Source organism: Dendrobates tinctorius, unplaced genomic scaffold, assembly GCF_039654945.1.
Source record: "Dendrobates tinctorius isolate UK_male_01 unplaced genomic scaffold, ASM3965494v1 ptg000045l, whole genome shotgun sequence".
NCBI lineage: Eukaryota > Metazoa > Chordata > Amphibia > Anura > Dendrobatidae > Dendrobates > Dendrobates tinctorius.
The window spans coordinates 5784967-5929145 of NW_027361713.1; the positions used below are offsets into that span (position 1 = coordinate 5784967).

The 144179-nt window shown below is 44.4% G+C and overlaps 1 protein-coding gene across 2 annotated transcripts; it reads right to left on the reverse strand.

Annotated features, from left to right (window-relative positions):
- Positions 1-19265: 19265 nt before the first annotated feature.
- LEMD2 (LEM domain nuclear envelope protein 2) lies at positions 19266-94069 on the reverse strand. 2 transcript variants are annotated; one of them, XM_073575601.1, is made up of 9 exons: positions 92652-94069; positions 37142-37185; positions 34343-34418; positions 32809-32885; positions 32646-32725; positions 28257-28402; positions 21838-21939; positions 21601-21703; positions 19266-20315 (listed from the first exon to the last, which is right to left on the reverse strand). In XM_073575601.1, the coding sequence occupies exons 1-9, from the start codon at positions 93985-93987 to the stop codon at positions 20174-20176; spliced, it is 2106 nt and encodes a 701-aa protein (XP_073431702.1). In that variant the 5' UTR covers positions 93988-94069; the 3' UTR covers positions 19266-20173. The 2 variants fall into 2 exon arrangements, with proteins under 2 accessions (XP_073431702.1, XP_073431703.1); XM_073575602.1 differs by having other exon boundaries at positions 37145-37185; positions 92652-94067.
- Positions 94070-144179: the final 50110 nt, after the last annotated feature.

Sequence of the window (144179 nt, forward strand, 5' to 3'; positions counted from 1 at the left end):
CTGGAGGGCCTTCAAAGAAGTGGGCTGAACCCAATCGTAAATGGCCTGTACCTTGGCCGGGTCCATTTCAATAGTTGACGGGGACAAAATAAATCCCAAAAAAGAAATCCTCTGTACTCCAAAAAGGCATTTAGATCCTTTGACATACAGGGAATTCTCCCTCAAGATCCGGAACACAGTCCGAATATGTTCCACATGAGAATCCCAATCCTTGGAGAAGATCAAAATATCATCCAGATAGATAATCAAAAATTTATCGACAAAATCTCGGAAAATATCGTTCATGAAGCACTGGAAGACAGAAGGGGCATTAGTGAGCCTAAAAGGCATCACCAGGTACTCAAAATGTCCCTCCGGAGTATTAAACGCCGTCTTCCATTCATCCCCATGCTTAATGCGAATAAGATTATACGCCCCCTGAGGTCAAGCTTGGTAAACCAGCAAGCACCTTTAACTCTGGAGAATAGATCAGAAATCAGGGGTAACGGATACTGATATTTAACAGTAATTTTGTTGAGGGCACGATAATCAATACAAGGTCTTAATGATCCATCCTTTTTGGCTACAAAAAAAAAACCGGCACCTAAGGGTGACGAGGATGGTCTAATATGACCCTTCTTCAACGCCTCCTTAATATAGGATCGCATAGCCTCGTGCTCGGGTACAGATAAATTGAAGAGCCGACCCTTGGGAAATTTACACCCCGGGCTCAGTTCAATTGCACAGTCATAACTCCTAAGAGGAGGCAGAGACGCAGACTCATTTTCACTAAATACATCATAAAAGTCCGCCAAATAATCAGGAACATCATGCGACTGAGGAGAGGTGGAAAACACCAGAGCCTCACTAAAGGCACACCGACAACCCCAGCTCACCACAGACACAGATTTCCAATCCAAAACTGGATTATGAATTTGTAACCAGGGAAACCCCAGAACAATAGTATCATGCAGATTATGCAACACCAAAAATCTGCAATTTTCTTGATGGCCTGGGGCGACCCGCATTACCACCTGGGTCCAAAACTGAGGTTTATTTTTAGCCAAAGGAGTAGCATCAATCCCCCTCAAAGGGATAGGCGTCTGCAGAGGTGTCATCGGAAATCCACGTTAAGCAAAATCCAAGTCCATTAGGTTTAGGGCTGCTCCCGAATCCACAAAAGCCTTGGCGGAAAATGTGGACAGGGAGCAGATCAGAGTAATAGCCAGAAGAAACTTAGGTTGAACACCCCCAACAGAAAACATGTGTGCAAAGCGTTTCTCTCGTTTAGGACAGACAGAAATAATATGCGAGGCATCTCCACAGAAAAAACACAACTTATTACGCCTTCTGAACTTCTGACGTTGCTCTCTGGAAACAACTCTATCACATTGCATAGGTTCAGACATTTGTTCAACAGGTGGCAACACCTCTCGTGCAGCTTTGCGTTCGCGCAAACGCCGATCAACCTGAATGGCTAATGACATAGAATCGTCAAGACCAGAGGGAACAGGAAATCCCACCATAGTATCTTTTACGGCTTCTGACAACCCCTTCCGAAAGAGAGCAGCCAAGGCATTATCATTCCAGGTAGTAAGTACTGCCCACTTTCGGAATTTTTGACAGTACAATTCTGCAGAGTCACGACCCTGGTTCAACGCCAGCAGGGTCTTTTCAGCCTGACCAATAGCATTAGGTTCATCATACAACAACCCCAAGGCCTGAAAAAATGCGTTCACATTAGTCAGAATAGGATCATCTGGTTTCAAAGAAAACGCCCAATCCTGGGGATTGCCACGCAGCAAAGAGATGACAATTTTAACCTGCTGCGCGGAGCTCCCTGACGAGTTAGGATTCAAGGCAAGAAATAATTTACAATTATTTTTGAAATTCAAAAATTTAGACCGATCCCCAAAAAATACATCAGGTGTAGGAATCTTTGGTTCAGCAGCATGTGAATGAGCAAGGTAGGCGGAAATTCCCTGCACTTCCGCAGCGAGCTGCTCCACACGATCAGACAATTGCTTTATCTCCATTGAGAGAAAAAAAAATTCCCCCTACGGCCTCAGAGATATAGAGGAAAAAATATACACACTTTTTTTTTTTTTTTTTTTTTTTACAATTCTTTCCTGCTATTGAGTACCCTAGGATCTGCGGTATGGCGGGTGATTCTGTTATGAATGAGTCACCGTAGAGGGCAAAAACAGAAATACAAGCTAAGTCCAGAAAACCAGAGAAGTTGGCAACTATCAGATTGCAGACCCCTGAACCTATCAACACAACTAGCAGTAGCCGTGGGGGGTTCCTACGATGCCCTAGACCCCTCGATCACAGCCGGAGAATTAAATAGGCCTAAAGAAAGAAAGGGGAAATCTAAACTGCCCCAGAGCAGACCCCAAAGCAATAGGCAGCCCCCAACATATAATGACGGTGAAGCAAGATGAAAACACTAACACAGACAGAAAGATAGACTGAGCAAAGACAGGGCCCAAAACTACCTAGATAGGAATGGACAGGAAGGCTGCTGTCTGCAATCTGCCAAAACCCTATCAAAGACATAAGCCAACAAGCTGATATGAAAAAGGCCCTGAAGCAGCTAGGCTTCAAAAACTAAATCAGCACTCAGGTATTTTCAGAAGACAGAGCTAAAGGAATTCAGCACACCCCAGCAGGGAATGGCAGAAATCCAGAAAAACAAAGCAAAACAAAGTCAAAATACCAATGCAAAAGGCCGAGCAGCAAACTTAGCTTTAGAGGAGCAGGAATTCAGACTGGTCTCCAAGGATCCCACAGAGAAATCACCCGCAGGGCAGAAGGGCGTCGGCAGCCAAATATCCAGTCAGTAACTCCACTCAGCCAGTCATCATCATCAGCCTCAGGTGTTTGATAATCAGGCTCACTACCTTTCTTTACCAGAAGAGGGAGTTCCTCGGGCCTCAGTAATGAAGGGGAAAATAAACTCAGAACACCTAACCCTAATGGGAAAATGGAAATAAATACATTTTCAAGTGGAGTCCTTGGTAGTGACAGGGACAGTCACACTAGTTTGTTAGGCACTCGCCACTGCAGGGCCTGTGGACTTAATGGATAACACTAATTCTATATATCCTTTCCTACTGCTTTATATCTATTTGACTACCCTGATGAATCCTCACTATTGGGGAAGAAACGCGTAGGGAGCTTCTGTTTATTTTTCCCCTTATCAGTGGGGGTGTCCATTACAGGATCCACTTGGGGCCTGTCCTTGTTAGGACAGGAGTAACACTGGGGCATGACAGGGAGTGTTGGGGAATACTTTACATTAACAGTGGTTTTCCCATGTCTCGGCTCCCCATGAGTGGATCGTCTCTCCAGCAGGATATGCCCTGATGCTAGAATGCTATATCTAATACCAATGGTGAGACAAAACCATTTTTTATTGAGCACTGGTTCACATGAGCACTTTTTTGTAATGTTTTTGTGTGTTATGTCCTTTTATTGGTTCATTAAAGGTTATGTTTTACATTGACTTTATGTGGGATATTCTCTAGGCTGTGTGCAACATTTGACCCCTGAGGGATTTTTTTTTGGAATAGTGTCAAAAAGCTCACAATATAGCTGAGTGCACGAGATTTCAAATTTGGCCAACACTGTTTACAGCTGTACGCTTCTGATACAGTAACTTTTCTTGCTACTTAGATTCTGATGTAATCCATAATGAGACTGTGAACGTCTGTCTGTTACTCCGGAAATATATTTGGAGCTTTAAGATTACCCCAACACTGTATACAGCTGTATGCTTGTGTTACATTACCCATTTACAGCTTTTCATATTCTGGTGTAATCCATATTGGGCCTGAGAACGTTTGTGTCTGCCTCCTGAAATATAAATGCAGATTCATAATGTTTACATTATACTATATAATGTTAGGCATCGGGTTACTGCAGCTGCACAGCGGGAATCCAGAGCCTTGCATCCAGCAGTCTCCCATTCCCCGCCAACCGCTCAGGAGCCTGCACAGCAATCTCAGCGCTCCAGACGCTCTTCTCAGACCAGCTCTGTAGGACTGGTTGTTGCTGCCACCTCTGGGTCAGCAATAGCAGCGCAGGCTGACCTGCAGCAAGCCACTGCAGAGGCCAAGTCCTCTCTTCCCACTACTGGGCATGCTCACGAGACGATCTCCCATTGGAGATCGGGAGTCACGTGCTCAGGTCCTTCTCCTGATCTGATTGGTCCATCTCAGAGATCTGGAAGGTCCCGGCAGCGCACGGCTATAAAAGGCCCACATGGCCACTCGGCCATGCACTAGTATAGACTCTTCTTGCTAGATGTGTGAATGGTGATGGATGTATGATTCTGGTGACTTATTAAGATTCCCCTCCCTCTGATATTACGCATGTGGATAGGGAACTATAGAAAGAGTCAGCGCCAGTCAGTGGCAAACCTTAGGCCACTGTGCACACCGCACCTCTACACTAGCGTCCGGTGGTGTCACGTCTCTCACGGCACTATCGCATAGCGGTTGTGTCTGCCACCACATTGCATTCAGCAGCATTTACCGGCGTCCGCAGTAGCGACGTCGCACGCACGGTAGGTCTAGATGGACACCGTCCCCTGTCTTGGACCCGTGTCCTGTGACCTGATACCGTGCGTGCAATTTTGCTGAGACCTGTGAGTCTAACAAGCTCGGTGTTTATGTTTATGTTACAGCACCTCTGTGAGTTAACAGAGTCCGCTCTGCGCACATCGGGTGACGTTGAACCCGTGCGCATAATACCGCCATGTAGCGCGTCTGCCATTGTCTAGCAACGGTTTTAACACTCACTGCACGGTGGACCCAGGCGGCGAACGCACTTTCTATTATTTAATATTTAGTGTGTTCCGCTGTCCCTAACATATATACCTTGTATCTGGTGATACTGTACCCTTTTTCAACTTTTTATTTTATTGTGCAATCCATACTGAGCCTGTGAGCGTCTGTGTATGACTCATGAAATATATACGGAGATTTACTGTTATCCCTAGACTGTATAGAGCTGTACGCATCTGATACAGTACCATATATCTGCTGGTATTTTGGGTCCATTTTCCAAAACATGAGGAAGTATGGTGGAAGAGGATGCGGACATGGGCGTGGGGGGCCACCTGGTACTGATGGTGGTGGTGGTGCATCTGCTAGTAGTGCAAAAAACACAATAGCAGCTAAGGCAGGAAGTGTTGAGCCTGCGTCATGGTGTACAATTGTGGCCAAAAGTATTGACACCCCTGCAATTTTGTCAGATAATACTCAGTTTCTTCCTGAAAATTATTGCAAACGCAAATTCTTTGTTATTATCTTCATTTAATTTGTCTTAAATGAAAAAACACAAAAAGAATTGTCCTAAAGCCAAATTGGATATAATTCCACACCAAACATAAAAAAAGGGTAGACAAAAGTATTGGCACTGTTTGAAAATCATGTGATGCTTCTCTAATTTGTGTAATTAACAGCACTTGTAACTTACCTGTGGCACCTAACAGGTGTTGGCAATAACTAAATCACACTTGCAGCCAGGTGACATGGATTAAACTTGACTCATCCTCTGTCCTGTGTCCTTGTGTGTACCACATTGAGCATGGAGAAAAGAAAGAAGACCAAAGAACTGTCTGAGGACTTGAGAAACCAAATTGTGAGGAAGAATGAGCAATCTCATGGCTACAAGTCCATCTCCAAAGACCTGAATGTTCCTGTGTCTACCGTGCGCAGTGTCATCAAGAAGTTTAAAGCCCATGGCACTGTGGCTAACCTTCCTAGATGTGGACGGAAAAGAAAAATTGACAAGAGATTTCAACGCAAGATTGTGCAGATGTTGAATAAAGAACCTCGACTAACATCCAAACAAGTTCAAGCTGCCCTGCAGTCCGAGGGTACAACAGTGTCAACCCGTACTATCTGTCGGCGTCTGAATGAAAAGGGTCTGTATGGTTGGAGACCCAGGAAGACCCCACTTCTTACCCCGAGACATAAAAAAGCCAGGCTGGAGTTTGCCAAAACGTCCCTGAAAAAGGCTAAAACATTTTGGAAGAATGTTCTCTGGTCAAATGAGACAAAAGTAGAGCTTTTTGGGCAAAAGCATCAACATAGATTTTACAGGAGAAAAAAAGAGGCATTCAAAGAAAAAAACACGGTCCCTACAGTCAAACATGGCGGAGATTCCCTGATGTTTTGGGGTTGCTTTGCTGCCGCTGGCACTGGACTGCTTGACCGTGTGCATGGCATATGAAGTCTGAAGACTACCAACAAATTTTGCAGCATAATGTAGGGCCCAGTGTAAGAAAGCTGGGTCTCCCTCAGAGGTCATGGGTCTTCCAGCAGGACAATGACCCAAAACACACTTCAAAAAGCACTAGAAAATGGTTTGAGAGAAAGCACTGGAGACTTCTAAGGTGGCCAGCAATGAGTCCAGACCTGAATCCCATAGAACACCTGTGGAGAGATCTAAAAATGGCAGTTTGGAGAAGGCACCCTTCTAATATCAGAGACCTGGAGCAGTTTGCCAAAGAAGAATGGTCTAAAATTCCAGCAGAGCATTGTAAGAAGCTCATTGATGGTTACCGGAAGCGGTTGGTCGCAGTTATTTTGACTAAAGGTTGTGCAACCAAGTATTAGGCTGAGGGTGCCAATACTTTTGTCTGGCCCATTTTTGGAGTTTTGTGTGAAATGATCAATGTTTTGCTTTTTGCTTCATTCTCTTTTGTGTTTTTTGATTTAAGACAAATTAAATGAAGATAATAATACCAAAGAATTTGTGCTTGCAATCATTTTCAGGAAGAAACTGAGTATTATCTGACAAAATTGCAGATGTGTCAATACTTTTGGCCACAACTGTAGCTCTGGAAGGCCTGTAAGGCTCCCTTTTCTGGGAGTAGGTAGACTGCTTTTAAAGCCGGAGCAGCAGGAGCTGTTTTTGGCTTATATTGCTGAAACAGCCTCCAACTCTATTGCCTCCTCTTCTGAAGTTTAAAAAAATGCAAGCACTGAGTCGTCAGTGAAGGCTTCTGGTCAGGAGCAACCCCTTTCCTTGTATCCTTCACCCACACCAAAAGTGAAGGATGCGGCAGCACACACTTCAGATTACTCCATGGAGCTCTTTTCACATACCATGCCAGGGTTAATTAAAAATGGGGCCCATCATATACTGGAGTGTTCCAAATGGGGGACATCAGACACTGGAGCAGCATTTACGGGGCCCATTATACAGTACACTGGAGCATTAGAAATGGGGCCCATTATATATGGAGCATTATTAGGGCCCATAATACACTGGAGCATCATCTATGAGACCCATCATATACTGGAGTACTCCAGATTCGAGACATCAGACACTGGAGCAGAATTTACGGGGCCTATTATACACTGGAGCATTAGAAATGGAGCCCATTATATGGAGCATTATTAGGGCCCATCAAACACTGGAACATCATCCATGAGGCCCATCATATACTGGAGCATTATAAATGGGGCAGATCAGACACTGGAGCAGCATCTATGGGGCACATTATACACTGGAGCATTAGAAATGGGGCCCATTATATATGGAACATTATTTGGGCCCATCATACACGGGAGCATCATCCAGGAGGCCCATCATATACTGGAGCATTCCAAATGGAGCATTCCAAATGGGGCACATCAGACACTGGAGCAGCATTTACGGGGCTCATTGTCACGCCTGTCATGGCCCCCGTCCCGCCTGCACATACTCACCGGCTCGCTCCAGCGCCGCAGCCTCTCTCCTCCTCCCGTCTGCCGTGGCGTCCTCCTCTCACCGGCCCGCAGCCCGTGACGTCACTACGGGCCTTGCGCATGCGCCATAGGCCACGGCCACGTCTTAATGCATCTTCTCATGTTCCGACTGTGCCCTGACCCGGAAGCACTGCCGGACCAATGGGGGCCGGCTCCTGGGTATTTCAGGCTGCCCTCCCATAATGGAGGCGCCTGACCGTCGTGTTAATTCCTGCATGCTAGGCTCCCTGTCTGTCTGCTTCCATTACCTTCCTGATCCTGTGCCCTCTCTCTTCCTACAGACCTGCTCCGTCCTGTTGTCCGTACCTGCTTCCAGTTGTCCTACTCCGGTCCTGTGTCCTTGCTCCGTCCTGCTGTCCATACCTGCTTCCAGTTGTCCTACTCCGGTCCTGTGTCCTTGCTCCGTCCTGCTGTCCGTACCTGCTTCCAGTTGTCCTACTCCGGTCTTGTATCCTTGCACCATCCTGTTGTCCGTACCAGCTTCCAGTTGTCCTACTCCGGTCCTGTGTCCTTGCTCCGTCCTGCTGTCCGTACCTGCTTCCAGTTGTCCTACTCCAGTCTCTCCGTGCCGCCCCTCTTGGTACCGTCTGCCATGGCATCCAAACCCCTGGGCCTGCTCCTATCGGTCCCTGTATAGGGGTCGGTTTCACCTGGCTGCTCACCCAGGGGCCCCTTGGTGCCACGGTCCATAGGGTCTACTCCTGGAGTCTTGCCTCGCCAAGTGGGCACGCTAACACTCATTATACACTGGAGCATTTGAAATGGGGCCCATTATATATGGAGCATTATTTGGGCCCATAAGACACTGGAACATCATCCATGGGGCCCAACATATACTGGAGCATTCTAAATGGGGCATATCAGACACTGGAGCAGCATCTATGGGGAACATTATACACTGGAGCATTAGAAATGGGGCCCATTATATATGGAGCATTATTTGGGCCCATAACACACTGGAGCATCGTCCATAGGGACCATCATATACTGTAGCATTATGTGAAGCTCATCATATACTGCATGGAACATTATATGTGACCAATTATTCTGTATGGAGAAATATATGGCGCACAATGTGGTGGCCATAATACTGTATGGAGTAATATACTGTCCTTTTTTTGAGCTATTGTACAATTTAAAATAAATCAGTCATTTCATGTAAGCAGTGAAGTATTTGTCATTGTACTTTAACTATATTTCTGTGCCGTATCAGAGCATCATGAGTTGTGGTATGTGTTTACTGTCCTCCACTCCCTGCCGACTTTGCTTCCCCATTCACTTGCATTGAGTTTCGTGTTTCATTCGGCCTCTGACTTTTCCCTATAGTCGGCCGATTTCGTTCGACCCGACTTTTGAGAAAGTCGGGTTTCATGAAACCCGACTCGACCCTAAAAAAGGCAAAGTCGCTCATCTCTAATATCTATTTAAAAGGATAGATATACACTCACTGGCCACTTTATTAGGTACACCTGTCCAACTGTGTGTTAAGACTTAATTTCTAATCAGCCAATCACATGGCGGCAACTCAGTGCATTTAGGCATGTAGACATGGTCAAGACAATCTCCTGCAGTTCAAACCGAGCATCAGTATGGGGAAGAAAGGTGATTTGAGTGCCTTTGAACGTGGCAAGATTGTTGGTGCCAGAAGGGCTGGTCTGAGTATTTCAGAAACTGCTGATCTACTGGGATTTTCACGCACAACCATCTCTAGGGTTTACAGAGAATGGTCCGAAAAAGAAAAAAAATCCAGTGAGCGGCAGTTCTGTGGCCGGAAATGCCTTGTTGATGCCAGAGGTCAGAGGAGAATGGGCATACTGGTTCGAGCTGATAGAAAGGCAACAGTGACTCAAATTGCCACCCGTTACAACCAAGGTAGGCAGAAGAGCATCTCTGAACGCACAGTGCGTCGAACTTTGAGGCAGATGGGCTACAGCAGCAGAAGACCACACTGGGTACCACTCCTCTCAGCTAAGAACAGGCATCTGATGGCTACTTTCAGCAGGATAATGCGCCATGTCATAAAGCTCGAATCATCTCAGATTGGTTTCTTGAACATGACAATGAGTTCACTGTACTCAAATGGCCTCCTCAGTCACCAGATCTCAATCCAATAGAGCATCTTTGGGATGTGGTGGAACGGGAGATTCGCATCAGGGATGTGCAGCCGACAAATCTGCGCCAACTGTGTGATGCCATCATGTCAATATGGTCCAAAATCTCTGAGGAATGCTTCCAGCACCTTGTTGAATCTCTGCCACGAAGAATTGAGGCAGTTCTGAAGGCAAAAGGGGGTCCAACCCGTTACTAGCATGGTGTACCTAATAAAGTGGCCAGTGAGTGTATATCCATACATAAAACCACCTACATACAACATCCCAGTGTTCCTGTATGACCGTAGACACTGTATTGATGAAGTGTCACTTTTGGGGCGCAATAGCATCACGGGTATGGCCGCGAGACTCACAGGCAATTCACTTGAGAATGCACTAGCGTTCTCTAAGCCGCCGCACGTCAATAACACTGTGGGCAGAGCTGATGCGTCATGGGTGTGTCTTACGTTGTTATTGCAGCTTAGATTGTCTGCAGAGGCATCAAAATGGCTGCCAGGCAACGTGCATCACCGTGGGGGGACGCAGAGGTGCGTTATTTGATTCGAGAGGTGGATGCCAGGGACTACAACTGTGCTGAACACCAAGAACATCCTGTTCTCCACAAGCAGGCTGTGCTGTGGAGGATGAAACGGGGCCTGGCCCGAAGATTTGGGGTGCAGCACTCCAGCACCCAAATAAGGAAGAAGCTGGCAGATCTGCGGTACAGATCCAGCGACCGCATCGCCAGCATACGGTCACAGATCACGTCCCATCGTGGTGAGTGGTGTTAACCTAGGTTACACACTTTTACACACTTAGCTGTCAGAAGTTCGCCTCCATCACCACTCACTCTAAGTGCACTTCTGCTATATTTAGCGATCTGACACATGACAGTGATGTCCCCCCCTGGTCTAATGTAATAACCTTAAAAAAAAAAAAAGTGTAAAAATAATTTATAAAAAATCGCTAAATAAATAAAAAAAAATATTCCCTACTAAATTCATATTTGGAAATAAAAAATAAATATTTAGTATCACCGTGTCCGTAACTACCCGCCCTATAAAAGACATAGATGAGTTATCGCTGTAATCATACTGATCCGAAGAATAAAACCGCTTTATCAATTTAACCACATGCGGAATGGTTAGTCTCCAGTAATAACCAGCTCGGGGCCGCGCGGTCTGTGGTCGGCCATCATTACAATATGGATAGCATCGCTTGCCCTGGCCTATTCCATGGAGGTATGGCCACCACAGCATGAGGACGGGGACACCGCCGAGGGTCTCGCTGAGGTACGGCCCTCACAGCATGAGGATGGGAGCCCTCATGCTGTGCTACGGGCACAGATGTAACATTTTAAATTACATTCGGCACCTATGTTGTTCATATACTTTAAGCATGTTGTCTGCTAGTTTAGTAAAGTTTTCAGCTCATCTGTTCCCAAGAAAGTTGTCACTATTAGCACAAATGCTTCCCAAGCTGCAAGTTCCAGAGGGTTCAGTTTTGTTCTGAAAGTGTCATGAAGCACTGATTTGTTGATTTCAGGGCCAATAAAAATTCAGACCATTATTTTAGCCTCAGTTTTCAATGTGCTAAGCTTCTTCAAATACTGGAAACCATTTCCATCATGATCAATTGCAACTACAGCTTTCTTTATTAAACCAAGTTTAATGTGAAGTGGTGGAAGATAAATTTGAAGTGGATCGTGATATGTGTTGTACATTGCACCGACCAACTGTGTACTCGACTCTGAGAGGCCACCTTCTCATTTTGTAAAGACTGCTGTCATCACAACTGTTCCACAGGCACAAGAAACACATATGCCTCTTGTTCTCTAACTGTAGGCCGAGCAGCAATTCTACCACTAAGTTCAGCACAAGTTTTCCATTTATTTCTAAGGCCTCTTTCACACTTCAGTTTTTAGCATCAGTCAAAATCCGCCAAAAGGACGGATGCCACCTGTGCGTTTTTTTTGACAGATCCGACAAATGAAGAACTTTAAAGGAATCGCAGCGAGAGAGAGAAAAACTGAAGTGTGAAAGAGGCCTAAGAATTTGACCATTTTCAAAATTAACTCCATAGAGACATGGGTCTTTAATTCCAACTTCATGAGCCAATGGAACAAATTGCTTTTTTGTTATCCTTGTGCAGCAAGACAGCTTTCAAGCTCGTTTTTCTAGAGTCTATGAATAGCCTCCATTCATCAGGAACGTGTGTACCATCTGAATCCATCATAAGACCATTTATATCATTACAGAAACAGACACCACTTTTCATTGCATAATATGCTGCTAGCATGGTGTGTCAATATGAAAAGTGTAAAGTTGTGGTACCTTGTTGTAGCAATTTCCATTCCCAAATTGTATAAGCTAGGAGTTGTGACTTACAATGACAAGCAAAAGTGTAACAATGTTTTGAAATTTTGACTTTTAGGCTCTATATCCATATCCATTATAGCTTTGAACTTGAGATTACTATCATTTTATAATCATCGTGGCTATCTCATATATAAATTTGTCTTGCAACTTTTTAGCATATGGTTAGTTGTGCATATTCTTGTCATGTCACTACATTGTTACTGTTCTGTTCCTAAAAATCTAAGTGTTATTTTTTATTATTTTGCTAGTATTTTGTAAATCAACTTTTGGAACACTGCCTGAATCCTTCTGGTCACATTCTTGATCAGATTCAAGCATGTCTCAACCAAAATCTGATCCCAGGTATCTTCTCCACATTCCCAAAGATGGTGCATACTGGTCGACTCACTTGGGTTTACAGTGGGTTCGGAAAGTATTTAGACCCCTTTTAATTGTTCACTCTTTGTCTCATCGCAGTCATTTCATAAACTCAAAAATGTTTATCTTTTTCTCATTATGTACACACTGCACCCCATCTTGACTGAAAAAAAAACAGAAATAGAAATTTTTGCAAATGTATTAAAAAAGAAAAATGAAATATCACATGGTCATAAGTATTCAGACCCTTTGCTCAGACACTCATATTTAAGTCACATTCTGTCCATTTCCTTGTGATCCTCCTTGAGATTGCTCTATAATAGTAATATAATAATAATAATCCTTCATTGGAGTCCAGTTGTGTTTAATTAAACTAATAGGACTTGATTTGTAAAGGCACAAACCTGTCTATATAAGACCTCACAGCTCACAGTGCAAGTCAGACCAAATGAGAATCATAAGGTCGAAGGAAGTGGACAAGGAGCTCAGAGACAGAATTGTGGCAAAGTACAGATCTGGCCAAGGTTACAAAAGTATTTCTGCAGTACTCAAGGTTCCTAAGAACAAAGTGGCCTCCATAATCCTTAAATGGAAGAAGTTTGGGACCACCAAGTCTTACTAGACCTGGCTGTCCAGCCAAACTAAGCAATCATGGGAGAAGAGCCTTGGTGACAGAAGTAAAGAAGAACCCCAAGATCACTGTGGCTGAGCTCCACAGATGCAGTAGAGAGATGAGAAAGTTCCACAAAGTCAGCTATCACTGCAGCCCTCCACCAGTCAGGCTTTTATGGCAGAGTGGCCCGATGGAAGCTTCTCCTCAGTACAAGACATATGAAAGCCCGCATAGAGTTTGCTAAAAAACACATGAAGGACTCCCAAGACTAGGAGAAATAAGATTCTCTGGTCTGATGAGACAAAGATAGAAGCTCTTACAAGAATTAGTAAGAGAGCCCAGATTATAAAGGGAAAAGGAGTGGCTAACCGAGCACAGCTGTGAGCACAGGGATTTCCAACATGGCCGATTAACCCCTGTTCTGCTAGAAGAAATAAACACATTTAAAATGGAGTAGTGCTTCTTCTCAACCCCGAAATGGGAGCAATCAGACGCTGCTGCCTTCTGGCTTTCACACAGTTGGGGTAACCCCAAGACAGATGTGCTGCAGAAGACCGGAGAAGATGGAAGTCTGCAGAGAAGAGCTGGACAAGATGAAGAAGAAAAGAAAGAGAACAATTCCAGAGACGACATCATCTATCAGGTACATGGATGGAAATGTTTTTTTTTTTATAAACTAATTCTATTTGTATATGTGACTCCAGACTTCTCACATTGCACGCTGTCAGGATTCTCTCCTGCCAGCAATCACATACTGACTAGACATATGTGGCCTCACTCAATGAAAATGAATTGAGCGAGGCCAGACAAGTCAAGTCAGAGTGTAGTTAGAACGTCAGCTATCAGGTACCTGGATGGAGGTTTTTTTGTGATACTATTTCTCATATTTGTATTTTTTTTTTTTTTAATTGAGGTGGGGATCCTCCCATATTTTTGAGAACCAGCCAAGCTAAAACTCACAGCTAGAGGCTGGTTTTCTCTATTCCCCCTCAGCCTAAATATAACAGCCGCCTAGAAAATGTGACAATTCTGGTGCTTTGATGGGCTTTTACCACTTGTCTGGTGGCGATGGCAAGTGGGGTTAATATTTGTGAGGTCGATTTCACCTTTTTATTGTGACTTCAAGCCCATAGGTTAGTAATGGAGAAGTGCCTCTCCATTACCATCCCCATAGTCATATTCATAGATCACTGGCTCTACAGTATACACAGTATAGGACACTGACTGCTATATATATATATATATATACACACACACACATACATACACACAGGGTGGGCAATTTTTCTGAATATACCTAAATAAAATGGAATGGTTGGTGACCCAGATCGTCGTGCTGAATTTGCAGAATGTGCAAAACAAAAATTGGAACAGGACCCTCAGTTTACATAGAACATTATTTTCAGTGATGAGGCAAACGTTCTTGGGTGGGCCATATATATGGAAACACGTAAATAAAATGGGAATGGTGACAGTCTTCTTGTGTGCGTAGGGTCTCTTGCACTGAAATCTGCTGCAATGACCGGGGTACTGCATTCACCAGACATCAACACAATTTCTATCCTCACGTGTTAACCTCTGCGACATGTCAATAGCTGTAAGCAAAGAGAAACTTGTAAATAACTCATGAAAGAATAAAGTTATGTTAAAACCAAGCACTCCATTGTTTTTCTTGTGAAATTCTCAATAAGTTTAATGTGTCACATGACCCTCTTCCCATTGAAAAAAATAAACTTGGATCCAAAATGGCTGCCATGGCCACCACCCATCTTGAAAAGTTTTCTCCCTCCCATATACTAATGTGCTACTAACAGGAAGTTGATATCACCAACCATTCCCTTTTTATTTGGTGTATCCATATAAATGGTCCACCCAGTACACAGCTACTTGATGGTTTTAAATGTCCGCCTTAAAAGTTTTTATATAATTTTTAGTTAGGGATTAGTTGCCAATTGTGAAGTGTATTTACCCTACGCTGATTATTGAACAGCAATTGGTGTGTAGAAGTTCTAGCTTCTTCACTAACCCCATGTGAAGGACAAGGCCTCCAAATGTCATCATTTATACAGTGTCTACAGGCATCAAGTTAGAAAATGAAGAGCAATACGGGAATACGGCCGAGTGAGAGGCGCTAAAAGCACGCATTAGACACGGACCAATGATTCCCTATGGGGTCCTTCGCACCAGCCGTATATTTCTCGGGCGTATTCTACGGTCAGTGCCAATCGCAGCATGCTGCGATTGTCAGCGTACTACGGCCGTAGTACGCCAATGCAAGTCTATGGGTGCGCAAAAAATACGCATTAGACACGGACCACACATGTGACTTGCGAGAAATACGCACCAGGTGTCTTTTAGAAAAGCCGGCAATTCAGTGCGCTATACAGTAAACTCACACTGACAGTTTTAATAAAGAAACGAAAGAATACATATATATATATATATATATATATATATATATATATATATGTATTCTATGTGTCTATATCTATTCTTTGGTTTCTGTTTAGAAACCCTGTCATAGGGCTCCATTATATGTCCATTTTGCAAGCCTGCGAGAAAATCTCGCCATACGGATTACATACGGATGCTTACATGCGCAAAATACGCGACCACACCTTGATTACGGATGACATACGGAGCACTGTTTAGGGGCCATTCATCCGTATTACGCATGTAAAATACTGACCGTATTTTGCGTCGGTTAGTGTGACCCCGGCCTTAGGCCAAAAATGGTTGACCGCACAAGTTTGTCTCCGCCCTCATGAGGTTTACAAAATCCTCAAGAGAAAAATTAATTTGTGAGGCCATTAAGGGTCAAATTCCTGATTGCACAACAAAATCAGGAATTTATGCTCATAATTCTTGGGGGGAGGGGAAGGGGTTCCATACAGGGTCACTAATGGTGGGCGCTGGTCCACTTTCTTTCCTGTAGCATCTGCGTGGCGGTTCGGTAGCACTTGAGGATGGAAAATAGAGGAAGGTGACATCCTATCCCTCACCACCAGTGTCAGAGTCAAGAAAGGCATTTGCTTCCTGTGCAGAATGCCATGATTGAGACGAGCGGGCCATTTTTTTTTCACGTATTTGGTGTTTGTGTGTGTGCCAAATTTTATTCAGCTGTATGTAAACTTCTTATAATTTAGAAGAGAAAAAAAAAGAAAATCTAGAAAGAAAAATAAAAAAAATAAAAAGCAAACACAAAATATGAAAATTTGGAAAAATAAAAAAAACAAACTCACATCAGTAAAAAAATAAAAAATAAAAGTAAAAAAACTGAGAGCCCACAACTGTCACTAACCATGACTATATTCAGTAAAAAATGCTGTAGTAGATGTCAATTATTACAATATCGTTTTACTGACCCCAATCTAGTCCTATCAACTAATCTAGTTTTTTTCTTTGGTGTGAAAAAAAAATAACCGGATGCCAATCAGTAACAGGCATGACTGAGCGCTTCATGGCTATAGGACGCAATCATGGATATCATTATTTTTTTCTTCTTTGCCATCTTACACTGACTAAAGTCTGCTAAAAAAAATGCTATTGTACTACTTACTGTCCCTAATCTAGTCCCATCAACTAATCTAAATTATTTTTTATTCAACTATTTTTTCACACACAAAACAACACAACCAGATGCCGATCAGTGATTTGCATCACTAACCACGGCTGAACAGCAGTGTCTGATGCAAAAAGGGGATAAAGAAAAACTAAAAAAAAAAACAGAAAAAAGTCCTGCCCAAAAACAAGCACAGAAGCTGATAAGTGATTTGCAAGCGCTACTAATCAGTGGCTGCAGGACCCACACATGGAGGTGGTGAAAAGAGGAGGGGAGAAAAAAAATGGACAGGGAAAAAAAAAAAATCCTTTCACGGGTGCCAATCAGCAAAATGTGTCACTGATCAGCACTTGACAGCTGCAGGACGCACAAACAAGAAAAAACTGCCAAAAATTGAGTAATCAAGTACTGATCAGCCTTTGGTGGTAGAAGGGTTGGTGGCGAAGGGGTTATGGAGAGGGACAGAAAGGGGGAGATGGGTGGATTAGGAAAAATCAGGGAACAGGAACAAGTCAGGAAAGGATCAGGAACTTCTTTCTTCTCACAAAAACAGCAGCAGAACCAACAGAAGTGATAGCACAGATTTGAAACACAGTGCAACAGAATGACACAGTGACCGCAGTGCAATGTGTCAAAGTTGGAATGAGGCAGTGCAGAGTGGTCACTAGGGTGACCGGATCTCATATGGGGGGGGGGGGGGGGAATGTCAGAATCGTGTTCGTCTGGACCCCACAAAACGATTCCCCTTTCCAGATATTGAGAGAGCCAAAATTTGAGCTCGATCAAACGACGTTAACCCGTGCCGCTCGTCGCTCAAAGATTGAAAAAATTCAAATTGAGGTATTTTAAGATTTAGGTATTTTGCATAGTCTGTTAGACTATAAAGAATTAGTAACTGAGGAATAAATTCTTGGACTTTACGTGCGCTGCCAGACAAATTCCATAACCACAACAGGTTAAAAAGTTAACCCTTTAATCCCTACGCGTTTCGAAGCATAACACTCAACTTCAACCCCTGAAGAAAGGGTTAACTTTTTAACCTGTTGTGGTTATGGAATTTGTCTGGCAGCGCACGTAAAGTCCAAGAATTTATTCCTCAGTTACTTTGTTGCGGTTCCGCTGTGGACCGTTGGACGTGCAGCAGGCTGACATACTATACAGGCTTTACTTTCTCTTGGAGAAGGTGAGTATAAATACCGCTATTATTTATACATTTTCTCGGATAAGACCCTATTGCGCTCTTGTCTCAACCTTTTAGTGCATACAATTATAGACTATAAAGAATGTGACAACAACATTGCAGAAATAGCCCTGACCAAATTTTCGAACCATTTGTGGTATTTGAATGCAGAGTTGGTGGGATTATCGTTTTTTGATCCCACCATTACAGACAAGTTATCACGCATCTCGAGGATAGCATGAGATTAGGGGAATAATCTTTAATTAAAAAAACAATTCTGTTTAGGATTAGACATTGCTTTTAATATTGATATTGTTTTCTCCAAGAAAAGTTTAGGCACAATGATCATTTATGTCATGTACAGCAATTCTGGATTTTTCTTACTGTGTATTCAGTATTCCCCATTAGTTGACTTTACGGTTTATCATGCCTATATAACGGTATCCTGTCTAGTCCTTTGCTAAAACCATCGCACTGCAGTGGGCTATCGTGTAAAAATCCATGGGAGCAATAATGAATTCAAGTGCATAAAACAACGCTTCTCCATAGGCTTGTGGTACTATAATTAGCCAACACTACATTGCATATTGATTAAGCACACAAAGATAGTGAACAGTATGTTGAGGTTTATCTCTGGTAACAGTAGCTGCCATGTGTAATTTGAAATTCTGTCCCCTTTCCAGCCCTCATAAATACTCAGAAAAGCACATTTGCTGTGGTTCACCGATTCTGCCTTTAAAAGATATTTGCCTGGAGGATGCATCATATGGAGGGAAATGGACCGAGCAGAGTGGTACGCAAGGCTCGCATCCAACACTAACTCAGCTGCATAGACACTCGGCTCTTTAATGCAGCACAGGGGGGTTCGTCTCCAGTTTGACAGCATTTAGCATTAGATTCATACTTACATAGTAGTTTCACATCTTCAGAAAGTGTTTACATCAAAATTAATTTACATAGCCATCATCAAACTGGTCTCGTTAAGAACTCAACCACAGACAGCAGATTTTTCCTACAATTAGGCGAGATTTGTGGTGGTCACGGTGCGGCTCTCTGTACAGGTTACTGTACCACTTCATGATCTGCACATACCTGTGTAGAACTTCCGGGCGACATATGTGCCTTACACTGAAGCCTCCCATACACATTGGATTAACGCTGGCCACACATGGCAGATCCGAATATGTATGAAGCAGCTGGCAACGGCAAATTCAGAATGTGGCTTACATGCCAATCGCAGCAAAAGCCAAAACACCCTCTAACCAATTCCCAACAATGGCATAAATACAATACAAAATAAAAATATCTGCACTGGAAGAATAAATGCACAGACTCAGGTATAACTTCACTCATTTATTTAATGCTACACAGGAAGGAAAGAAGCGTTGGAAGAACGGTCGTTTTCGTGTAGATTCATTTTTATTCTAGGATGAAAAAGGTGCATTTAAACATCATGAATAGACTGAGCATTGCAAGGGTTAACCTCGAGTCCTGCAGGTGTTGTGTTATTCTGTAATAATTGAATTTTCTGCCTCTCTGCTGCTGCTTATAAACAACATCTCTGCTGTGCAGGAGAAGAAGCAGCGGCCAGAACGGGGGCAGCCAAGCGAGGAGACAGCAAGTGTCTAGATCTCCCATGAGCCTCTGCAAGAGCAAATTACAACATCGCCTCCCCCAGCCCCCTTCTATTCAGAAAGCAATTACACTTACACAGCAGCAGAGGGGCGAGTGGAGGGGTTGGCACCATGCATTACAGAAGGCAGTGCAATGGATGGAAAAGGGCCTCAAAATAAACCAACACTTAATAGTGATTTCTGCATTACAAAATCTTTAAAAAAATATTCAACAAATTTATGTACTTTCTGCAGTGGAAAAAATAGTCTGTAAAAAACTACATCAAAACGTGTATGTTATACAAAAGCATGGAGATTTACAACATTTTCCTTAGGCCAGTTTATTCACTGCTTCTATGGGCTCAGGCAGACAGCTGTACAAATCGGACCAATATGCACGGACTGGCTGGCGGGTCTGCCGAACCGAGCATGGGCAGCTGCATAGAGATCCATGAAACGGTCACGCTCTGGTCAGGAGTGCCGCTCGCCAGTCTGTACACAGCGGTCCGGACTCATATGGCTGTCTGACTGCTCCCTAAAAAGTAAGCAATGACATGTGTGCAAGGTCAAGACCAGCTATAGCAGAACACCGAAGCCACAGATCCATCATTACACCTAAATTAAAGTGGGGCAGTTTATCTTGGCTGTTCCTTCCGTGATTGTGTCCATCGCCACACCATCAAATCAGCTCCGGCTACGCGCTGTGATTCTGTGCGGACACGGGAGTCATTTTCCACAAACTGCACGGCACGGTCCCAGACTTTCTTTAAATGTTTCCTGCACATATGGACAAGGTCAGTTTCATGGAACAAAGCTCAACCATTGCATTTGTACAAAATAAGGCAATTCACTGAACATTAGCTGTCAGAAAACGTAAGGCACATCACATTTCCTTTTGCCATTTTAACTTATTGGTATGCTAGCTGATTAGTATTAAAAAGACATGGCGACCATTTCCCAAAAGCAGCGCCACATGAGTCCAAGCAGACTGTGTGTGGAATTCCAGCTCAGCCCCTTTCACTATAATGGTGCAGACCTGCATTACCAGACTACAAGATATGGAGCGTTGCAGCATGGCTGCAGAAAGAATGAGATGTCAAGTGGTGGGAGAACTGTGGAAGCCATGACAAGTCACATACAAGCTGTGAAGGTGCATGTTGGCAGTGCAGAGCAAGCCATGCAATCACACATCATGCCCCAGCATGGTTGGATCTGCACTCCAAACCTGTTATTACAGCTTGTACATACACAACTATGAAAAAGCAGCAGGCTTGGAGCAGAAGGAGAAACAAGGAGGCAGTGCAAAAAAACAGCCATGACAGTACAGACAGACACACACCAGACATGAGCCTTGGTCAAGGGACTAGCTTGGCTTCAACTAGATTTTACATCAGTCTATGTCATTAACACTATTAAGAGGGAGGAGGTGTGCTGTGATTCTCTGCTATCCATAGAGAAGTGATCCAATTCTGCCTGTGACAATAAGATGCTTACATAAAATTGATCTTTCTAAAATTGGATGTGTGAGGCCACGTGCACACGCCTAGTATGCTCCATCAGTGTTTGTAAGCCAAATCACTATTAACACTATTAAGAGGGAGGAGGTGTGCTGTGATTCTCTGCTATCCATAGAGAAGTGATCCAATTCTGCCTGTGACAATAAGATGCTTACATAAAATTGATCTTTCTAAAATTGGATGTGTGAGGCCACATGCACACGCTTAGTATGTTCCATGAGTATTTGTAAGCCAAAACCAGGAGTGGCTATGCGCTTCTATTATACTTCTAACTGACTGTCCCACTCCTGGTTTTGGCTTACAAATACTGATGGAACATACTGAGCGTGTAAACAGGGCCTAAGCCTATTATGGGCCTCAAAGGTCAGAGTGAAAACAGCTACATTTCAGGATTTTCTTTACACTGAAAGTATCATGAGATAATAAAAAATTGTAAAAAGATATTTCTAACATAAAAACTTGCAGTAAACAACAGTAATTATTGGATAAAGCATTTCATTTAAGGTTGGAGATGTTTGGAAGGATTAATCCAGCATGCTGCTCACCTGTCTTTAGGCTCTATCAATGAATCTCTGACATGCGAGATGACAAGATACGGGTTCTGTTCTCTTTGCAATATCCAATCCATGTGGTGATATTTCACAATATCTTAAAAAGCAAAGAAGTACACTTAAGAGCTTTGCTACTTAATGGATACATCTATGTAGTGCAATTCCTTCCGTGCTCTTAGAATTGACTGTGGTGAACTACAAGGGCTAGTGTTATCTGTATATATAGCATACCAATGATCTTATCCACCAACGCAAACATTTGCTTCTCCTCTTCCTCCAAACTTTGCCAATGATATCTAAGAAAAATCAATATTACCCACAGCAGAAAGATACCTGGGAAAAGCAAGAGAGAGAAATATCTAATTACATTAAATTGCCATCATCTTTGCAAGCTTACGTAATGAGTGTAAAAACAACAATGGAGAGTCAAGCTTCCTGTAAACCTAGAAGAGAATTATTAGGACTTGCCATTTCCAACAAGTGAACGGACATTTAATAGGAATAATGTCCAATGTCACACAACCATATCGTTAGAAACTTAAAGTTGTCAACACTTTAAATAGAAACCCTGAAAGAGTTGTCCAACTGGCCCCTTCCCTACTGAAAGGAGTGCTGAAATCTCATCTCTCCAGATCTTGGTGCCGAGATCTCCATCTGCACATGCGCTGCCCCCCGGCGGCCATTTTCCCCAAAGTCTACCACACAGGACACCAAGGAACTGCCGGGGTTCTAGCCTTTCATAAAAGGGAGGAAGAGCCCCGCAGCGCCGGACACCCCCGCAGTACAACTGGGCACCAGAGCAGCATCGGAGACACCCACAGCAGCACCGGGCAGCAGCATCAGACACCCGCAGCTGTGTGCTGCACATTGGAACATCCCCTCAGCACAGCCTGCGGCCTGCATCATCACCCACTCCTGTCTCTTCCTGCAGCGACCCTGGGATCCCACTTCATTGCAGCCACCACCCCCGGTAAGCAACAAGATGCATGGATTATACAAAGCACCACCATTTTATTTAAAGAAAAAATTCCTATTTTTCTCCTCAAAATTTGGGGTGCGTATTATAATCTGGAGCATCTTATAATCCTAAAAATACGGTAACTATATAATGCATATACTTACAGCTGTTTATGGATGTATTGCACTTTTTACGTTCTCCGAGATCTGGTTTATCAGAACTCCAGCAGCATGAGTAGCAGAAAGCAAATGCTTCATGAAACCACATGCAGTTTTTGATGCACTATTTGGTCACATGCCATCACGTTTTGAAAAACTTTTGTGGCGTGTTACTATATTCTTTTTACACAGTTTCTTTTAAACCCTCTGCCAGACTTAGTTTTAAGGTGTCACTTAGCAATAATTATAAGTTAATGCCACAAAGACGGGAAAAAAAAAAGAAAAAGATTCTTACTCCTTTCCTTCCCATTACAATCCATTTACCAAATAGTTAATTCTATGAACCAAGCCTACAAGGCAAGCTCCTAAGTGCATGTAAGAGCCTTTAGTTGACTTGTCTTTTACATAACTGAAGTTGTTTGACAATAATAAAGTAACTTTTCTGTGGAACAAACCTTTACTTCCAGTAGAATTGAGTCATAAGTACAGTGCCATGCAAAAGTATTCGGCCCCCTAGAACTTTTCAACCTTTTCCCACATATCATGCTTCAAAACATAAAGATACCAAATGTAAATTTTTAGTGACGTTTCAACAACAAGTGGGACACAATTGTGAAGTTGAATGAAATTTATTGGTTATTTAAAATTTTTGTGGAAATTCAAAAACTGAAAAGTGGGGCGTGCAATATTATTCGGCCCCTTTAACTTAATACTTTGCTGCGCCACCTTTTGCTGTGATTACAGCTGCAAGTCGCTTGGGGTATGTCTCTATCAGTTTTGTACATCGAGAGACTGAAATTCTTGCCCATTCATCCTCGGCAAACAGCTCGAGCTCAGTGAGATTTGATGGAGATCATTTGTGAACAGCAGTTTTCAGCTCTTTCCACATATTCTCGATTGGATTCAGGTCTGGCTTTGACTTGGCCATTCTAACACCTGGATACGTTTATTTGTGAACCATTCCATTGTAGATTTTGCATTATGTTTGGGATCATTGTCTTGCTGGAAGACAAATCTCTGTCCCAGTCTCAGGTCTTTTGCAGACTCCAACAGGTATTCTTCAAGAATGGTCCTGTATTTGGCTCCATCCATCTTCCCATCAATTTTAACCATCTTCCCTGTCCCGGCTGAAGAAAAGCAGGCCCAAACCATGATGCTGCCACCACGTTTGACAGTGGGGATGGTGTGTTAAGAGTAATGAGCTGTGTTGCCTTTACACCAAACATATCGTTTGGCATTGTTGAGAAAAAGTTCGATTTTGGTTTCATCTGACCAGAGCACCTTCTTCCACATGTTTGGTGTGTCTCCCAGGTGGCTTGTTGTAAACTTTAAATGACACTTTTTATGGATATCTTTGAGAAATGGCTTTCTTCTTGCCACTCTTCCATAAAGGCCAGATTTGTGCAGTGTACAACTGATTGTTGTCCTATGGACAGACTGTCCCACCTCAGCTGTAGATCTTTGCAGTTCATCCAGAGTGATCATGGGCCTCTTGACCTCATCTCTGATCAGTCTTCTCCTTGTTTGAGATGACAGTTTAGAGGGACGGCCGGGTCTTGGTAGATTTGCATTGGTATGATACTTCCATTTCAATATGATCGCTTGCACAGTGCTCCTTGGGATGTTTAAAGTTTTGGAAATCATTTTGTATCCAAATCCAGCTTTAAACTACACCACAACAGTATCACGGACCTGCCTGTTGTGTTACCTGGTCTTCATGATGCTCTCTGTGCTTCAAACAGAACCCTGAGACTATCACAGAGCAAGTGCATTTATACGGAGACTTGATTACACACAGGTGGATTATATTTATCATCAGTCATTTATGACAACATTGGATCATTCAGAGATCCACAATGAACTTCTGGAGTGAGTTTGCTGCACTGAAAGTAAAGAGGTCGAATAATATTGCACGCCCCACTTTTCAGTTTTTGAATTTCCACAAAAATTTAATCCCTTAATCCCAATGTGACGTACTATCCCGTCCATGTGCCCTGGGACTTAATTCCCAGGGACGGGATAGTACGTCACAGCGATCAGCGACGCCCACGTGGTGAGCACGATTCCGGTGTACCGGGGGTTAAAGGAAAGCATCGGCAGGGAGGGGGCTCCCTCCGTGCTTCCCTGAGCCCCCCACAGCAGCGCAATGTGCAGCGCTGCTGCGGGGGTCTCTTTCCCTACAGGTCCCCGGATCCAAGATGGCGACAGAGACCTTCGGGGGCCTGTAGGGAGCTGACTTCCTCAGTGCCTGCAAAGCGCAGGCATGAGAAAGTCTGCGTCTATGCCTGTGACAGATCGCTGATCTGTCACAGTGATCTGTCATGTGAAAGATCAGCGATCTGTCACAGGACAGTGATGTCCCCCCTGAAACAACCTAATGAAGTTAAAAAAAAAAAGTGTAAAATCGCTAATTAGAAAAAAAAAAATATTCCCCAATAAATTCATTTTTTGGAAATAAAAAAAGAAAAAAAAACAATAAAAAGTACACATATTTGGTATCGCCGCGTACGTAACGACCTGTCCTATAAAACTGTCCCATTAGTTAACCCCTTTAGCGAACCCCTTAAAAAATAAAAAACGAAGCAAAAAATAATGATTTATCATACCGCCGAACAAAAAGTGCAATAACGCGCGATCAAAAAGACGCATATAAATATCCATGGTTACCGCTGAAAACGTCATCTTGTCCCGCAAAAAACAAGGCGCCATACAGCATCATCAGTGAAAAAATAAAAAAGTTATAGCTCGCAGAATAAAGCGATGCAAAAATAATTATTTTTTTTATATATAATTGTTTTCATTGCATAAAACCGCCAAAACATAAAAAAAGACATAAATGAGGTATCGCTGTAATCGTACTGACCCGAAGAATAAAACCGCTTTATCAATTTTACCGCACGCGGAATGGTGTAAACGCACCCCCCAAAAGAAATTCATGAAACGCTGGTTTTTGTTCATTCTGCGTCCCAAAAATCGGAATAAAAAGCGATCAAAAAAGGTCACGTGCCCGAAAATGGTACCAATAAAAACGTCAACTTGTCCCGCTAAAAATAAGACCTCACATGACTCGGTGAGTCAAAATATGGAAAAATTATAGCTCACAATATGTGGTGATGCAAAAACTATTTTTACAATAAAAAGCGTCTTTAAGCCTATGACAGCTGCCAAACATAAAAACCTGCTATAAATAGTAAATCAAACCCCCAGTTTTCACCCCCTTTGTTAGGGGAAAAAAAATAAAATTAAAAGAAAATGTATTTATTTCCATTTTCCCATTAGGGTTAGGGCTGAGATTAGGGGTGTGTTGGGGTTAGGGTTGGAGTTAGAATTGGGGGTTTCCACTGTTTCCACATCAGGTGCTCTCCAAATGCAACATGGCGTCGGATCTCAATTCCAGCCAATTCTGCGTTGAAAAAGTCAAATGGTGCTCCTTCCCTTCGAAGCTCTGCCATGTGCCCAAACAGTGTTTTACCCCCACATATAGGGTATCAGCATACTCAGGATAAATAGCAATACAACTTTGGGGTCCAATTTCTCCTGTTACCCTTAAGAAAATAAAAAATTGGGGGCAAAAATATCATTTTTGTGGAAAAAAATGTTTTTTTTTATTTTCACGCCAGGGCGTTATAAACTTCTGTGAATCACTTGGGGGTTCAAACTGCTCACCACACATCTAGATAAGTTCCGTGGGGGGTCTTGTTTCCAAAATGGGGTCACTTGTGGGGAGTTTCAATAGTTTAGGTACATCCTAATAGTTTAGGTCCATCAAAGTCTACATTCCAAAACGTCACTACTTCCCTTCCGAGCACCGACGTGTGCCCATACAGTAGTTTTCTCCCACATGTGAGGTATCAGCGTACTCAGGACAAATTGGACAACAACTTTTGGGGTCCAATTTCTCCTGTTACCCTTGGGAAAATAAAAAAATTGGGGACTAATTGATAATGTTTGTGGAAAAAATACGATTTTATTTTCATTTTCATGCCCAGGCATTATAAACTTCTGTTAAGCCTTTGGGGGTTCAAAGTGCTCACCACACATCTAGATAAGTTCCTTAGGGTGTCTAGTTTCCAAAATGGGGTCACTTGTGGGGGGGTTTCCACTGTTTAGGTACATCAGGGGCTCTCCAAATGCGACATGCTGTCCGATCTCCATTCCAGCCAAAAACGTCAAATGGCGCCGCTTCCCTTCCGAGCTCTGCCATGCGCCCAAATAGTGGTTTACCCCCACATGTGGGGTATCAGCGTACTCAGGACAAATTGCACAATAACTTTTAGGGTCCTGTTACCCTTGGGAAAATAAACATTGGGGGTGAAAAGATCATTTTTGTGGAAAAAATATGATTTTTTTAATTGTACGGCTGTACGTTATAAACTTCTGTGAAGCCCTTGTGGGTTCAAAGTTCTCACCACATATAAGTAAATAAGTTCCTTGGGGGGTCTAGTTTCCAAAATGGGGTCACTTGTGGGGGGTTTCCACTGTTTAGGTACATCAGGGGCTCTCCAAACGCGACATGGCGTCTGATCTGAATTCCAGCCAATTTTGCATTGAAAAAAATCAAACAGCGCTCCTTCCCTTCTGAGCTCTGCCATGCGCCGAAACAGTGGTTCCCCCCCACATATCAGGTATCAGCGTACTCAGGACAAATTTCACAATAACTTTTGCAGTCCAATTTCTCCTGTTACCCTTGGTAAAATAAAAAAAATTGAACCTGAAGTATTCTTTTAAATATTCAAAAAAATCCTGTGACGCACCTAAAGGGTTAATAAACTTCTTGAATGTGGTTTTGAGCACCTTAAGGGGTGCAGTTTTTAGAATGGTGTCACTTTTGGGTATTTTCTATCATATAGACCCCGCAAAGTGGCTTCAAATGTGATGTGGTCCGTAAAAATAAAATGGTGTTGCAAAAATGAAAAATCGCTGGTCAATTTTTAACCCTTATAACTTCCTAACAAAAAAAAATTTGGGTTCCAAAATTGTGCTGATGTAAAGTAAACATGTGGGAAATGTTACTTATCACGGTTTTTGTGTGCTGTATCTCTGTGATTTAAGGGCATAAAAATTCAAAGTTGGAAAATTGCGAAATTTTCAAAATTTGCGCCAAATTTCCGTTTTTTTCACAAATAAACGCAAGTTATTTGAATGAAATTTTACCACTAACATGAAGTACAATATGTCACGAGAAAACAGTGTCAGAATCACCGGGATCCATGGAAGCTTTCAGAGTTATTACCTCATTAAGGGACAGTGGTCAGAATTGTAAAAATTGGCCCAGTCATGAATGTGCAAACCACCCTTGGGGCTTAAAATAACCAATAAATTTTGTTCAACTTCACAATTGTGTCCCACTTGTTGTTGATTCTTCACCAAAAATTTACATTTGGTATCTTTGTTTGAAACAGGATATGGGAGAAAAGGTTGAAAAGTTCCAGGGGGCCGAATACTTTCGCATGGCACTATACAAAATGGAACACAAGCATTATCGCAGTACCATGCACAATTAAGGGTTAACAAATAAAGTTCAGTTACTTTACCTAGAAGAGCCAAGAAGAGGTTAGATATCGCCGTGTAAAGTGCATTTCTCAGTCGACAAACAATTCCAAGCTTTGGACGAGACGATTCAACACAAAAGACGTCCGCCCTCATGGTGACGAGTTCTTCAGAGTCCTCAGCTTTTGCCCTAACCAGAAGACAAGATGTTTATCTTACCAAACTACTTTATGATAAAGGTCTCTTACATACATGCTATCCATTTTATATGCCAATGTCATTTAGCAAAGGACTCCTTCATGCAGTAGAAAGTTGGATTTATGCTTTAAAAAAGGACAAGCACCCAATATTCCACACCATTTTAGGTACCAGATAATCTTGTTGGCTGTAGTGTTCCTTGCTGCCCTGTGAGCCGTGCATGCTTGGCAAACACCAAAAGATTAGCAGCAAATAAAAATCTCAGATTATAAATATATTTTAAATTGCTTACTCAGGGTAATAGGAGGAATAAAATAATATCAAAAACCGGCCACTCTTCACTTTGTGACATATCTCCAGCATGCTCCATTTTGCCGAAAAACTGTAGAAGATTTAATTGTGCTTTTCAACCTTACAATTGCAAAGGGCTACATCCACTTGTACACATTGTGTATTTTTTAAATTAATTTCTCCACAACAAACTCAGTGTGTATTGAAGATAAATCAGCTGCGTATGGGGGTCTCCTTAGTCAGAAAGGATCAAAATCAATGCATGTTCCTCTGGTCCACTGACAGTGCCTTCATAAGAAAGAAACAGACTTTCATCTGAACTGGGCATGCATGTAAGAGAGAAGGATGTTGGCTGAAAGCTATACACTGCTCAAAAAAGGTAGCGGTATTTGGCTTTTGAGCAAAATTTCAGGATGAACCTAAAATGCATTCTAACCTTTTCAGGTGAACTTACTGTGACTGTTTCTAAAAATTTGAATGGAATGCCAATGTACGTTCAATGTGTCAGCACTTTTTGCACAACTTGCTGTCCTGTAACAAGGAGCTTAATGGCAAAATTCACAACAGGTGCTTAAATGATCCATGAATCGGTCAATAAATTTTGGGGGTTTATCAGAATTGGTATTTAAACAGTCCTCCACATAATGCGTTTTTTTTTACATTATAAGACACAGACGACACCTAACAATTAGTACCTCGTCATCGCGAGGCTTCAAGCAGGATGATCTCAGAAGGAAATGGTCACTGATCTTAAGAGTGTCACAGAGTGTCATCAACAGGTTGCAACAGAGATACAGAGACTGGAAGAGTCACAGAAAAGTGGACAACATTTGGCCACATCCCACACTGAGGACCGCTTCATTGTGAACAATGCCCTTTGGAACCAGATGATGAATGCCACACAACTCCAGGCACATTTAAGGGAGGTGAGAGGAATCCAAGTGCCACATCAGACCATTCAAAACTATTTACATCAGCATGGCATGAGTGCAAGACAACCTGCAAGGGTAACTGACCACACTACCAGGCACAGGCATAGGCCAGGGAGCATCTACGCTGGATGAAGGATTAGTGGGCCTCAGTGCTGTTCACTAATGACGTTGATTCACACAAAAATGATGGCCGTAAACGATGTTGGAGACATCAAGGAGAGAGCTATGCATCAGCCACTATTGTCACCATATGGCTCATATGAGCCATAAGGCTCATATGAGCCTTTCGTGGTGGTGTTAGGCCATGTGCACACGTTGCAGTTTTGCTGCGGTTTTGGCCCTGCAGAACTGCAGCAGTTCCGCTGCGGTTTTGGCCCTGCAGAACTGCAGCAGTTCCGCAGACATGGTACAGTACCATGTTAGCCTATGGGTTTTAAAAACCGCAGTGCTCACGCTGCAGTTTTTTACCTGCGGAAAAGCTGCGTTTTTTTTTCCGCAGCATGTCAATTGTTTCTGCGGATTCTGCTGCGGTTTGCCACCTATTCCATTGTCCAGGTGTCAAACCGCAGGGCAAAACCGCAGGCCAAACCGCAGCAAAACCGCAGGTCACTTTACCTGCGGTTTTACCTGCGGTTCCGCAGGAAAAAACCCGCAGGTGAATCTGCAGTGTGTGCACATACCCTTACAGTGTAGGCAGGCGTATCTAGTCAATACAGAACTGAACTTCACTTTGTGAATGGCACAGTGACAAGCCAATACTACTTGAATAACATCATTAATCCAGTAATTGTGTCTCGGGACGAACAACAAAGGTCTAACTTAATTTTTTTATAACAACAATGCTCCAGCTCATCGAGGTCACATCACAAACAGCTGCTGGAGACTGAGGTAGCTCAAACAGAGTGGTCTGCACTTTCTCCGGACCAGAATACCATAGAAAATAGGTAGGATCAGCGGAGTCACCGTGTAGAGGCTCGTAAGTCTGTACCCCAGAACCTTAATGACCCAAGTGCCGCCCTTCAAGAATAGTGGGATGACAATGCCTCAGTAGTCAATAACTCGACTTGTGAACAGCATGAGACGTTGTCGTCAAGCGGTAATTGATGCTCAAGGCCACATGACAAGTTATTATTTAGACATTGACATTTTTTGGGGGGGAAGGAATGGATTAAAGGAAGGGGGTTATAAAAACCACTGTTGCTGGCTTTTGTTTCAATGAATTGTTTGAGATGAGGAAATCACCATTGCATGTTTCTACTTAATTGCCCTTCTTTCATGAAAAAATATCACTGTAGCGTGAACTTTTTATGCTTTCCATACATTTTGCCACAAAACCAAAATATCCTTAACTTTTTGTGAGTAGTTATTTTTATAGTTATTTTGTTAAATTTCTTATGGAATTTTCACATTTTTTCAGGTGACCAAAACAACCTGAAAAAGCGCTCAGAAAATGATCAAAAGAACGAATATATTAATTTCTATGCAAAAAAGAAAGCTAACGACTTGCTGCTCTTATATTCAGGCTTTTTAGCTCCAGGTTTTCAAAGATGCCAAGCGGTTAAAAGAAGTGACCTGGCATTCAGGCATAATCCGCTCAGAAGACACTCCATACTTTACAATACACATCAAAGGGAAAACTCAAAAAATGTCTGGAAGTCTACTGGACATCTTTTACAGCAATTTTGCTTCAAGCGATAGAAGTTTCTTCATTTGTTGAATGGAGTGTAAAAAAACTTTAGGAAAACATCTAATGCCTGAAAAAAGTTGGAAAAATGCTTAAAAAAAAAAAACGGTTGCAAAAATGAGGCTTCACATTTACAGGACACCAACAAAAGGTTCCTGAAGCATCTTCTGCCTGAAACAAAACATTATGTGCACATACCCTTAAAGGAATTGTTTGTGGAAGGAAGCAGCCATGGTTTTCTCAAGCCTTATATCCCCTTGATGAGGCTTCTTGTTATTACTTTTGTATATGGAGGTGGCTGCTCCCAGTATGCACCTATTCACATTAGCTTGGAAGTGCCAGTCAGTCTTTTGTTATTGCTCGGAGACCCGGATTTACCAATAAATACACCATCCTTGGTAAACAGCATGAAAATGGATGAAGAGTAACCGCAGCACAATAACAGTAAAATGATGATGATCAAAGCAAAAAATCCGATTCAAACAATTATTAACTATAAATCACAGGTTGTAAAAAGGAAAAAAACAACATGGAAAACTCACAGGGGCCAATGCATAAAGACTGGAGTGGATTTCTGCCACTTTCTGGTGTAATCTATGGTGAGTCTGCCAAGCACATGTAGCCACGTCCCTCACACCAAGTTCCACCCACTTATATGAAAAGTGGAGGGGGCTGTCATAAAATGCAAAAAGTTACGTTTTTGCCAAACTGCTTGTTACTCAAAAATGTATGACATTCATATGTCAAATGTTTTTCTGTGCTGTCGCCACCATTAAATGAATGAAAACCTTATGATTGAGCCTGGGAGTGTGATGGTTTAATTGATGCAGTTGGGACTCACTTCGTATGTTATCAGGATCAGAAAAGATGCAGGTATTTCACAGTAACCTGTCTGGTAGCAACATTTTGGCATTGTTCCAGCGGTGTGGCTGTTGGTATACTTAAAGCGAACCTGTCTGCATGATTTTCGTAAGTAATCTACAAGCATTGTCAGGTTGGTGCTATTATACTGATTCAAATGTTATCTTGAATGATGAAATCTGTCTCGTGGTGGTTGTTTAATCTTTTTCAGCTTTGGGGCAGGTCTTTATTTGGTGCTCTGACCCCATCTTAAATCCAGATGACAGGTTCACTTGAGGCAGTATTTTGTCCAAAATATGGGAGGAGTTGCAAATCTTATTAGAGCTTTTGGTTTCTGTTTTAGTCCTGGTTTGGCTTACTTACATAAATGACTATGCAAAATATTCATGTAAATACTTCCATGTGAAAGGGGCCTAGCAAAAAGGTTTCAGTTTCTTCAAGAAGCTAAAGTATTCACATCCACTCACCATATGCCAAGATGTGTGTCACTACTCAGCAACCACTCCAGGGCAGCGTCAAATCTGTTTGGCGCATATCCACTCACATTCTAAGGAGGAGACATAAGTCCAGGGATAGCCTTGAGGATCCAGTGATTACAGTAAGACGCTGCCAGTCTGTATTGCTACTTACCATCACATGCTCTTTTGCTCTGTTGATCGGGATACATTTACTACTCAGACCAGATGGATTTCCACACTCAAAATGGCCTAGCAGAAGCATGGAGGAAAACAAGTTCAGCTAAAATAACTGGAATGTAACCCTAACCTAAGACGATAAAAATAACATTGAAGAAAAAGTATATGCTTTTTTTGTAAGTTTAAGGTCAGGATGTTAGCTAATTAAATAGCCTGCCCATTTAACGACTCAAAAATATACCAGCCCCAGTTAAAAGGGAATTCAGCAACAAAAATGGATGTATTGATATGCAAAAATGCTACCCAATCGTCTTTTAAGAAACTGCACAATGTATAAAAGATGTGAAAAAAAAATAAAAATAGCAAAACTAAAATATGAAAAAATGCATTAGGCTACATTCCCACGATGAGCTCTTGGTGCGGTTTTGATGATGCATATTTTGCCGTGTCGAAAACGTAGCATCTTACAGTCCTAGTAAAGTGGATGGGATTTATAGAAATCTCCTGCCCATCGTGCTTTATTTTACTCAGCGTAAAGTGACCTGTGGTGCGTGCTTCATATCCACAACATGTGTATTCTATTGCAGGTATAGAGTTACATGTTAATATTTTCCCCACAGACTTGCATCAGGTGTGGAAAACGCATAAAAAACACATATAATCCGCACTTAAATGTATCAAGGTGTTGTCCAAGCCAAATACCAAGATGCAGTAAGAACAAACAGCTTTATTTCAAGCCTGACACACCAACAATAGACAAAAAAAGGCGTCAAAAACGCGATAAACACATAGAAAAAAAGCAAGCAAACACAAAATAAAAAAACACAAGTAGCCTAATTTAAGTGAAGAAATGATGCAGAAATTCTGCAACGTCAAACACTCCCCCCCGCCCCCACACACAAAAAAAATGTCCAGTATATAAAAATTTTTTATAGAAAAAGCGACGTCGCAGTTTTCTTTAGCTTTTTTACTTCACCATCAATGGAGTTATGTGAGTGCTTGTTTTTTGGTGCTCTGAGCTGAATTTTTAATTGATAACAGTTTAGGGTATGAGTTTTTCAAAGCATTTTACTCTATTTTTAGACAGCACAATAGCTGAAAAAAATGTTAATTCTGGTGTTATTTTTTCTATATTTTTAAATTTACAGTTTAAATTTAATATATTGGACTTTTTGGTACATATATTTATAAAATATCAATACAGGACAAAAATCAGCCAACAGGAGAGGATGTCTTGTGACCATTAGACACACAAGATGGCTGGCTTTTTGTGCCAAAATCTGAAGATACGACCAAGGCGTACCTTGGCAGCTCAAAGATCAGTACAAAGTAATTATAGCATTTACTCTTGTAAACTTTATATGTACAATGGTGACTACACCATTTAGGGGATTTGGCAGGGGCTCATTAAATAGCACTTACTGACAAGACGTAGCAGCAGGCTATCTAGATCAGTAGCAGAAAGTTGCTGTAATGCTATGGCACATCACAAAAGGTTCTTTGTAACAAAAAGAACAATAAACACGTACCAGCCTCTGCGGACAAAAAATCATACAATTCTGACAAGATTTGGAGAGTCATTTCCTTTTGCTTCCCTTTGCAAAACTGTAGAAAGAATGGAGAATAAATAGAAGAATTAGCTTTAACAAATAGGAAACAAGAACAATGGGGAATTTAAATGCTCAAACGAAGAACATTAACAATAGACATAAGATTTAAAATCTGGCACTGACAGACACTGATAGATGCTGCGTTAGAAAATCGTTTGGATTACTGGACAGCCATGGAAAATTAACATGTTCAAATACTTTGCTAGTTAAATCGTTTTTTTGGTAACTCATTAGGCTCTTTTACTCTGTCCTCCGCTACTGGTTTGGTGAAACATCAGATTCATATCCCAGACTGATCACTAGGCTACTTTGATCACTAGGCTACTTTAGAAAACAGATCACAATAGATTTTGCATTGTACGGAGATTGTAATTTCTTCTTTGTGTTTCTACTTAACCGAATAGTCATGCAAGAACAGTGTTCAGATAACGGAACACAAAGGGCAGATTTTATTAAGGCTCAACTGCAGCCAAAAAATGTGCCAAATAACGGTTCATGTATGTATAGGTTTAAAAGCATAAAAATAGGGTTTTCTTTCATGGGAAGTGGGCTTGGCTTAATAGAAGAGCAGCATGATTCTAGAGGCATCTATGCAATCACCATTTGGGCACAAAGTTTGGTCTAAAATAAAGCTAAACAATAGGAGGTGTAAAGTGGATTGGTGTAAATTAAAGCTAAACGATAGGTGGTGTAAAGTGGATTGGTGTAAAATAAAGCTAAACAACAGGAGGTGTAAAGTGGATTGGTGTAAAATAATACTAAACGATAGGTGGTGTAAAGTGGATGGATTGGTGTAAAATAAAGCTAAATGATAGGTGGTGTAAAGTGGATTGCTGTAAAATAAATCTAAACGATAGGTGTAAAGTAGATTGGTAAAAAAAAGGGAAAAAAGCTAAAAACGATAGGTGGCGGAAAGTGGATTGGTGTAAAATACTAAACGATAGGTGGTGTAAAGTGGATGGATTGGTGTAAAATAAAGCTAAATGATAGGTGGTGTAAAGTGGATTGCTGTAAAATAAAGCTAAACGATAGGTGTAAAGTAGATTGGTAAAAAAAAGGGAAAAAAGCTAAAAACGATAGATGGCGGAAAGTGGATTGGTGTAAAATAATACTAAACGATAGGTGGTGTAAAGTGGATGGATTGGTGTAAAATAAAGCTAAATGATAGGTGGTGTAAAGTGGATTGGTGTAAAATAAAGCTAAACGATAGGTGGTGTGAAGTGGATTGCTGTAAAATAAAGCTAAACGATAGGTGGTATAAAGTGGATTGGTGTAAAATAATGCTAAACGATAGGAGGTGTAAAGTGGATTGGTATAAAATAATGCTAAACGATAGGTATAAAGTAGATTGGTGTAAAATAATGCTAAACGATAGGTATAAAGAAGATTGGTGTAAAATAAAGGTAAACGATAGGTGGCGGAAAGTGGATTGGTGTAAAATAACGCTAAACGATAGGTGGCGGAAAGTGGATTGGTGTAAAATAACGCTAAACGATAGGTGGTGTAAAGTGGATTGGTGTAAAATAATACTAAACGATAGGTGGTGTAAAGTGGATTGGTGTAAAATAAAGCTAAATGATAGGTGGTGTAAAGTGGATTGCTGTAAAATAAAGCTAAACGATAGGTGTAAAGTAGATTGGTAAAAAAAAGGGAAAAAAGCTAAAAACGATAGGTGGCGGAAAGTGGATTGGTGTAAAATAATACTAAACGATAGGTGGTGTAAAGTGGATGGATTGGTGTAAAATAAAGCTAAATGATAGGTGGTGTAATTAGTGGATTGGTGTAAAATAAAGCTAAACGATAGGTGGTGTGAAGTGGATTGCTGTAAAATAATGCTAAACGATAGGTATAAAGTAGATTGGTGTAAAATAATGCTAAACGATAGGTATAAAGTAGATTGGTGTAAAATAAAGGTAAACGATAGGTGGCGGAAAGTGGATTGGTGTAAAATAACGCTAAACGATAGGTGGTGTAAAGTGGATTGGTGTAAAATGACGCTAAACGATAGGTGGTGTAAAGTGGCTTGGTCTAAAGCAGGGGTCGTGAACCTCAGGCCCCCGGGTCATTTACGGCCCGCGATGACCTTTTATTTTGCCCGGGGCCAGATTCTTAGGGACCGCAGTGCTTTGGCAGGGAGTTGTATTTTGATTGCCACCAGATCATTAATTTCTTCTTGCTCTGAGAGCATACACACGCAGTGTTCACTACTTAACACTGAAAGGCATGCAATGAAAGATTACATCCTGACACCAGTGCCAGCGTCAGGACGTATTTTGTGGGCGGAGTCTGTACGGACCCTGAAGGATGGTATAAATATCCAAATGGTCCTTGGCAGAAAAAAAGATTCCTAACCTCTGGTCTAAAGTAAAGATAGCTGATATGTGGGGTAAAGTAGATTTGTATAAAATAAAGCTAAACAATGGTTGGTGTAAAGTTTCAACTGCCATCAAATAGCTCTGGAAAAATGAAGTTGTACCTTCACGGATAATGGCTGCTTTGTGAAAAAAGACGACAACACCCTAATGCTATTTACATAGCATAAACAGCCAGTACACTAAACACTGGCATAAAGTATGGGTATTAGAGTCTATTGTGAATGCATCACTGTTAACACTAGTTAGACTTGGACAGGCAGTAATTTTCAAAGATGTGCAGATAGATAAAAATTACATACGTTCTCATAGAAACTAAATGAAGAAATCCATAAAAAAATACAACTACCGGATCTTTTTTGCCTTCGCAGTCAGCAGGAAGCAGTTTCGCTGCAAAACAAAATATATAAGGATTAATGGTTGCTAGCTACTGTCTGTGTAGGCTTTTCTCGCCGCATTCGTTAGAAATAGAAGTCAATGAATGCTGCATTAACAAATCCGTTGTGCATTGACTGCAATTTAAAAAAAAAAAAAAAACGGATCTGGAAGAGATCAAATTGTCAATTACGGACTAAAAAGTGTTATCAGCACAACTTATTTCCTAATGGATTTCTGCAGGATCCGTTCTAACGGATCATTAGTAGACATGTGAACATAGCCTTACAGCAAGATACCTTATGTTTCCTCCCTTCTAGACTGGCAATTACATCTTTGTATTAATGGCTAGGATAACCAACGAAACCAGGGGGCCATTATAGGTTTAGGATTTGTATGCAGATTTCAGATAAGATTCTATGCTGACAACCACATAAAACTACAAACTTTCTACATATCTAGTGGGTTTTTACAGTCCGTCCACGTAAAGATACAGAAAATTTCTGTGTGAATTTTGCCGCAAGCCATAGAATAAAGTTTGCAAGTGGTGATGAACGAACATGCTTACATATGTTCGAGACCCAGCGGCTGCATGTCTCGCAGCTATTAGACAGCTACAACACGTTGTTCAGCAATCCCCGCATGTGCTGCGGCTGACAGCGGCGAGACATGCAGGTGAGGAGACTCAATCATAATATTCGAGCATGCCCAAGTTACTTGGATAGCAGCCTAGCATGCTCGAATAACACCTTATCTAAGCAAGTTCACTCATCATTATTTGCAAGCTACTTACTTCTGAAGACTTTACAGGCAAAAGCCAATGGCGTAACCCACGAGTGGGCCAGCTCCTCCAAATCCACATGCAGATAGATGCATGGCACATCAGTGGCAGAAGACAAACTTATCAGCATTGGAGATTTGCACTGAACCTTGCATTTAATAAGTATCAGTTCGAACCATGAAAATTGGGCATGTCTGCTTGGAGAGGAAGAGGGGAAAGTGGTGCAGCTGAATTATCGGCCCCTCATGCTGTAGTGGAGGACACTAAATAAGCTCAGAAATCGAATACTTCAGGAACAGCACACCGAAGGATGAAGCATGGGGAAAGACAAAATATGCAGGCTGGGCTGCATATTTGTGTGTTGTGCATCCATTACGTACTATGCCTTTCTTTGCTTGTAAAGATATATAATAAAATAACCATGTTCTCCTCTCACAGACCTTTGCTCCCACAGTAATCCCAAATTGTGCCATTTGACTCATCTCTGTATGTATTGATATGCTTTAAGCATACAATATTACACTATTCTATACAGAAGAATACAATGAAAAGACCTCACTGTGCAATAGTTTTATTTTTTTACAATGGAAGCTCCAGAAAACAAATGGTTCTTATAGTAGGTCAACAGTGTGAACAAAAAGTCTAAAGGCCCCTACACACATTACATCCCGCTGATAACATGTATGGAGCCTCCTGACAAATGAAGTCAGGGAGAAAAGGATTCTGGACTTTGCATACTCACAGCGGTAACTGAACCAGTGCCACCCCCGCCCCATGACGTAAACGGGAACGCTGCTGAGAATAAAGATCATTTTCTCCTCACAGCTTTAGGCTACGTGCAGGATCCGGCCAGCATTACAGTGCAATTAACCTGCAGATTAAGGGTGGTTTCACATTTGTGTTTGGAGGTGTAGTGGACACTCGCCGTGAAGCTCCGCCCCCTGCCGCGCCTCCTTCGGTCAGCTCCGCCTATGGGCACATGTCGCTGCATGTGGCCTGCGTACCCTATCTTTAGCATTGGGTACGCAGGCCGTGCGCAGGTATGCTTTTGCCGCCGCATGCGTCGTTTTGACGGTGCGGCGACCTGCACAGCACATCTGCTTGTGAGGAGAAAGCCGATGTACTATATTTTAAATTGTGAAATAAAAGTAAGCATTTTTAGCAGCAACGTTCCTGTTTTTTCTGTCTACAATCAACATTTATTGGGTCCAGACGAAGTTCCGTGCTGCAGCTGTGGTTAGTGAGCTGGCTAGGGCTTCTTAAAGCCCATTTTTCTCTATTTGTGCAGTATGACAGTTATGCAGGTAGTACCATCTATAGCACTTGAAACTAGCTACTGTTCTACCGCCTCCTCAATGTCACCCAATCCACTTTGGGATGAGATAAGGCTGGGCTGTGTGTAAGCACTCTGTATGGTTCCTTGCTCCATCTCATCGCACTCCGCCTGCAATGCATCTTCTGATTGTGAGCAGAGACAGTATCACAACACAGAGAAGCGGGATGGTGACGCTAATTATGGTGTCATCGTCACTCACCATCTTGGTGGAGTCCTCAAAGTTTTGGAGGATGGTACATATGTCTGATATCCGTGTCCACTCCTGAGGTCTTATGTGTGTAGTCTGAACGGAATATCGATGGCCTTGTTGATGCTGGTAGACATACTGATATGGAATTTAGATTGTGAGCCCCATCGGGGACAGTGATGATAATGTGTGCAAACTGTAAAGCGCTGCGGAATGTTAGTGCTATATAAAAAAATAAAATAAAGATCATTATTATAGTCAACAACTGCCCTCTTCTGCTCACAAATCCTTCTCAACATCAGCAGTGTACAGTTCCAACGCGTGGGGGCATCACACACCAGTCGGTGAGCCGGAAGCTGCAAACGCTGCTGAAGCAAGGCAAAGGCAGCGGAAGCTGTAGATGACTTTCTAAAATGGGCACAGGGGCGGCGTACTTTCACAAGCAGATCCGGCAGCTCAGGGTAGCTCTTGAGAAACCATTGAATAACGAGGTTAACACATGGGTCAGGCATAGTAGGTGTGTGAAGTCGCCTCGCCTCAGAGAAGTCACCAGGTTCTGGCCATGGTCACAAATGACAATGCATGGCTGGAGGTTCAGCGGTGTCAGTCACAGATTTGCCTGCTCTTTCAGAGCTGTCCACAACTCTTCAGCATTGTGGGGTTTGTCACCTAAGCATATTAACTTCAGCACAGCCTGTTGCCGCTTGGCTGAGGCAGTGCTTCCAGCTTGTGTTTTGTGATTGATTTGGTCATTTCGGAGATGGAGGCTGAAGGAGGAGGAGGAGGATGAGGTGCAGGAGCTGTAGACTTCTGGGGACAACCCTGACTGACCTAGGGCTAGCAATCCTCGGCATCGGGAGGACGTGTTTCATTCCAAGATCCGACTGGGTCTAAGCTTCCACTATGCTATTCCAGTGGCCATCAGCGAGATGTACCATCTCTGCCCACAAGCACTTTTCCACGGGTCCGTGGTTAGTGGACTTTCCCAGTAACTGCATTGTTGGGGGCACGGCTAATGTTGTGGGACACGTGCTTGAGTAATGCGAGGGATAGCACACCAAGAGAAATAGTAGCGGCTGGGGACCGAGTACCGAGGGACGGTCGCCGCCATCAGGTTGCAGAAAGCTTCCATCTCCACGAGCCTAGAAGGCAACATTTCGAGCACCTGAGGGGCATTGGCTGTGTAGTTGCGCTTGCATTCCAAGGGATGGGGTATGGACAACTGAACGCTGCGCTGGGAAAAGGATGTGGACGTGCTTGCTGATGGTGCTAGTTGAGTGTGCAACGACAGGTGCTGGGCAAGAGGCATCTTCGCATGCACCATGGACAGGGGATTGGCTTGCACGCACAACAGCGGAAGAAGCAGTGGTGTCACCCGCAGACACTGTTGCTGGACCCTGGGGTTCGGCCCAAAAAGTCAGGTGCTTTGCTGCCATGTGCCTGATCATGCTGGTGGTGGTCAGGCTGGTAGTTTTGCTACCCCCGCTGATGCTGGCCTGGCAGGTGGTGCAAATGGCCTTTTTGGGGTTATCGTAAACATAATATGCTCAACCAATAAAACCACATGATGTCTAGTCCCGTATGCCACAATCAGGATGATATCATAACGAACCACATGTGAGAATTAGACACATCGAAAATACCACAACCAGACACCAAAAGAGAAGACCAATGATGTACAAGTCCAATTAAAAATAAAAAATATTGAATCTTTATTAATAACTAGCTGAAGAGCCCGGCGTTGCCTGGGCATAGTAACCAATTGTGGTTAGTTATAACAAATTATAATGATTATATTGCACATAAAAACCGTGCATCTAATCCTATCCTGTGTGATACTGACTGCTGAGCCGTGTATCTAATCCTATTCTGTGTGATACTGTCTGCTGAGCCGTGGGGAGCTCATTCTTGATTTAAGAGAGTTTTCATTAACCCACAATTTTTTTACTTTTAAGGGGTCCTTCTACCTGCAGCTCCAGGAGACAGCAATGGGGGCGGCCTTCGCGCCTTCGTATGCCCGCCTGTTCCTGGGGCTGTGGGAGAGGGACCTCTTCCTGTCGGATCGACAGGCATCAATGGACCGGGTCTTTCTCTGGACCTGGTACATTGATGACATCCTCTTGATCTGGCAGGGTCCCCAAATTGATTTAGTTCCTTTCCTTATTGATTTGAACAAGAACGATCTGAATATTCGTTTGACATATACATGCAGCAGTGAAAAAGTGGAATTTCTTGACACAATTGTCAATAAAGAAACTACCGGTATGGTACAAACGGATATCTTCCGTAAACCTAACTCCACGAATTCACTCCTGCATGCGTCCTCTTGCCACCCTACACACATCATTAGAGCGGTTCCTGTGGGACAGTTTCTCCGTTTACGGCGGATCTGTTCCACAGACTTAGAAAAACAGGCAGAGGACCTTAAAAACCGCTTTTTGGAACGGGGTTATAGCCGTCGCTCAGTAAAGAAGGCATATAATAGGGCAAGATTTTGTTCCCGCTCATCTCTCCTCTACGACAATATGCGGAAGGTTTCTGCCTCTAAGGACGGCCAGATTAGATTTGTTTCTAATTACAATTCTCAAGCAACTAAAATTCGTGAGATACTTAATAAGTCCTGGTCTATTCTGCGGATCGATCCCATATTGTCTAAAATACTACCTTTGAGACCTTCTATGTCATTCAGACGTGCTAGGAATTTAAAAGATCATCTGGTACGTAGTCTTTATATTGGTGAGCCCAGGACCACATTCCTTAATGATTCAATCCCTCGGCGTGGGTGCTACCCTTGTGGCCGTTGCGTTGCTTGCCCTAACATGGATCGCGCAACCACCCTCTCTGATTCTAATGGTAAAACATATAGGATTAAGAAGGCCATTTCTTGTGATACACGTTTTGTGATCTATCACGCTATATGCCCGTGTAATCTTATTTATATAGGTCTGACAACACGATCATTGAAGGTGTGTGTGCGCGAACATGTTTTGGGCATTGAAGCGTCAGCCAGCCACGAGGATGCATCCATGCTGAAGACTATTCCACGTCATTTCAAGCTCTGCCATGGTAGTGACAGTAGCTTGATAAGTTTCAAAGGTATTGATACTGTTGATATCAATATAAGGGGAGGGAAATTATCCACAAAACTCGCACGTCTGGAATCCAGATGGATCTGGACATTAAAAACTGTGCATCCTCACGGGTTGAATGAGAACCTTTCATTTGCCCCTTTCCTCTGATAATTATTTTCTAGAGTCCCACATGCAGTCTGGTGTCATTTTTTATTTTTGGTTTTAATACTTTTTTAAATATTATTTTAGATTTCTCTCTATTCCTCTGGGCTGACTGATTGATCTGCTGGATGATAGAAGATGTGGAGAAATCTCTACAAATAACCGTACTGGGTAGAAGTGTGACTATACAGATGAAGTGGAGGTCACATATTTATCTACATGGAGGACTGTATATGTCTATATATTTATATAATTAGGGTCTTTTGAAATATTTACCTCAATGATGTCTTGCATATGTGGAAATATATATATCTTTACATGCATGTATACGGTACTTTTTATGTCACTTATGTTACTGGCTCTGTTATGAGGAACTTTCTTTGCCTTGCATCGGATCTACGTATTTTATGTTTTACATCTGGCCACTGTGTTGACCCATAATATATTGGATATGATCTTTGATGACTTGGCTATCTAATAACATTGCCACATTTACATTTAATGCAGGTACCACTATTAGCATAGCATTATGGGGTTACATGGTGGACTGTATACGTCTATATATTTATATAATTAGGTTCTTTTAAAATATTTACCTCAATGATGCCTTGCTTATGTGGATATACATATCTTTACATGCATGTATACTTTTTATGTCACTCATGTTATTGGCTTTGTTATGATGAACTCTCTTCGCCTTGCATCTGATCTACGTATTTTATACAGTGCCTACAAGTAGTATTCAACCCCCTGCAGATTTAGCAGGTTTGATAAGATGCAAATGAGTTAGAGCCTTCAAACTTCACACAAGAGCAGGATTTATTAACAGATGCATAAATCTTACAAACCAAAAAGTTATGTTGCTCAGTTAAATTTTAATAAATTTTAAACATACAAGTGTGGGTCAATTATTATTCAACCCCTAGGTTTAATATTTTGTGGAATAACCCTTGTTTGCAATTACAGCTAATAATCGTCTTTTATAAGACCTGATCAGGCCGGCACAGGTCTCTGGAGTTATCTTGGCCCACTCCTCCATGCAGATCTTCTCCAAGTTATCTAGGTTCTTTGGGTGTCTCATGTGGACTTTAATCTTGAGCTCCTTCCACAAGTTTTCAATTGGGTTAAGGTCAGGAGACTGACTAGGCCACTCCAACACCTTGATTTTTTGCCTCTTGAACCAGGCCTTGGTTTTCCTGGCTGTGTGCTTTGGGTCGTTGTCTTGTTGGAAGATGAAATGACGACCCATCTTAAGATCCTTGATGGAGGAGCGGAGGTTCTTGGCCAAAATCTCCAGGTAGGCCGTGCTATCCATCTTCCCATGGATGCGGACCAGATGGCCAGGCCCCTTGGCTGAGAAACAGCCCCACAGCATGATGCTGCCACCACCATGCTTGACTGTAGGGATGGTATTCTTGGGGTCGTATGCAGTGCCATCCAGTTTCCAAACGTCATGTGTGTGGTTGGCACCAAAGATCTCGATCTTGGTCTCATCAGACCAGAGAACCTTGAACCAGTCTGTCTCAGAGTCCTCCAAGTGATCATGAGCAAACTGTAGACGAGCCTTGACATGACGCTTTGAAAGTAAAGGTACCTTACGGGCTCGTCTGGAACGGAGACCATTGCGGTGGAGTGCGATACTTATGGTATTGACTGAAACCAATGTCCCCACTGCCATGAGATCTTCCCGGAGCTCCTTCCTTGTTGTCCTTGGGTTAGCCTTGACTCTTCGGACAAGCCTGGCCTCGGCACGGGAGGAAACTTTCAAAGGCTGTCCAGGCCGTGGAAGGCTAACAGTAGTTCCATAAGCCTTCCACTTCCGGATGATGCTCCCAACAGTGGAGACAGGTAGGCCCAACTCCTTGGAAAGGGTTTTGTACCCCTTGCCAGCCTTGTGACCCTCCATGATCTTGTCTCTGATGGCCTTGGAATGCTCCTTTGTCTTTCCCATGTTGACCATGTACGAGTGCTGTTCACAAGTTTGGGGAGGGTCTTAAATAGTCAGAAAAGGCTGGAAAAAGAGATAATTAATCCAAACATGTGAATCTCATTGTTCTTTGTGCCTGAAATATTTCTTAATACTTTAGGGGAACCAAACAGAATTCTGGTGGTTTGAGGGGTTGAATAATAAATGACCCTCTGAATAAACTTTTCACAATTTAAAAAAAAATTAAACAAAGAAATAACATTCTTTTTTGCTGCAGTGCATTTCACACTTCCAGGCTGATCTACAGTCCAAATGTCACAATGCCAAGTTAATTCCGAATGTGTAAACCTGCTAAATCTGCAGGGGGTTGAATACTACTTGTAGGCACTGTATGTTATATTTTACATTTGGCCACTGTGCTGACCCATAATATATTGGCTATGATTTGGGCTACCTAATAACATTGCCACATTTGTATTCAATGCATGTACCACTATTATCATATCACTATGGGGTTAATTCCTTTAGCTCTTCAGTATGAATTGAATATTTTCTTATGATCTCTTATCCTAATCTAATAATAATATATCCATATACCCTCCATTTTGGTGAGTGCATGAGTGCATATATATTCCCTGCTGCTATCGCAGTTCTTAGACCATTCCCCACGGCTGGTGAGGACCCAGCGGTCATGGTGCACATTGGCACAAATGACAAAGTTAGAGGTAGGTGGAAGGTCCTTAAAGATGATTTCAGGGAATTAGGCTGTAAGCTTAAAGCAAGGACCTCCAAGGTGGTATTTTCGGAAATACTTCCTGTACCACGTGCCACGCCAGAGAGGCAACGGGAGATTAGGGAGGTTAATAAGTGGCTCAGGAATTGGTGTAGGAAGGAGGGGTTTGGGTTCCTGCAGAACTGGGCCGACTTCTCAGTTGGCTACAGGCTCTACGCTAGGGATGGGTTGCACTTCAATGGGGAGGGTGCAGCTGTGCTGGGGGAGAAAATGGCTAGAAGGTTGGAGGAGTGTTTAAACTAGGGACGGGGGGGGGGGGGGAGGGTATTCCTTTTATAGGAGGGGAAGACAGTGCAGCTAGAGACCTGGGCACAAATAATGAAATTGGGGGTGGGGTTAGAACAGTTAATAATTTAAGAAAGAATAGAGGTACAGAGAGATACATAAAGTGCATGTATACTAATGCCAGAAGCCTCACCAACAAAATGGAGGAATTGGAGTTAATCTTGTTGGAGCATAATTATGACATGGTGGGGATATCTGAGACATGGCTGGACGAGAGCCATGACTGGGCGGGTAATTTACAGGGCTATAGTCTGTTCAGAAATGACCGTACTAATAAACGAGGGGGAGGCGTGTGTTTATATGTAAAATCATCCTTAAAACCCATCCTTCATGATAATATATATGAATCTAATGAAAATGTAGAGTCCCTGTGGGTAGAGATAAGGGGAGGGGGGAAAAATAATAAATTACTGATAGGGGTTTGTTGTAAGTCTCCAAAAATAATGGAAGAAACAGAGAATATCCTTATAAAGCAAATAGATGAAGCTGCAACTCAAGGAGAAGTCATTATTATGGGGGACTTCAACTACCCTGAAATACATTGGGGAACCGAAACCTGCAGTTCCAGCAAAGGTACTAGGCTTTTGACAACTATGAGAGACAATTACCTTTCACAACTGGTTCAGGACCCAACAAGAGGGGGGCGCACTGCTAGACCTAATATTAACCAACAGGCCAGACCGCATATCAAATGTAAGGGTTGAGGGTCACTAGGGTAATAGTGATCACAAATTAATAAGTTTTCATGTATCCTTTAATAAAATGTGTAGTAGAGGGGTTACAAGGACACTAAACTTCAGGAAAGCAAATTTCCAACGGATGAGAGATGATCTTGGTGCAATTAACTGGGACGATATCCTGAGACATAAAAATACACAAAGAAAATGGGAGACGTTTATTAGCATTCTGAATAGGACCTGTGCACAATATATACCGTATGGGAATAAACATGCTAGAAATAGGAGGAAACCACTATGGCTAAATAGAGCTGTAAGGGGTGCAATAAGAGATAAAAATAAAGCATTTAAAGAATTAAAGCAAGTAGGTAGTGATGAGGCATTAACTAAATACAGAAGTTTAAATAAATTCTGTAAAAAGCAAATCAAAACAGCAAAGACTGAGACAGAGAGACTCATTGCCAGAGAAAGTAAAAATAATCCCAAAATATTCTTGAACTACATAAATAGTAAGAAGCTAAAAAATGATAATGTTGGCCCCCTTAAAAATAGTCTGGGTAAAATGGTGGAGGAGGATGAGGAAAAAGCCAATATGCTAAATGACTTTTTTTCGACAGTGTTTACACAAGAAAATCCCATGACGGATAACATGATCAGGGATAAAAATTGTCCATTAAGGCTAAGTGCACACGTACCGGAACTCTCGCGGAAATTACCGCGAGAATTCCGGAATTCCAGTCCGCGGGAAAATCGCATTTTAAATTCCCACGATTTTCCCGCGGAAAAACTAGCATTTTGCAAGCGTATTTAGCTTGCAAAATGCTAGCGTTTTCCAAGCGATCTGTAGCATCGCTTGGAGAACTGATTGACAGGTTGGTCACACTCGTCAAACATAGTGTTTGACAAGTGTGACCAACTTTTTACTACTGAGGCCGCCTATGCAGCATCAGTAGTAAAAGATAGAATGTAAAAAAAAAATAAAAAAATAAAAAACGGTGTTATTCTCACCCTCCGACGTCCCGCGCATCCGTTCCCAGTAATCCTTTGCGAAAATGCCCGCGATGACGTCAGTTCTCGCGGGATCGCGACGTCTCGCGGTCATTCGCGATGACGTCGCGCGAATGACCGCGAGACTTCGCGATCCCGCGAGAAGGGACGTCATCGCGGGCATTTTCGCAAAGGACTACTGGGAACGAGAGCGTGGAGAGAAGCGGGAAGACTGCGCGGGACGTCGGAGGGAGAGAATAACAATATTTTTTATTTTAAATTCTATTTTTTACAGGGATATGGTACCCAAAGCCCAGAGGACAGTCTCCTCCGGACCATGGGTACCATCCGCAATTGTTCTGCTTACTTTCCGCATGGTGTGCACAGCCACATGCGGGAAGTAAGCGGAACAATGCATTCCTATGGGTGCGGGATCGCCGCGATTCCGCAAATTAATGAGCATGCTGCGGTTTTTATCGCGAAGCGATTCCGCCGCGGTAAAAACCGCAGCATTAGCACAGCATTGCGGAATCCCATAGGAATGCATGGGATGCTTATTTTTCGCGTTTTCGCGGCAAAATCGCGCGGTTAAAACCGCCGCGGAAACGCGAAAAAAACGCCAGGTGTGAACTCAGCCTAAATGTCACCTGCTTAACCCAGCAGGAAGTACGGCGGCGTCTAAAAATCACTAAAATTGACAAATCCCCGGGCCCGGATGGGATACACCCCCGAGTACTGCAGGAATTAAGCACAGTCATAGATAGACCATTATTTTTAATCTTTAAAGATTCCATAATAACAGGGTCTGTACCACAGGACTGGCGTATAGCAAATGTGGTGCCAATATTCAAAAAGGGGACAAAAACTGAACTTGGAAATTATAGGCCAGTGAGTTTAACTTCAACTGTGGGTAAAATCCTGGAGGGTTTTCTAAGAGATACTATACTGGAGTATCTGGAGAAGAATAAACTTATGACCCAATATCAACATGGGTTTACAAGGGACCGTTCCTGTCAGACTAATCTGATAAGCTTTTATGAAGAGGTAAGTTCCGGACTGGACCAAGGCAATGCAGTGGACATGGTGTACCTGGACTTTTCAAAAGCTTTTGATACGGTGCCACACAAAAGGTTGATACATAAAATGAGAACAATGGGGATAGGGGAAAATATGTGTAGGTGGGTTAAGAGCTGGCTCAGGGATAGGAAACAAAGGGTGGTTATTAATGGAGCACACTCGGACTGGGTCACAGTTAGCAGTGGGGTACCACAGGGGTCAGTTTTGGGCCCGCTTCTTAACATATTTATTAATGACCTTGTAAGGGGCATAGAGAGTAGAATTTCAATATTTGCAGATGACACTAAACTCTGCAGGGTAATCAATACAGAGGAGGACAATTTTATATTACAGGAGGATTTATGTAAACTAGAAGCTTGGGCTGATAAATGGCAAATGAGCTTTAATGGGGATAAATGTAAGGTCATGCACTTGGGTAGAACGAACAAGATGTATAATTATGTGCTTAATTGTAAAACACTGGGCAAAACAGTCACTGAAAAAGACCTGGGTGTATGGGTGGACGACAAACTCACATTTAGTGGCCAGTGTCAGGCAGCTGCTGCAAAGGCAAATAAAATAATGGGATGCATTAAAAGAGGCATAGATGCTCATGAGGAGAACATAATTTTACCTCTATATAAGTCACTAGTGCGACCACACTTAGAATACTGTGTACAGTTCTGGTCTCCGGTGTATAGGAAAGAAATAGCTGAACTGGAGCGGGTGCAGAGAAGAGCGACCAAGGTTATTAGGGAACTGGGGGGTCTGCAATACCAAGACAGGTTATTACACTTGGGGTTATTTAGTTTGGAGAATCGAAGGCTTAGGGGTGATCTTATTACAATGTATAAATATATGCGGGGACAATACCAAGACCTTTCTAATGATCTTTTTACTCTTAGACCTGTGACGGGGACAAGGGGGCATCCTCTACGTCTGGAGGAAAGAAGGTTTAAGCATAATCACAGACACGGATTCTTTACTGTAAGAGCAGTGAGACTATGGAACTCTCTGCCATATGATGTTGTAATGAGTGATTCCCTACTAAAATTTAAGAGGGGACTGGATGCCTTTCTTGAAAAGTATAATATTACAGGGTATATACACTAGTTTCCTTAGTGTTGCGTTGATCCAGGGAGCTAGTCTGATTGCCGTATGTGGAGTCGGGAAGGAATTTTTTTCCCCAATGTGAAGCTTACTGTTTGCCACATGGGTTTTTTTTGCCTTCCTCTGGATCAACATGTTAGGGCAAGTTAGGATAGGATATGGGTTGAACTAGATGGACTTAAAGTCTCCCTTCAACCTTAATTACTATGTTACTTGGCCACTTCTCAACAAAATACTGAGATGTTTCTCCCTTCCCTTATTGCGCCTGCGCAGTGTCCGGGCGTCCCATGCCAGCACTGGGGAGCTATGGGCGTTTGGTCACGTGGGGCCCCACGTGGTTCCAACGTCACACCTCCCCATTCGCTGTGCTGTAGACGCTCGGTCATCTAATGGGCAATGGTCTATCTTACCCGCCCATACTCTCTGCGTAACCGCGGGTCTGTGCAGCGTGGATGTTGTCATAACGTATGACAGCTTCCGCTTTGTATCCAGCGTTCATTTCCGTTCTTGGCCTTTTTAAACTCAGCGTGCATACTATTAGAGCGCCCCCTGAAGGTGTGTCCGAAAAGTGCGTCGGGGTGGGCCTGGGGACCCTCGCTTTGCCTGCACTGGCAGCTCTCAGGTAACATTATCAATGTGATGGCGTTTCTTTACATATAACTTTTGCCACTAATTAGGTACAAGTTTGTAAGCATTTACAAGCAATATATGCCCACAGGAGATTTTGCTTATTTTTGCTATGTTTATCCTGAGGAAATAACGGCTTTATGTCTTGTATGACAACATTGGTATAGTACTGGCAACATGGTGCCCAGGTTCCTAATCATGTGTTATCAATGATTAACTAGTACTTGCATGTTTTTTAGCCATTTGTTTCTTGCATTTCCACTAAATAAAATATATTTTTCACTATGACCTTTGGTTGCCTTTCTGGATTCGTCATTCCCCCCCTCTTTTCTATATGAATTTTGGCAATGGGTCAATTACAGTCCAATGTTATAAATATATTGGGACACTAATTATAGTAATTTGTGACATACTGTTTATTATACTGTCCCATAGGATGTTTAGACTGTGTTCCAAATTATTACGCAAAAAGTTTAGGAGTTGATAAGGTTAGATTTTTTTGTTTGTCATTTAAACTCATTGATGGTGATGTGTGTCAGGGCTCTTTTTATCACTGAAAGCAAATCGCAGATACCTGTGCAAATTAGTTTGGCAGGTGTGTCCAAATAAAGGCAAGACTACTTAAGAAGGCTGTTCCACATTATTAAGCAGCCTACATTTTTTGCCAAAATGGGAAAGAAAAAGGATGTGTCGGCTGCTGAGAAGCAACAGATTGTGGAGTATTTAGGTCAAGGCATGACTACAATCAACATTGTCAAGACACTTCATCGTGATCATCGCACAATCAAGAAGTATGTACCTGATTCCCAGCACACACGTGTGCGTGCTGATAAGGAAGAATTGAGGACTCTTTCCAACAGGCAATTGCGTCAGGTTAAAAGAGCAGCTGCAAAAATGCCTTGTCATATCAGCAGACAAGTTTTTGAAGCTGCTGGTGCCTCCAACGTCCCCCGAACAACAAGATGCAGGGTCCTTCAGAGGTTTGCAGCTGTGCATAAGCCATCCTGTCGACCACCTCTATCTACTGCACACAAGCAGAAACGGCTCCAGTGGGCCAAACGATACATGAAGACTGACTTCCAATCTGTTTTGTTCACCGATGAGTGCTGTGCAACGCTCGATGGTCCAGATGGATGGAGTGGAGGATGGCTGGTTGATGGACACCCCATGAAAACACGGCTAAGGCGCCAACAAGGAGGTGGAGTAATGTTTTGGGCTGGAATCATGGGGAGAGAGATTGTCGGCCCCTTTAGGATCCCTGAAGGGGTAAAGATGAACTCCATAATCTATGTGGAGTTTCTAAAACAGCACTTCCTGCCATGGTTCAAGAGGACGAACCGTGCTTTCCGCAGCAAGATCATTTTCATGCATGATAATGCACCGATTCATGCTGCAAATAACACATCTGCATCTCTGGCTGCTATGAGCATAAAAGAGGACAAACTTAAGGTGTGGCCACCATCTTCCCCTGACCTCAACCCCATTGAGAACCTCTGGAGCATCATCAAAAGGAGTGTCTATGATGGCGGGAGGCAGTTCACATCTAAGCAACACCTCTGGGAGGGTATTCTGTCCACATGCAAAACAACTGAAGCACAAACCATCCAAAAACTGACAAATTCAATGGACGAGAGAGTTCAGAAGCTTCTTTCCAACAAGGGGTCCTATGTGCAAATGTAACATCACCTAGAATAAAGTGTTGACTTGAAAACTGTTTGATTTCATTTTGTAATAAGCGGATAATGCTTATAATTTCACAATTGACCATTTTTTTGTTCAAAATAAAAAGGTTGAAAACTCTGCTGTGCATAATAATTTCGAACATGCATTTTGAGTGTTTCTTATTTTTAAAAATATACTGTTTTCATAGGCAGTTTGTTCAAAAACATTGCAATTATACTAGAATATTAGATGACTGGATAATAACAATGACTGCAATTCATATAGGTAATTTAGAGAAAATATGAGGAAATATTTTTTGCATAATAATTTGGAACACAGTGTACATTACTTTGCACTACCCTCTTTGTATGAGCCGTGTATCTAATACTATTCTGTGTGATACTGTCTGCTGAGCTGCGTATCTAATCCTATCCTGTGTAATACTGACTGCTAAGCTGTGTATCTAATAGCTTTACCTATCCTGTGTGATACTGACTGCTGAGCAGTGTATCTAATCCTATCCTGTGTGATACTGACTGCTGAGCCGTGTATCTAATCCTATCCTGTGTGATACTGGGCTCCCCCTGCAGTCTGTGTCAGAGGGTGGTCTGTGTTGGCACGGTAATAAATTGTGTTATTTCCAGCTTTACAGAAGGACGATAACACCATAGAAATGATAAGAATAATAGGCCTCAGTTACCACAACTGTCTACAAATAAAACTGTTGCTGATAGCAACCAATCACAGCTCATTTTTCATCTTTTAAACAGCTCTGGGACAGCGTGGCGAGTTTTGAGTGGCGACTTTTGGGTTTCGACTTTTATATGGCGAGGTTGGTGTATGTGTGGTGAGGGTGGTATGTGTGTTGAAGCACGTGGTAGTGTGTGGCACATTTTGTGTGTGTGTTCATATCCCCGTGTGTGGTGAGTATCCCATGTCAGGGCCCCACCTTAGCAACTGTACAGTATATACTCTTTGGTGCCATCGCTCTCATTCTTTAAGTCCTCCTTGTTCACATCTGGCAGCTGTCAATTTGCCTCCAACACTTTTCCTTTCACTTTTTCCCCATTATGTAGATAGGGGCAAAATTGTTTGGTGAATTGGAACGCGTGGGGTTAAAATTTTGCCTCACAACATAGCCTATGACGCTCTCGGGGTCTAGACGTGTGACTGTGCAAAATTTTGTGGCTGTAGCTACGACGGTGCAGATGCCAATACATACATACATACACTTTTTCCCCCCATTATGTAGATAGGGGCAAAATTGTTTGGTGAATTGGAACTCGCGGGGCTAAAATTTCGCCTCACAACATAGCCTATGACGCTTTCGGGATCCAGATGTGTGACTGTGCCAAATTTTGTGGCTGTAGCTGCGACAGTGCGGATGCCAATCCCGAACATACATACACACCCACATTGAGCTTTATATATTAGATATTAAAATTGACACAGGTAGATGAAGGGAATTATATAAAATAGACTATTTGTGCAGAAATGCTGTTACAAAAAGGGGAACACCCACACCACATGAACATCCAAATCAGCAAGCTAGCTTCACACTAGCGTTCGGCAGAGCTGCGGAGGGCTGCGTATTTCTTCTGTGAAGCTCCGCCCACTGCCGCACCTCCTCCGTTCAGCTCCGCCTATGTCTGCATGCGGCCTGAGTATCTATCTTTAACATTGGCCAAATTGCAACATGTTGCGTTCGATGCAGGTCGCCGCATCATAAAAACAACGCATGCGGAGGCATCCGCATGGCCTGCATACCCAATGTTAAAGATAGGTACGCAGGCCGCATGCAGAGCTGAACGGAGGAGGTGCGGCACTGGGCGGAGCTTCACGGAGGAACTACGCAGCCCTCACATCCGCAAATCTGAAACCAGCCTAAGCAATTATATGGTTACACCAAATTCTGAACCAATGCAAGCACCATACATAAATATATGTATATAAAATACCCCAATATTGAGGAGCACACAATACAGCCTAATACTTGCCAGCAATATCCCCCAGCACCATACTAAATGAACAATGTCACAGTCTTAGTGCTTAAAGGATCAATAGTAATTACTTGGATGTATTGTGCAGAGTGCTTCCTGGTTAGGGTCAAGGGGGGAGTGTGTGCCCACCCCAACATACGTTTCGGTACTACCTTCATCAGTTTTCAAATGCTAGTCAATCACGTGAGTATAAGTTCAGAAAGCGTATCACATGCACAAGCACCAATGTCATCTACTATGCTACGTGGCCCCTGTGCAAAGATCTACTTGGGGTTGAACACGGCAATTAAAGATCTACACAAGGGTACACGTTTTGGGCATTGCTGTGGCGGCGACTGCTGTGGAGAGATCTACACTAAAGACAATCCCTCGCCATTTTAAGCTTTACCATGACTGTGATGGTAACCTTCTCAGGGTGAGGGAAATAGACATGACTGATGTTGGTATGGATTTGGACATTAGGTACATAACAGCCATCTGGACTCGATGAAAACATAAGTTATGCTCCATCCTTATGATTGCCTTCTGATTTATAATTATTTATAGATTAAATGCTACTTTTTGTTCTTGATTTTAAAATTTTTATATTTGTCCATCTCTTGTGCAGTAATTTCGGCAGTGATCTCTCCATAATTCCCTCCTTCCTTGACATTTGTCTATCAAGAATGAACAAGACGTTTATCCCTTCTTCTCTGATGATCAATGAACGTATCTGCATATTGATATTTGCACTAATATATATCATTTTGTTGATATATTTATCTTTATGACATATACTATGTTTTGTGCTATACATTAATGTATGATCAGTTTGTTTTAATATCCTGTCATTGTGGGATGATTATCTCTTTCTGTTTGGCCAATATATTTGTTTTGTGGGTTGAGAAAATTGAGAAAGTTTAGCGCATAAAATGGCCAAGTTATGTGTACCTGGAAGCCACGTTAAGGCATTTCTCGTTTTCCAGGTCCCTATTCTATGCCAATCCTCCCTAAGACTGTAGTCTCCATCTGAATGGGAGCCTATGAAAAATCCATTTTTAATCAAACCAGGGCCATTTCCCCTCCACAGAGATATAGACTTCAGTCCTAACAGAGGATTTTTCATAGGCTCCCATTCAGATGGAGACTACAGTCTTAGTGAGGATTGGCATAGAAGAGGGACCTGGAAAACGAGAAATGCCTTAACGTGGCTTCCAGGTACACATAACTTGGCCATTTTATGCGCTAAACTTTCTCAATTTTTCATACTTCTAATGCAATTCATTATTCATTTTTCATGTTTGCATGGTTTGGCGCTACAGTGTGCTTCCTTTTTTGCTTTAAAAAACAACCAGACTTGGGAAGACCTAAAGTTGGACTAGCAATTTCCGTCGTGTTGGTGTTACGGGGAACGGTTGCCCGCCTTCTGTCTGTGGCCATCACACTGCTTCTTCCTACCTGTTGGGGTGCTACGCCTCCCTCCCCCCTGTGGGCTGCTGTCCTCCCTCTGCATGTCCTCCGGCCAGCTTGGGTCAGTTACTACATTATCCACCACCTCGTCTTCCAATTCCGCACCCTGGTCCTCCTGGTGACTTTCTGGCAATTGTGTCTCATCATCGTCCACCTCTTGTGACGCTTTCCCACCGTCGCCTTAGTGTGACTGTGGCTGCTCAAATATTAGGGCATCGCTACATGCGATCTCCTCTTGCCCCGCTTCAAGTGGACCGGGCGAGAGGCCCGAATCTATGAATGGACATAAGTGAACAGCTCTTCAGAGTGTCCAAGTGTGGGATCAGTTATCTCTGGGCACTCGGCATGGTGGGAGGAAGGAGGATCAGGGTAAGAAATATGCAGTCCAGGCTCACGGCTACTAAGACGCGACCATGTGGAAGACAGGGTGGTGGTGGTGACAAAATGTGGGGAAGCAGTATCCGCTATCCAACCAACAACTTTTTGACACTGGTCTGGATTCAATAGTGGGGTGCTGCGGTTCTCTAGTAATTGTGACATGAAGGTCGGGCAAGAAGATGTGGGTGTTTGTTGTGGCACAATTTCAGCTTGGCCTCGGCCTCTGCATGCACCATCATGTCCAGTTCCCTGTCCCTTGCCACGCGCCTTGCCCATTTTAAAAATGGAGGACAATATTTTCCATGTTCACTATAAATGGCTGAATTTGGAGCGAACGTATATGTGATCCGTGTGACGGCAAACCACATTTTTAAATAGCTGGCCTGTAGGTAACTATTTTTAACAGCAAACCGGTGTCAATAACTTCGCTAACACACTGCAACAAAATTTAAATGGAGGCCAGAAACGGCAGAATTTTGAGCGCACTTATATGTGAGCCGTGCGATGGACAAACAACAACAGTTTTAAATAGATGGATTTTTAACGCTGTAATATGGAAAGGATCTGGCTGTATTCTGCAGTGCCAACAAGCAAATGGAGCAGAAATGCGGTGTTCTCTGGACTGCTTTTTAAGCAAGTAATCAAGATTAAGATCCTCCAAAAAAATTATCTGAAAAAGCAGCAGCAGCGAGAACTCGAATGGACCCTCTTTCTATATGCACTGCAGTCTGCCATATACACTGCCTGCCTAGCACTGATATCTATGCAGCTGGATTAGTCCTCAGAAGGGCTGTTAGTTGAGATAGATATGTTTATTATATATTGTGGTATACCTACACTAACTAAGACACAAGCAAATCTCTCCCTACACTGCCTGATTCCGGCGTAGACTGTTACGAGCATGGCGGTGCCAGGTCTATATCAGAATTTCCTTCACAATCCCTTGATCTGAGCATCATTGAAAATCTGTGGCTAGGCCTCAAAATAGCAGTACATGCAACACAACCCAGGAATCTCACAGAACTGGAAGAATTTTTCAAGGCAGGATGGATGAAAATCTCTTTAACAAGGATTGAAAGACTCTTGGCTGGCTACAAAAAGCGTTTACAAGTTGTGATGCCTTCAAAAAGGGGGAGCTAGTACGTACTAACCATGCAGGGTGCCCAAACGTTTGCATTACCACATTTTCCTTTTTGCAATTATTAAAATGTAAAAGATAAAAAAAAAAAAAACCTACAGTGGGGCAAAAAAGTATTTAGTCAGTCAGCAATAGTGCAAGTTCCACCACTTAAAAAGATGAGAGGCGTCTGTAATTTACATCATAGGTAGACCTCAACTATGGGAGACAAACTGAGAAAAAAAAATCCAGAAAATCACATTGTCTGTTTTTTTTTCATTTTATTTGCATATTATGGTGGAAAATAAGTATTTGGTCAGAAACAAAATTTCATCTCAATACTTTGTGATATATCCTTTGTTGGCAATGACAGAGGTCAAACGTTTTCTGTAAGTCTTCACAAGGTTGCCACACACTGTTGTTGGTATGTTGGCCCATTCCTCCATGCAGATCTCCTCTAGAGCAGTGATGTTTTTGGCTTTTCGCTTGGCAACACGGACTTTCAACTCCCTCCAAAAGGTTTTCTATAGGGTTGAGATCTGGAGACTGGCTAGGCCACTCCAGGACCTTGAAATGCTTCTTACGAAGCCACTCCTTCGTTGCCCTGGCGGTGTGCTTTGGATCATTGTCATGTTGAAAGACCCAGCCACGATTCATCTTCAATGCCCTTGCTGATGGAAGGAGGTTTGCACTCAAAATCTCACGATACATGGCCCCATTCATTCTTTCATGTACCCGGATCAGTCGTCCTGGCCCCTTTGCAGAGAAACAGCCCCAAAGCATGATGTTTCCACCACCATGCTTTACAGTAGGTATGGTGTTTGATGGATGCAACTCAGTATTCTTTTTCCTCCAAACACGACAAGTTGTGTTTCTACCAAACAGTTCCAGTTTGGTTTCATCAGACCATAGGACATTCTCCCAAAACTCCTCTGGATCATCCAAATGCTCTCTAGCAAACTTCAGACGGGCCCGGACATGTACAGGCTTAAGCAGTGGGACACGTCTGGCACTGCAGGATCTGAGTCCATGGTGGCGTAGTGTGTTACTTATGGTAGGCCTTGTTGCATTGGTCCCAGCTCTCTGCAGTTCATTCACTAGGTCCCCCCGCGTGGTTCTGGGATTTTTGCTCACCGTTCTTGTGATCATTCTGACCCCACGGGGTGGGATTTTGCGTGGAGCACCAGATCGAGGGAGATTATCAGTGGTCTTGTATGTCTTCCATTTTCTAATTATTGCTCCCACAGTTGATTTCTTCACTCCAAGCTGGTTGGCTATTGCAGATTCAGTCTTCCCAGCCTGGTGCAGGGCTACAATTTTGTTTCTGGTGTCCTTTGACAGCTCTTTGGTCTTCACCATAGTGGAGTTTGGAGTCAGACTGTTTGAGGGTGTGCACAGGTGTCTTTTTATACTGATAACAAGTTTAAACAGGTGCCATTACTACAGGTAATGAGTGGAGGAAAGAGGAGACTCTTAAAGAAGAAGTTACAGGTCTGTGAGAGCCAGAAATCTTGATTGCTTGTTTCTGACCAAATACTTATTTTCCACCATAATATGCAAATAAAATGAAAAAAAAACAGACAATGTGATTTTCTGGATTTTTTTTTTCTCAGTTTGTCTCCCATAGTTGAGGTCTACCTATGATGTAAATTACAGACGCCTCTCATCTTTTTAAGTGGTGGAACTTGCACTATTGCTGACTGACTAAATACTTTTTTGCCCCACTGTATACACTCACTGGCCACTTTATTAGGTACACCTGTCCAACTGTGTGTTAAGACTTAATTTCTAATCAGCCAATCACATGGCGGCAACTCAGTGCATTTAGGCATGTAGACATGGTCAAGACAATCTCCTGCAGTTCAAACCGAGCATCAGTATGGGGAAGAAAGGTGATTTGAGTGCCTTTGAACGTGGCATGATTGTTGGTGCCAGAAGGGCTGGTCTGAGTATTTCAGAAACTGCTGATCTACTGGGATTTTCACGCACAACCATCTCTAGGGTTTACAGAGAATGGTCCGAAAAAGAAAAAAAATCCAGTGAGCGGCAGTTCTGTGGCCGGAAATGCCTTGTTGATGCCAGAGGTCAGAGGAGAATGGGCATACTGGTTCGAGCTGATAGAAAGGCAACAGTGACTCAAATTGCCACCCGTTACAACCAAGGTAGGCAGAAGAGCATCTCTGAACGCACAGTGCGTCGAACTTTGAGGCAGATGGGCTACAGCAGCAGAAGACCACACTGGGTACCACTCCTCTCAGCTAAGAACAGGCATCTGATGGCTACTTTCAGCAGGATAATGTGCCATGTCATAAAGCTCGAATCATCTCAGATTGGTTTCTTGAACATGACAATGAGTTCACTGTACTCAAATGGCCTCCTCAGTCACCAGATCTCAATCCAATAGAGCATCTTTGGGATGTGGTGGAACGGGAGATTCGCATCAGGGATGTGCAGCCGACAAATCTGCGCCAACTGTGTGATGCCATCATGTCAATATGGTCCAAAATCTCTGAGGAATGCTTCCAGCACCTTGTTGAATCTCTGCCACGAAGAATTGAGGCAGTTCTGAAGGCAAAAGGGGGTCCAACCCGTTACTAGCATGGTGTACCTAATAAAGTGGCCAGTGAGTGTATATTTTGTTGCCTAAAATACAAAGTAAATGTGTCATCTTTAATTTTAGGCCTCTTAGAGATAATTTCATCTTCAATTTGCTTAACTGTTCACAATAACAATATTTTGACCAAGGGTGCGCAAACTTTTACATGCCACAGTATTTAGTACATAATTATACGTTTTATTTTCATTTAGGTATCTTAGGCTATTTCCCAATGATCAGGATATAGCAGCATATTTTTGCCGCGTTGACAACACAGCGTTCTAATCACGCAGTTTAGTCCGCATGTATTCAGTGAACCATGCGGATTTACCGCATCTTATGACTGGCTATGGGTGAAACTATGCAGTAAAAGACTAGCATCTCCGCTGCAGATAATTGAAATGCTGCGGCTCAAACTTGCAGCGTGGGCGAGTATACACAGCGTTAAATAGAAGAACAGTGGGCATGGCATGTCCATAAATCACATCCACTGAACTTCCAATGTAGAAAGAAGCATTTTGGAAGAAGCGCAGGTGAGCTGAGTCGAAACTGCAGCTCTTCCTGATTGTGGGCACGTTCCCTTAAACTTCATTTAGCATTCCTCAGCCAAGCCTACCTGTACTACCCTCTGCTATTAGTTTCCCTTTATTCCTCCCATTGCACCCAGGTCTCAGTGTCTAAGGGTGTGTTCCACATTCAGGAAACGGCAGCGCTTTGGTTGCAGCTCCACCCAAAGCGCTACCCCCTTTTGTACGCGTGGTGATTCTGCATGTGCTCATCGAACACATGCGGAATCACTGCATCCTATACATCAGGGGTCCTCAAACTACGACCTATGCTGCCTATTGGGGACATTTCCAGGCCTATTGGGGACCTGTACTGCCTACTGAGGACCTATGCTGCCTATTGGGAACATTTACCTGCCTACTGGGAACCTGTGCTGCCTATTGGGGACCTATGCTGCCTATTGGGGACATTTACCTGCCTACTGGGAACCTGGCTGCCTATTGGGGTCCTATGCTGCTTACTGAGGATCTATGCAGCCTATTGGGGACATTTACCTGCCTATCTGGGACATTTACCTGTCTACTGGGGACCTATGCTGCCTATTAGGACACTTACCTGCTTATTGGGGGCCAAAGCTGCCAATTGCGGACCTATTTTGCCTATTGGCAACTTATGCTGCGTAATGGGACTTTTACCTGCCTATTGGGGACCAATGCTGCCTATTAGGACATATACCTGCTTATTGGGGACCAATGCTGCCTATTAGGACATATGCCTGCTTATTGGGGACCAATGCTGCCTATTGGGGACCTATGCTGCCTACTGGCTCATTTACCTGCCTATTAGGGACCAATGCTGCCTATTGGGGACTCTGGCACACTAGTCTGAGCCCGAGGTTAAAGCGGAGTTCCACCAATATGGGCACTGGTGAGGCTGAAATGATATGGACTGGCAAGGCTGCATTGATGGGCACTGATCAGACTGCATTGATATCTCTGTGTGGGATATTTTATTGCTGGTATATTGTTTTTGTAGCGCTGTATATATATTGGTATTTTGCTAATAGCAATTTGGAATTCCTAGGAAACAATATCAAGAAAGAGAAAAAAAATGCTTCACTTGTTACGAATAGCAGTGACAAATATGGAACCGAACATTTACCATCTCATTAGCCAAAAGCAGGCCATAGTTCCTGTTGAAATACCGGTAAGTTTACAGTCTTCAGTCCCATATAAGGGATCTCTTTCTGCATCAAAGTTGCGACCTCCAATCACAGCACCTACATCCACTGCATCTCTTAAGGCCCCGTCACACTAAGCGACTCACCAGCGATCCCAACACCGATATGAAGGTGTCAGGATCGCTGGTAAGTCGCTATGTGATCGCTGGTGAGCTGTCACACAGACAGCTTCACCAGCGATCAGCACAGCGATGCCGAGCGCCCGGCATCGCTGGCTATAACTGTAGAAAATAGTATCAAAATAAAAAATATAGTAATTCTCACCTTCCGACGTCCCGTTTAGCCATCCCGCCTCTCTCCACGCTCCGGTCCCAGTGATCCTTTGCACGAATGACCGCGAGATGTCACGGTCTCGAGGGATAACAAAGTCTCGCGGTCATTCATGCAAAGGATCACTGGGACCGGAGCGTGGAGAGAGGCAGGATGGCTGAACGGGACATCGGAAGGTGAGAATAACTATATTTTTTATTTTTTTTTATTATTTTTTTACACCTGATCGCTGGTCTCCCGCTGTCACACACAGCGATGCATGCTGGTCAGCGGGAGACCAGCGACCAAAGAAATGTCCAGAGATTTCTTGCAGCGATCAACGATACCGGCAGGGGGGCCGCTCGCTGATCGCTGTCACACACAGCGATCTCGCTGGTGAGATCGCTGTTACGTCACAAAAGTTGTGACTCAGCAGCGATCTCGCTACTGAGATTGCTTAGTGAGACGGGGCCTTTAAGCTGTTCACATATTCTTTAACAGTAAATTGATTCACAGGTGACTGCTCCTGGGTCACAACTAGTTCTTAGGACCTCATTGTTCCGAGCGACGCTAGGTCCAACTGTGATAAGGACCTACTTACATTAGCCTAACAGCGCCTGGTGATCTTTGTTGCGACATCCTTTGGGATCCTATTTTAGTTCGCAGCTGCGATCTCAACGATAATTAAAGAACCTACTACAACCTTAGAAGAGACCCCAAATTCTGCATTGGCATCCCTTCTGGACCTAAATCTAGTGTCTCTGAGATTAAAGCCCTTAAGTTGTTGCACCGAGTAGCCTGAACTATTATGCTGAAAGTTTCATTTATACACCTCTTGGGTCAACTCAGCTACTTTGTGGATCAATATTGATTTTCTTGTGGAATTTACCTTAATTCTAGTATATTCTGTGATTGATTCTAGTAACTGCTACATCCGTATATGATGTGAATAATTCTGGTAACCTTTAGTGATTCTAGTGTTTTCTAACCCGAATTTTATTCTAGTATATTTCCTCATATTGTTATCACTCTGTAGAACTGTACTGTAGGAATCGCTTCTCTTCTTGTTCTGCCATCAATCCAGCCAAGACGAGTAACCCAAGACAAAGAGGTAATTTTGTTAAAATTTAGAGTGGAGTACACGAATTTCACTTAACATACACACAATGAAAAATTCCAGGTCACTCGTAAAGTCTAATACCTCATCTTCCCACAAACCATGTAGAAAGAATTACCATTCAAACGACCAAGCTAAGGTCCTTAAGGTCACACTAAGCGACTTACCAGCGATCCCGACACCGATATCAAGGTGTCAGGATCACTAGTAAGTCGCTATGTGATCGCTGGTGAGCTGTCACACAGACAGCTTCACCAGCGATCAACACAGCGATGCCGAGCGCCCGGCATCGCTTGCCATCGCTGTAAAAAATAGAATCAAAATAAAAAATATAGTTATTCTCACCTTCCAACGTCCTGTTCAGCCATCCTGCCTCTCTCCACGCTCCGGTCCCAGTGATCCTTTGCACGAATGACCGTGAGATGTCACGGTCTCGAGGGATAACAAAGTCTCGCGGTCATTTGTGCAAAGGATCACTGGGACCGGAGCATGGAGAGAGGCAGGATGGCTGAACAGGACGTCGGAAGGTGAGAATAACTATATTTTTTCTTTTTTTTATTATTTTTTACACCTGATCGCTGGTCTCCCGCCTGTCACACACAGCGATGCGTGCTAAATGTCCAGAGGTTTCTTCCAGCGATCAGCGATACCGGCAGGGGGGCCGCTCGCTGATCGCTGTCACACACAGCGATCTCGCTGGTGAGATCGCTGTTACGCCACAAAAGTTGTGACTCAGCAGCGATCTCGCTACCGAGATCGCTTAGTGAGACGGGGCCTTTAGTCCACTCAAATCGTCTCCGCTAAAAAGAGACGAGATTCTTTTGTGATCTAAACTCCCGAGTCAAAATAGGTCTGAAACCACCCACTCTAAAAAGAATCTACTATACGATGAGATGGACTTATCACTCAATTCCAAAAGACAGACCCCAGGGTCTTGGGGAGAGAAATACGCTGCCTTATCTAGAGAAGCCTCAGAAGTGGATGAGGATTCAAGCGATTACTCCCCTAATATTAGTCCAGCTAAAAATAAGCCTAGACTGGACGCTCCCCAACAAGACTATAACTCTAATTTCCCTCCTCTCTCTGCGTCCAAAGCTGGACAAACTCTCTCTATTGATAACATTGAACATCTCCTAAATAAACTAACAGATAATCTTGATAAGAAATTTGAGCTTGGTTTTAATAAACATGAAAACAAAATGGATAGAGCATTGGCCAAATTCGAAATGACACTTGCAGAACAAGAAAAACGAATTGTAAGACTAGAACACAAAGCCACAGACTCTACAGTTGACACTGAATACCTGTCCTCAGAAATGCAAAAACTTAGAACGAAACTGGCAGACTTAGAGGACAGAAGTCGCCGCAAGAATCTTAAAATATGTGGCATACCTGAGGACATTGCACAAGAAAATCTAGCTGCCCATGTAAAATCCATTTTTCAAAAAGCTATACTATCACTCACGGAATCTGAATTGATAATAGATAGGATCCATAGGCTGCCACGTCCATCAGGGATCCCAATTGAATCTCCTAGGGATACAATCCTTCGGATTCATTTCCTTAAAACAAAAGAGAAAATTCAGCAATACCTAAAGTCAGAGAAGACCTTCCCAGAACCCTTTCAAGGTCTAAAGACTTTTGCAGATTTATGCAAGGAAACATTGGATCTACGGAGGTCCTTCCACAAAATCACTGCAGCCCTTAGGGATAAAGAGATCCATTACACATGGGGTTTTCCCCTTAAGTTACTAATCCACTTCAGGGGTAAAACTATACCAATATTCTCCCTGAAAGAAGGGGCAAACTTCCTGAGATCTCTGGCTGAGCCTTCCCACTCCAGGGACAATAGATGAATAGTTTACTCACTTACATAGGTTTTTCTTACATCAAGCACACCTGGCTTGCTTTACCTCAACAATGAGGTTCTACCCAAAAATTCCCAACCACGTATTATACCTCCATTAGGTTAGAAGTACCTTTTTTTTGAGCAAGGCACCTATTGGAGAGCTTTACACAGTTCTTCTGGTTCCAGACTACAGTACTATAGGCACCTAAATTCATTGTTTATGCTATAAGTATACTGTTTGGTGCACTCCGTGCTTGAAGCTGGTTGTTGTTTATTAAGGTTATTAAATTTCCTACAGGACAAGTTCTTGAGTGATTGGTCATATCGACACTTTGATACTCAGCTATCTGGCTGATATCTTTGTCACATACTAGTGATAGCTGTATAGATGAGTAACAAACTTAGCATGTACAATGTAAGAGAGCTAAATAGCCCCCATAAGAGGTTCCAACTCTGGAGAGAGCTTAAGAAGTCAAAGGCTGACATTATTTGCATCCAGGAGACAAAGTTTCTGGACGGTAACCATCCATATTTTCACAACAATGGGTTCCCCCATATATATGAATCTAATAACAAGGAGGCAGGAATCCTTACAATTATTAAAAATTCGGTCCCATTTGAATTCCTAGAGGAGTATAAAGACGACATGGGCAGATACCACATCCTGGTATGTAATATAAATGACCAGTTATCCACCATAGTAAATATTTATGCCCCGAACAGTCAACAAATTAGGTTCCTCAATAAGTTGCAGAGAAAACTGTCTTTGGTGAGAAAAGGTGTGCTACTGATGCTAGGAGACTTCAATATGGTTCCCGACAGGCTGGTGGACTCCTCCTCGCAAACAAGAACTGAAGCCTGTAACTTGAACGACTGGCTTTTCAGAAATGAACTCTATGACGTATTCAGGTGCATAAACACCTCGTCAATAGAGTTCAGTTATTTTTCAGATGTCCACCAGACTGCCTCAAGGATAGATCTGATAATCGCTGACATTTTTTCTCTTCAAAAGTTTATCCGACCATGCTCCAGTCACAGGAGAACTAACGTTAGGTCCCCTACTGAACAATAGTCAATTATGGAAATGCAATTCCAATTTAATTCACGATCCTATCCATAAAAATTCAATTGAAAAGTCCATAAAGAATTATTTTAAGGAAAATGGCCCTGACTCCACCACCCCATTCACAAGATGGTGTGCCCATAAGGCAGTCCTCAGAGGAGTGAATCGGCATATCATCCAAAGTAAAAAAAAGAAAATAGAACCAAGGTTAAAGAAATACAGGACATAATTATAGACAAGGAAAACGCTCAATTAAAACTCCTATCACCCTCTACCTTCATACAAACAGAGCTACTAAACCTCTTAGAAATCTACTCTCCTCTTCATATGATGCTGCCATCAAATCTTCACGTTATAAATACTATACTTCTCTCAATAAAGCAACAAGGTACATGACAAATCACATAAAAAAGAAGCGAATTCATAACAGAATAAACAGATTAATTACCGATAACAACTCCATTCTCTCACCCACAGGATATAGTCCAAGAATTTTCTAAATATTATCAAAAGTTATATAATCTAAAATTAAACCCACAACATCCCCAATCATCAAAGACGGATATTGAGTCATATTTAGCATCAATCAACCTCCCAACTCTTTCGCCAGATGACCTCAATTTCCTAACTTCCCCATTCTCTAAAAATGAGATTGAAGACACCATAAAACGACTTCCTCTACTAAAATCACCGGATCCTGATGGCTTCGGGAATGCTTATTACAAAGCATTTAACAATATACTCTCTCCTCATCAAGCAGATACCTTCAATTGGGCAGCAAAACATGGTTCATTTCAAACAGAAATGCTGGAAGCATCAATAACACTCATTCCAAAGCCAAAAGGAGATCCGGAAAAAGTAGGCAGTTATAGGCCCATTTCTTTAATAAATACGGACCTAAAAATATATTCGAAAATAATTGCTAGCAGACTAAGTACAATTTTGCCCTCCCTAATTGGAAATGATCAGATGGGGTTTGTTAGGGGAAGACAACCACCAGATGCTACGAGAAGGGTCATCAATTCATTGAGAATGGTTGCTCTTACAAAAACTCCTACGCCCTTTATTTCTTTGGATGCGGAAAAGGCCTTTGACCGCCTGGGATGGGTCTTCCTTGAACAAACCTTACGTAAATTCGGTTTTAACAATAATTTAATTACCTCAATAATGGCCTTGTACTCAAACCCAATAGCTAAGATTGTTTCCAGCAACCACGCTTCTGATGTCTTTCCAATCACGAATGGCACCAGACAAGGCTGCCCATTATCCCCCCTTTTGTTTATTTTAGCGATGGAGCCAATGGCCGAACACATCAGGCAAAATGATAAGATAAAAGGGCTGATAACAAAAAATTGTCAGCACAAACTAAATTTATTTGCTGACGACGTTATTCTGACCCTCACGGACCCTGATAATTCTATTCCAGAAGCCTTAGAGGAATTGAAAAAATTTTCAGCCTGCTCCAATTTCAAAATTAACGAAAGCAAATCCAACATTCTCCCCCTTAACCTTAGCAACCAACAAATAAATTCAATTAAATCTATCCCATCCCTCAATTGGCAAACTAAAAATATTGAATACCTGGGAATCATTTTAAATAAAAACCTACGTGATACAGTACAAGACAATATAAAAAGATTAACGGAAGTCGTTGAAAAAGACTGCTCTATTTTTAGAGACAGGGACCTATCATGGTGGGGTAGGAATTTCACGGTCAAAATGTTTATACTCCTGAAGGTACTGTACGTCCTGAGGTGCTTACCCCTCCCGTTTCCAACTCTTCAATTGACTAATCTCCAAACTACACTAAATAATTTTATTTGGCTAAACAAAAAACCAAGGACATCTAATAAAGCCTTGTATAAAAAGAAATTGAATGGAGGAATGGGAATACCGTGTATTTCAGCTCACTACCATTACCATACAACACTATTAAAACAAAGTTCTCAATGGTTCAAATCAAGAAAATCCACCAGCATGGTTGGATTTAGAGATTGAGCTTAATAATAACAAGCATCCAAGGGTCATTATCTCAAACACCATCTTTAACCGTACATTTGACTGTACAGCACATCCAATCTTTCAGGCTCTCTCTTTGGCTTGGAAGAAACTCTCCACTCCATAGAGAGGAACTGCTAAAAAGATAATCCGGAAAACCTTACCTCTTACACTAGTATACTAAATAATGAAACTAGATCTCCCTGTAAGGTGGTCTGATTTTGGAATTAAGAAACTGTCACCCTTTAGTGACTTAAAATCCAAATACAAAGTACCTTGGTCTATGTTTATGGAATATCAAATATTAAAGGACACCATCTTAGATTTCTTACAGAAAAGACCGATATTTTCGGAACCTTCTGTTAAAATCCTGAGTAATGTAGGCCACACAATATTCTGGAGCCACAAGTTCATATATGACAGTTTTAACCAGGACTCCTCTCTCACAAAAGATTCATATATGCTAACATGGGAGAAAGACGTCAAGGCATCCTTTTCAGCAGAAAGTTGGGAAGATGCATTGTCCTTATCCTATGCCTCGACCCTTTCCATGACTTTACAGGAAACCGATTTTAAGGTGCTTTCCAGATGGTACTTTACGCTGGTTCGTTTGGCTCATTTCGATCCCGACAGGTCACCACTTTGTTGGAGAAACTGCGGCAAAAGAGGTGACTTGTTACACATGTTCTGGAGTTGCCCTGTGACCCAATCCCTGTGGTCGCAGGTCTCCTCTGTTATACACAAAATATATTGTAAAACCTTCGTTCTCTCTCCACAGTCGGCATTACTCTCTCTAGAGCTGGATAGTCTGGACTTAGAAGTCAAAACATTAATTGTACATTTATGTTTAGTTGTAAAAAACACTATTGCGTATCATTGGAAGAGTCATACACTTCCTAGTCTTCAACACATCATGGCTCAACACCGAGCATACGAACTTAAATTTGCTCTGGCTAATGATCATTTTTCAAAGTTTTATACCAAATGGTCTAAGTGGGATCACATCTTTCCTACACCCATTACATAGGAAACTGCCCTTTAATTAAAAGCCAGATTTTGGTATTGTGTATTGTATATCATATAATGTGCCAATTACTCACTTGAACTAATTGTTTGTATTATTGTTCTTATGTTATTCTTTGAACATGGTATTGACCATGAACCAAAGTTCTCTGATTTGTTTCCCCTTCCCTCTTTCCTCCATCCCTTCCCTTCTCTTCCCCCCCACCCCTCTCCCACATTATGCAGACAATGAGTCTACTATGTTATTATTATAATAAAATGTTTGGAAAAGAAATACCGTAAGTTTGTTGATTTAACTTTACTTGTTCTTTATTTTAAATATTGTATTTGCTCCTGTTTTGTTTTGTTTTTTTACTTCAAAATAAGATATGGGCAGTATGCATAGGAATTTGTTCCATCATTTTTTTAAAACTATATTCCGGACTTCTAATGGTCCGAGGGGACCGTGAACTGGCCCCCTGTTTAAAAAGTTTGAGGACCCCTGTTATACATAGACTGTGTAATTTATCTTGTGTAGACTGAGCGTATCCGCAAGATAAATAAACATGCTGCCATCTATAAAGATGCGCCGCATGTCCGGTTACGCTGGTCTGCCACCTGCATGTTTGAACGCATAGTGGAGATGGGATTTCATAAAATTCCATCCACTATAATGTAACCAGGGTTGTGGAGCCGGTAAGCCAAACCTCCGACTCCAACGCCTCAATTTCCATGAGACCGACTCCAACGCCTCAATTTCCATGAGACCGACTCCAACGCCTCAATTTCCATGAGACCGACTCCAACGCCTCAATTTCCATGAGACCGACTCCAACGCCTCAATTTCCATGAGACCGACTCCAACGCCTCAATTTCCATGAGACCGACTCCAACGCCTCAATTTCCATGAGACCGACTCCAACGCCTCAATTTCCATGAGACCGACTCCAACGCCTCAATTTCCATGAGACCGACTCCAACGCCTCAATTTCCATGAGACCGACTCCAACGCCTCAATTTCCATGAGACCGACTCCACCAAAATGGGCTGCGACTCAGACTCCACAGCCCTGGCTGTAACATCTGGATGCTGCGGCTGTACGCAGCATTTCCTGACAGTGGAAATATACCCTTAGTGTGCTCTTTGTGAGGTCTTAACGCTTCTACTTCAGCAGCTTATACCTATAGCTGCACAACAGACAGGTATATGGACACAACAACCACTAATAAATCTCATTCCCGACTAAGAGTGAGCCTGTTTGTCACCCGCTTTTCTCTTGGGCACAGATGATAAAGTAAAAAAAAAAAAATGATCAAAGATTAATACTCATGCCTTCTGCCATATTAGTGGTCACATTGAATTTAATATATTGGCAAAAATCAGATTTTTCCCCATTTCTTAGCTTTGCACTTAATTTAATAGGAAACCAAACGGAAAAATTGGACACAAACATGTCATAGGTTTTAATCAGTCTTCACTTTTTTAAACTGCATTAAATAAGAATGAGATCACATTTAGGCTAAGTGCACACGTAGCAGAAATTTTCTGCTCAAAAACAGGACTCCCTTCCCAGAAACCGCACGTTTTTTTCTGCGCATTTTCCGCGCGGTTTCTAGACACATGGAAAAATCCAGAAACGCGGAAAACAACGCGAAATTAATGAGCATGCTGCGTTTTTTACCGCGCTGCGGTTTTTTCGCGGTAAAAAAACACATCAATGTGCACAAAAAGTGCAAAATGCATAGAAATGAATGGGAAGCTTCTTTTTCGCGTTTTTCCCGACGATTTTTTGACATATCCGCGGGAAAAACAGTGAAAAAAACGCTGTGTGTGAACACAGCCTTATGACGACACCATTACATTTGATTGAAAAAACAGTGATGCAGATTCCCCAGTCAAAATACCCACAAGATCTGTGCATAGCAAATTACATAGCATATATACATATATATGATTATCCCAGGTGCCCCGTTCCTTTGCATTCCAAGTCCTGGCAAAACAGGAAATTTTTTCCTGTGCTGACAAGAGACCCGAGCAGTGTGCAATGGTGGCTGGCTGCGAATCTCATGAGTGAGACCACCAGGTCCTGGAAAGATCATTTGGCTACATTTTAATTAGCTGGAGAAGCCCTCTCGGGTGTGTGCACGACAGACACCAAGGTGGTGCGTATTACAGCAGGTCTGTGCTGGAGATCATAGACGCCTCGTACAGAAGCCGCAGAAGATGTCTGCACTGGTAATTGACCAGCGCTGCGGATTTGAAACCTGCCGCGTGCCAACTTATGCTATGGCTGTCACAGAGGAGAACAGCACTTAACCACTTCATTTCTGCAGCCATCCCCAATGCTCACATTCCATAAATGATGGAGACAGACTGACCCTTTAGCCAGCTCTTGGAGCTAGACTGAGCGCAAAGCATCTGTCATTTCACCACAGCTGTTTAAAAGAAGCTGAGCTGTGATTGGTTGAGTTTTCTCACTCCAAGACAACACCTCAGCAGACACTGATGGGGTGGGAGAAATCTAGCATCCCCTGGAACATAAGCTCCCAGCCATTGTCTGCCCCCCAGAAAGGAGCAGAGAGCACATGACATATGAATCCCCCCCTCCCGTGCCTATATATTCATCACACATTCTCCATCCCATAGGTACATCTTCCCTCTTAAAGGGATCATTGCTATGGAAGTTAGGGCATTCTGTCCCCAGGCCCCTATTAAAGTGATCTCCGGTATGGAAGTCAGGGCAAATCCATCCAGCGCTCTGGTTCTGACCCCAGGCTGATGGGATGATGTGGGATATTAGGGGTAGTTGCCCGGTGGCTATGGCTGACGGGACAATATGGGATATTAGGGGTAGTAGTCCGGCAGCTGTGACGGGATGATGTGGGATACTAGTGGTATTTGTCCGGTGGCTATGGCTGAAGGGATGATGTGGGATATTAGAGGTAGTATTCCGGTGGCTTTGACCAGATGATGTGGGATATTAGTAGTCCGGTGGCTCTGGCTGATGGGACGATGTGGGATATTAGAGGTAGTAGTCCAGTGGCTCTGGCTGACGGGATGATGTGGGCTATTAGGGGTAGTAGTCCGGTAGCTCTGGCTGACAGGATGATGTGGGATATTATAGTGAATGTGGCTATGCGGAGTGGGGGGGGGGGGCTCTACACTCAGCTTTGTATATATAGGTATAATCATTATAATTTGTTATAACTAACTGTAGTTAGTTACTATGCCCGGGCAGTGCCGGGCTCTTCTCCAACCAATCACGAAGCATCTTTCATTTCACCAGAGCTGTTTAAAAGAAGCCGAGCTGTGATTGGTTGCAATGAAAACTTGCTCATAGCAACCAATCACTAAGCGTCTTTCATTTCACCAGAGCGGTTTAAAAAAAAGCGGAGTTGTGATTGGTTGCTATGAGCAACAGTTTTGCCACTTCAGAAAACACCTCAGCAGACACTGACTGGGTGGGAGAAATCTAGCATCCCCGGGAACATGAGCTCCCAGCCATTGTCTTCCCCCCAGAAAGAAGCAGAGAGCACATAACATAAATGAATCACCCCCTCCCGTGCCCATATACCCAGCCCACAGCCTCCATCCCATAGGCACATCTTCCCTCTTCAAGGGATCACCGGTATGGAACTTAGGGCAAATCACTAAGTGCTCTGATTCTGACCCCAGGCTTCTATTAAAGGGAGATTGGTATGGAAGTCAGGGCAAATCCATCCAGCGCTTTGGTTTTGACTCCAGGGTTTCTTAAAGGGATCACTGGTATGGAAGTTAGGGCAATTCCACTAAGCGCTCCTGTTCTGACCCCAGGCCTCTCTTAAAGGGATCCCCAGTATGGAAGTTAGGACCGTTCCACTCAGATCTGTGGTTCTGACCACAGGGTCTCTTAAAGGGATCATTGGTATGGAAGTTAGGGCAATTCCACTTAGCGTTCTGGTCATCTGACCCCAGGCTCTCAAAGTGATCCCCGGTATTGAAGTCAGGGCAATTGCCTTCAAATGCTCTGGTACTGACCCCAGGCTCTCTTAAAGGGATCTCCTGTATGGAAGTTAGGGTAAATCCCTCAGCGCTCTGAATCTGACTCCAGGATTCTATTACAAGGATCATTGGTATGCAAGTCAGGGCAATTCCTCTCAACGCTCTGGTTCTGACCCCAGGCTCTCTTAAAGGGATCATTGGTATGGAAGTGAGGACAAATCAACTCTGCGCTTTGGTACTGACCCTAGGTCCCTCTTAAAGGGATCTCCGGTATGGAAGTTAGGGTAAATCACTCATCGCTCTGATTCTCACCCCAAGCTTCTATTAAAGGGATCACTGGTATGGAAGTCAGGGCAAATCCACTCAGCGCTCTGGTTCTGACGCCAGGCTGACGGGATGAGGTGGGATATTAGGGGTAGTAGTCCGGTGGCTCTGGCTGACGGGATGATGTGGGATATTAGTGGTAGTTGTCCGGTGGCTATGGCCGACAGGATGATGTAGGATATTAGGGGTAGTAGTCCGGTGGCTTTAACGGGACGATGTGAAATATTAGTAGTCCGGTGGCTCTGGCTTATGGTACGATGTGGGATATTAGGGGTAGTAGTCCGGTAGCTCTGGCTGACGGGATGATGTGGGATATTAGGGGTAGTAGTCAGGTGGCTCTGACGGGATGATGTGGGATATTAGTGGTAGTAGTCCGGTGGCTCTGGCTGACGGGATGATGTGGGATATTAGTGGTAGTAGTCCGGTGGCTCTAGCTGGCAGGATGATGTGGGACAATAGGGGTAGTAGTCTGGTGGCTCTGGCTGACGGGATGATGTGGGATATTAGGGGTAGTAGTCCGGTAGCTCTGGCTGACGGGATTGTGTGGGATATTATAGTGAATGTGGCTATGCGGAGTGGGCGGGGCTATACACTCAGATATATATATATATATATATATATATATATATATATATTTTCATTATAATTTGTTATAACTAATCATAGTTCGTTACTATGCCCGGGCAATGCTGGGCTCTTCAGCTAGTATCAATATAAAAGTCTGTTTCCCTGCAACACTATATACAGACTGGACATATTGGCTGGGAATTTTCCACCCTGTGAACCTAATACTTTAAAACTCAAAAAAAAAAAAAAAAAAAAAAAAGATAGTAGCTGTGTATAATGAATCTGAAGGGAAGAGATACTGCAGTAAGGTTCTAGGAGCAGTAAACAGCAGGTCAGTGTACGCAGCCTGCCAGCACTTCTAGAACCACAAGACCCTGGTGTGTGACTAACCTCACGTAACTAGTAGTGGAAATATTCCCACTAACTTCACACTAGTGTATATGCAGCTATCATAAGCTGAGCTGTATGGCAGCGTACAACCCTGGGTCACACCATTGCTACAACGTTTTCCATACCCCATGAGTACTGGGGACATGGAATGGTAACTCACCAGCAATATTCTAGCCATGCCACAGCATGAGGCCAGCAGGCCAGTGTGTGACTCCTTGTGGTAGTGAACTGGGCATCCTAAGTCAGACTCCCGTTGCACAATTTCCATGATATATGCTGCAGCATTTCCAGAAAAAACAGACATTAATAGCCTTTCGGGCCTGAGCCACACAGGAGATGAGTTGAAAGGCCGATCCGCTTGAGTGACGAGTCTTTCCCTGAGCGCACGTAGAGACCTGTTGGTCATTAGCAGTGGGCAAGCAGAAGGAACAGAGGACCAGTCTTTGACTAGTTTGTGCGTCTAGGACCCTGACAGATATTAAAGTACAGTGCCTTGCGAAAGTATTCGGCCCCCTGGAACTTTTCAACCTTTTCCCACATATCATGCTCCAACCATAAAGATATTAAATGTAAATATTTGGTGAAGAATCATCAACAAGTGGGACACACTTTTGAAGTTAAACAAAATTTATTGCTTATTTTAAATTTTTGGGTAAATTCAAAAACTGAAAAATGGGGCGTGCAATATTATTCGGCCCCTTTACTTTTGGTGCAGCAAACTCACTCCATAAGTTCATTGTGGATCTTTGAATGATCCAATGTTGTCCTAAATGACTAATGATGATAAAAATAATCCACCTGTGTGTGATCAAGTCTCCGTATAAATGCACCTGCTCTGTGATAGTCTCAGGGTTCTGTTTGATGCACAGAGAGCATCATGAAGACCAAGGAACACAACAGGCAGGTCCGTGATACTGTTGTGAAGAAGTTTAAAACTGGATTTGGATACAATAGGATTTCCAAACCTTTAAACATCCCAAGGAGCACTGTGCAAGTGATCATATTGAAATGGAAGGAGTATCATACCACTGCAAATCTAGCAAGACCCGGCCGTCCCTCTAAACTTTCATCTCAAACAAGAGGAGTGATCAGAGATGCAGCCAAGAGGCCCATGATTATTCTGGATGAACTGCGGAGATTTACAGGTGAGGTGGGACAGTCTGTCCATAGGACAACAATTCGTCGTACACTGCACAAATCTGGCCTTTATGGAAGAGTGGCAAGAAGAAAGCCATTTCCCAAAGAGATCCATAAAAAGTGTTGTTTAAAGTTTGCACCAAGCCACCTGGGAGACACACCAAACATGTGGAAGAAGGTGCTCTGGTCAGATGAAACCAAAATCAAACTTTTTGGCAACAATGCCAAACGATATGTTTGGCGTAAGGGCAACACAGCTCATTACCCTGAACACACCATCCCCACTGTCAAACATGGTGGTGGCAGCATCATGGTTTGGGCCTGCTTTTCTTCAGCCGGGACAGGGAAGATGGTTAAAATTGATGGGAAGATGGATGGAGCCAAATACAGGACCATTCTTGAAGAAAACCTGTTGGAGTCTGCAAAAGACCTGGGACTGGGACGGAGATTTGTCTTCCAACAAGACAATGATCCCAAACATAAAGCAAAATCTACAATGGAATGGTTCACAAATAAACGTATCCAGGTGTTAGAATGGCCAAGTCATAATCCAGACCTGAATCCAATCGAGAATCTGTGGAAAAAGCTGCAAACTGCTGTTCACAAACGATCTCCATCAAACCTCACTGAGCTCGAGCTGTTTGCCAAGGAAGAATGGATAAGAATTTCAGTCTCTCGATGTAAAAAACTCATAGAGACATACCCCAAGCGACTTGCAGCTGTAATCGCAGCAAAAGGTGGCGCAACAAAGTATTAAGTTAAAGGGGCCGAATAATGTTGCACGCCCCACTTTTCAGCTTTTGAATTTACCCAAAAATGTAAAATAAGCAATAAATTTCGTTCAACTTCACAATTGTGTTCCACTTGTTGTTGGTTCTTCACCAAAAATTTATATTTGGTATCTTTATGTTTGAAGCATGATATGTGGGAAAAGGTTGAAAAGTCCCAGGGGGTCGAATACTTTCGCAAGGCACTGAATGTTCTTCTCTGAGTCGCAGGAGCGTTTTAGAGTCCAACATACCTTGCTGAGATTATACAGTTCCTGATACAGGTTGTCTAATACGTGGGCATCATGTATCAGCTGTCAGGTTCTCTAACTACTGGACGACATCAGCTATGAAATACCTCATGGCAGTTTGCCTTGTGCCTTTGTATGCTCCACTTCCCCATACAGCACATACACCATCTGAAATGCACCTAGCCTAGGAGCAGCATAATGTAGAGAGACTCTGATTACAGTTTTGTTATTTGCTAGGTTGCTTGCTGTAGTTTTGATAAAATCACTTATCAGGAGATTATCACTAAAGACTAGTAAACTTGCTGTCATGTAGCCCTCCATACTACCCCACCACTGATTGGTAGTTTTCTGCCTATGCACAGTGGACACAATGCTGCAGGAGGTGGTAGAGAATTCAGCATTCAGAGACATCGTATATCTTCAGCAGATAAAACAGTGATTTTATAAATGCTGCAGCAAGCAGCCCAGTGAGTGACACATCGTTGGAAAAGGACTTTCTACCCCTACATCTCACATGTACAAAAAACCTGGTGACATTCCCTTCAATGGCTAGAGTTATTAAAACTCTCTTGACATACACTAAGGCTGCATTCACACACCCATGCGACAGGTCAGTGATCTTTGTTTTTTTCTCAGATCACACACTGCCACACAGTCTCAATGATCCATGCATACATCCGTTTTAAAAAGGGTCCATGACTTTAGTCCATAATACTCAGAGCACGTTCTATTCTCCTCCATTTTGATAATCACAGTGAACCATTAATGTATTTGGAAATTTGTTAATAGCGGATGAAACACAGTTTCATCCATTTGTAACTCATAAATTGCTAAGAGTCTTCACCTCCCTGACCCATGCCACATTTTACAATTCTGAACAATGTCACTTTATGAGGTAATAACTCTGAAACGTTTCTACGCATCCCACTGTTTCTGAGACAGTTTTTCGTGACATTGTACTCCATGATCGTGGTAAATTTTGGTCAATATGATTTGCATTTATGAAAAAAGTAAACGAAAATTTTGCAATTTTAGACCTTTTAATTTTTATTACCTTAAACCAAATAGTTATCTCACACAAAATAGTTAAATATTTACCACAGCATCATTTTTAAAACAATTTTTTTTTTTTTTTTTTTTTGGGGGGGGGGGGGGTCAGAAAGTTAAAAGGGTTACAAGTTTATCAGCAGTTTTTCATTTTTCCAACAAATTTTTTTTTTCCTCCTTTTAAAGGTCCACATACTATTTGAAGTGACTTTGGGGGGCCGGGCAAAGATCGCAGTCAGAGTGGTCATAACTGAACCATCCACACTGCCATCTTTTGGTCAAGAACAGCTCACAGCTGCACCCTATCGTCTGGACAATTATGCGATTGACTGATGATTAACGGAGGAGGCTGCGGCTGTTTCCACTAAGGTGGGTTATGAGGAATCTAACAGTGAGCGCATGGCATAAACACATCACATTTCAATGCATGGAATACGTATGTAACCCAGTACAGTCACAGCTAGATCCACTAAAACCCAAGAAATACTCACTGCCACTACCAGTCGTTTTTATACAGGCTGACTGGGTGCCTGGATTTGGTAGCATATGGCTTCGGGGTGCAGTTTACAGAATACAAGGATCAGAACTTACATTTTATATTTAAGCCAGAACAATAGGCAGTGTTTATAAAAAAAAAAAAAATATACAAAAGATTTTACAAATGGGACAAAGCAATACCGAATATACAATTACATAAAATAAACAGGATTAATAAAGAAACTTAGTACCCTGATCACACAGCTTATTCGGCTTAGCGAATGAGAGCACTTTGATTGAAAAACAACCTGTGACAGGAATCATGCATTGTCCGAACACACCTTGACATGACGACCGGTGACCAGGTTGACTGCTGCAAGAAGGGTCTCCTCCACCGCCTTCAAATCCTTGAAGTTGGATGATCTGGCACTCATCTCCGGACTCCAGTGTCCCTGGAATGGAGTATGAAATACTACACCACCCCACCCGCTCTTGCTGGCGTCTGTTGTTACCGTAATCAGAGGTGACTGGGACCAGGCTACACCCTTTTTAAGATTTTTGGGACCACCAAGCCATGGAGGACTTTACCCTGCCCGTCAGTGTCTCCAGTACGTGTGGTGACAGTTTTCTCACATACCGGAGACACGGACATTCAAATGAATGGGTCTTTGTACTTGTTAGTGTATTTTCACGAACCGTGTGTCCGTGTGCAAAACACGCAGACATGTCCGTTTTTACACGGATACAGTTTTGGGAGCCACCCCAGGGATTGTAGGAGGTCCAGTGACCTCAGTACATGACCCGAGTGTTAGAGCAGATGGAGCTATGAGTAGGAGATCGTCGAGATAAGATACAATACAGATGCCCTGCCCGCAGATGTAGGTCACTGCCTCTGTCATTATCCAGGAGAAAACCCTCAGCGCTGAGGAGATGTCGAAGGGGAGCACATTGTACTGGTAGTGCTTCACCTGCTGGTTTTGCAAGACCGCGAACCTTAGATACTTCCTGTGGCGAGGGTAAATGGGAACGTGAAAACAAGCATCCTTCAGGTCGATGGTTGCCATAACAAAATAAGGTTGTATTAGTGGAATTGCTGATTTCACCGACTCCATCTTGAATCTTCGGTATACCACGTGCCGATTGAGACCCTTCAGCTTTATAATGATGCACGCATCGCCTGAAGGTTTTTTTCATGATAAAGAGGCTAGAGTTGTAACCCCTTTCCCACTCTTCCGCTGGCACTGGGGAGATTACATTTGCTCTCAGCAGATCCTGAAGACCCGATATCAGAAGGTCTTGTGCTCCCCGGGATGGTACGGAGGTGATTCTTAGACCCCGAGGAGGGGAGGATTCGAGCTCTATAAGGAGGCCCTCCTTGATAATGTTGAAGACCCAATGGCAATTGGAAACTGCCAGCCACTGATGGAAGAACTGCGAAAGCCTCCCCCCCACGGCGCTGGAGTTATTGTTTGTCCTGGTGCTGCTGTTGGGGGACAAAAATGTTCTTGCCTTTCCTTTTAGCGTAGCTCCACCTCCCAGTCTTATCTTTACCTCTCACTTGAGGGGTCTGAGGCAGAGAGGGACAAAAAGTAGGAATTAGTCCTACTGGTAATGTTTTTACCAGGACTCATCATGACAGCACCACCAGGATGTTGTCCTTCGTATCCTTGATAGGGACAGGAACACAGAAGAGGTTAAATAGCCCCTCCACTGTCTTTTCCAAGTACCCACTATACATGTTTACACCACATATCAGATAGGAAATCTAAGGGAGGGTATAAAAGGGGTGCTGTCATGATGGACTCCTGGAAACAACATTGCTGGTAGGACCATTTCCTACTTTCCAGGACGTCCCTCCTGACAGCACCATCAGAAGTACCAAACAACTCCTATAAAGGCGAGATTACTGCTTGGAGGACTTTCCTCCCAAAGGTCGTCTGTTGGTTTGACAGAACGTCCAGTTTACGAAGTCTGCAAAAAGTATTTATTCTAGACCAGGTTGCGGCCCTGCAGATTTGGTCCATAGAAGCCCCTGTACTCTCTTCCAGCTAAGCCGAGACTGCTCCCAGCGAGTGAGCCCTGAGAATTTCCGGCGGAGTCTTTCCCGACGAAATTAATGCTGTGGTAATGGTTGACTTTATCCATCTAGCTAAGGTGGCTTTCTCTGCTTTCTTTCTTCTATTCTTTCCTGCTATCTGGACAAAGAGGTTCGAGTCCACTCTCCAAGAGTTTTAAGTACTGTAGGACTGTCCTTTTAACATCTAAAGAGTGGAGAGGGCGTTATTTCTTGTTATTATGGTTTTGGCAGAAGGTGGGCAATACTATTTCATGATTTCTGTGGAAGTCAGTCACCACCTTGGGAAGAAAAGCAGGATCCAATTTTAAGATAATACAGTCCTCCTGAATCCTTAGATACTGGTCTCTTATGGACAGAGCCTGGATCTCCCCTATAATACATCTTGCTGAGGTTATTGCTACCAGAAAAACGGCTTTGAATGTTACCGACCTGAGGTCTGCTTGGTCTAGAGGTTCATAACAGTCCTTTCGTAGATCATTTAGGACCAAGTTGAGAACCCAGGGGGGCACGGAGCTGTGTATTGTGGGTCTAATACGTTAAGTGGCCTTAAAGAACCCTACCATACAGGGGTGATATGCCAGAAGAGAATTAAAATTGTGAATTTGTGTTGTGAATTCTCTGGCTCAGACTTCTGAGCCAAAGCTCGCCCTGCTCCCTCCAGTGGTTACTGGAGGTAGTGGAGCTGGCCAGATTGACAGAGATCTGCCACTTGATGATGATCATGATGATTGGAGGTCTGGGGTTACTGATTGGATTATTTAAGTCTGCAGTCTTCCTTCAATCCCTGCTTGTGATTGCCTTCCTGTGCATTCTGAGGTCTGATGTCTCCTGCCATGATCCTGCATTGTTCAGCTAAGTGCTCAATTGCTAATCCTTGCATCTCATCTGTTTTTGTCTCTCTCTCTCTGCTTGTTGTGCGGGTTTAGTTTGCTCCTCTAGGAGCTGTGCTGGACCACCGCTCCATATGTTACAGCCTGTGTCAGTTTGTTCAGTCCCTATTGGTCTCTTTTGCTTTGCTTCTAGTTCATACCAGAGTGCTGATATAGTGGGAGCGAAGTCGTGTGACTTCAGTGTTTTTTTGTACATCAGACGTGTTGGATTTTTTAGGGTTTTTGCGTGATCACAGACAGTGTCTTTCCTTTCCTATTCGGTCTAGTCAGTTTGGGCCCCATCATTTGCTCAGTCTATTTTTCTGCCTGCGTTTGTGTTTCATCTTGTCTCACCGACAATATATATTTGGGGGCTCTCTCTTCCTTTTGGGGTCTGCTCCGGGGCAGTTTAGATTTCACCATTCTTGCTTTAGGCTTGGTTAGCTCTCCAGCTGTGCCGAGGCGTCTAGTGCATCGTAGGTACGCTCCACGGATACTGCTAGTTGTGTGGATAGGATCAGGGGTTTGCAATCCGAATAGTTACCAACATCTCTGGTTTTCTGGTGGCTTAGCCTGTTCCTGCCATCCTCCTCGGTGACCCATTCATAACACCCAGGGCTGAAACTTGTACTTTTAATGTAATAGGCCTTAGACCCTTATTGAAGCCCACCTGAAGAAAGTCTAGAACCTGAGGAATATTAGGATCCTGACTGAGGGATATTGGGCCTGCACAGTGTGAACAGAATTATTTCCAGATTTTGAGGTATATAGCTGAGGTAACAGGCTTTCTACTCTTTTGTAAGGTAGATATGACAGGCCCCTCAATTTCATGATTTCCTTCTCAGGATCCAAGCTGAAAGCTGCAAGAACTCCAGATTCTAATGAGCGAGAGGGCCCTACGTCAGAAGATTCCATTGTCATGGTAGGAGAATTGGCTCTTCTAACTCCATCTGTTTCAACACCGGGAACCAGCTCCTTTTGGGCCAGTACGGAACTATTGGAATAACCGACGTTTGACTTTCCTGGATTTTCCATAGAACCCTTGGTATTAAGGGCAGTGGAGGGAAGACGTAAGCCAGCTCCAAATCCCAGTCCTGTGCTAAGGCGTCTACTCCCGTTGGATTGTCTCCTGGATTTAATGAGAAGTCTTTTGTCTTTGTATTTCTTTTTGGAGGGGAACAAGTCTATTTCTGGAGAACCCCAGAGCCTGGTCAGTTGCGCAAAGACCTTTTGGTTTAAGGCCCACTCCGAGGATTGTATTTTCTTTCTGCTGAGAAAATCTGCTACCTGGTTCTTTTCGCCTTTCAGATGTATTGCTGTTATGGACTTTACATTGAGTTCTGCCCAGGAGAATATTGTCTCTGCTAAATCTTGCAGGTGATGGCGTCTCGGACCTCCCTGATGTAGCAGAAAGGACACTGTAGTTGAGTCTCTCCTGCATCTGTCCCTGATAGGGACAGGAAAAACAATGAAGGGTGGTGGTAGGGAGGAGCTATTTAACCTCTTCTGTGTGCCTGTCTCTATCAAGGATACATAGGACAACCTCCTGGTGGTGCTGTCAGGAGGGACGTCCTGGAAAAAACGCTTCTTGGCAGGTTTTTGTTCAGGAAGAGTCTTATTTTTGTCTGTAGCCTTTTTCAGTATGTCAACGACGGCTGGTCCTAAGACATATTCACCTTTAAAAGGGATGGAGCAATGTTTAATCTTTGATGTAACATCCCCAACTCCACATTTTAAGACAGCGCCCTCCTGGCAGTTGGACTGGACCATGGACCTAACAACAATGCAAACCAACTCTGCCGAGGAGTCCACCAAAAATCCAGTTGCATTTTTAAGCAGCTGAAGGGAGTCTAACAACTGCCCTCTTGAGGTCCCCCGAGATATTTGACTCTCCAACTGATTAATCCACCGAAAGAAGGATCTAGCAACACAGGTGAAAGCTATATTTGTCCTAAGCGAGGAAGTGAGGTATCCCAGGATTTTTTCACGATGCCCTCTACCTTCCTATCCATAGGGTCCTTAAGTTGAGAAGAGTCCTCAAAGGGGAGTGCAGTCTTCTTAGCTACTCTCGCCACCTGTACGTCTACTTTAGGGATGTCTCAGCTAACCGATTCATTCTCTAGAGGGAACCTATGCTTAAGCTCCGAGGGGGTGCTCGGCCGCTTTCTGGAAACTCCCATTCTTGAGAGATCATGTTCATGATGTTCTCATGGACCGGGAACCCTGTCTGCCTTCAACCCTCCAAACATTTCATGCTGGACTGTTTGGGGGACCAGTTCCTCCACAAAGCCCATGGTGTTACGGACTGCACCAATTAATTCCTCTATATATTCTGAGGAGAAAAAATATTTTCTAGCTTCAGATATCCTATGGGATGATGATTATTCCCATTTCTCTGAGGCCGAGATGTAAGAGTCCTTGGAATCTGAGTCAGAATCCTCATTACGCAGTTTCCTCTTCTTAGGGGGAGATGGTCCCGGAAAAGAAGGAGGAGGGGGAGGTGTAAAAGCAGCCAAGGAGGATTGCACCTCCTGCTTTACCAGGGCATGGATTTCATCCAGGAGTGAGGGATGTTCAGCCCTAACCTCCTCATCCATACACTCCTGACATAACTTCTTTCCCACCGGGATGGAAGCTTCTTAATACAGAGGGTGCATTGAAGGACATTTTTAGCCGGGTTTTTGAGGGCAGACTTGTTTCTTTAGGAAGAGAAGTATAACTAAAAAAAGGAACCCACTATCATTGACATAACACCCGTACTGGTACCCCCCCCTCCACAGACTTACTGGGGCTAGGGCAGCGCTGGGCTCTGCAGATCCAGGGCAGGAAGCAGACACACCGTCCATACTTGCAGGGATAAGCCTTACCTTGAGGTGTCTTCTGGCAGGTCTATATAGAAATTAACCATGCCCTCAGCGCTAACGATTCCCCCCGGGTCCTGAGCAGGCGTCCGCAAGCTGCAGCGTGCTCTGCACGCCATTCGGAGATCCGGAGGCCGCAGATGGCTGGTTCCAGAATTATATGCATTCCACCGTGGAAAGAGGGGCCCCGGAAGTGACACAAGCCCTTTGATTATGTCACTTCTGGGTCGCCGAACAGCATGCGCAGGAGGATGAAAGCCGGAGAGCTTGAGGAGGCGCAGGTGGGCCAGGAAGATCCCAGAATCCACCACAAGCGGGGAGATGGGAGCACAAAGGAGGAGGAAGGCAGAGCCCACGACCACCACTGCTCGGCTACATAATAAAGGTATACTACAGCGCCAGCCATGCAGCATACCCAATAACCTCTCCATGCCCCATGGGGACAGGAAAGACTCTGGTGAATAGGAGGTAGGAGGGGCTTTTAACCTCTTTGTGCTTCCTGTCCCCTATTAGGGCGTGGAGACAACCTCCTATGCTGTTGTGGAAGGTGACTAGAGAAAACAGTACTGGTAAGATCTGTGGTCCATGGGTGTTTATATGACATCCATGTGCAGACCGTGTGTCCATATGTCAGTGTATTATATGTGTGCGCCATCCATGTGACACCATGCGCCAGGGAACAAGTGGCACAGTTCGGCCGCTGATCTCAGTGTGGCCAGGAGACAATGATGGGAGATGTATTCACCAGCAGCTGTGTAAAATAAATTAAAAAAAAACCAAAATGGGCTCCCACGCAATTTTCATAACCAGCCGAGGGAAAGCCCATGGCTGGGGGATGATGTTAACAACCTGGGACAAGGGAAAATACCTCAAAGGTTCCCAGGCTATTAAGAACAACTCACAGCTGTTTGCTTAGCCTTTCCTGGTGAATTTATGGAGGACCCAGAAAAAAAATGATGCAGGGTCCCCCTATATATACAAACCAGCAAAGGCTAAATAGACAGCTGTGGGTTGATATTAATAGACTGGGAAAAGTTCAGAGATATTGCCTCCAGCCAGGCTACAAAGCATAAGACAATTTCTGTCAGAAATTGACACAAATCAGATCTCACCCAAAAATGAGGAATATACAGCAATAGGTGGAATTAAAACATAGCTTTTAATCTAATAATTAAAAAAACTAATAAATGTGTGTCACCTAAATGTGAATAAGATTTAAAAAAATGCAAATTTAATGGGAGATCCCTGAAAGGAATAGGAGACCACCTAAATGCATTCAAAAGGATGTAAATTGCCACCTAATAATCTGTAATAGGTAACAAAATATCTGAAGGATACAGCAGTTAACAATTCAACACATAAATGCCATAGCCTGATTGGACATATATATTCATCATAAAAGAGCCAAAAAAGTTTTTTATGGCCACATATATTAGCAAAAAGGTGAGACAAATGAAAGATTTAGGTCTCTCTAGTTATAGCACTTTACAACAAGTTAGTCCCCTGAAGAGTTTACTTGGATGAAACGCGTTGGCACCCCCCTTTAGGGAAAGTGCAATATAGGGTGAGCTGTGGACTGCCCTTGTCAGGGCGGGAGTTTGGGGATTAGATGACGGTTAGCCCCATAGGGATTTGACAGGGTATTGTCTTCCCATTGACTATAGAGGATCTTTGGAAACGCCCGGCCCTTCATCTTTTTTGGTGAGATTGTTCCTTTTCTTCATTTATGTCTCACCTTTTTGCTAATATATGTGGCCATAAAAAACTTTTTTGGCTCTTTTATCATGAATGTATATGTGCAATCAGGCTATGGCATTTATGTGTTGAATTGTTATTAACTGCTGTATCCTTCAGATATTTTGTTACCTATATTACAGATTATTAGGTGGCAATTTACATCCTTTTGAATGCTTTTAGGTGGTCTCCTATTCCTTTCAGGGACCTCCCATTAAATTTGCATTTTTTTAAATCTTATTCACATTTGGGTGACACACATTTATTAGTTTTTTAATTATTAGATTAAAAGCTATGTTTTAATTCCACCTATTGCTGTATATTCTCCAGCCAGGCTACCAACATCAGCCATCAATTGTCCCAGAAATGGCGCATCCATAAGACGCGCCAAATCTGGATCTTAGCCTTGTTCTTTCCACTTGCCATTCCAGGTGGTAGCCCAAAGTATTTTTTATTTCATTATTTTACACAGAAAGTTCACAGCTGTTGCTGAATACAACTCCCATTAATGTCTCATGGTCGCACTGACATCAGTGCGACCAGAAGACAATGATGAGAGCTGCCTTCAACAGCTGGCCGGCGCCAGTGAGAAGCGCAAACTGTTCCGATTTTTCCCAGGCGCCGTTACGTGTCATGCTAATGACACACGGATGTCATCAGTGTGCAGCAAGCATTTTGTACATGCTGTGACAAAAAACCTGATGTGTCTGGGGGGTTTTTCACACGAACGAACAGACTGCGGGAAAAACCTGACATGTGAGCACCAACATTGAATAAAATGGGTGTGCACATGTCCTTATTTGCGGTCCTTAAAAAGCAAACTACATATGGACATATATAACGGACATGTGAAGGAAGGCCCAAAGCGTAGAACTGATTCATCTCAGCTAAAAGCCTAGCTCCTTAGATCAGAAATAGAACAGACATTTATAAAACATTTCATAACTTTCCCAAATTTCCAACCACCCCCCTGACGTCACTATTACGTCAGAGGGATGCGGTCTCCCCACTCTCACCAACGTGACCTTCCGCACCCCCTGAGGACATGTTAAGTCAGCTTGGTGCAGTCTTACACAGACATCGCCTCTCCACACTGGCCCAGAGAGGCACGAGGAGTGAGAGAATGTGGCCCATTCAGTCACTGACTTGCCACCACACTTATTCACAACTCTGAAACAGTGGTAGGACAAAAGTTATCAGCAGATGGATCATGGGCCGTAGTGGGCATGGGCTGCCAACTGGCTCCTAGGTCTTTCAGAGAACATTATTCAATGTAACCTCCCTTTCGAAGTGGACCACATGCATAATAGAGAGACCACATGGCCTTAAGGTACTGTCACACTTAGCGATGTACCAGCGATCCCGACCAGCGATATGACGCGGTCAGGATCGCTGGTACATCGCTAAGTGGTCGCTAGTGAGCTGCCACACAGGCAGATCTCACCAGCGACATCGCTGGGGACGGGGGTCGCTACTTACCTGTCACACTAGGCGATCCTGTGTCCTCCCGCCCGGCTCCACGCTCGTCTCTCCACAGGAAGTGCTGCAGGAAGCTGCCGACGAGACGCGGTCCTGAACGTTCTCGCGCGATCAGCGATAACCAGCTGGGGAGCCGGTCGTAGGTAAGTATCAGACACAGCGATATCGCTAGCAATATCGCTATAACGTCACAAGTTATAGCGATATTGCTAGCGATATCGCTTAGTGTGACAGTACCTTTACACAAGCCTTTATCCCCTTTGGGTCACTCCCTCCTGCCCTCTGGACTGAACCTAAATCCACTTCTCTTGCCTGTAGCAGCTAAAAACTCCAAAACCTACAATAAGTCATTACTCTTTGATGGATGGTCAAAGAAAGGTGGTTTTGGCGACATCTGATCTGGCCGGGCCCCTGCTACGTAATGAGACTAAACATATCTGGTTACTATTAGTCATTGTACATATCTCCCCTCCCTGAGTGGATAGAACAGATCAAGTCCCTGTTACTCTTTCGCCATGTTCTGGAGATCTCGGATATATGCACAATGTACGGCAAGGACGTATCGTATCTTCATAAAGCTTATTGAGTTATATTTCTCGAAAGTTCTTTGGCAGCTTCATCATGACTATATTGCAAGCAACCCTTTGTCCTGCCCCGAGCTGGCTCGCTCAAGAAGAGAGATCTGTCACTCAGTCTTTTTTGAGGCCTGACACCCTCCCCCCCCCACCGCTGAGCTAGATCTTCTCATACAGCGGCACACAAGATAGGATGCAAATCATTGACATAAAAATATATCTCCAATACTCTTCACAAGCACATACTGTATTGAACTACTGTACCCATTTTATTATGTATTTTAGGAGTCTGAGTCAGTCCATTTTATACCAACTCCATCAAAATGAACACCAACTCAAGATCCCACAGTCCTGGTTCAGATTTGTCTCTCTAGCAATCCTACAAGCAACTACCACTGAAATTAAGCTTGGTCTTCCAGACCTTATCTTGACCTTCACTATTCCAGTGGTAACTGACATTTCTTAATTACATTTCAAACTGAGGAAAGGGAAACTTTAAAACACTGATATTTTCTTATAGCCTTCTCCTGCTTTGTGGCCTCCAGCATTTGTGACATCCACCAGAGTCCTTGGCAGCTGCTTAGAAGAACCCATGCCTGCTGTTTTTTGAACAAGATTAGAGGAGGCTGGGTTTTAACAAGCTGGGGAATTTGCATCACTTTGCCTTTCCTAATGAGGATAGTGAACAAGCCATAACTCTGAAACCTTGGTCAAAGTTAACTAAAAGTATCTTAATGCATGCATCCAAAATGGCGACAATTGTTCAAATGCCACAAGATTTAGAGACATGGTTATTTGGCAAATGAACACATGCCTTTCCCTAATGGTCTATACCAGAGGACTGAAACAAGTGGCCCACTGGCATCGGAGCTCCCTGTGACGATCGTGGCCCGGTCCAGGGGCCACCAATGCCAGTGCTTCGTTTCAGTAGAATATAGTGACGCAGAGACTGTCTCTCTGCAACGCAGTACCAATACCAGCCAATCAGGAGCCTACAGCTGACATCGATATAAAAACACAAGATATTTGAGCAGCCCCATAAGTTATAATGGCTACGTGTGGCATCTATAAAGAAAATGGATGTTTGAAGGAGGACTAAAACAGATGGAGCCAAAGCTGCTTCTCCCATCTATTTCATACATACATGGCAGCAGAATAATGGACAGAAAAGTATCGAGTAGAGATGAGTGGATCGATTCATAGGACTCTGGTCTAGCATCCAGGTCAGTGGTGCCTGGCCAGAGGAGAGACTTGGATACTATGTAAACTATGTTCAACACCTCCATTTAGCTAACCCTTAAAAGGGAATCTATCAGCAGGTTGTTGCTATGTAATTTAAGAGCAGAATGTTGTAAGTGCCGAGACATGATTCTGGTCTTTATGTTGTCTTTTTTGATACAATCACTGTTTTGCTGCTGCAGCTCTAGCAGCTCTCTGAATGCTGACGCCATGTTGCATTTGGAGAGCCCCTGATGTGCATAAGCAGTGGAAACCCCCCACAAATTACACCATTGTCGAGACTAGACCCCCCCAAGGAACTTATCTAGATGTGTGGGGAGCACTTTAAACCCCCAAGTGCTTCACAGAACTTTATAACGCCCAGGCGTAAAAACAAAAAAAATCATATTTTTTTTCCACAGACATGACCTTTTAGTCCACAATTTTTTTTATTTTCCCCAAGGGTAACAGGAGAAATTGGACCCCAAAAGTTGTTGTCCAATTTGTCCTGAGTACGCCGATACCTCATATGTGGGAGAAAACTACTGTATGGGCCCACGTCGGGGCTCAGAAGGGAAGTAGTAACGTTTGGAACGCAGACTTTGATGGAATGGTCTGCGGGTGTCATGTCGCATTTGGAGAGTCCCTGATGTGCCTAAACTGTAGGAACCCCCCACAAGTGACTCCATTTTGGAAACTAGACCCCCCCAAGGAACTTATCTAGATGTGTGGTGAGCACCTTGACCCCCAAGTGCTTCACAGAACTTTATAACGTAGAGCCAAACAAATAAAAAAAATTATATTTTTTCCACAAAAATGATATTTTTGCCCCTAATTTTTTATTTTCCCAAGGGCAACAGGAGAAATTGGACCCCAAAAGTTGTTTTGCAATTTGTCCTGATTACGCTAATACCCTATATGTGGGGGTAAATCACTGTTTGGGCGCATGGCAGAGCTTGGAAGGGAAGGAGCACCGTTTGACTTATTCAACGCAGAATTGGCTGGAATTGAGATCAGACGCCATGTTGCATTTGGAGAGCCCCTGATGTGCCTAAACAGTGGAAACCTCCCAATTCTAACTCCAACCCTAACACCAACACACCCCTAACCCTAATCTCAGCCCTAGCCCTAACTCAAGTGGGAAAATGGAAACACATTTTTTTAAATTTTATTATTTTTCCCTAACTAAGGGGCTGATAAAGGGGGGTGATAAACTATTTATGGCGGGTTTTTATGTTTGGCAGCTGTCATACGCTAAAAGACGCTTTTTATTGTAAAAATAGTTTATGTATCACCACACTTTGAGAGCTATAATTTTTCCATATTTTGACCCACAGAGTCATGTGAGATCTTACTTTTTGCGGGACGAGTTGATGTTTTTATTGGTACGGTCTTCGGGCACGTGACATTTTTTTGATCGCTTTTAATTCCGATTTTTGGGACGCAGAATGAACAAAAACCAGCAACTCTTGAATTTCTATTGGGGGGGGGGGGGGCGTTTACACCGTTCTGCATACAGCAAAATTGATAAAGAGGTTTTATTTTTCGGGTTAGTACGATAACTGTGATACCTCATATATATCTTTTTTTATGTTTTGGCGCTTTTATACAATAAAAACAATTTTATATAAAATATAATTATTTTTGCATCGCTTTATTCTGCGAGCTATAACTTTATTTTTTCGCTGATGACGATGTGTGGCGGCTCATTTTTTGCGGGACAAGATGACGTTTTCAGCGGTACCTTGTTTATTCATATCTGTCTTTTTGATCGCGTGTTATTGCACTTTTTGTTTAGCGGTATGATGATAAAGCATTTTTTTTTGCTTTTTTTTTTAAGGGGGTTAACTAGTGTGACAGTTTTATAGGGCGGGTCGTTAAGGACGCAGCGATACTAAATATGTGTACTTTTATTGTTTTTTATTTAGAAAAAAAGAATTAGGGATTTTTTTTTTCCTTTATTTAGGATTTTTTTTTAAAATTTTTACAGGTTTTTTTTTACTTTATTACATTGTCCCGGGTGGGTGGGTGGGGACATCACTATCTAGTATCAGATCGCTGATCTGACCGTTTGCACAGCACTCTGTCAGATCAGCGATTTGACAGTTTGCACAGCGCTCTGTCAGATCAGCGATCTGACAGGCGCTGCACAGGCTTCCTCCCTGCACGACCCCGAAGGCCCCCGCGACCATATTGGATCCGGGGGCCTGCAGGGAGGAGACCCTCGGAGCGACGCAGCACATCGCGTCACTCCGGGGGTCTTAGGGAAGCACGAAGGGAGCCCCCTCCCTGTGCGAATCTTCCCTGTGCCCCCGGTACACTGCGATGATGTTTGATCGCAGTGTGACAGGGGTTAATGTGCCGTGGGGCGGTCCGTGACCGCCCCTGACACAGTGCCGGTTGCCAGCTGTCATAATCAGCTGACACCTGGCCGCGATTAGTGGCGATCGCTGATCGTGTTAGATGTACTATTCCGTCCTTGGTCCCAGGTCACATGGACGGAATAGTACATCCAATGTAGGTTAAGGGTTAAAGGGAGTCCAAACTGACAGTATAAACTGAGCTCATAGGATATGTTCCCACGGTCAGTAAAGGCTGCAGGTTGGACATTGAATACATCCGCAGCGGCCAGATGTTACAGCACAGTGGATGGCATTTCATAAACTCCCATCTCCACTATGCATCCTGAGACGCCTCCGGCTTCCATGCGGAGACGCACATGCGGCGCGTCTTTCCAGACAACAGCATGTCTATGTAGCGCAATTTATGCGTCTCTCTGCTTCATAAATTACTTATTCAATATCATTAGATGCGGTAAAACCATGTTATCTTCTTAGTGCGGGAACGCTGCTTATTACGCATGTGTACTAATTTAAATGAGGTCGTACCTTGTTTCAGCCGGAAGTTTGCGTACACTGCAGTTCTCGCGATGACTGAGCTGACCGCAAGAACTGCAGCGCACGTGACCACCAGGGACATCTCCGGTCACTACGCAAGTTCTCGCGGTCAGCTGATCGCGAGAACTGGAGTGCAGGTGACAGAGTTATCTCCGGTCATCAGCAGTCATCATCTTCAGGTTCAGTTGTGTCTGGATGTCAGGCTGAGTGGTGGCATAATGCCACCATTCAGCCAAAGGCATCCAGATGTAGCAGAGCTGGACTCGTCATGGGACAGTATGTATATCTTCTCGGCGGACAGGTATGGTATACCGTTGCTTTATTTTATTTCTCTTACAGGAGAACAAGGGCATCGGTGGAATAGGCGATGAAGCAAGTATGGTTTAATTAAGATCTATTAAAGGAGTCTGTCATTATTTCAAAGGACTTTATTCTGGCTGTGTCTTTATTTACCATGTAACTATAGGATTAGTAATGGATAGGTGTCATTGAATATTGATGCCTCTCCATTACTAAGCCGTGGGCTTGATGTCACCGGACAATACAAAGGTGACATTAACCCTACAAATATGAAGCCCACTTGCCACCGCTACAGGGCAAGTGTTAAGAGCCGGGTAAAGTACCACAATACGCATCTTTGGATGTGCCAATTGTGGGGCGGCTGCGGGCTGCAATTTTTAGACTGGAGAGGGCCAAAATCCACGGGCCTTGCCAGCCTGAGAATACAAGGCGCAGCTGTCTGCCTTTCCCTTGGCTGGTTAACAAAAACAGGGGGATCCCATGCTATTTTTTTTTGGAGGGGATCCCACTATTTTTGCTAACCATCCAAGGTAAGCAGATTGCTGCGGCCTGGTATTATCAGGCTGGTAAGATTCATGGATACTGGATCCTTACCAGCCTGAAATACCAGTCCCAGTAGTCTGGCTTGTTGACAAATATAGGGGGACCACACGTCACTTACAGACCGTGGGAACATACCCCCAATATATCTGAAAACAGGAAATCACTTTTTTTTTCCTTCCCAGAAGCCAACTTTCAATTAGCTTTATTTCAAGTGACAAAAAATACGCATGCAGAAAAATGCATCAAAAACAGATGCAGATTTGGTGCAGATTTCACCTGCGTCAAATCCTGAGCCATTAATGATCGTGTGCACATACCCATAGCCCCCAAAATAAAACCTTTAATGTTTCACTTGCTGTCTCCATTCTACAGAAAGTGAAGTTTACTCAGATATGCTAATTAGGCTGCTTGCGCACCCCTCTGCCCCCTGATTTGTCATTCCCTTGCCTACATCAATGCTGACTGACAGCAGTGGCTTACCCAAAGAAAGCAATGTCGGCAGAGAACGCTCAGGCAAGCCAGTACCATCAAACACCAGTGAGGGAGGCATGGGCCTGCTAAAGCAGTGGGCAGAATGATGCACAGAGTCTCTTGGCCACACCAAAGATGCCCCAAGCACCATAATTAAATGGTGCAATTATAATAGGCACTACATCCCTTACATGGCTATAAATGAAATATTCTGTAGATGAAAGTTGCATACAAGGAAACATGAACATTGCTGGATTCAAAACAGATTTTCTTTCCAGCACTGAACTTACCGCCATTGTCCTGTGATGTAGACAAGACGCCACTCTTCACGATTAGGATACCAGTGAAGACCAGAACCAGGATCACACACAGCACCCGCAACAGTCTTGACAGGTAATACTCCAAATTTTTGGACCAAAGTGGTTTCAGATGTAAAGCATTTTCTTGCCGTAGGTTAAAAGGAGACTTGTGAGATTGGGGGTCAAAAGCAGTCCTACTATTGGAGATATGTGCACTTGTGTCTCGGCTGCTGTCACCTAAGTGTCTGTGCCTCAACTCATCAACTAGATAGCTATTAAAGCCAGGGGATCTGCTGTCAAGGATGTCACTTGTGTAACTGTGAGATCCTATGGACCTAGTCTCAGGGATGTCACTTGTGTACCTGTGAGATCCTAAGGACCTGCTCTCGGGGATGTCACTTGGGTACCTGTGAGATCCTAAAGACCTTCTCTCAGGGATGTCACTTGTATAACTGTGAGATCCTAAGGACCTTCTCTCAGGGATGTCACTTGTATACCTGAGAGATCCTAAGGACCTTCTCTCAGGGATGTCACTTGTATACCTGAGAGATCCTAAGGACCTGCCTTCAGAAGAGCCAAAGGAACTGCTCTCAGGGATGTCACTAGTGTACCTGTTAGACCCTAAGGACCTGTTCTCCTGGATGTCACTAGTGTACCTGTTAGACCCTAAGGACCTGTTCTCCTGGATGTCACTAGTGTACCTGTTAGACCCTAAGGACCTGTTCTCCTGGATGTCACTAGTGTACCTGTTAGACCCTAAGGACCTGTTCTCCTGGATGTCACTAGTGTACCTGTTAGACCCGAAGGACCTGTTCTCCTGGATGTCACTAGTGTACCTGTTAGACCCTAAGGACCTGTTCTCCTGGATGTCACTAGCATGCCTGTTAGACCCTAAGGACCTGTTCTCCTGGATGTCACTAGTGTACCTGTTAGACCCGAAGGACCTGTTCTCCTGGATGTCACTAGTGTACCTGTTAGACCCTAAGGACCTGTTCTCCTGGATGTCACTAGCGTGCCTGTTAGACCCTAAGGACCTGTTCTCCTGGATGTCACTAGCGTGCCTGTTAGACCCTACGGACCTGTTCTCCTGGATGTCACTAGCGTGCCTGTTAGACCCTACGGACCTGCTCTCAGGGATGTCACCGTCCCCCTCGTCACTGTCGCTCGGTGTCTCCTGGCGCCGGCTTCGCCTCCTGTTTTGCTCTTTCTTCGCTTCCGTGCGTAACTTTACCAGCTTCTTCTCCAGCACTTTGCGGGTGCCGTCTGTGATGGGCCCCGGTGTAAAGCCCAAGGCTATCAGATCTCTTCTCAGCTTTTCGTCGGACATCTTGCCAAATGCCAATACGCAGCATGACGTCACTTCCGCTGCGCTATGAGTCTATTATGTGCGCCGAGAGGCTGCGGGCGCCATGTTTGTTGAGGGCATCGGCCGTGGAGTCAGTGCAGGCAGAGCACTACCATGTAAGCCCTATGAGCATCAACCATGTGTATACAGCTAATGATACACATTGCTGTGATGTACAGAAGCACAGACAGATTACATAAAGGAGAAGCAGCTGTGTTGCCCCGTACATAATGCCACCATGCCTATTATCTCCTGGAGACGTGGCTTCAGAGGGAATACTAATGGCGACTTTCTCCCAGAGTCTCCCCGTCTATGGATTGTATGGTCAGATACTATGAAGTTCATACACCTTATGACATAGCGGTTGTGCCCAAAGTGACAAATTGTCCATTTTTGTCGCATTAAAAATGTCTTTTTTATGTGTGTTTAGCATCCATTTCACGGCAACAATGAAGAACTGCTACAAAGCCAAATCCGGTTTTCTACCTGGATCCTTTACAAATCAATAGGGATCTGTTTTTCTTAGCTATTGAGTGCAATGGGCGTGTGTGATCTGTACAATGGATCACAATAGCGTATGTTGTGGTATTTTGGTTTTACATTGTGACAGCAGGCCTCATGTAAACGCCACAGTTCCTTACATAGTGGGAAGCGGCTGAACCCGCACCCCCGGCACTGACTGACAGCCACCCCAGCACTAGAGCCGGCCGTCAGTCAGGACGGGACTGACTAAAAAGAATGAAGAAAAAGAATGAATATAGTAATTTATAGGAAATCATCACAGATCCCATATAAACAGGTGTATATTATATGCCCTGAGCTTTATAGGTGGGGAATGAACATGACATATATGTAGATAACAGAGGAATGAACAAATATCACATATATACAGGTGTATATTATATTCCCTGAGCTTTATAGGTGGGGAATGAACATGAAATATGTGTAGTGTGGTACAGTAAAGGGTGTTTTACTGGATGGGAGATACATTTCTCCCAGCAGATTAATGTTTGGCCGGGTTTTTCCATAAAGACAGGACCTGTGATGATGTCATGGTCACGTGATCAGCCCATGTGATGTCTACCTCACTTGTTGGAGGGCTAGGGGCTATGTAATGGAGGTTGGTGTTTGGCACATGGTGAGTGTGTCTGGAAGTTACAGGAACTTGGCTGGACTTAGCCTGAACTTGTATACAGGATCCCCGTGCTGCAGGACTATAGCAGCAAGACTCTCAATAACCCTTGGAATGGCACCTGGCGGATGCCGTGGACCTGGCAGCTACTTAGTTAAGTTCGTCCCATGCAAGGGGTGAGTCTCGGACCAGTGGTTCTCCAAGCTGGAGCATATTTATATTTTTCCTTTCTGCTAATCTGCTGTTTGCAACGTGACATTAAACCACTGAAATTGAACTTTAAGCCTGTGTGTTGCCTCGTTACTGCAGCCCTGCCATTACCTACCAGAGCGAATCCCTATAATTGGTGGAGAATGCGGACAAACGCAGTTAGGCCAGGCTGTTTTTCTTAGTTTTGATTTGTACCCCAGCCTATGTCCTGGGTGAAACGAGTGGCACAGACCCAGGAGGGGAACTTTCCAGAAATGAAGGCCACGGTAAAAACGCTCATAGTGGCCATGCGGCGGCAGCAGCAGAAGGCCATGCGGCAGCAGGAGGCCATGCGGCAGCAGCAGCAGGAGGCCATGCCTCAGCAGCAGGAGGCCATGCGACAGCATGCTATGCAGCAGGAGACCAATCAACTGTTGATACAGCATATCACAACAGCGCAGGCAAAAGGAACTAACTGGGGAATCCATGATGTCCGGAAAGTGGTTCGTACAGCGGTTCCCAAAATGGAGAAGTCGGACGATGTGGAGGCGTACCTGGAGATGTTTGAATGAGTCGCTGAGAGAGAGAAGCTACCCCGGGACCAGTGGGCAGAAATCATCGCTCCTTTTCTGGCCCCAGGACCTTTGAAAGCGTATCAGGACCTACCCCTGGAGCAAAGGGCGGACTACATCGTGGTCAAGGGTGAGATACTGGCACGTCTTGGGGTTAATGTGTTAGTTCTGGCCCAGAGGGTACACCAGTGGGACTTTACATCCTCCAAGCCGGCTCGGTCCCAGTATTACAACCTGATGCACATGTTACGAAAGTGGTTGCAGCCTGGACCGCATAGTGACTGATAAGTTTTGGAGAGCTTTGCCCTCCTCCCTCCAGACATGGGTCGGACAGGCATCCCCTATTAATGCCATGCAGATGATAGACCTCATAGAAAGGTATGGGGCTACCAAAGAGTTACAGGGAGGGACTCCCCGGAAAGTAACAGGAAGGTTCCCTAAGTCTCCACCCCTGGTTCGGCGAGCAGAGCCCAGGAAGGCCGCTCAGGACTTATCTGGGGAAGTAAGTAGCCCCATAATATGCTGGTGGTGCCAGGAACCAGGTCATATGAGAGCTGATTGCCCCCACCTGGCTGAGCCCATGGACACAAACTTTGGGTACCGCCAGTCTCACAATGCCGAACCAATGTGTGCAATGGCCACCCCGAAAGGTCCCAATATGGAACATTTGTGTTGGGTTGATGTGGAAGACACTCCGGCTGTGGCCCTATTGGACTCAGGGAGTCTTGTAACCCTGGTACGAGTCAGCTGGATACAAACCAGCGAGTATACGGGTCGGAAAATAGGGGTGTACACATGGGGACTTAAAAGACTATCCCACCGCACTAGTGGTGATAAAAACGCCAGTGGGAAGGCAGTGCCACGAGATGGTGGTTGTGACTAATCTGCATTATGAAGTAATAATTGGAAGAGACTTTGCTTTATTTTCTGTGCTGTGGCCATCTGTTGTCCCACCCACGGAGCAACTGCCAGCACCAGAGGCAACCAGGTTACATTCTCCAGAAGTAGGGCATGAACCTGGTGGCCCGGAGGAAGAAGTGCTGGCTTAGGGGTAACCTTCCCTTCGGTGGAGGAGGGGAAGAATTCTCCCATAGAAGTATTGGCTGGAGAGGTGGAAGACTTGGCACCGGGACCCGAGTTGTCAGACTTGAATGTAGCAGGTGACAATTTTGGTACGGCGCAACTCCGAGACCCTACTTTGGCCCGGGCCAGAGAAAATGTCCTGTTTGTCAATGGGGAACCCCAACAACCTGGGGCAGCTACAGTGTTGCCACGCTTTGAACTGAACCAAGATTTGTTGTACCGAGTGGAGTAAATACGTGTGAAAATGGTAGAACAGTTACTGGTACCTCAGGCATATCGTAGGCTGGTAATGGACTTAGCGCATGCGCATGTACTTGGGGGGCATTTGGGCCAAAAGAAAACTCTAGACCAAATTCTGCAGCAGTTCTACTGGCTAGGATCCATGAAGAAGTTAAACGGTACTGTAATTAAGAAAAGAAATACACCGCGCTATACTGGGAACTGAAAAAATAATATAACTGAGTACTTACTTGCTGGTGTGTGAAAAAATCACGTGGTGGTGGATGTATAGCAGTATTCTGAGACTATTCACCTTGTCATAGATGTATATTGCCTTGCATTTGGATGCCAAAACTTACTGCATGCCAATTTCAACAGGCGAGGTCAGAATGATTAATCCTGTGCAAAACAAATGATGGCACAGTTCTTGCAGGGTCAGTGCTCAGTGAGGCAGGCTTGGGTGCTCAGTGTGGGGGCTGGGGCTGCTACTGCTAATCCGTATGGACGTGGAGACCGCCGCTGCCTCGCGTGCTCCGGCCGAGCGCAACGCTGAGGGACTCGGCGTGTGATGGGGCAGGGCTAGCGTGACGTCACACTGGGGGTAAGACGGTGGCCCAAAGGCAGCACAATACCGACATGTTTTGAGAGATAGCTACTCTCTTCATCAGGGTTGACTGTAATTCCCGTCCAGTGTGCCAGGTAACCAGTCCCCAGCCCCACTTTCGGAGTCACTTCGAGAGAGTGGCAATGGATCTGGTCGTGCCTTTCAATAAGTCGGCAAGGAAACACCAACACATCTTGGTAGTTCTAGATTATGCTACCCGATATCCTGAGGCCATTCCTCTGCGCCACACATCAGCTAAGCTTATAGCATAGGAACTCATGGGTATTGTCAGGAACACCGCACTACACTTGCTCACTGAGCCAGTGCGCACGTCCTGAGTACAGAAACAGTGCTAAAAGATACCTGTGGAGCAGGACAGCAGAGGTGACAATGCGTGCTTCAAACTATCGGTGTCAGGATCCTGTCAGCGCCGGAAAGTAAAGATGCACAGGACCTGAGAACACTGAAGTTAGCAAGCTGGCACAGGACCTATGGTCATGTGACTGCAAGGGGGAGGGGCTTAGCGTCCTGCTTTCAGAGATGACAGGACACCATACAACAACTCAGTCAGGGAAACGGAGGTCACACACAGTACGGGCAAACGAGGCACAGGAGGGACAGACGGGTGGTCAGACAAAGCCAAAGGTCATACACAAGAGGGTGACGTGGTACCAAGGGGACGAGCAGAGCGAAGTCGGGTCACAAGCAGAGAGTCATACACAAGAGGTAGCGCAGTACAAGAGGGACAGGCAGAACTCGTAACAGGGACAGAACCGGATCAAAACCAAACAAGCAAGCAAGATATCAGGCACAAGGCACACGTACGCACAAGGTCAACTAACTCAGCGGAGGGCAGGAGTATAACTGACACCGGACCTAGGTCCAGTGAGCATTAAATAGCCGCCCTCTGCCAGAGAGAGGCGGAACAATTAACCCCCAGTCTGATCAGGACGGGCCAAAGCGAAACCCCGTCCTGGATCATGACAGGTATGTTTTCGTGGGTGGGAATTCCTCAAGAAATTTTAACAGACCAGGGAACCCCCTTTATGTAAAAAATTATGAAGGAACTCTGCCGTTTGCTAAATGTTAAACAGTTGTGCACATCGGTCTATCATCCCCAAACAGATGGTCTGGTAGAAATATTCAATAAGACGCTGAAGAACATGCTGAAAAAGGCAGTTTCCAAAGATGGGAAGGACTGGGATCTCTTATTGCCATATTTGATGTTTGCAGTGCTGGAGGTGCCTCAGGCATCTACAGGGTTCTCGCCTTTTGAACTATTGTACGGCAGACATCCACGGGGCTTACTCGATATAGCCAAAGAGGCCTGGTAGAACCAACATACCCCCCACAAAAGTGTGATAGAACGTGTTGCAAAAATGCAAGAAAGAATGGAGACAGTCCTACCCTTAGTCCGGGAACATATGGAGGCAACACAACAGTCACAGAGTCGGGTCTTTATCCGGGGGGCTCGGGTAAGAACCTTTAGCCCTGGGGATCGGGTGTTGGTACTTGTGCCTACCGTAGATGGCAAATTCCTTGCAAGGTGGCAGGGACCCTACGAGATCATGGAAAAGGTAGGGCCCATAGACTACAAGGTACACCAGCCAGGACGGAGAAAGCCAGAACAGGTTTACCATGTTAATTTGCTTAAGCCATGGAAAAATAGAGAAAACCTTGGTGGGGATAGTCCGCTGCCTGCGTTTCAGATGGAGAAGGCTCCATCACCTCGGGGCGAGGCAGGAGAAACCCAACCCGCAGTCAAAATTGCAGACACTTTGTCTCCTAGACAGGTTCAGGAGGTCCGGAAGTTCATTAGCCGAAATACAGATGTTTTTTCGTAGCTCCCCGGACGCACCTCCCTAATCCAACATGACATTATCACGGAGCCACAGGCCAAAGTCCGACTAAAGCCATATCGGGTGCCTGAGGCCCGGCGACAAGCCATCTCAGAAGAGGTAAAAACTATGCTACAGCTAGGGGTCATAGAAGAGTCCCAAAGTGAGTGGGTCAGCCCAATAGTCCTAATACCCAAGCCTGCTGGGTCTCTAAGATTCTGTAATGATTTTAGAAAACTTAATTGCATTTCAAAGTTTAACGCCTACCCTATGCCTCGGGTTGACGAGTTGATAGAGCGATTTGGGCAGGCACTGTATTTTACAAGTCTGGACCTCACAAAAGGTTATTGGCAGGTACCCCTTACAGAGGCGGCGAAGGAAAAAACGGCTTTTCTAACACCCGAGGGGCTGTTCCAGTATAAGGTGTTACCCTTTGGGTTGCATGGCGCACCAGCAACGTTCCAGCGATTAATGGATATTGTTCTCCGTCCCCATCGCCGCTATGCCTCAGCCTATCTAGACGATATTATTGTGTACAGCACCAACTGGGAAAGTCACTTAGCAAAACTACAGGCAGTGATAGACTGTCTGCGACAAGCAGGGTTAACTGCCAACCCAAAGAAGTGTTCCATAGGGTTGGAAGAAGCTCGGTACTTGGGTTACGTCATTGGGAGAGGAGTTCTCAAGCCTCAAGTAAACAAAGTGGAGGCAATCCAGAACTGGCCCCATCCCCTCACAACAAAACAGGTAAAAGCCTTTTAAGGTTTGTTGGGATATTACAGGCGGTTCATTCCCAACTTTGCAACCCTGTCCGCGCCTTTAACAGACTGCTTAAAAGGGAGGAAATCTGTGATGGTCCACTGGATTGATCAGTTAGAGGAGGCCTTTACAAAGTTAAAAGGGGTACTGTGTAGTACACCAGTCCTGATCACTCCAAATTTCAAAAAAGAGTTCGTTGTGCAGACGGATGCCTCTGAGATAGGACTCAGAGCCGTGCTGTCTCAGGAGATTAACGGGGAAGACCATCCCGTTAGTTTCCTAAGCCGGAAGCTTACCCCAGCTGAAACCAGGTACAGTATTGTGGAGTGAGAGTGCCTGGCCATCAAGTGGGCACTGGAGTCATTGCGCTACTATTTGCTGGGGAGAACATTTCGGTTGGTGACAGATCACTCCCCTCTTACGTGGATGAGTCAAGCTAAGGAGAGGAATGCCCGAGTCACTAGGTGGTTCCTGTCCCTGCAAAAATTCAAATTTTCAGTAGAACATTGGGCAGGCAGACTACAGAGGAATGCAGATGCCCTGTCCAGAGTTCACTATGTCATGTGTCCACCCCCTTAGGGTTGAACATAGGAGGGAGGTATGTGGTACAGTAAAGGGTGTTTTACTGGATGGGAGATACATTTCTCCCAGCAGGTTAATGTTTGCCGGGTTTTTCCCTAAAGACAGGACCTGCGATGATGTCATGGTCACGTGATCAGCCCATGTGATGTCTACCTCACCTGTGGGAGGGGTTATGGACTATGTAATGGAGATTGGTGTTTGGCACATGGTGAGTGTGTGTCTGGAAGTTACAGGAACTTGGCTGGACTTAGCTTGAACTTGTATTACAGGATCCCCGTGCTGCAGGACTATAGCAGCAAGACTCTCAACAACCCTGGGAATGGCACCTGGCGGATGCCGCGGACCTGGCAGCCGCTTAGTTAAGCCCGTCCCGTTCAAGGGGTGAGTCTGGGACCAGTGGTTCTCCAAGCTGGAGTATATTTATGTTTTTCCTTACTTTCTGTTAATCTGCTGTTTGCAATGTGACATTAAACCACTGACATTGGACGTTAAGCCTGTGTGTTGCCTCGTTACTGCAGCCCTGCCATTACCTACCAGAGCGAATCCCTACAGTAGATAATAGAGGAATGAACACAAATCCCCTATAAACAGGTGTATATTATATTCCCTGAGTAGTGTTTAGCATTCCGATACCGCAAGTATCGGGTATCGGCCGATATTCGCTGTATCGGAATTCCGATACTTAGTTACGATACTTTTTTCATATCGAATACCGGAATCGGAAGTTTCCATAATGCTAGGAGCCCGCTCGATTTGATTCAGCCAATGGGGATCCTCAGAAGTGTGGGCACATCCTGTTAGGCATGTAGGCATGTTAACTACTGGCATGGCTGTGATTGGCTGCTGAAATTATGTCATGATGCAGCCGTCATTTCTGGTCACTCTGCTGTGAATTCAGTTAGGGACAGGCTGCTTTTGAAGACTGTGAGGGACAGTTAGAAATAGCGATCATCTAAAATATCTATTGCTCTGCCCAGGCTACATAATCCACCACTGTAGCATTTTTGTAGCCCAGCAGTGCTGTTTCAATAGCTGTCTACAAGGGCTGTGTGAGTGCAGACTCACGCTGTGTAGTGTGTCCTGTAGGCACGTCTGCTTGTAGGCCGCCCAGCGTGTGTCTCTGCCTCATACACATTTTTCTTTTATTGCTGCTTTTTTTTTCTCCTCTATAGTGTGCTTCCATACGTATCCATATATGTTGGTTGCAAACACTAAAGGAGTGGACAGCGGAGCCTTTCAGCAGCCTTTCAGTGCTATAGCCCATTTCTCTGCACTGTTTTTGGCTGTCTGATAGGTCTCTCTGTGTGTGAGTGCAGCTCACGTTGCAGTGTGTTCTACAGCCACCGCTAGCTGTAGTCCGCTCAGCGTGCGTCACTGCCTCATACATAGTCCTTTTTTTGCAGCTAATTTATCCAGATTTTTGTTCCTATATTAGTGTGCTTCCATCCGCATCCATTGTCATTGGTTGGTTGCAAACACTATATAGGATTAGATAGAGGAGCCGTTTTGCTGGCTTATGCCCTTCAGGGCCAGCCAGACTAGTATCACCCTATTTTTTGGAGCCTCATCAATTGCATTGTAGGTTAGCTTCCTGCATTGTAATCGCTCCAAAAAGTTTGTGATACTATAGCTTTCAAACTTTGGTCACATCCTTTTCTTCCCCCCCCCCCCCAAAAAAAAAGGAAATAAAGTTCACCAAACACTCCACTTTACAGTTGTGTAGGCCACATTAGATCATATTAAAGTGTAGTACACACACTCTTAGCCAAATTAGTGTTTCTTATACTGGTTAGCAGGTGTTCAGGAATAAGAACACTAAGCCACCCCTTTTTTACTTTTCTGCCTATATTAGTCTACCAAGATGAAGAAGGCAGGGAGTAAGGCACGTGGCCGTGGAGTTTCAGCAGGGAGAGGACGGGGGGATTCAGCAGGGAGAGGACGTGGGGATTCGGTGTCTGCTGCGGCCACTAGTGACCCGGCATCCCCCACTTTTACCAGGCAACAGTCCTTCATGCGCAGCTTTGTAGGACCTCGCCGTACCCCACTGCTGCGTGACGAACAAATTGAAGCCGTTGTCGGATGGATGGCAGCTAACGCATCCACTTCAATGACTTCCGCATCCTCCCAAGGCCAGAGCACTGAAGAGCAACCATCTGTCTCTTCATCACCTGCCAAATTGCCCAGGCAGTCTGAGAGCCCTGGACAGGAGCCATCTTAATCTTTACTTCTGTTCTCAGAATCTGTTGGCTTGGAAAGAGGTGGCCAGCCAAGCAGCATTCTAGAGCGTAAAGAAGAGGGAGTATGCAGTGATGCGCAACTGCTTTGTCCCTCTGAATCTGAAGAGGCGGGTGGGCCAGTGCCTATTGTCAGCACACCACAGTGCTCATCTGATGATGATGAGACTCAGTTGCCAATTTCAGGTGCGTACGGTGCTGGCGAGACAACCCAGGACCAGCCGGTGCTTGAAGAGGGGAGTGGAGATGATGAGGTCCTTGACCCATCATGGCGTCAGCCACAGGAAGGTGGTGGGAGCTGCTCTGAGGAAGAGATTCCCCGAACGGCCAAAAGAGGAGGGAGAGGGCGGGGGCAGACTTGGTTGCCTGTAGCCTCCACTTTGGCACCCGTGAGGAGCAATCCTCTTCCAAAACACAAAACGGGCGCTCCCAGAACTTGCAGTGCGTGGTCTTTTTTTGACACAGTTGCAGATGACATTTGCTTTGTCAAATGCAAGCTGTGTCATCAGAAAGTGAAACGAGGGAAAAATGTGAGCAACCTCAATACCACAAATATGTGGAAACATGTGCGTACCAAGCACGAGGTGGAGTTACACAGACACACTGAAGATGTAGGCCAACCTTCAGCAGCACCTACCACCTCTTCAGCTCGTGTTGGGGCCTCTTCCTCCAGCTCACACACAGCTGGTTCGGCTTCCTCACTGGAACGCCATGGAAGAACCACTGCCACTGTTGTCCAGAGACCCAGTGAAATTCCACCCACTGAACCATGTTCGCAGTCATCAGCACACTCCCAGGCCACTCACAAGCAATCGGTAGCACAGGCATGGGAGAAAAAGCGGCCATACTCGGCAAACCATCCCCGAGCACTGGCTCTGAATGCCGGCATTGCCAAACTACTGGCCCTTGAGATGCTGTCATTCAGGCTGGTGGAGACTGACACCTTCCGGAACTTGATGTCATTGGCAGTTCCACAATACAATGTGCCCAGCCGCTTTTATTTCAGCAGGCAAGCCGTCCCTGCCCTGCAAAAGCATGTGGAGGGAAAAATTAAAAATGCGCTACTAAACGCCGTCAGTAGCAAGGTCCACCTGACCACCGAAGCGTGGACCAGTAGCCATGGACAGGGACGATACCTTTCCCTCACTGCCCATTGGGTCAATTTTGTGGAGCCGGGTACAGATCTGGAGAGTGGTTCTGTACGTATTCTGCCAACTCCAAGGATTGCAGGAATGCAGCCTGTACATATGGAGTCCTCCTCCTACTCTAGTTCCTCGGAATCAGCACTGCATGAGCCTGTTAGGCCAGATATGAGCACAGGTGTGGCCAAATGTCAACAGGCCGTCCTTAAATTAATTTCTTTGGGGAATCGGAGCCACACAGCACAGGAGCTCTGGAATGCCATCAAGCAGGAGAGCGATGTGTGGTTTGTGCCAGCGAATCTCCAGCCAGGTTTGGTAGTGAGTGACAATGGCCGAAATCTAGTGGCAGCTCTGGGTCTAGGCAAACTCACTCACATACCATGTCTGGCACACGTGCTCAATTTGGTCGTGCAGAGCTTTCTGAGGGACTATCCAGATCTTGATGCACTGCTGCACAAGGTTCGCCTAGAGTGTGCTCACTTGCGGCGTTCCAGCATGGCAAGATCGCACATTGCATCTCTGCAACGCCGATTCCGCCTGCCAGAACATCGCATCATATGTGACCTCTCCACCAGGTGGAATTCAACGTTACATACAGTATGTTGGAGCGGTTGTGTGAGCAGCAGGCAGCAGTAATGGAGTACCAGCTGCATCAGGCGCAAACAAGTCGCACTGTGCGCCGGACACACTTCACCACCACTGAGTGGGCCACTATGAGGGACATCTGCCAAGTTTTGCGTGCCTTCGATGACTCCACGCGGATGGCCAGTGCAGATGATGCACTAATCAGCATGACTGTCCCCCTCATCTGTCTGCTTCAAAAAACCTTACAAGCACTAAGTGAGGAGGTTTTTGAAGAGGTCGAGGATGAGGAGTCAGAAATGCCATCTGCTTCTGGCAAGTCTGCGCAACTTGCTTCCACACAAAGGCCCAGGCAGGGGACACTTAGTGAGGAGGATGATGAGGAGTCAATGGCGGAGGAGGAACACATCTCTCCAGAGGAGGGAGGTACACAAGGCTCTAGTAGTCAGTGTGTACAGCGAGGGTGGGGTGATGCTGAGCAGGCAGAGATGCTGCCTCAAGCTGGGGACAGCATTTCCGGTCCAGTTGGCAGTCTGCAGCACATGGTTGATTTCATGCTGCAGTGCTTGTTAAATGACCGCCGCATCGCCAACATTCTCCACACAGCTGAATATTGGGTGTACACCCTCCTAGATCCTCGCTACCGGGACAACTTACAAAGCCTCATACCACAGTTGAACCGGGAGCGAAAAATGCGGGAGTACCAAGAAACACTTGTGCAGGCCATCATGTTCTCCATTCCCCCCGCAAGTGTTGCTGGTAGTGCTTTTCAAAGCAGCCATGTGGGTAGAGGCAGTGGAGGAAGCTCTACACAAAGAGGTAGCAGAGGCAGTGCCGCAGGACAAGGCAAGGCCAGTATGGCCCAAATGTGGAAAAGTTTTGTGGGACCGCCACAAACGGCTACACCATCACAGACGGCTCCAGTCAGCAGGAGGCAACGTTTCCGTCAGATGGTGACAGACTACTTGTTTTGCCCTGTTAGTGTACTCCCAGACGGCTCTTCCCCATTCAAGTATTGGGTCTCTAAGCTGGATACATGGCCAGAGCTTAGCCAGTATGCATTGGAGGTGCTGGCTTGCCCTGCTGCCAGTGTATTATCGGAACGTGTCTTTAGTGCTGCAGGTGGTGTGGCAACAGACCGTCGCACGCGACTATCGGCCGATAATGTTGACCGGCTTACTTTTCTGAAAATGAACAAGGCCTGGATCTCACCTGAATTTGCCAGTCCTCTTCCAGAATAAATAATTGGCTGGCAACAGGATCCAGGTCTCCAGTTGTGTTCATGTTTCTATGACCTGAACTTTATTTCCTGGGCTACAGCAACGCCCGTTGTTGCTCAGAAGTGCTGTCCACACAGACAAAACACTCGCTCATGTGTAAGTGGGGTTCGGTAACGTCAGCTGATCCCCTGCTGTGTGTATGGCAAACTCTCCTGCTGCCTACAACTTCTGACTACCTCTGATTTAATATGTTCTCTGATTTGCCCTCTGTCTCCACTCTGTTTTGAGTATTTCCTCCGGCCTACAACACCGCCTGTTTCTGCTCTCAAGTGCTGTCTGCACAATCCACACTTGTTCCTGTGTTACCTGGGTCCTGTAACATCTGCTCATCTCCAGAGGTGAGCACGGCAATGTCTCCTGCTTTGTCTACATTCCCACTACTTGTAGTGGAAATGTGGACAGAGCAGGAGACATTGCCTGACTCACCTCTAGGGAGAAGCTGCTGTTACAGAACCCCAGTAACACAGGAACAAGTGTGGGTTGTGCAGACGGCATTTCAGAGCAGCAACTGGCATGGTTAGAAGCCAGAGGAAATACTCGAAACAGAGTGAAGACAGAGGCCTAATTGGAGTACGTTAACAGTTAGTAGTAGTCTAGAAACAATCGCAAACTGCCAGCAAGTAGGCCTCGGCCTACTACCTGATTTTCCCTGGGCTCCGACACCGCCAGTTGGTGCTCAGAAGTGCTGTCCGCACAGACAAAACACTCGCTCATGTGTAAGTGGGGTTCGGTAACGTCAGCTGATCCCCTGCTGTGTGTACGGCAAACTCTCCTGCTGCCTCCAAATTCAAACAACGTCTTATCTTAAACTGCCTCCAAGTAGGCCTCAGCCTACAAAATGACTATCCCTGGGCTCCAACATCATCAGTTGTTGCTCGGAAGTGCTGTCCACATAGAAAAAAACACTCGTTCATGTGAAAGTGGGGGTCGGTAACGTCAGCTGATCCCCTGCTGTGTGGAGGGCAAAGTGCTGCTGCCTCCAAATTGTAACTACTTCAGATTTAAACATTCTCTGATTTGGCCTCTGTCTCCACTCTGTCTCTAGTATTTCCCCTGACCTCCAACACCGCCAGTTCCTGCTCACAGTTGCCGTCCACGCATTACACACGTGTTCCTGTGTTCCTGGTGTTCTGTTACGTGAGCAGATCCCCCAATGTGTGTCCGGCACTGTCTCCTGCGCTGTTCACCTTCCACTGCAAGCGGTGGGAATGTGGACAGAGCAGGAGACATTGGCAGACACACATCAGGGGATCTGCTGACATTACAGAACCCCAGTAACCCAGGAACACGTGTGTATTGGGCAGACGGCTGCTGTATGCATAAACTGGCGGTGTTGGTGGTCACGTGAAATCCTGGAAACAGAGTGAAGACAGATGCCTAATTGGAACACGTTGACAGACTGTTGTAGCCTACAAACAATGTAAAACTGCCACCAAGTAGGCCTCGGCCTGCACCCTGATTGTCCCTGGGCTCCAACAACGCCAGTTGGTGTTCGGAAGTGCTGTCCACACAGAAAAACACACTCGTTCATGTGAAAGTGGGGTTCGGTAACGTCAGCTGATCCCCTGCTGTGTGGAGGGCAAACTGCTGCTGCCTACAAATTCAAACAACGTCTTATCTTAAACTGCCTCCAAGTAGGCCTCAGCCTACAAAATGACTATCCCTGGGCTCCAACATCGTCAGTTGTTGCTCGGAAGTGCTGTCCACACAGAAAAAAAACACTCGTTCACGTGAAAGTGGGGGTCGGTAACGTCAGCTGATCCCCTGCTGTGTGGAGGGCAAAGTGCTGCTGCCTCCAAATTGTAACTATTTCAGATTTAAACATTCTCTGATTTGGCCTCTGTCTCCACTCTGTCTCTAGTATTTCCCCTGACCTCCAACACCGCCAGTTCCTGCTCACAGTTGCCGTCCACGCATTCCACATGTGTTCCTGTGTTCCTGGTGTTCTGTTACGTGAGCAGATCCCCCAATGTGTGTCCGGCACTGTCTCCTGCGCTGTCCACCTTCCCACTACAAGTGGTGGGAATGTGGACAGAGCAGGAGACATTGGCAGACACACATCAGGGGATCTGCTGACATTACAGAACCACAGTAACCCAGGAACACGTGTGGATTGGGCAGACGGCTGCTGTACGCATAAACTGGCGGTGTTGGTGGTCACGTGAAATCCTGGAAACAGAGTGGAGACAGATGCCTAATTGGAGCACGTTGACAGTCTGTTGTAGCCTACAAACAATCTAAAACTGCCACCAAGTAGGCCTCGGCCTGCACCATGATTGTCGCTGGGCTCCAACAACGCCAGTTGGTGCTCGGCAGTGTCTTTGGCACGGGTACTCCCTGTTGCCCAGCCTGGTTCCAGCACCCCAGCTGTTTCCGGGTAGTGTCAAGGTCACTATGCCACCCATCCGTTGTCCTGTCGTGCTGCGGCCGGGTAAGCCGACTCTACGGTGCTTGCAGTTTAGGTGACTCCTATGTGGGCTGCGGGAACTGGCACTGAAGGCTGGATCCGTAGTGCCAATGGGACATGGACCCCCTGTAGGACTGTGGGTTTCGGTAACTGCGGCCGGCTTGCGGCCTGGCTACTTTGCTTTGGATGGGTACCTTCTGCTACCCACCCGGGTTCCGGCACTGTCAGCTGGTTCTCGCCAGAGCCTTTGGCCTAGGTGCCTCCATCTCGGTATTCGAAGTCCAGCACCGTCAGCTGGTCCTTGGTAGTGCTTTTTAGCACAGGTACCTTCTGCTTAGTAACCGTGGTCCAGAACCGTCAGCTGTTCCTCGGTAGTGCCATTGGCTCTTGTAGCTTTTGCTACCCATCTGGGTTCCAGCACGGTCAGCTGGTTCTCGGCAGTGTCTTTGGCATGGGTACTCCCTGTTGCCCAGCCTGTTTTCAGCACGCCTGCTGTTTCCGGGTAGTGTCAAGGTCGCTATGCCACCAATCCGTTGTCCTGTCGTCTTGCGGCTGGGTTAGCCGACTCTACGGTGCCTGCAGTTTAGGTGACTCCTATGTGGGCTGCGGGAACTGGCACTGAAGGCTGGATCCGTAGTGCCAATGGGACATGGACCCCCTGTAGGACTGTGGGTTTCGATAACTGTGGCCGACTTGCGGCCTGGCTACTTTGCTTTGGATGGGTACCTTCTGCTACCCACCCGGGTTCCAGCACTGTCAGCTGGTTCTCGCCAGAGCCTTTGGCCTAGGTGCCTCCATCTCGGTATCCGAAGTCCAGCACCGTCAGCTGGTCCTTGGTAGTGCTTTTTAGCACAGGTACCTTCTGCTTAGTAACCGTGGTCCAGCACCATCAGTTGGTCGTCGGTAGTGCCATTGGCTCTTGTTCCTTCTGCTACCCATCTGGGTTCCAGCACTGTCTGCTGGTTCTCGCCAGAGCCTTTGGCCTAGGTGCCTCCATCTCGGTATCCGAGGTCCAGCACCGTCAGCTGGTCCTTGGTAGTGCTTTTTAGCACAGGTACCTTCTGCTTAGTAATCGTGGTCCAGCACCATCAGTTGGTCCTCGGTAGTGCCATTGGCTCTTGTTCCTTCTGCTACCCATCTGGGTTCCAGCACTGTCTGCTGGTTCTCGCCAGAGCCTTTGGCCTAGGTGCCTCCATCTCGGTATCCGAGGTCCAGCACCGTCAGCTGGTCCTTGGTAGTGCTTTTTAGCACAGGAACCTTCTGCTTAGTAACCGTGGTCCAGCACCGTCAGTTGGTCATCGGTAGTGCCATTGGCTCTTGTTCCTTCTGCTACCCATCCGGGTTTCAGCACTGTCTGCTGGTTCTCGCCAGAGCCTTTGGCCTAGGTGCCTCCATCTCGGTATCCGAGGTCCAGCAACGTCAGCTGGTCCTTGGTAGTGCTTTTTAGCACAGGTACCTTCTGCTTAGTAACCGTGGTCCAGCACCGTCAGTTGGTCCTCGGTAGTGCCATTGGCTCTTGTAGCTTTTGCTACCCATCTGGGTTCCAGCACCATCAGGTGTTCCTCAGTAGTGCCATTGGCTCTTGTTCCTTCTGCTGCCACTACGGGTTCCAGTACTGTCAGCTGGTTATCGCCAGTTTCTCAGCCTTCTTGTACCTTCTGCTACATTTCCAAGATCAAGCTTTTTGAAATTGTCTTTGGTAATCCGTATTGATCTCCATGACCATGACCCTGATGACGACGACCCTGAAGACCACATCTAAGAAGACCAGAAATATGACCCTAAATAATATGATCAAGAGGACAAAGAACATGAAGACAACCACCAAGATACAGAAGAAAAGACAGAAGAACAAGAAGCAGAAGAAGCAAAAGCAGAAGAACAAAAAGCAGAAGAACATTAAGCATAAGACTAAAAATCAGCATAGAAGAAATCAAAATTCTAAGCAGAAGAAGACTAAGCAATAAATGGGGGTGAGTCCGTTCCTCCTCGTGGTGCCCCTGGAAAATGCCTGCTGCTGCAGGCCAAACTGAACGCGGACAAATCGTGTTGTATATCTTTAGTGACAGGCAGAACGTAAGGTGTAATCTTATAACTTTTATAGATAAGTACTACAGGAATGCCTGTCACCATAAGAAAATGAAGAAAAAGAAGAATAGGAAGAAGATGAAGAAATAGCATATGAAAATTAACAATAGCTGAATAAGAAGAATATGAAGAATGGAAAAAAAAATTAATGGGAAGAAGATGAAGAATAAGAAGATGAATAAGGTGAAGAAAAAGTTGATGAAAAAAATGCTACTGCTGAGGATCATGAAGGAGAAAGTGTGGGAGAAGTTCAAAAGAAGGTGAAGAGCATGGAAGTTGTGAAACATACATATCTGACAAAATATAAAAAAGGTTAACATAGTCAATATCTTTTTAACTCCGAACGTCTTGAAAAAAAAAATTGGAATTAATGCTATGCCATGTAATTTGAATAAACCACTATGCCTTTAATGTCTCCTCCACCTCCCACAATACATTCTACATGATTCTTATTTGTTTTCAATTATGTAGAATTAGCCAACAAGGAGATAAAGGGCTTTTTTAAATTCCGATACCGGAAGTCCCATTGACTTGAATGGGACTTCCGGCATCGGAATCGGCGATACCCGATATTTTTTTCGTATCGGGCGATACCATCCGATACGATATTTTTGGGTATCGAACGGTATCGCTCAACACTATCCCTGAGCTTTATAGGTGGAGAATGAAGATGAAATACATGTAGATAATAGAGAAATGAACACAAATCCCATATAAACAGGTGTATATTATATTCCCTGAGCTTTATAGGTGTGGAATGAAGATGAAATGCATGTAGCTAATAGGGGCATGAACACATATCCCATATAAAGAGGTGTATATTATATTCCTTGTGCTTTATAGGTGGGCAATGAACATGAAATATATGTAGATAATAGAGGAATGAACACATATCCCATATAAACAGGTGTATATTATATTCCCTGAGCTTTATAGGTGGGGAATGAACATGAAATACATGTAGATAATAGAGGAATGAACACATATCCCATATAAACAGGTGTATATTATATTCCCTGAGCTTTATTGGTGGGGAATGAACAAGAAATATGTGTAGATAATAGAGAAATGAACACATCCCATATAAACAGGTGTATATTATATTCCTTAAGTTTTGTATGTGGGGAATGAACATGAAAGAGATGAAGATAATAGGAGAATGAACACACATCCCATAAAATCAGCTGTATATTATATTCCCTGTGCTTGGTAAGTGGGGAATGATCATGAAATACACATAGATAATAGAGGAATGAACAAATATCCCATATAAACAGGTATATATTATATTCCCTGTGATTTATAGGTGGGGAATAAATATGAAGTACATGTAGATTGTGTTGACGCACTGCTGGTTTCACAGGAAGTTTTGCCTAGGGAGCGCTGCAGGACAGACAGAGGATGCAGACCAGCAGTAAGGTTCAGTAGATGCCACAATTTGAAGTGTGAGCGGGACCGAGGCCTAGCTGGGAGCGCGGTGTCAGGAGAGACGATTGAGGTGGATCCAGCAAGTAATCGGGAGGACGGAAGCCGGTCGAGGCTGCGGTATAGAGAGGGAGAAAACAGGACGCTGTCAGAGCCGAGACAGAGGGTCAAAGGCCAGACGGAGGCGTGGGATCTGGAGTACAAGGCGCGAGCATAGTCAGAGGTGAGCCAGGGGTCAGAAGCCAAACGGGAGCTTAAAACCGGAGGAAAAGACCGGAGCGCAGTCAGGGGAGAGCCGAGGGGACAGGAAACCAGAGAGGACTGAACGATACCAAAACGGAAGATGGAAGCACAAGTCAGGGAACAAACAGGGTCATACACAGTAAGGATCACACATTCCTCTATTATTTACATTTATTTCATGCTCATTCCCCACCTATAAGGCACAGGGAATATAATATACACCTGTTTATATTGGATATGTGTTCATTCTCTTACTATCTACATATGTTTCATATTCATTCCCCACCTATAAAGCTCAGGGAATATGATATACACCTGTTTATATGGGATATGTGTTCATTCCTCTATTATCTACATGTATTACATGTTCATTCCCCACCTATAAAGCTCAGGGAATATAATATACACCTGTTTATATGGGATATGTGTTCATTCCTCTATTATCCACATATATTTCATCTTCATTCCACACCTATAAAGCTCAGGAAATATAATATACACCTGTTTATATGGGATATGTGTTCATTGCTCTATTATCTGCATATATATCATATTAATTTCCCATCTATAAGGCACAGGGAATATAATTTACACCTGTTTATATGGGATATGTGTTCATTCCTCTATTATCTACACATATTTCATGTTTATTCCCCACCTATAAAGCTCAGGGAATATAATATACACCTGTTTATATGGGATATGTGTTCATTCCTCTATTATCCACATATATTTCATCTTCATTCCCCACCTATAAAGCTCAGGGAATATAATATACACCTGTATATATGGGATATGTGTTCATTCCTCTCTCTCTCTCTCTCTCTCTCTCTCTCTCTCTCTATATATATATTTCATCTTCATTCCCCACATATAAAGCTCAGGGAATATATTATACACCTGTTTATATGGGATATATGTTAATTCTTCTATTATCTACATATATTTCATGTTCATTCCCCACCTATAAAGCTCAGGGAATATAATATACACCTGTTTATATGGGATATGTATTCATTCCTCTATTATCTACATATATTTTGTGTTTATTGCCCACCTATAAAGCTCAGGGAATATAATATACAGCTGTTTATATGGGATATGTATTCATTCCTCTATTATCTACATATATTTTGTGTTTATTCCCCACCTATAAAGCTCAGGGAATATAATATACACCTGTTTATATGGGATATATGTTAATTCTTCTATTATCTACATATATTTCATGTTCATTCCCCACCTATAAAGCTCAGGGAATATAATATACACCTGTTTATATGGGATATGTATTCATTCCTCTATTATCTACATATATTTTGTGTTTATTGCCCACCTATAAAGCTCAGGGAATATAATATACAGCTGTTTATATGGGATATGTATTCATTCCTCTATTATCTACATATATTTTGTGTTTATTCCCCACCTATAAAGCTCAGGGAATATAATATACACCTGTTTATATGGGATATGTGTTCATTCCCTTATTATCTACATATATTTCATGTTCATTCCCCACCTATAAAGCACAAGGAATATAATATACACCTCTTTATATGGGATATGTGTTCATTCCTCTATTATCTACACATATTTCATGTTCATTCCCCACCTATAAAGCTCAGGGAATAAAATATTCCCTTTTTTATGGGCTATGTGTTCATTCCTCTATTATCTACACATATTTCATGTTCATTCCCCGCCTATAAAGCTCAGGGAATATAATATACACATGTTTATATGGGATATGTGTTCATTCCTCTATTATCTACATATATTTCATCTTCATTTCACATCTATAAAGCTCAGGGAATATAATATACACCTGTTTATATGGATATGTGTTCATTCCTCTATTATCTACACATATTTCATGTTCATTCCCCACCTATAAAGCTCAGGTAATATAATATACACATGTTTATATGGGATGTGTTCATTCCTCTATTATTTACATATATTTCATCTTCATTCCACACCTATTAACCTCTTCGCGACCACCCACAGTAGATAAACGTTGGCGCTTGCTGGGCTTTGTGCAGCGCCGACGTTTATCTACTGTCGGCGGTTTTGTGCCCCCCGGGACCCCCTCATACCTTATAACGTGGGGATCCCGGTGCACAATGCATGCTGGGACCCCCGACGTCATCGAGACCTGATTGGTTCAGGTCCTGATGACGTCGCGTCACAGCAGCCAATGAGAGAGCTCATTATAACGCGACTTCTCCTGTGAGCTCATGCTGACAGATGAGCAGAGGTGAAGCAGCGTTACTGTGTGACTAGATCGCTGCCTGGCACAGCTGATCGCTGCCTGGCACAGCTGTGCCAGGCAGCGATCTTGTCACACAGTAACGCTGCTTCACCTCTGCTCATCTGTCAGTGTGAGATCAGAGGAGAAGTGGCGTTACTATGTGCCGGGCAGCGATCTTGTCATATAGTAATGCTGCTTCTCCTCTGATCATCTGCCAGTGTGAGATCAGAGGAGAAGTGGCGTTACTATGAGTCAAAAATACAAAAAATAAAAAACACAAAAATAAAAAAAAAAGTAAAGAAAAAAAAGCAGGTAGGCAGGCTAGGGCTAGGGCTATGGTTAGGGCTAGGGTTAGGGCTAGGGTTAGGGCTAGGGTTAGGGTTAGGGTTAGGGCTAGGGTTAGGGCTAGGGTTAGGGTTAGGGGTGTGTTGGGGTTAGGGTTGGAATTCGAATTGGGGGTTTCCACTGTTTAGGTACATCAGGGGCTCTGTAAATACAACATGACGCCTGCAGACCATTCCATCAAAGTCTGCATTCCAGAACGTCACTACTTCCCTTCCGAGCCCCACCGTGTGCCCAAACAGTGGTCCCCCCCCCACATGTGGGGTACCAGCGTACTCAGGACAAATTGGACAACAATTCTTAGGGTCCAATTTCTCCTGTTACCCTTGTGAAAATAAAAATTGGGAGCTAAAAGATCATTTTTGTGGAAAAAAAATGATTTTTTTATTTTCACGGCTCTACATTATACACTTTAGTGAAACACTTGGGGGTTCAAAGTGCTCACCACACATCTAGATAAGTTCCTTGGGGGGGTCTAGTTTCCAAAAAGGGGTCACTTGTGGAGGATTTCCACTGTTTAGGCACATCAGGGGCTCTGCAAACGCGACATGACACCCGCAGACCATTCCATCAATGTCTGCATTCCAAAACGTCACTACTTCCCTTCCGATCCCCACCGTGTGCCCAAACAGTAGTTTTCTTCCACATATGGGGTACCAGTGTACTCAGGACAAATTGGACAACAACTTTTGGGGTCCAATTTCTCCTGTTACCCTTGTGAAAATAAAAAATTGGGGGCTAAAAGATCATGTTTGTGGAACAAAAATGATTTTTTATTTTCATGGCTCTACGTTATAAACTTCTGTGAAGCACTTGGGGGTTCAAAGTGCTCACGACACATCTAGATAAGTTCTTTAAGGGGTCTAGTTTCCAAAATGGGGTCACTTGTGGGGGGTTTCCACTGATTAGGCACATTAGGGGCTCTCCAAATGCGACATGGCGTCCTCTCTCAATTCCAGCCAATTCTGCATTGAAAAAGTCAAACGGCACTCCTTCCTTTCTGAGCTCTGCCGTGTGCTCAAACAGTGGTTTAGCCCCACATACGGGGTATCGGCGTATTTGGGAGAAATTGCACAAAAAATTTTGTGGTTCATTTTCTGTTTTTACACTTGTGAAAATAAAAAAAATGGTTCTGAAGTAAAATGTTTGTGAAAAAAAGTTAAATGTTTATTTTTTCCTTCCACATTCCATTCATTCATGTGAAGCACCTGAAGGGTTAATAAACTTCTTGAATGTGGTTTTGAGTACATTGAGAGGTGCAGTTTTTAGAATGGTGTCACTTTTGGGTATTTTCTGTCATATTGACCCCCCAAACTCACTTCAAATGTGAGGTGGTCCCTAAAAAAAATGGTGTTGTAAATTTTGTTGTAAAAATGAGAAATCGCTGGTCAACTTTTAACCCTTATAACTTCCTAAAAAAAAAAAATTATGTTTCCAAAATTGTGCAGATGTAAAGTAGACATGTGGGAAATGTTATTTATTAACTATTTTGTGCGATATCACACTCTGATTTAAGGGCATAAAAATTTAAAGTTTGAAAATTGCAAAATTTTCAAAATTTTTGCCAAATTTCGATTTTTTTAACATATAAGCGCAGTTCATATCTAAGAAATTTTACCACTATCCTGAAGTACAATATGTCACGAGAAAACAATGTCAGAATCAGCAGGATCCGTTGAAGCGTTCTAGAGTTATGGCCTCATAAAGTGACACTGGTCAAAATTGAAAAAATTGGCCTGGTCACGAAGGCAAAAACAGGCTCAGGCGCGAAAGGGTTAAGCACAGCGAATATAATATACACCTGTTTATATGGGATACAGTTGTGGTCAAAAGTATTGACACCCCTGCAATTCTGTCAGATAATGCTCAGTTTCTTCCTGAAAATGATTGCAAACACAAATTCTTTGGTATTATTATCTTCATTTAATTTGTCTTAAATGAAAAAACACAAAAAGAATTGTCCTAAAGCCAAATTGGATATAATTCCACACCAAACATAAAAAATAGGGTGGACAATGGTATTGGCACTGTTCGAAAAATCATGTGATGCTTCTCTAATTTGTGTAATTAACAGCACCTGTAACTTACCTGTGGCACCTAACAGGTGTTGGCAATAACTAAATCACCCTTGCAGCCAGTTGACATGGATTAAAGTAGACTCAACCTCTGTCCTGTGTCCTTGTGTGTACCACATTGAGCATGGAGAAAAGAAAGAAGACCAAAGAACTGTCTGAGGACTTGAGAAACCAAATTGTGAGGAAGCATGAGCAATCTCAAGGCTACAAGTCCATCTCCAAAGACCTGAATGTTCCTGTCTCTACCGTGCGCAGTGTCATCAAGAAGTTTAAAGCCCATGGCACTGTGGCTAACCTCCCTAGATGTGGACGGAAAAGAAAAATTGACAAGAGATTTCAACACAAGATTGTGCGGATGTTGGATAAAGAACCTCTACTAACATCCAAACAAGTACAAGCTGCCCTGCAGTCCGAGGGTACAACAGTGTCAACCTGTACTATCCATCGGCGTCTGAATGAAAAGGGACTGTATGGTAGGAGACTCAGGAAGACCCCACTTCTTACCCCGAGACATAAAAAAGCCAGGCTGGAGTTTGCCAAAACTTACCTGAAAAAGCCTAAAACGTTTTGGAAGAATGTTCTCTGGTCAGATGAGACAAAAGTAGAGCTTTTTGGGCAAAGGCATCAACATAGAGTTTAAAGGAGAAAAAAAGAGGCATTCAAAGAAAAGAACACGGTCCCTACAGTCAAACATGGCGGAGGTTCCCTGATGTTTTGGGGTTGCTTTGCTGCCTCTGGCACTGGACTGCTTGACCGTGTGCATGGCATTATGAAGTCTGAAGACTACCAACAAATTTTGCTGCATAATGTAGGGACCAATGTGAGAAAGCTGGGTCTCCCTCAGAGGTCATGGGTCTTCCAGCAGGGCAATGACCCAAAGCACACTTCAAAAAGCACTAGAAAATGGTTTGAGAGAAAGCACTGGAGACTTCTAAGGTGGCCAGCAATGAGTCCAGACCTGAATCCCATAGAACACCTGTGGAGAGATCTAAAAATGGCAGTTTGGAGAAGGCACCCTTCAAATGTCAGGGACCTGGAGCAGTTTGCCAAAGAAGAATGGTCTAAAATTCCAGCAGAGCATTGTAAGAAACTCATTGATGGTTACCGGAAGCGGTTGGTCGCAGTTATTTTGGCTAAAGGTTGTGCAACCAAGTATTAGGCTGAGGGTGCCAATACTTTTGTCTGGTCCATTTTTGGAGTTTTGTGTGAAATAATCAATGTTTTGCTTTTTGCTTCATTCTCTTTTGTGTTTTTTCATTTAAGACAAATTCAATGAAGATAATAATACCAAAGAATTTGTGTTTGCAATCATTTTCAGAAAGAAACTGGGTATTATCTGACAGAATTGCAGGGGTGTCAATACTTTTGGCCACAACTGTATGTGTTAATTCCTCTATTAGCTACATAAATTTCATCTTCATTCCCCACCTATAAAGCTCAGGGAATATAATATACACCTGTTTATATGGATATGTGTTCATTCCTCTATTATCTACACATATTTCATGTTCATTCCCCACCTATAAAGCTCAGGGAATATAATATACACCTGTTTATATGGGATCTGTGTTGATTTCCTAATTGTCTACCTAAAATTCATATTTATTTCATATCCAAGATGCCTAAGAAATCTATAATACCTCTCCATCTCTTTGGACCTATAAGTTATTATGTTCATTCTTTTTCTTCATTCCTTTTCTTCATTCTTTTTAGTCCCTCCCAGTCCGGACTGGGGCGCGGTTACAGCCACTCACTATACACAGAGCAGATGCCACAACGCTGTAACTGAAAGCCAAAGTGAACCAAAAGTTCATTTCCTCCTGGAAGTGGCTTCTCAGTGCGGGCGCCGGGCAGCTTCAGAACACTATTAGCCTGCAGATGAACCCAACATCTGCAGGTTAATAATTCTTTCAAGACAGGTTCACTTTAATAAAATACTCCTCAAGAGAGTTGAGCGAACAGGTCGGTCACATTCAAAAGTCGCCGACTTTCACCAAAGTCGGGTTTCATGAAACGAAACCCGACCACAGTGTGAAGTCGGCCATGCGGTCGGTGACCCATGCACGTGACTTTTTTCAGCCAATGAGAGAAGCGGAGCGTAGCGTAGCTGGAGTGAGAAGAGAGAGAGATTTCGCCGCATCTAGGGTTAAAATTCATGCCAGGTGTGTTTACAGTCCTCCACTCACTGCCGACTTTTCTCCCCATTGACTTGCATTGGGTTTCTGTTTCACAACTTTTCCCGACTTTTCCCTATAGGCGGCCGATTTCGTTCGACTCGACTTTTGAGAAAGTGGGGTTTCATGAAACCCAACTCAACCCTAAAAAAGGCAAAGTCGCTCATCTCTACTCCTCAACATGTAAGGATGCATACATCACATGTATATCACTCATATAACTGCATGTATCAGATTTTATCCAAGATATGAGTAAACTACTAATGGCTCATACCCATTTGCGAGAAAAATAACCGTCCGATTTTAAGGACCGAAAAAAAGGACAAGTGCTGTGCGAGTGTCATGCGAGTGTAATGCGATTTCCGTGTGATTTTTCCATGAAACACCTGTATGACATGGATATGCAATCCATATAGTTTAACATGAGCTTTTACATACAGCAGTTCTCTCTGTTAAATCTCATGTTAAATTAGCACTGTAAAAAAAACTGTACACATCATTTAAAAAAAAAAAAATCTTCAACACATATATATATGTGTGTGTGTATATAGATAGATACAGTGCCTTGCGAAAGTATTTGGCACCCTGGAACTTTTCAACCTTTTCCCACATATCATGCTTCAGACATAAAGATACCAAATGTAAATTTTTGGTGAAGAATCAACAACAAGTGGGACACAATTGTGAAGTTGAGCGAAATTTATTGGTTATTTTAAATTTTTGTGGAAATTCAAAAACTGAAAAGTGGGGTGTGTAATATTATTCGGCCCCTTTAACTTAATACTTTGTTGCACCATCTTTTGCTGCGATTACAGCTGCAAGTCCCTTGAGGTATGCCTCTATCAGTTTTGTATATCGAGAGACTAAAATTCTTGCCCGTTCTTCCTTGGCAAACAGCTTGAGCTCAGTGAGGTTTGATGGAGATCGTTTGTGAACAGCAGTTTTCAGCTCTTTCCACAGATTTTCGATTGGATTCAGGTCTGGACTTTGACTTGGCCATTCTAACACCTGGATACATTTATTTGTGAACCATTCCATTGTAGATTTTGCTTTATGTTTGGGATCATTGTCTTGTTGGAAGACAAATCTCTGTCCCAGTCTCGGGTCTTTTGCAGACTCCAACAGGTTTTCTTCAAGAATGGTCCTGTATTTGGCTCCATCCATCTTCCCATCAATTTTAACCAACTTCCCTGTCACTGCTGAAGAAAAGCAGGCCCAAACCATGATGCTGCCACCACCATGTTTGACAGTGGGGATGTTTTGTTCAGGGTGATTATTATTATTTATTATTATAGCGCCATTTATTCCATGGCGCTTTACATGTGAGGAGGGGTATACATAATAAATACAAGTACAGTAATCTTAAACAGTACAAGTCGCGACTGGTACAGGATGAGAGAGGACCCTGCCCACGAGGGCTTACAATCTACAAAATGAGCTGTATTGCCTTTACGCCAAACACATCGTTTGGTATTGTTGCTAAAAAGTACGATTTTGGTTTCATCTGACCAGAGCACCTTCTTCCACATTTTGGGTGTGTCTCCCAGGTGGCTTGTTGCAAACTTTAACCCCTTTACCCCCAAGGGTGGTTTGCATGTTCATGACCGGGCCAATTTTTACAATTCTGTCCACTGTCCCTTTATGAGGTAATAACTCTGGAACGCTTCCATGGATCCCGGTGATTCTGATATTGTTTTCTCGTGACATATTGTAGTTCATGTTAGTGGTAAAATTTCATTCATATAACTTGCATTTATTTGTGAAAAAAAAACAGAAGTTTGGCAAAAATTTTGAACATTTTGCAATTTTCCAACTTTGAATTGTTATGCTCTTAAATCACAGAGATATGGCACCCAAAAAACTTAATAAGCAACATTTCCCACATGTTTACTTTACATCAGCACAATTTAGGAACGAAAATGTATTTTTGTTAGGAAGTTATAAGGGTTAAAAATTGAGCAGCGATTTCTCATTTTTACAATACCATTTTATTTTTAGGGACCACATCATATTTGAAGTCACTTTAAGGGGTCTATATGATAGAAAATACCCAAAAGTGACACCATTCTAAAAACTTCACCCCTCAAGGTACTCAAAACCACATTGAAGAAGTTTATTAACCCTTCAGGTGCTTCACAGGAATTTTTTGAATGTTTAAAAAAAAAAAATGAACATTTAACTTTTTTTCACAAAAAAAATTACTTCAGGCTAATTTTTTTTATTTTACCAAGGGTAACAGGAGAAATTGGACTGCAAAAGTTATTGTGCAATTTGTCCTGAGTACGCTGACGCTGATACCTGATATTCGGGGGGGGGGGAACCACTGTTTCGGCACATGGCAGCGCTCAGAAGGGAAGGAGCGCCGTTTGACTTTTTCACTGCAAAATTGGCTGGAATTCAGATCGGACGCCATGTCACGTTTGGAGAGCTCCTGATGTGCCTAAACAGTGGAAATCCCCCACAAGTGACCCCATTTTGGAAACTAGACCCCCCAAGGAACTTGTCTAGATATGTGGTGAGCACTTTGAACCCCCAAGGGCTTCACAGAAGTTTATAACGTACAGCCGTAAAATTAAAAAATTATATTTTTTCCACAAAAATGATCTTTTCACCCCCAATTTTTATTTTCCCAAGGGTAAAAGGACCCCAAAAGTTAATGTGCAAATTGTCCTGAGTGCGCTGATACCCACATGTGGGGGTAAACCACTATTTGGGCGCATGGCAGAGCTCAGAAGGGAAGCAGCGCCACTTGACTTTTTTGGCTGGAATTGAGATCGGATGCCATGTTGCATTTGGAAAGCCCCTGATGTGCCAAAACAGTGGAAACTCCCCACAAATAACACCATTTTGGAAACTAGACCCCCCAAGGAACTTATCTAGATGTGTGGTGAGCACTTTGAACCCCCAAGGGACTCACAGAAGTTTATAACGCCTGGGCATGAAAATAAAAAAAAAAATCATATTTTTTCCACAAACATGATCTTTTAGTCCCCAATTTTTTCCCAAGGGTAAGAGGAGAAATTGGACCCCAAATGTTGTTGTTCAATTTGTCTTGAGTACGCTGATATCCCATATGTAGGAGAAAACTACTGTATGGGCACACGTCGGGGCTCGGAAGGGAAGTAGTGACGTTTTGGAATGCAAACACTTTGATGGAATGGTCTGCGGGTGTCATGTTGCCTTTTGAGAGCCACTGATGAGCCAAAACTATGGAAACCCCCCACAAGTGACCCCATTTTGGAAACTAGACACGCCAAGGAATGTATCTAGATGTGTGGTGAGCACTTTGAACCCCCAAGTGCTTCACAGAAGTTTATATCATAGAGCCATAAAAAAATCATTTTTTTTCCACAAAAATTATATTTTTGCCACCAATTTTTTCTTTTCCCAAGGGTAACAGGAGAAATTGGACCCCAAAAGTTGTTGTACAATTTGTCCTGAGTAGGCTGATACCCCATATGTGGGAGTAATCCACTGTTTGGGTGCATGGCAGTGCTTGGAAGGGAAGAAGCACCGTTTGACATTTTCAATGCACAATTGGCTGGAATTGCGATCAGACGCCATGTTGCGTTTGGAGAGCAACTGATGTGCCTAAACAGTGGAAACCCCCCCAATTCTAACTCTAACCCTAACCCCAACACACCCCTAACCCTAATTTCAGCCCTAACCCTAGCCCTAACCCTAATGGAAAAATGGAAATAAATACATTTTTTTTTTTATTTTATTATTTTTCCCTAGCTAAGGGGATGATAAAGGGGGGTTGATTTACTATTTATGGCAGGTTTTTATGTTTGGCAGCTGTCGCACGCTAAAGGACGCTTTTTATTGTAAAAGTTTTTGCATCACCACATTTTGAGAGCTATAATTTTTCCATATTTTGACCCACCGAGTCATGTGAGGTCTTATTTTTTGCGGTACAAGTTGACGTTTTTATTGGTACCATTTTCAGGCATGTGACTCTTTTGATCGCTTTTTATTCCGATTTTTGGGACGCAGAATGAACAAAAACGAGCATTTCATCAATTTCTTTTGGGGGGTGCGTTTACATTGTTCCGTGTCCGGTAAAATTGATAAAGCAGTTCTATTCTTCAGGTCAGTACGATTACAGCGATACCTCATTTATGTCTTTTTTTATGTTTTGGCGCTTTTATGCAATGAAAACAATTTTATATAAAAAAAAATTATTTTTGCATCGCTTTATTCTGCGAGCTATAACGTTTTTATTTTTTCGCTGATGACGCTGTTTGGCAGCTTGTTTTTTGCGAGACAAGATGCCGTTTTCAGCGGTACCATGGTTATTTACCCGTATATACTCGTGTATAAGTCGACCCGTGTATAAGTCGACCCCCCTAATTTTACCTCAAAAAACTGGGGAAAATGTATTAACTCGCGTATAAGTCGAGGGTGCACAGTGAGTGGCCTCAGTTATCTGCATAGTATGTGGCCCCAGTTATGATGCACAGTATGTGGCCCCAGTTATGATGCACAGTGAGTGGCCCCAGTTATGATGCACAGTGAGTGGCCCCAGTTATGATGCACAGTATGTGGCCCCAGTTATGATGCACAGTATGTGGCCCCAGTTATGATGCACAGTGAGTGGCCCCAGCTTTTCTGCACAGTGAGTGGCCCCAGCTTTTCTGCACAGTGAGTGGCCCCAGCTTTTCTGCACAGTGAGTGGCCCCAGCTTTGCTGCACAGTGAGTGGCCCCAGCTTTTCTGCACAGTGAGTGGCCCCAGTTATGCACAGTGAGTGGCCCCAGCTTTTCTGCACAGTGAGTGGCCCCAGTTATGCACAGTGAGTGGCCCCAGTTATGCACAGTGAGTGGCCCCAGTTATCTGCACAGTAAGTGGCCCCAGCTTTTCTGCACAGTGAGTGGCACCAGCTTTTCTGCACAGTGAGCGGCCCCAGCTTTTCTGCACAGTGAGTGGCCCCAGCTTTTCTGCACAGTGAGTGGCTCCAGCTTTTCTGCACAGTGAGTGGCCCCAGCTTTTCTGCACAGTGAGTGGCCCCAGCTTTTTTGCACAGTGAGTGGCCCCAGTTTTTCTGCACAGTGAGTGGCTCCAGCTTTTCTGCACAGTGAGTGGCCCCAGCTTTTTTGCACAGTGAGTGGCCCCAGCTTTTCTGCACAGTGAGTGGCTCCAGCTTTTCTGCACAGTGAGTGGATCCAGCTTTTCTGCACAGTGAGTGGCTCCAGCTTTTTTGCACAGTGAGTGGCCCCAGCTTTTCTGCACAGTGAGTGGCTCCAGCTTTTCTGCACAGTGAGTGGCCCCAGCTTTTCTGCACAGTGAGTGGCCCCAGCTTTTCTGCACAGTGAGTGGCCCCATCATGTTGCTGCTGCCGCTGTCTCCCTTACTAAAAAAAAAAAAAAACCTGTATACTCACCTCAGTCGCTGCCCCCTGCTCATCAGCATTGCGCTCTGCAGTGACTGTGCAGGCAGAGAGCGATAGCGCTCTCTGACCTGAATGTCACTGCAGAGGACGCAAGACAGCAGAGCGCAGGGACAGGTGAATATGCCTCCCAACCCCCTTCATACTCACTGGGTCCTGGCGCTTGTCTCTGCAGCTCCTCTGCTTGTTACATGTTGTTGGCGCTGCTCTCTTCCTGGTTCAGCGGTCACGTGGTACCCGCTCATTAAATATGCGCATATTTAATGAGCGGGTACCGTTTGACAGCTGAAGCAGGAAGAGAGCAGCGCCGACAACATGTAACAAGCAGGGGAGCTGCAGAGAAGGGTGAGTATGATCTGACACCCTGCTCCCCCTCCGACCCCCGGTATATGACTCGTGTATAAGTCGAGAGGGGGACTTTCAGCCCAAAAAAATGGGCTGAAAATCTCGACTTATACACGAGTATATACAGTATATTCGTCTTTTTGATCGCGCGTTATTGCACTTTTTGTTCAGCGGTATGATGATGAAGCATTATTTTTTGCTTTGTTCTTAATTTTTATTTTTTAAGGGGTTCAATAAAGGGGTTAACTAGTGGGACCCTTTTATAGGGCAGGTCATTATGGAAGTGGCGATACCAAATATGTGTACTTTTATTGTTTTTTTTATTTCCAAAAAATGAATTTTTTAGGGAATATTTTTTTTTAAATTTATTTAGCGATTTTTTTTTTTTTTTTAATAAATTTATTTTAACACTTTTTTTAAATTTTTTTTTTAAATGTATTACTTTGTCCCGGGGGGGACATCACTGTCATATGTCATATCGCTGATCTGACACGTCACATGGCGCTGTGTCAGATCAGCGATGTGACAGGCACTGCAGCAGGCTTCCTTATGCCTGCGCTCTGCAGGCACTGAAGAGGCTGCCTCCCTGCAGTCCCCCGAAGGCCCCCACGACCATATTGGATCCAGGGACCTGCAGGGAAGGAGGCCCCCAGTGCAGCGCAGCACATCGCGCTGCGCTGGGGGTCTCAGGGAAGCACAGAGGGAGCCCCCTCCCTGCCGATGCTTCCATGATCCTCCGGTACACTGCAGGTTTGATCGCAGTGTTCCAGGGGTTAATGTGCCAGGAGCGGTCCGTGACCACCCCTGACACATAGTGCTGGGTGTCAGCTGTGATAATCAGCTGACACCTGGCCCCGATCAGCGGCGCTCCCCCCATGAGCGCCGTTGATCGGTTTGACGTACTATTCCGTCCTTGGGAATTAAGTCCCAGGGCACATGGAAGGGATAGTACATCATATGTCAGAAAGGGGTTAAACAACACTTTTTATAGATATCTTTGAGAGATGGCTTTCTTCTTGCCACTCTTCCATAAAGGCCAGATTTTTGCAGTGTACGACTGATTGTTGTCCTATGGACAGACTGTCCCACCTCAGCTGTAGATCTCTGTAGTTCATCTAGAGTGATCATGGGCCTCTTGACTGCATCTCTGATCAGTCTTCTCCATGTTTGAGATGTAAGTTTAGAGGGACGGCCGGGTCTTGCTAGATTTGCAGTGGTATGATACTTCTTCCATTTCAATATGGTCACTTGCACAGTGCTCCTTGGGATGTTTAAAGTTTTGGAAATCATTTTGTAGCTAAATCCGGTTTTAAACTTCTTCACAACAGTATCACGGACCTGCCTGTTGTGTTCCTTGGTCTTCATGATGCTCTCTGTGCATCAAACAGAACCCTGAGATTATCACAGAGCAGGTGCATTTACACGGAGACTTGATTACACACAGGTGGATTATATTTATCATCATTAGTCATTTAGGACAACATTAGATCATTCGGATATCCATAATGAACTACTGGAGTGAGTTTGCTGCACTGAAAGTAGAGACCGAATAATATTGCACGCCCCACTTTTTAGTTTTTGAATTTCCACAAAAATTACAAATAACCAATAAATTTCGTTCAACTTCACAATTGTGTTCCACTTGTTGTTGATTCTTCACCAAAAATTTACATTTGGTATCTTTATGTTTGAAGCATGATATGTGGGAAAAGGTTGAAAAGTTCCAGGGGGCCGAATACTTTCGCCACACACTGTCTATAGATAAGGATTTCACATATGAAACGTTGGCACGCCATTGGGCATTAAAATTCACTTTTTTTTACTTCATGTGCTGTTTCCCTGTTTTTTGCTACTTAGATATATAGATACAGTAAAAGCCGGCAGAGGCCGTGTACAGTAAAGATTAGAATAGATTGTCAAGATGTATACACATAGTATACTGTAGGTGTGTGTATACATATATATATATATATATATATTTGTCACACACACACACATATATATTTTAGAGAGAGATAGATAGTAGAATAGATGTTAATTCATTTGTCAACTTTTGCAAAATAATTGCAGAAGCCAACAGGATAGGAGATATTGTTTACATATAGTAAACCATTGCATATCCGTCATTTATATATGGCCCTGACTACTAATGTTAGTAGTGTATATGTGTAAAATTTCGGATTTGTAGGTGTTAAATCAAAGAATATAATCACGGAAAAAATTGTGTGGGCTCCCGTGCAATTTTCTCCGCCAGAGAGGGAAAGCCAATGACTGAGGGCAGATATTAATAGCCTAGAAAGGTACCATTGTTTTGCCCCTACCCCCCCGGCTTAAAAAGTTTTCCCCCCAGCCACCTCAGAAAAGGCGAATCTGTAAGATGCGCCTATTCCGTTACTTACTGTTAGCGTGGCTGTTCTGAAGCCGGAATCTCCAGGAGTGGACCCTCTGGGCCGTGGCACCTAGGGGCCCCAGGTGTGCTGCCAGGTGGAACCAACCCCTATATAGGGACCGTTGGGAGCGGACCCAGGGGTTCGAGTACAACGGTAGCCGGTACCGAGAGGGGCGGCTCAGGATGGACTGGAGTAGGAGTGTGGGACTGAAGTGTAGATGACAGGACAGAGCTGGAACACAGGAGACAGGAGTGGAGTAAGACTGTAGACTGGAACGTGGAGGGACTGAAGTGTAGATGACAGGACAGAGCTGGAACACAGGAGACAGGAGTGGAGTAAGACAGTAGACTGCAACAGGATGGAACAGGAACACCGGAGGCAGGACTGGAGTAGGACGGAAGGACTGGAGCAGGATGGAACAGGAACACCGGAGGCAGGACTGGAGTAGGAAAGAAGGACTGGAGCAGGATGGAACAGGAACACCGGAGGCAGGACTGGAGTAGGACGGAAGGACTGGAGCAGGATGGAGCAGGAACATCGGAGGCAGGACTGGAGTAGGACGGAAGGACTGGAGCAGGATGGAACAGGAATACCGGAGGCAGGACTGGAGTAGGACTGAAGGACTGGAGCAGGATGGAACAGGAACACCAGAGGCAGGACTGGAGTAGGACGGAAGGACTGGACCAGGATGGAACAGGAACACCGGAGGCAGGGCTGGAGTAGGACGGAAGGACTGGAGCAGGATGGAACAGGAAAACCGGAGGCAGGGCTGGAGTAGGACAGAAGGACTGGAGCAGGATGGAACAGGAACACATTGGCAGGACTGGAGTAGGAGGCACGAATAGCAGGACTGTGAGACTGCAGAGAGCACACGAAGGAGCGGGGCCCAGTGTGCTAGGAAACACAACGATCAGGCGCCTCCCTCAGGGGGAAGCGGCCTGATATGCCCCTGTCTGGCCTGCCATTGCTCAGGGGGTGCTTCCGGGTCAGGGCATAGCCGGAGCACAAGAAGAAGGGAGTCGCGGCCGCGGCCTATGGCGCATGCGCATTGCATGCAGAGACGCCGTCAGACGCGCGCCTGTCAGAGGTGACCGCCGTGGCTGTCGGGCGGCGAGGGGCTGTGGCGTGGGAGCGATGGCCGGGTGAGTATGCAGAGACGGCGTGGGAGTGGAGGCCGCGTGAGTATGTTGGAACGGCGTGACACTTACCCTCTCTCTTTCAATTGCCCTATAGCGGGTGGCATATGGAGTAATAAGGGGCTAATGTAACCTTGCTATTGAAAGGTGACATTAAGCCTGGTTAGTAATGGAGAGGTGTCAATAATACACCTATCCATTATTAATCCACTAGTCTGAAAGGGTTAAAAAACACACACATTAAGAATAAAGACTTTTAATGAAAAATTAAACACATTTTTCCATCTTTATTTCACTCCCAATCCAAGCGAAGCCATCGTTCGCCTGTAAAAAAAAATCCAAAATAAAAAAGCAGCAATATCCCATACCTGTCCACCGTACAGTCAAGCCCCATGCCGCAATCCATCTCAAGGGGTTAAATAGTTTACAACCAGTACCAGTGCTAATGTGACTGGCCCGGCTGTAAACCATGGAGGAGTGACTGAGAAGCTGCTTGCGCAGCTCCCCACCTGACCGGAGATGAACTGATTAGTGTGGGAAAGTTTCTGAACGTTTTCCTACGCTGCCGAGTTCACCGTGGGTCAGGCGGGGAGTCTGCGCAGCCTCAGTGACGTCAGCTGGTGCACATACAAGGATCCGGTTCTTTGATGCAAAACAAATGTAAGGTTTATTAATTGTCCATAAACTGTCTAAGTTAACAAAACAGAAACAGCCTCTTCTGGGTACAATAGGTATAACAGAACCAAAATGCAGATAAAAATTCCTTTTAGAGCACAGGCTCACGCACTTAAATGTCAGCTCTTCAAGCAAGGTCTGGCTATTTTACATAGGCCATACCACAGAAAAGGATGGAGATATGGGAGATGGAAGATATGGGAGCAGCCAGTCCCACCCATCTCTTTCTGACTGCTTCTAAAAACCCAAACCTTTGCTTTGACCTTTTAACCCTCTCAGAAACACTTGTGCTGGAGCATGCTTTTTCGGTCTTTACATCACAGAGGCTAAGAACCTCTGCAACACATATCTCCTCTCGAGAACCTGTCTGGCTGCAAGCCTACAATGTGTTTTATCACAATTTGTCATAGTACACTTTGCAGAAGAGAGGGAAAATTAATAAATTACACTGGCTCTGTTATTGCTAGCAGCCGTATCTCTCACCCTATTGGTGCAGCTATAGAGCAAATTCATTAACGAATAAATAAAAAGTTATACCACTTTAATGGTGTAACTCTTGCCAGAACTGTTACTTGACTCCCTGAAAGGAGTAGCATTTTTGACAAGGTATACAGAGGCATGTGCCACTGAAAATATGCACAAAATTCATTAAGGGACTTGAGCCTCTTATGAATTTAGCGTATCTTACACCACCATGCCCCTTCGTTAAGACTGGTGTGTACAACACCAGTCTTAATGATCCGGCTCCTGTTCCATGCACTTTGACCACTAACTCTACATTGTAAAAGCATAAAATGGCAATGCATGGCTAAGCTTCCATTTTGTATTCTGGCTGTGATAGTCCCCCCCATGATTGGCTGTGCTAGACCATGTCATGTGATAGCTGCAAGGCATTATGGGGGAACCCTCCTGGTTGTTCCTGTTGTTATTAGCCAGCTCTGTGTCTCTTCAGCAGTGTGTGAAATAGTGCCTGATATTTTTTTAACTGATCCACATAGATCGAATTGCAAATTTGAATTTGTGGGGACCTATTAATTTCCAGAAATTCAGGAAATTGTGATCAAACTTAATTTGCTCTAGATCAATCCAAACTCTTCAATTTATTATTATTAATAATAATAATAATAATAATAATAATAATAATAAACTTTATTTATATAGCTCCAACATATTCCACAGCGCTTTACAGTTTAATAGTTTCAAACACAACAGTAACTACATTAACAATATAATAATTAATGCAAAATAAGACTACCCTGCTTGTGAGAGCTCACAATCTACAATGAGGTGGGGGAGATACAAAGTACAGATGTGTATTTACAATGATGGTCCAGCCATCTTGAGGGAGTGGGAGATAGATAGAGCTAGTGAATGGGACACACACATACACACAAAATGACTTTGATTAGGGAACGTGATAGACCGCTCTGAACAAATGTCTTTTGAGGGAGCACCTAAAACTGTGCAAGTTGTGGATGGTCCTAATTTCTTGGGGTAGAGCATTCCAGAGGATTGGCACAGCGCCGGAGAAGTCTTGGAGTCGGCAGTGGGAGGTACGGATTAGTGCAGAGGTTAGAAGAAAGTCATTTGCCGAGCGCAAAGAATGGCTAGGCCGATAGAAATGAAGGATGAGATGTAAGGGGGTGCCACACTGTGTAGAGTTTTGTGGGTGAAAACATGTACTTTGAAGTGGAATCTGTAGTGAATGGGCAGCCAGTGTAACGACTGGCGATGAGCGGACAAGTCTGAGTACCGATTAGGCCTCTTTCACACATCAGGTTTTCGGCGTCAGGCGCGATCCGGCGCTTTTGACTAAAACCGGATCCGGCGAAATGCAATGCCGGATCCGGTTTCCCCCCCATTGACTTGCATTAGAGCCGGATCGAGCCGGATGGCCATGCGTTTCATCCGATTTTCGCTGGATCCGGCAATGTGACGCGATCCGGCGTCTGGAAAAAACGGCTACTGTAACGTTTTTTGTCTCCGGCGAAAAAGCCGGACACGCCGGATCCGGCGTGTCTGGCTTTTTCATACAATGAAAGCCTATGAGCGCCGCAATGCGCCGGATCCAGCGACAGCCGGATCCGGCGTCCGGATCCGGTTTCTTTGGTCTGAGCATGCTCAGTAGCTCTGCCCACAGGACATATATAAAAGCAAGACAGTTGGACCCTCAGCCACACCCAACATGCCACCCAAGCCAAGAACCAGGAGCAGGAGAAGGCAGCAGACATCTGCAGCAGCAGCACCATCAGCACCACCCCAAATGGAGCAGCATGCTGAACAACGGGAGGGGAGTCCAGCAGCAGATGAGAGACGGTAATTATCAAATCCCCCATTCCTCCAAACTAGGGCTATGGAATATCAAGATATTCATTGGCCCTTTGTTTCTCTTTATTCAACAGCCGCCCAATAGATGCAGCAGCAGCAGCAATGGCAGCAGCAGAAACACCACCCACAGCCATGGAGTCTGGCCATGAGGAAGACAGCACATCTTCTGGGAGCCCTCCCTCGCATCGTCAGCGTTTGATGGTAAGTTTTTATTTCCAAAATCCATCATCTCTGTAATATATGTGTATTCATTGCCTTTTATTTCAAAACAGGAATCACAAGATGAAGAGGAGCTCCCAGAAGAAGAAGGAAGGGGTGGACAGACACTTGGAGTGGGCTCACAATTGGTAAGTTTTTTGCATCAAACGCAGAAACACAACATCACACTACACACAACACATAGAAAACAATGTTCTGCAGACCACACACAGCAAACAAATGCCTACATCCAAAGACATAACATTTTTTGTTTTCTTCTCTAGTCTTCCCAATCTGGTGCTCGGCCAAGAGGTCCTCGCAGTGCCTCCCAGGGTCGTCGGCGGCAGCAACGCGGCGGTCACCAGCGTGTAAGTATAAATGTTTTTGCTTTGTTTTTTTTGCACTTTTTATTTCATTTCTTTTGTGGAGGCTAATTATGTTATTTTTGTCTTTTTCTTACAGCCTTCACAGCGTGCTCCCGACTCTGACGGTGAGGATGGAGGTATTGATGTGGACCGCCTCATCGATCTCGTCAGAGAAAGGGAGCCGCTCTGGAATATGGCTGACCGCCGCCACGCTGACCTGATCGTTACCCGACGACTCTGGGAGGAAATCTGTTCGCTCCTTGTGGACCGCTGGGAGGACCTCGAAGCTCAGGCCCAGATTAAAGAGCGTAAGTATATACAGTACCGGTTGCTTGATTTAAACCAGTGTTTCCCGAACTCCAGTCCTCGTGGTCCCCACGGATCATGTGTTCAGGATTTCTATTTACTTTGGAAATCCTGAAAACATGACCCCTGGGGACCATGAGGACTGGAGTTTGGGAAACACTGATGTTGTATACTAACCACTTTGTCCTTTCTCATTTCAGGGGAGAGAATTGTGAAGCGGTGGCGGTCTGTGAGGGATCGTTTCAAGAAGGAGTTCAATAAAGAGATGCGGGCCCCGAGTGGATCTGGAGGACGCAGGAGCAAGTACAAGTACGCACGAGCCCTGTCATTCCTCCGGGAGACAATGCTCACCAGAAGGTAAATATTACACACCACATGTGACAGAAAAATGTTTAGATGTAACTTTTTTTTTTCAGCCAGGGCTATACCATGTCACTATTTTAATTGTTTTTTTTTCTCTTTATTCCACAGCACGGTGAGCAGCGGGAGCCTGCACGATTGGACCCTTCTGAGGCGATCCCTGAGGAGACCGGCACCGAGGGACACTTCGACCGCCCCGGTACATCTGCACCTTCCCAGCCTTCCCACACATTCGACCCATCTGTCCCATCCACCAGCACAGGAGCATCGTGGCCGCCAACATTACATGAAGCTGCTGGTGAGGAGATCGCTTTCCCTTTACCCCACCCTTCTGCCACTGCCATCTCTAGTACACCTGCGGGTATTGGGCGGCAGCGGCAGAGGGGTCAGGAAAAGAGTTATGCACCAGAATTCTTGCATCTGAATGCATCTTTCCAGAACTGTCTAAAAGTCTTGTCAGAGCAAATCTCCGCAGGCTTTCAGCAGATCAACTCCAGCATTCTGGAGGTGAAGACACTTCTGCAAGCCATGCATTCAGAAGCAAGATCTTCGCCAAACCACACCTTTTTCAGGTCTGTTGTGGAGCGCATGGCAACACTATCTCCTACCCAGCAGATGCATGTAATGCATTCGTGCCACGGTGCTCTACAGCAGGTTACCTCCCAACCTCCACCTCCCACCACTGTAGTTCCTCCACCTGCACCCCCTCCAGCCACTTTCCATCCTCCCCCTCCTATTACATCTGCACCCCCTCCAGCCACTTTCCATCCTCCCCCTCCTATTACATCTGCACCCCCTCCAGCCACTTTCCATCCTCCCCCTCCTATTACATACCAGCAACCTCCCCAGTACCAGCAACCTCCCCAGTACCAGCAACCTCCCCAGTACCAGACATCTCCCCACTTCCAGCAACCTGCCCCGTATCAAACTCCTTCCCCGTACCAAACTCCTTCCCCATACAACTTTCCATCAACATCATCTGCTCCTACAGTCCCTGCCCAACCCTCCACTCCACCGCCCACCACCTCTTCTGCCTCCCACATGTCCACCCATTCTGTAGCTTTTTCCATACCATCACCTCTAACTGTTCCTTCCCCACCACGATCCCAGTCCTCTCTCCACACTCCCATTGTCGAAGTGTCCCGCAGCCCCTCCAGCAGTATTTCCACCCCACACTACACAGATTTATGATGTGTTTTGTAATAAAAATGCCCAGTTGGTTTCAAACCTTTATTAAAAAAGTTTTTTTAACTTTAAAAAACAGTTTACAAAAAAAAAATATTTTAAATAAAAGTTAAATTATTGTTTACACTGGTTGTCTGTCATTTCTTTCTGCGGCGAAATATGTTTAAAAAAAAGGTTAAATACAGGGTATTTAAAAGGTAAAAAGGTATTCAAAACCAGGTATATAACTGTGGGTAAATTTTAGCTTTTTGCCACAGTTGTGTTCCTGGTTGTGTTTGAAGCAAAGTATTTCACCTAAAAAGTTGTGTTTATTGTTGGTGATTTCCTAACAATGTACACAACTTTTGTTAAAAGGTGAAATACTTTGCATAAAACACAACCAGGTACACACCTGTGGCCTAAAGCTAAAAATAGAGACCATGACAAGATAGCCAACTTTGGTTGGCAAAGGTATATACTGTTGGTACAGAAGGTACACAAGTTTGGTTAGGGCACAAATCTTTCACACTCTGTCATCCTGCCAGTGTACTCTGCCTTGAGGTGACATAAAGTATAGTGCAAAATTGTCCCTCATTACTGAAACCGTCACAGAACTTCTAGTGGTAATGTCATGGTAATCTTGCAAGGTGGTTTCTTCAGAGGTGTCCTCAATGGAAATGGGTTCCTTGCAGATAACAAAATTGTGGAGTACCACGCAAGCTTTGATCACCTCGTCCACAGTTTCTGTCTTGAGGTTGATCGCAGTCAATAGGACCCGCCATTTGGCTGTCAGAATACCAAAGGTACATTCAACCATTCTTCTTGCTCTTGTGAGGCGGTAATTAAAAATGCGTTTTGGTCTTGTCAATCCTCTGCTAGAGTACGGTTTCAAAAGGTGTTCTGAAAGCTGGAAGGCTTCATCCCCTACACAGACAAATGGCATAGGTGGACCAGATGTTTGCGGCAGCGGTCTAGGTGGTGGGAACTGGAAGGTGTTTCAATACAGTTTACGCCCCATGGCAGACAGTTTGAAAACTTGAGAGTCATTGGAGCGGCCATAGGCCCCAATATCAACCTCAATAAATTTGTATTCCGCGTCAGCGATGGCCATGAGGACAATTGAAAAATATTTCTTGTAATTGAAATATTCCGATCCCGATCCAGCTGGCTTTACAATGCGGATATGTTTCCCGTCCACAGCGCCCAAGCAGTTGGGAAACTGGCATATCTGTTGAAACTTGTCAGCAATTTCAATCCACCTCTCTGTTGTGGGCTCTGGTAAAAACTCTTCAGCTAAGGAGTCCCACAGTGCACGGCATGTGTACTTCACAATTCCAGATATGGTGGAAATCCCGAGTCTGTACTGGAAATGCAGTGACGAAAGGGATTCTCCAGTTGCAAGAAATCTGTGGGGAATTAAAAAACAATAAATTAGTTTTAAATCACAGCATTACATACCAAAACTGAGCTATAACACTTGGAGATACAAACTACCACCAACAAGATTGCAGTGAAAGTGTGCTCTGATGCGATCACATCCAATAAATGTGGCTTACCAAGTCACCATCAGACGCTCTGCGGGTGAAACAGAGAAGCGGCAATAGGTGTCCGCTTTTCTTATGAGGTGTGCAATGCGCTCCACCAAGTAATCAAAATTCTCCATTTTCATCCTAACATATCCAAAAAATTTATCCGGGTTTCGTCGAAGGTCCATGCAGAGTGTAGAATAGACCCCACGCGTCATTCTCTTGGCTGTGATGGGGTGGATCCACAAACGTCGTCTACGATGCCTGATGCGCTGCTGTCTCGCTCTCTCCTTCTCCAGAACAATCACCCTCAAACGATTCGCCTCCGCTATAAAATCCGCCAAATTCTTCAAAATATTTCCAATGACAACATCCATCTTCGCCAGTAACTTGCTCTTCTCTCCAACCTGCACTTTCTCCTCTACAACCTGTCAAAGAAGGGCTGTAGGAACATGCTATATATAGTTTTCCAGTAGCCAATCCCGTTCGGAAGGCCACAAGGGTCAATTTTAAAAACCGGATCCGGCGTAATCCGTCGAAAAACGGATGAACCGGATGAGACGGATCCGGTTTTGTCTGTCAAGAAAAAGACGGATCCGGCAGAAAACCGGATCCGTCACATCCGGTTTTACTAAACATTTGCCGGATCCGGCGTTCCGGCACGATGCCGGATCGCGCCTGACGCCGAAAACCTGATGTGTGAAAGTAGCCTTAGCCAGATGGACAACCCTGGCTGCTGCATTAAGGATAGACTGTTGAAGGGAAAGTCGAGTAAAGGGGAGGCCAATTAATAGAGTGTTGCAGTAGACCAGGCGGGAGGGGATCAAGATGACAGTGAGGGTTTCTGATGTTTCCACGGGGAGAAAAGGGCCGATTCTAGAGATTTTCTTTCGGTATAAGTGGCAAGAGCGGGCAAGAGATTATATATGGGAAGTGAAGGAGAGATTGGTGTCAAACATAACACCCAGACAGCACGCCTGCTGCCGGGCTGTTATTATGGTGCCACCCACAGAGAGGGAATTGTCAGAATTAGGGAGGTAGTAGACGGCGGGAGCAGAAAAAGTTCTGGAGAGCTTGAGTTTGTTGGAGACTGTGGACAGACAGTCACTGGCATTCTGTAGTACAGCGGCGATAAGGTCAGGGGATGACGTGTATAGTTGTGTGTCATCAGCATAAAGATGGTACTGAAAGCCAAATCTGCTGATGGTCTGTCCAACTGGGGCCATGTAGAGAGAGAAGAGAAGGGGGCCAAGGAGTGAGCCCTGAGGTACCCCAACAGTGAGAGGAAGAGGAGATGAAGTGGAGCCAGCAAACAAAACACTGAAGGAGCTGTCAGGAAGATAGAAGATAAACAGGAGAGGGCAGTGTCCTTAATGCCTAGTGACTGAAGCCTAGAGAGTAGGAGATGGTCGTCAACAGTGTGGAAAGCTGCAGAAAGGTCGAGAAGAATGAGCAGAGAGTGGTCACCGTTACATTTTGCTGTCAGAAGGTCATTGGTCACTTTGATGAGTGCAGATTCTGTCGAATGTAGGAGGCGGAAGCCGGACTGTAAGGCTGTGTTCACATGTAGCGTTTTTTTTTTGCATTTTCGTGGCGATTTTAAACACGAAATTTTGCCGCAAAAACGCAAAAAAAAAGTATCCCATGCAATCCTATCGCATTCCGCACATGCTGCTCTAATGCTGCGGATTTTTCCGTGGCGGAATTGCATCGCGGAAAAATACGCAGCATGCTCATGCATTGTTCTGCCAACTTTCTGCATGTGGCTGTGCCCATCATGCGAAAAGTAAGCAGAACATTTGCGGATGGTACCCACGGTCTGGGGGAGAGGAGATTCTCCATCAGGCTCTGGGTACCATATCCCTGTAAAAAATAGAATTAAAATAAAAAATTGTCATATTCTCACCTTCAATGTCACTCGCAGCATCAGCAGGCCTCAGCGATGCTCCCGGCAGATCCCGTTCCCAGTGGTGCATTGCGCCAATGACCTTTGATGACGTTGCGGTCTCGCGATACCGCGACATCATCAAAGGTCATTGGCGCAATGCATCACTGGGAACGGGAACTGCCGGGATATCGCGAGACGGCGACGTCATCAAAGGTCATTGGCGCAATGCATCACTGGGAACAGGAACTGCCGGGATATCGCGAGACGGCGACGTCATCAAAGGTCATTGGCGCAATGCATCACTGGGAACGGGACCTGCCGGGAGCATCGCGATGATCGGGAAAGCTGCGCGGGACGTCGGAAGGTGAGAAAAACACAAATTGTTTATTTTTTTATTATTTTCAACATTAGATCTTTTTACTACTGATGCTGCATAGGCAGCCTCAATAGTAAAAAGTTGGTCACACTGGTCAAACACTATGTTTGACGAGTAGTGTTGAGCGATACCTTCCGATATCGGGAAATATCGGATCGGCTTGGATCGGACCGATACCCAAAAAGTATCGGATATCGCCGATTCCGATACCGGAAACCAATGCAAGTCAATGGGACAGAAATATCGGAATTAAAATAAACCCTTTCTTTCCTTGTAGGTTAATTCTACATGAAGGAATACAACTAAGAATAATGTAGAATGTATTGGGGAGGTGGAGGAGACATTAAAGGCATAGAGGTTTAGCCCAATCAAATGGAATAGCAGGAATACATTTTTTTTTTAAGACGTTCGGAGTTACAAAGATATTGACTATGTTAACCTTTTTTATATTTTGTCAGATAAATGTATGTATGTTTCACTACGTCCATGCTCTTCACCTTCTTTTTTACTTCTCCCACACTTTCTCCTTCATGATCCTCAGCATTAGCATCTTTTTCATCAACTTCTTCTTCACCTTATTCATCTTCTTCTTCACCTTCTTCCTATTATTCTTTTTTTTTACATTCTTCATATTCTTCTTATTCAACTATTATTCTTCCTCATATTCTACTTCTTCATCTTCTTCCTATTCTTCTTCTTCATCATAGTCTTATTTGTGACAGGCATTCCTGTAGTTGTTATCTATAAAAGTTTGAAGATTACACTAGCCGTTCTGCCTGTCACAAAAGATTTACAACAGGATTTGTCCGCGTTCAGTTTGGCCTGCAGCAGCAGGCATTTTCCAGGGTCACCACGAGGAGGAACGGACTCACCCCCATACACTGCTTAGGCCTCTTTCACACTTCAGTTTTTTACAATCAGTCACAATCCACCAGGTTTTGAAAAAAACGGATCCTCAATTTTCTTTTGAGGATCCGTTTTTTTCCCCCATTGACTTTCATTAATGGCGGATTGTGACGGATTGCCGTCCGTTGCATCCGTTTTTTGTGAGGATCCGCCAAAAGTTGCTGTCCGTCACCATCCTCAAAGATTTCAAAACGGAGCTTGCAACGTTTTTTTCTCTGGCGGATCCTCCAGACACTGATTTAACCCGAAAATTCTCTCTCTCTCTCCTTTTCCAGGCTGCGATTCCTTTAAAATTCTTCATTTTGCGGATCCGTCAAAAAAACGGACGGATGGCATCCGTTCTCATCAGTACTAAAACGGATCCGCCATCCGTCCTTTTGGCGGACTTTGACTGATGCAAAAAACTGAAGTGTGAAAGAGGCCTTAGCTTTCTTCTGCTTATAATTTAGATAATATATTTTGCTCTGATTTTTAGTCTTATGCTTAATGTTCTTCTTCTTTTTGTGCTTCTGCTTCTTGGTCTTCTGTCTCTTGTTGCTCTGTATCTTGGTGGTTGTCTTCATGTTCTTTGTCCTCTTGGTCATCTTCTTCAGTGTCATCTTTTTGGTCTTCTTTGGGGTGGTGTTCAGGGTCATCGTCTTCAGGGTCGTCGTCTTTGGGGTCATCGTCTTCTTCGGGGTGGTCTTCAGGGTCCTCGTCTTCAGGGTCATCGTCTTTGGGGTCGTCGTCTTCTTCGGGGTGGTCTTCAGGGTCATCGCCTTCAGGGTCATCGTCAGGGAGATCCAGAGTGATTACCAAAAACCATTTCAAAAAGCTTGAACTTGGAAATGTAGCAGAAGGTACAAGAAGGCTGAGGAACTGCTGAGAACCAGCTGACGGTACTGGAACCCGGATGGGTAGCAGAAGGAACAAGAGCCAATGGCACTACCGAGGAACAGCTGATGGTACTGAAACCCGATTACTAAGCAGGAGGTACCTGTGCTAGAAAGCACTACCAAGGACCAGCAGACGTTGCTGGAACTCGGATACTGAAAAGGAGGCACCTAAGCCAAAGGCACTGCTGAGAACCAGCTGACGGTACTGGAACCTGGATGGGCAGCAGAAGGTACCCATGAAAAACAAAGTTGCAAGGCCGCGAGCCGGCCGCAGTTACCGAAACCCACAGTCCTACAGGGGGTGCTTGTCCTATTGGCACTATGAAACCAGCTTTTATTACCAGATCCCGCAGCCCACTTAGGAAGCACCTAAACTGCAGGCACTATAGATTCGGCTAACCCAACCGCAACACGACAGGACAAAGTATTGGTGGCAAAGTGACGTTGACACTACCCGGAAACAGCTGGTGTGCTGGAACCAGGCTAGGCAGGAGGGAGTACCCATGCCAAAGACACTGCTGGGAACCAGCTGGCGGTGCTGGAACCCAGGGTAAATACTACAGAGTGGAGACAGAGGCCTAATTGGAGCAAGCTTAAAATCTGTAGTTGTGGGAGTGTGGACAGAGCAGGAGAAATTGCTGGACACACAGCTGGGGATCAGCTGACATTACTGAACCCCAATAACATTGGAGCATATGTTGACTGTGCAGACAGCACTTCTGAGCAGCAACTGGCGGTGTTGGAGCCCAGGGATTACAGTTCAGGTGGTAGAAACATGAACACAACTGGAGACCTGGATACTGTTGCCAACTGTCACGTCACCGTCAGACTCAGGGCCTGCTGTCCCGGCCTCGGCCACTAGGAGGCGCCGGACTGTCACATCACCGTCAGACTCAGGGCCTGCTGTCCCGGCCTCAACCACTAGGAGGCGCCGGACTGTCCCATCACCATCTGACTCGTGGCCTGTGGTTCCGGCCTCGGTCTCTGGGAGGCGCTGTGCTTCAACCCCGAGTGATGGCGGCGATAGTTATGAGGCTTCTGCGCAGGCGTCCGCTGGACGCAGGCTTCGCTCCTCGGTCAGTCATCAAGGGGCTGGTGCATCACCATCCAGCCTGGTCCTGGGGGCGGTCCGGATGACATCATCAGCCCAGGAGCCTGTCAGGGATGACCTGATCCCTCAAATACCTTGGGACTGCTCTTGCAGGCCGCTGGATATATTCTTGGTTACCCTGCGTGTTGCTGTGTGAATTACTGTTTGACTGACTCTGACTTCGGCCTGGATTCTGACTCTGCTCCTGCCTAACGATTCTGTACCTCTGCGACTCTCCTGGTTTATGACTCTGACTTCGGCCTGGATTCTGACTCTGCTTCTGTCTAACGATTCTGTACCTCTGCGACTCTCCTGGTTTATGACTCTGGCTTCGGCCTGGAATCTGACTCTGCTACTGTCTACTGTTTTTATACCATTTCTGCCCGACTGGTTTAGTCTCGGATATCATTGCCTCTGTGTCCTGTATTGGAACACCTTTCTGGCGACCGTCCTGCTCTGGTCATTGCTCCTTTTCAGACAGCGCCTCCTGGGCTCTGCTATAAATCCAGATCCTTGTATAGGGGTAAAGGGTATCAGTGTTTCTCGGGGTGTTGTCTGGCTGCAGCCCAGACTGCAGGCAGACGTCACATTATATCCGGCCCAAAAAATAAAACTGCTTTTTGTGTCTATACTTAACACATACAAAAGCAGTTTTCCTTACCTTTTTTTTTTTTTTTTTTTTTTTCCCTCTTCCTCCTGACTGAGCTGATTCTTGGCCCAAACACCTGTTACATTGCACAGCCTGGAAGGTCACTCTCAGGCTCAAGCATGCTGCAGCCTGGAAGCTTCAAGGAAAATGCTGGCTGTTGGAAATCCACATTACTGGATCATCGCCCCCTGGACAGCTCTGGAGGCCAGGTATTGCCCGCAAATGCGGCCAAACTGTTGTTACCAGTTTCCCTTTCTTTTGCTAAGAAACGTCTGTGTGTGAAGGCTTATGTGGATTGTGGTGCTGCCGGCAACCTTATGGATTTTTTATTTGCTAGGAGCCTTGGTGTACCTCTGTCAAGGCTTAAAGAGCCTATTCAGACTACTGCGATTAATGGTACATCTATATTCCAGGGAGGCGTGGAATTCTTTACTGCCGAAATTTCTATGTCAGTGGGGACATTACATAACGAACAGATGTCATTTTTTGTTATACATAAATTATCAGATCCCGTTGTATTAGGCATGCCATGGTTGCACCAGCATAATACAGTTATTGACTGGCGCATAGGTGATATCATGCGCTGGGGTCCACGGTGTCAGAGTAACTGTATGTCACTGTCAGTGAACCAAATTAAAATTAAAACACCTTCTATTCCATATGCGTTTAGGGATTATGAAGATGTTTTCTCCATAGTGGAGTCTGAGAAACTACCTCCTCACAGAGAATACGATTGTCCTATTGACTTGGTCTCTGGTGCCCGTCTCCCTAATGGGAGAATATTCAACCTCTCTGGTCCTGAGCGTGTAGCCATGAATGACTACATAGCAGACAGCCTACGAAAAGGCTTCATTAGACCTTCCACCTCACCTGTAGGAGCTGGGTTTTTCTTTGTAGAGAAAAAAGATGGTGGACTCAGACCATGTATTGATTACCGTGAGCTGAACGCCATTACTGTAAAAAAATCAGTACCCGCTGCCACTCATTCCTGATCTTTTTAATCAGTTACTGGGAGCCCGCTGGTTTACTAAACTTGACCTCCGGGGGGCATATAACCTGGTCCGCATAAGAGATGGGGACGAATGGAAAACAGCCTTTAATACACCCCTTGGTCATTTTGAGTACCTGGTAATGCCGTTCGGACTCAGTAACGCTCCTGCAGTATTTCAGCACTTCGTCAACGATATTTTCAGAGACATTTGTGGGGTGTATGTCGTCGTATATCTGGACGACATTTTGATTTATTCTGCTGACCCTGTGACACATGCTTAACACGTTCGTTCAGTACTGCAAAGACTGCGCGAAAACTCTTTGCGAAATTTGAAAAATGTGTTTGTTTTTTTTTTGCCGAAGAGGTGCAGTTTTTAGGATACATGGTCTCAGGCCAGGGGTTCCGCATGGATCCTGCCAATATCCAACCTATTAAAGCTTGGGTGCAACCCAAATCGCTAAAAGCGCTACAGCGATTTTTAGGGTTTGCTAATTACTACCGCAAGTTCATCAGGGGTTTCTCAGAAATTGCCAAACCACTCACGGATTTGACTCGGAAAGGGGCAGACGTGGCCAATTGGAACCCTGAAGCAATTCAGGCATTTTCTACACTAAAAGAGTGCTTTGTGGCCAACCCGGTGTTGATTCAACCAAACTTGGACCACCCGTTTATTGTAGAAGTAGATGCCTCCAAAGTCGGAGTGGGAGCAGTGCTCTCGCAAGGCACTGCATACTTCACTCAGCTAAGCCCATGTGCCTTTTTCTCCCACAAATTCTCTGCCACGGAGAGAAACTATGACATCGGCAATCGGGAGTTACTGGCAATCAAGTGGGCCTTCGAGGAATGGCGCCACTTCCTCGAAGGTGCCAAACACAAGGTTACTGTTATTACCGACCACAAAAACCTAACCTACCTAGAGTCGGCTAAAATATTAACTCCTAGGCAGGCCAGGTGGGCCTTGTTTTTCTCCAGGTTTGATTTTTTAATCACCTTTCGCCCCGGAACTAAAAATGTGAGGGCAGATGCCCTCTCCCGCAGCTTTTGCCCCACACAGACCGAGGACTATGAACCAGTTCTAATATTGGCTAATGGGATTGTCGTGTCGGCAGTATCTCTGGACCTCCTGGAGGAGATCCGTAGGTCATCAGAACAAGCTCCTGACACTACACCCCCAAAAAAATTATTCGTTCCAGCTACCTTTCGCTTACAAGTGTTAAAAGAATCACACGACTCCGTCCTGGCAGGCAATCCTGGTCTCAATAATACCAATAGGCTGGTAACCAGGAACTTTTGGTGGCCGACGGTGGCCAAGGACTGTAAGGACTACGTCTCAGCGTGTGAAGTCTGTGCCCGCGCCAAGTCCCCCCATAATCGCCCTACCGGCTGGCTTCAGTCCTTGCCCACCCCTGAGAGTCCATGGACCCACATCTCCATGGACTTCATTACAGACCTGCCACCCTCCGATGGGAAAACTTGTATCTGGGTGGTGGTGGACAGGTTCAGTAAGCAGTCTCACTTTGTTTCCCTGTCTGACTTACCTAACTCTGAAACTTTAAGTAAGTTGTTTGTTCTTCACGTTGTACGTTTGCACGGCGTTCCGGCAAATATTGTGTCCGACAGGGGTACCCAGTTTGTCTCGAAGTTCTGGAGGGCGTTCTGTAAACGTATTGGTGTTGAGTTGTCCTTCTCCTCGGCATACCAGCGTGCCAACCAAGCGCTGGAGCAATACCTCCGCTGCTATGTCTCAGCACATCAGTCAGTTTGGGTGGAACATTTGCCATTGGCGGAGTTCGCTCTCAATAATAGATACCAAGACTCCATCAAAACTACCCCCTTTTTCTGTAACCTTGGACTACATCCGCGCTTTGGATCATTTTCGGCCAAGATGTCGGAACTCCCAGGGGTTGAGCAAAATATACATCGTCTGAAGACAATTTGGTCTGAAGTAAACTCATATTTGAAAGGGGCTCAGATTAGGCAGGCTTCGGCGGCTA

What these genes read in the sequence shown, in the direction of transcription:
- LEMD2 (XM_073575601.1), bottom strand. Translation starts at nt 93,987, where the DNA reads ATGTCCGACGAAAAGCTGAGAAGAGATCTGATAGCCTTGGGCTTTACA. An exon ending in CCTCTTCTTGGCTCTTCTAG is followed by an intron (nt 21,940 to 28,256) that starts GTAAAGTAACTG and finishes TGCTTTTCCCAG; the next exon opens with GTATCTTTCTGCTGTGGGTA. An exon ending in GTTGGTGGATAAGATCATTG is followed by an intron (nt 21,704 to 21,837) that starts GTATGCTATATA and finishes TTGCTTTTTAAG; the next exon opens with ATATTGTGAAATATCACCAC.